Raw genomic sequence first — 144,179 nt, 5'->3', positions numbered from 1 at the left:
AGGGAGATTATGATCCCGCTATATAGAATGCTGGTGAGACCACATTTGGAATAATACTGTGTTCAGTTCTGGAGACCTCACCTACAAAAAGATATTGACAAAATTGAACGGGTCCAAAGAAGGGCTACAAGAATGGTGGAAGGTCTTAAGCATAAAACGTATCAGGAAAGACTTAATGAACTCAATCTGTATAGTCTGGAGGACAGAAGGAAAAGGGGGGACATGATCGAAACATTTAAATATATTAAAGGGTTAAATAAGGTTCAGGAGGGAAGTGTTTTTAATAGGAAAGTGAACACAAGAACAAGGGGACACAATCTGAAGTTAGTTGGGGGAAAGATCAAAAGCAACATGAGAAAATATTATTTTACTGAAAGAGTAGTAGATCCTTGGAACAAACTTCCAGCAGACGTGGTAGATAAATCCACAGTAACTGAATTTAAACATGCCTGGGATAAACATATATCCATCCTAAGATAAAATACAGAAAATAGTATAAGGGCAGACTAGATGGACCATGAGGTCTTTTTCTGCCGTCGAGTTTTTGTAGCTGTTGCACCAAAGGTTGTTGTGTTTCATTTGTTTTTTTTCCTTCCCAAAATAAGAAAACGCCTCTCTTTGCAGCTGGAAAAAGCTTGTCTGGGCTCTGAGCCCTAGAGACAATTTCCCTGCTGGTTTGGGAAACTAATTGTCTGTAAAATGTTCATTTCTCCCTTGTGGGTCTCAAGACCAGTTGGAGGGAGGAATAATCCCAAATTAGCAGTAAGAATTGCAGTGGTACCTCTACTTACGAACTTAATTCGTTCCATGACCAGGTTCTTAAGTAGAAAAGTTTGTAAGAAGAGGCAATTTTTCCCATAGGAATCAATGTAAAAGCAAATAATGCATGCGATGGGTGACGTCACTGAAGTAGATTGACAGGTGCCGGTCCATGGGCGCTGCCATCTTTATTTGTGTGATTTTTTAAAGCAATTTAAAAAATGTTTTGAAGTATTTTCCTGTTTTGCTGCTTGTAAAAGGGCCCTCCCACCCATCCTTTATTCCTTCACTCGAAGCACAGCTGATCAACTCCTCAGCTGTGTTTTGGGCCGATTCTAGCTACAGAGCATGTACGGATGTATAATTGTATGAGGGGATGCGCCCGAACAGAATGATGTAAATGAGTGGTGATAGTAAGTGACACCCACCCCTGATCTTTATATATGTATGTGTGTGTGTCTATATATATGTAACATATTTTTGCTAAATTGAAAATGAAGGGAGACTAATATAGATCTATTTTGAGGTTGTTTCCTCTCATCAGCTAGCCATACCCTCACTGGGATTTGAACCTGTAGCCTCTGCCTTGTAAGGCAGAGAATTAACCTCTAGGCCACAGGATCTCCTCCTTTCAGCTTTGTACCAGCGAAGTGTTATATGTTTTTTCTGACAAATCACCCTGGCATACCCAAATGTGGGAGGGAGCATACTGCTTCCTTTTTACCTCTTGCCCCCTCCAGGGGCCATATCCAAGGCAGTTAATTTTTTTTTATAGCCAACAAACTATATTCTATATGTGTAACATATTTTTTGCTGATAATGAGAAGGAAGGGGGACTAATATAGATCTATTTAAAGCTTATTTTGCTCTCCTCAGCTAGCCTTGCCATTACCGGGATTTGAACCTGGGGAATCTGCCTGTAAGGCAGTAGCTTTAACCTCTAGACCATAGGTTCTCCTCATGTCTCAGCTGGTACCAGGGAAGAGTTATATATGTTTTTTTCTGCCAAATCACCCTGGTATACCTAAATATGGGAGGGAGCATACTGCTTCCTTTTTACGTCTCAGCACCTCCAAAGCAGTTAAATTTTTTTATAGCCAGCAAACTATATTCTATAGGTGAAATATATTTTTGCTGATAATGAGAAGGAAGGGGGACATAGATCTGTTTCAAGCTTATTTTGCTCTCATCAGCTAGCCATACCCTTACCGGGATTTGAACCCGGAGAGTCTGTCTATAAGGCAGTAGCTTTAACCTCTAGGCCACAGGTTCTCCTCCTCTCAGCTTGTACCAGGGAAGAGTTACAGCGTGTTTTTTTTTTGCCGAATCACCCTGGTATACCCAAATATGAGAGGGAGCATACTGCTTCCTTTTTCTTCCCTGGTACAAGCAGAATTGCCCTTCAGCCCTGGTTGCTCTTCAGCCTCTCACGACACGTCCTCTTTGCTGTCAATCTCAGATGTCAGGAACATAGGATGCCTGTACCGCCCTCCCACTGTCTCTGAGTCCTCTGGATCCATTGCTAATTGTGCAGGACACGAACGGGCCACCACCTGTTGTGGTTAGCTCTGGCCCAGCTCCTGCCCCAAGGACTGTGGATGTGGGGGAGACATCCACATGCTGCAGGCCTGTTTTGCCCCCGGTAGAATCTGCTGATGAAGGCTCCTCTGACCAAGAAGACATGAGTGACAGGGAGGAGGAGAGTGTGGCAGACAGCTCAGAAGGAGATCAATTATCTAGCTCCTCCTTGGATTCGGAACAAGAGTTAATGATACAGCCACGCATGCGGAGAGTGATGCATAGGCAACAACAACTGAGAGATTATTATCAAAGAAAATGAGGCCACCTATGGTTGGGTGGGGCTGTGGTAATTAGTGAGGCTGCTATAAAGAGCAGCCTGTGGGTTTGGCCATTGTGGAGGATTATCTCATCGTGTTTCATGACTGCTTTACTGACTGACCTTTTGTGTGCTGATTTTTCCCCGCTTTGAAACTAAACCAGGGCAAAGTGTGTTTCACTTTGTGAAAGAAGGACTGTGAATTGCCTCACAGCTGCAAGCTAAGTATCACAGAACTGATAAGGGACTCGTACAAATTACCAGTTTGTTTGGAGACGAGTGCTCTTTGCTTTACCAAAAGAGGGCTTGGCTTAAGTGAATTGTCATTATAAAGAACATTGTTTTGAATTTTCAAACGTGTGTGTGTCTGAAATGTGTACCTGTGAATTTTTGGGAGGAGTCTGCCAGAGAGCCCGACAGAACACCACCCAGATAAAATCACGAACGATAACTCTGTTCTATACCAACCCCTTGTTACTTTTTTGGAAGGGAGCAAATAAGGCGCAATCGGAGATGATTTGGGAAAGAGGACTTATCTTAACTTTTCCCAGCAAGGGGTTGGCAGGAAGGAAGATGAAACGCCAAAGTTAAGTGTTGCTCAGCTGCATCCCTTGGCTGGATCCCGCCAAGTCCAAAATGGCCGCCGTTTTCTACGGAGTCGAACAGTTGGGGGTTCAAAACTGCCGGCTTCGGTCCAGATGCTGCAGAGATTTCATCGACTGTAGTAAGTTTCTTGGCAGAGGCCCACAAACGGTGTGCGCCTCAAGAGGCAGAACAACAGCGAGGCCCTCACAAGTTGAGAAACATCAGGGAAAAAACAGCGGAAACAACAACAAAAAGGATTTCTTTGTGTTTGCTAATCTTTTGAACATTTATGTCGCCTTCTGGGCTATTTGTTCCAAAGAGAGTCTGTCAGCGTTCTGCTGATAAAATGGGGGTTGTTGGTGGTCTTGTTGTGTGTTCGAAAAGAGGAATAAAAAAAGAACAATTGTGGGGCAGATGCTCCTTAAATTGCTCAGTTGATCTCTCTCTCTGGGGGGCCTTTAAGTCACACCGTGGGTGGTACATTTAAGGTTTTAATTTTTATTTCATGTTTTGGGGGCTTTTCACAGAGTCAAGATTTCCTGACAAGGTTTTTTTTCCCCTTCTTCTTCTTCAGAAACAGTTTTTGGATTTATTTCCCCAAGAACAAAACACAACAGCACAACTTTGCAAATAAATATTCAGAAGAATAGAATCAAGTCTTATCAAGATCATGTGAAGTGTTAATACCACTTTATAAGGCCTTGGTAAGGCCACACTTGGAATTCTGCATTCAGTTTTGGTCCCCACGATGCAAAAAGGATATTGAGACTCCAGAAAGAGTGCACAGAAGAACGACAAAGAGGATTAGGGGACTGGAGGCTAAAACATATGAAGAGCGGTTGCAGGAACTGGGCATTGCTAGTTTAATGAAAAGAAGGAGCAGGGGAGACATGATAACAGATTTAGGGGAAGTGATTTCTGACAGTCTCAAAATGGGGGAGCAGTGTGGTCGGGCGGTAGGAAAAGCAAGTAGGATGCTTGGCTGCATAGCTAGAGGTATAACAAGCAGGAAGAGGGAGATTGTGATCCCGCTATATAGAGCGCTGGTGAGACCACATTTGGAATACTGTGTTCAGTTCTGGAGACCTCACCTACAAAAAGATATTGACAAAATTGAACGGGTCCAAAGACGGGCTACAAGAATGGTGGAAGGTCTTAAGCATAAAACGTATCAGGAAAGACTTCATGAACTCAATCTGTATAGTCTGGAGGACAGAAGGGAAAGGGAGGACATGATCGAAACATTTAAATATGTTCAAGGGTTAAATAAGGTTCAGGAGGGAAGTGTTTTTAATAGGAAAGTGAACACAAGAACAAGGGGACACAATCTGAAGTTAGTTGGGGGACGATCAAAAGCAACATGAGAAAATATTATTTTACTGAAAGAGTAGTAGATCCTTGGAACAAACTTCCAGCAGACGTGGTTGGTAAATCCACAGTAACTGAATTTAAACATGCCTGGGATAAACATAAATCCATCCTAAGATAAAATACAAAAAATAGTATAAGGGCAGACTAGATGGATCATAAGGTCTTTTTCTGCCGTCAGTCTTCTATGTTTCTATGTCTTCCAATATCTTAGGGGTTGCCACAAATATAAATACTATATCTTTGTATGCCACCAATACCTATGTGACAAAGCAAATAAAATAAAATAAAAAAATAAACAAGGAGAGTTAAGCAACTTAGAAACAAGGAGAAATTTCCTGACAGATAGAACAATTAACCAATGGAACTGCTTGCCTCCAGTTTGACTCCCTCTTCTTTGTGGCAACCCTTGAGATATTGGAGCGCTGCTATTGTGTCTCCCCTGTTCCTTCTCTTTACTAGACTAGTCATACCCAGTTCCTGCAACCATTCTTCATATGTTTTTATTTTGGGGTTGGGTTTGGGGTTGGCTAAAGTGTGCAAAATTTGGAAACTTAAGGGTCAGGCGTGAAAGACCAGATCCACAACTGATTTAATGTAATTTATTGCTAAATGATTACCCTTCTCTAACGGTCAGCCCTTGGTTGGAGTTAAATTAGAGTCACTGGCAAATTAGAGTCAAAAGGGTTAGGGATTTTATTTGTGACCATGTAGTAATTCTAGGCTGATCTATGTTTTCACTCCTTCCCTTGGCTGTGCCAATCCTTCTACAAAATTTGAGCATCATATTGGGATAATCCAGGGGCTGGGTAGGAGAAATAATTGATTAATTAAAATAATTAATTGCAGTTCATCCATTCCAAACAACTGGTTGTCGTTGCTTTTAAAGTGAATAAACACAGGCGTAACTCCTGCCAAACTTCATTTCCCAAATATTCCCGCAAGAGACGGGGTGGCGCAGCAGGTAGAGTGCTGTACTGCAGGTCACTGAAGCTGACTATAGATCTGGAGGTCAGCAGTTCAAATCTCATCACCGGCTCAAGGTTGACTCAGCCTTCCATCCTTCCGAGGTGGGTAAAATGAGGACCCGGATTGTGGGGGCAATAGGCTGGCTCTGTTAAAAAGGGCTATTGCTAACATGTTGTAAGCCGCCCTGAGTCTAAGGAGAAGGGCGGCATAAAAATTGAATAAATAAATAAATAAAATAAATAAATATTTGCATTCTCACTGGAGCGACAGCCAAGTTCATTTTCTAACGGAGCCAAATCCGTCAACTTAAATGGATAGCCACTGACCTAGCGTTAGCTTTTCAAAAACTTGTGTAGTGGAGAACGGGGAAAAAAACAAGGCAACTTTGAAATGAAAAAATATCCTTTGTTCCCAGCTGTGACACTCTGTACTTCAATATGCTTATAAGCAGTGTAGGAAGAAGAGTTGTGTTTATTTATGCTGTGTAATTAGCATTGGCCAATTTCACTGGATGAGTTCCATCTCGGAAATATTTCCAAATAGCCTTACTGGGATTTTTATTTTATTTTATGTTTGACACCCTACTAAAACCCAAGATTATGCTTGTAAAAGTCTGCGAGAGAGATACCGGATTGTGGATTGTAAGTCAAACAAGTTAAGAAGATTTTTTTTAAAAAAAGAGGAAAGAATCCAAATCTACCCATATATAAGCAGGATGAGAGACTAAATCCGAAGGTTTAAAATACTAAAATACGTCTGCAAACTTCCTTCCAATGCAATTTGGCAAAGGCCCTTATCACTCCCGCCCAGCCATCTTTCTCAAAAGGGAAAAGATGAGCAGAGGAAATATAAACGTATTTAATGCATTTTGAGACAGGCAGGTAAACGGAGTCTGTCACCTTAGTCAAGAATTTGTGGTCTTTCCCTTTCCCCTCCTTTTCTTCTTCTTCCAGGTTTTATTATAGTGATGGTGGTTGTGACTCTAGGGGTGCTTTCAAGAGACAGGGCACCCTAGAAGTAGGATTAGAGAAGGTCCCTAAACCAAAACATAAGAGTGGTTTTTTAACTAAAAATCATAACTCACGGAGTTAAAACTCCTCCACCTAGATGATAGATAGAGAGAGAGAGAGAGAGAGAGAGAGGAGTAGGTGGATAGATGATAGAAAGATAGAGATCTTGATGTTGATAGATTGTATATGATAGATGATAGAAATAAGTAGATGAATACATAGAAACAGGTAAGTAGATAGATAGATAGATAGATAGATAGATAGATAGATAGATAGATAGATAGATAGACAGACAGAGAGAGAGAGATAGATGATAGAGATAAGTAGATGAATAGATAGAATTATATAGATGGGAGGAAGATAAATAGGTAGATAGATGATATAGACAGATATATATAGACATTGATATTGATTAATGATAGAGTTAATAGATGAATAGAGGTAGGTAGATAGATGATAGAGATAAGTAGATGAGTAGATAGACAGAATTAGATAGATAGATGAGAGAGAGATAAATAGGTAGATAGATTATATAGATATAGATATTGATAGATATAAGTAGATGAATAGATAGAGAGAGGTAGGTAGGTAGATCGATAGATCGATTGATAGATGATAGAGATGGATATAGAAAGAGAAATAGTAAATCAATGATTAGATAGGTAGGGAAAGAGAAAAATAGATGGATATAGAGAAGAAATAGGTAGATATGAGAGAGAGAAAAATGAAAAAGATAAGTAGGTAGGGAGAGAGAGATAGTTAGACAGACAAACAGACAGACAGATAGATATAAGTAGATGGATAGATAGAGAAGTCGGTAGATGAAGGATAGTTAGATAGATACAAGCTGATACAGGAGGCGAGCCTGTAGCCTAGAGGCTAAGGCCACTGCCTTACAAGACAGAGGCCCAGGTTCAAATCCCTGTAATGGTATGGCTACCTAATGAAGGCAAATAAGCCCGAAATAGATCTATAGCAGTCTCCCTTCCTTTTTATTATCAGCAAAAATATATTACAGAGAGAGAGAGAGAGGTAGGTACCAGTAGATAGATAGTGCTAAAGCATGAAGATGAGTCTTTGGAGAGGGGCGGCATATAAATCCAATAAATAAATAAATAAATAAATAAACTTTGAAAAGCTGGTGCTGGTGTTCTTTATTACTAATCTGCCTACAGAGGGAAGAATTCACTAAAGGAGAGGTGCTTCTTTGAACATTTTCAGAAGAGAAACATCTGTTGCAATGCACTTAGTGGCTAGAAACTCAAGTTGATCGGCGTTCGGGATGCCGGCCGGCCAGCCACCCTCAAAGCACCTCTACTTTTAGCACCCTTTTCTTCCTTTTGGCCGTGACTTTGGGCAAATGCTTGTCCCACAGGCCCTTCTTACACATGCCGATGACGCAACACGCCAGGCGTGGGCCGGCATTCCCGTGCGCCAAGCTGCCTTGGTTGTTGCCCTTCCCCAAGTCATCTTCCCGCTCGTGGATCACCGCCGAGCGTCCGAGAACGGTCTGGGGTCCAAAGAGTGTAGCTTTGAGGTTCTGTTTATATTTCTGAACTTTGCCCCCCTTGGGGTGAAAGTTCCCAAAATCTCCAGGGTGATAGGGATGGTTGACTTTCCAAGGGTTGTAGTGACCTCCTGCAGAATCGCAGCCGTCGCTGAGGTCCCCGTATTGATGGATGTGAATCGCCCTCGCTGAGGAGTTTTCGACGGGAAACCCAGCCAGGTCGAAAAGGGCCTCCAGTTTTCCATAGGGGTAGATCTGCTTGAACAAAACCAAACCGGTCACTTGCGGTTTGCCTTCCTCTAACTTGCTGCTGGGTCTGGCGACGCAGCAAGCGTAGGCCGTCCGGTTGTCCTCCAGGATATCGTCGTAGAGTTGCGGGTAGAGCAAGCTCAACCACAGGTCATTGATTTTCCTCTGCATGTCTACCAGGGGGCTGGTGGTGGGTGGTGCCTCTTCCCAGGCAACGGTGACATTGGTGTCGCAAAGGACCAAGCTGGGTGTGAAAAGCAGCAGAAAAATCATGGTTGGGCCTAGTCAGATCCCGGAGCGACCTACGGAGAGATTAACTTTGTTGAGTTTTGATTTTATGATATAAAATACAGAGAATGGAAGAAAAAATAGGAAATTGAGGGGAAGAAAGGGAGAGAGAAAAAGGGACTGTAAGATACAAGGTGAAAGAAAACCCAGTCAACACACAATAAAAAAGACCCCGAGACTCTAGAAAAAGTGTGGAAAAGTGCAATGAGATGATTACAGGACAAGGTTAAAACATTTTACTTACTTACTTACTTACTTACTTACTTACTTACTTACTTACTTACTTACTTACTTATTTTATTAGATTTGTATGCCGCCCCTCTCTGCAGACTCGGGGCGGCTAACAACAGTAAAAAGACAGTGTAAACAAATCTAATATTAAAAGTAATGTAAAAAAACCCCAATTTAAAGAACCAATCATACATACCATGCATAAATTTTATAAGCCTAGGGGGAAGGGAATATCTCAATTCCCCCATGCCTGACGACAGAGGTGGGTTTTAAGAAGCTTACGAAAGGCAAGGAGGGTGGGGGCAACTCTGATATCCGGGGAGAGTTGGTTCCAGAGGGTCGGGGCCGCTACAGAGAAGACTTTTCCCCTGGGTCCCGCCAAACGGCATTGTTTAGTCGACGGGACCCGGAGAAGGCCAACTCTGTGGGACCTAACCGGTCGCTGGGATTCATGCGGCAGAAGACGGTCCCGGAGATATTCTGGTCTGATGCCATGAAGGGCTTTATAGGTCATAACCAACACTTTGAATTGTGACCGGAAACCGATCGGCAACCAATGCAGACTGCGGAGTGTTGGTGTAACATAGGCATATTTAGGAAAGCCCATGATAGCTCTCGCAGCTGCATTCTGCACGATCTGTAGTTATTTATTTGTTTTTTTATGTTGTCAAGTATATATTGGAGGTATGTAAAGATATAATAATATTCATATACATGATAACAGTGAAAATAAAAGAAAACATTAGGACAGGGGACGGAAGGCACGCTGGTGTACTTATGCATGCCCCTTGTTAACCTCTGGGGAATCATGAGAGGTGAACACTGGACAGTCTAAGAGTAAAGTTTTGGGGATTCGGTACTACAGTTTGTACTATACTACAGAGTTCAGTAGTAAGTTCCATGCATCAACTACTCGGTTACTAAAGTCGTATTTTCTGCAGTCGAGTTTGGAGCGGTTTACATTAAGTTTGTATATGTTCTGTGCAACTTTCTTCCCCAATCATCCCATTTTACTAATACCCTTGTAGTATTAGTAAATTTTACTAATTCCCTGCAAAGGTCAGTAAAACAAGCTTCTGAAATGGCTTAAACACTTTCCTTTAAAAAAAAAAAGAATTTATTTATAGTTTTCAACAACATAAAAGAAAAAGCATTTTGATAGTCTTTTACAGATCATGTCCCGTTTCAAATACAATTTATATTTACTATTCACTATAAAATATAATCATTTCAGTATGAAAAGGATAGAAAAAGAGGAGAAATAGGTGAATTTATATATATATATATGTGTGTGTACATGTATTTATAATGGACTGGGTGAAAGGAATTGTGAATAAGTAAAAATGTCAGTTAATTTGAACATTTCTATTTGTGCTTCTTTTCGTTATGCATTCTATTTGTTATGTATTCTAATATTTTATGTCATTCTATCCATTTGTACCACTTTCCCCATATCTTGTTGGATTCATTGTCTTTTGCTCCCTTGAAAACTTTCCTATCCTGTTCAAAATATATTTTCAAGCCAGGTGAAGGGGGGAAAATGGACAAACCCCCCCCACTTTCAAATCAACCTCTAAGAACACCGAAATATCTTCCTACCTTCGTCTTCAGCAAAGATCAATTTTACGATGACGCAGTCCAGTCGTTTACTTGCAATTTCTTCACAGAAACACCGTCAAGCCGTCAAGTTCAGAATCTAGATCTCTCTGGACCTGAAGCAAATTGGCTCTGCTTGTTTTTATGGAAGCGTTAGGAAATATTAACTTCTGGGGAGTGGTTTGCAAGGACTTTCAGAGAGAGGGGGATTCTGAATTAGTTCAAAAAGTCAAGCAGAGCTATGTTTTCTCACACAAAAGGAACGACTATCCACAAATCCTCCCCTTGAAAAATATATTCCCGTTTTCCCCCCATTAATTTTATTAATTTTCTATGAATCACATTCCTTTCTGCTTAATAAACACCGGGTTGTCATGGTATTTAATATGCTTAACAATACAAATACCATTCTTACTCTCCACCCCATTTCTACCCCCAACCATTGGGGAAATAAATTCCAAGTTTGATAATTCTTCTTTTCTGTTTGATTATCAATGTAAGTCTGCCCTTTTGTGCACAATCTTCTTCTTTTTTTAAAATATATTTTTATTAGTTTATTAGTTTTTTAAATGTTACACACACAGACTGCACATCATACAACATAAAATAGTGCCCTGTGAAGGTGCACCCACCACCTAACAACATACATACCCCACCACCAACTGGAGGGTCTGTACAAACATCTTTAACATTCTTCTAAGCTAGGATCTGCATTTTATTTACATATCAAAGAGTGATTCTAATTTATTCTTTATGGCTAGATCACAATCTTCTTAATTACCGTATTTTTCAGAGAATAAAACGCACCAGAGTATAAAACGCACCCTAGTTTTTAGGGAGGAAAATAGGGAAAAGAATCTGCTTACCAGATATTCAACTGGCTAACATCCTTAGTCTGGTCAGCACATTATTTTATCCCCTGGTTAGGGATGAAAAAAAAAAGTTATTCGGAGAGAGTAACAATAAAAGAGCTTGCAAGCCAATATGAGCTGGGAACATCATTATCACCTGGAAAGAAGCATTCAGAGCAAGTTAGAGCCATGAAAAAAATCCTGCAAAGACATAGGGCTTGGAAAACATTCTTCGCAGAGAATAAATGTAAAAAATGTTATTAAATAAACGTTATTCGGAGAGAGTAACAATGAAAGAGCTTGCAAGCCAATATGAGCTGGGAACATCATTATCACCTAGAAAGAAGCATTCAGAGCAAGTTAGAGCAATGAAAAAAATCCTGCAAAGACATAGGGCTTGGAAAACATTCTTCGCAGAGAATAAATGTAAAAAACGTTATTTAAAAAACGTTATTCGGAGAGAGTAACAATAAAATAGCTTGCAAGCCAATATGAGCTGGGAACATCATTATCACCTAGAAAGAAGCAAGCAGAGCAAGTTAGAGCAATGAAAAAAATCCTGCAAAGACATAGGGCTTGGAAAACATTCTTCGCAGAGAATAAATGTAAAAAACGTTATTTAAAAAACGTTATTCGGAGAGAGTAACAATAAAATAGCTTGCAAGCCAATATGAGCTGGGAACATCATTATCACCTAGAAAGAAGCAAGCAGAGCAAGTTAGAGCAATGAAAAAAATCCTGCAAAGACATAGGGCTTGGAAAACATTCTTCGCAGAGAATAAATGTAAAAAACGTTATTAAAAAAACATTATTCGGAGAGAGTAACAATAAAAGAGCTTGCAAGCCAATATGAGCTGGGAACATCATTATCACCTAGAAAGAAGCATTCAGAGCAAGTTAGAGCAATGAAAAAAATCCTGCAAAGACATAGGGCTTGGAAAACATTCTTCGCAGAGAATAAATGTAAAAAACGTTATTAAAAAAACGTTATTCGGAGAGAGTAACAATGAAAGAGCTTGCAAGCCGGTAATAGCTGAGAACATCGTTAGTAACCTGGTTAGGGCTGGAAAGAAACATTCGGAGCAATGGAAAAAAAACTACAAAGAGGGTTTGGAAAACATTATTTGCAGAGAGTAACAATGAAAGAGTTTACAGGCTGTAATAGCTGGAAACATCGTTATGATCTGGTTAGGGCTTGAAAGAAACTTATTCGGAGCAAGTAGAGCAATGAAAAAGAGCCTGTAAAGATTTAAGGCTGGAAAAACATTCTTTGGAGGGAATAACAATGAAAGAACCTGCAAGGTAAGAGCTGGGAGGATCATTAGCATCTAGTTATGGCTGGGGAAAAAAGCTTCAAAAAAAATCTACATGCAAAATATAACACACACCCAACTTTTCAGCCTCTTCTAGGGAGGAAAAAGGTGTGTCTTATACTCTGGAAAATACATATCTCTTCATCTTGCAGTGTTTTTTATTCATCTTTCCAATATTGTGCAAAGATAATCCTCACTGCTGTTAAGGCATGGGATACTAAATACAAAGCTCTCAACTTTTTTTCTGATATCATCCCTGTTCTGTCGGGCTCTCTGGTAGAATCCTCCCAAAAATTCAGAGGTACAAATTTCAGACACACACACACGTTTGAAAATTCAAAACAATGTTCTTTATAATGAAAATTCACTTAAACCAAGCCCTCTTTTGGTATAGCAAAGAGCACTCGTCTCCAAACAAACTGGTAATTTGTACAAGTCCCTTATCAGTCCTGTGATACTTAGCTTGCAGCTGTGAGGCAATTCACAGTCCTTCTTCTTTCACAAAGTGAAACACACTTTGCTCTGGTTTAGTTTCAAAGTGGGGAAAAATCAGCACACACAAAGTCAAAGTCAGTAAAGCAGGCACGAAACACAACGATCAGATAATCCTCCACAATGGCCAAACCCACAGGCTGCTCTTTATAGCAGCCTCACTAATCACCACAGCCCCACCCAACCACAGGTGGCCTCATTTTCTTTGATAATAATCTCTCAGTTGTTGTTGCCTATGCATCACTCTCCGCATACGTGGCTGTATCATTAACTCTTGTTCTGAATCCAAGGAGGAGCTAGATAATTGATCTCCTTCTGAGCTGTCTGCCCCACTCTCCTCCTCCCTGTCACTCATGTCTTCTTGGTCAGAGGAGCCTTCATCATCAGATTCCACCGGGGGGGCAAAACAGGCCTGCAGCATGTGGCTGTCTCCCCCACATCCACAGTCCTTGGGGCAGGAGCTGGGCCAGAGCTAACCACAACAATCCCTAATAAAAACAGTTCAGGTTTTAAAATCTGCATGTTTCTCTGGTATCTTTCCTAGCATCTCTATGTATTTTCCCCCATTATTTTTTTTTACCTTTTAGCACGAGTCCACCACATGTGATTTAATGTTCCCATCATTTTCTGTTAGCTTCCACAAAAGTTCTCTGGAAAATTTATCCAAGCCATTGTAAAGTTGAGTTCCTGACTAACTTCAAAATCCTATTGGTTAATCCCTGATTTTTTGAAAAGCTTTAGATAATATAGACGCTTTTGTGTGCAAGAGACATTTTTGTGTGTCAGGGGTATCTATCTGAAGAAACAACAATCTCCCTTCTGTGTATGAGAGTGGGGGGGGGGGGGAGATGGTTCTTTTGCTTGAATCATTAATATGTACCGTATTTTTCAGAGTATAAGACGCACCGGAATATAAGACGCATTTTGGGGGAGGAAAATAGGGAAAAGAATCTACTTACCAGGTATTCATCTGGCTAGCATCCTTAGTCTGGTCAACTTCAGCACATTATTTTATCCCCTGGTTAAGGGCTTTTAAAAAAAACCTTTATTCTGAGAGAGTAACAATGAAAGAGCTTGCAAGCCAGTAAGAGCTGGGAACATCATTAGCACCTGGAAAGAAACAGTTGGAAATTGAAAAAATCCCGCACAAAACTTAGGGCTTGGAAAACATTATTCTTTGCAGAGAGTTGTTCTGTCTGGGTTCCCCCAGACCTCAACACCAACTGGAAAAAACAGCCAGACACTCTGGTAAAAGCCAAAAGTATTTTATAGCTGGAAAAAATAAACACAGAGGAAAACCTGTTCTTCCCAACAGACAGGCTATAATACGTTACAGCAGAGTCCTGATGTCCAGACAATACAGCAAGCTTCTTGCTGGGCCCCCCCCCCCCCAAGGTTTCAATAGTCAAAGGCACAAACCAGGATTCCAAGACGCCAAAGTTCACAGCCAGGTCCCAAGACTCTCAAAGATAAAACTCCACAAGCCAGGAAGGGTGGGTCTGCCTTTTAGCCTTTCCAAAGAGCACCACACCCAAACCCAGCTGTTGCCTCTTTAATGCTGAAAGTACTTAGCCAATTGCTCCCTTCTCTGAGTAGCTCTTCTCTGTCGCAGATCAATTATGGCTTGTGCATTTTCCTCTAAGGAATCCAGGCTGCTTGCTGGGGAGAGCTCCCCCTGGTGGGACTCTGGCTGTCCTCCCTCTTCTTCAGCCTGGGATTCCTCCTCCTCGTCTGCCTGCACCTCCTGTTCCTCAGCCTCTCCCTCTGAGCTGGAAACCGACAGAAGATCAGCCGTTCCCTGAGGGCCTCAGATGGAACCACAACAAGAGTTAACAATGAAAAAGCTTGCAAGCCGGTAAGAGCTGGGAATATTGTTAGCACCTGGTTAGGGCTGGAAAGGAACATTTGGAGAAAGTTAGACCAAAGGAAAAAAAAGCCTGCAAAGTCTTAGGGCTTGGAAAACATTCTCCACAGAGAGTAGCAATGAAAGAGCCTGCAAGTAAGAGCTGGGAAGATTGTTAGCAGGTAGTTAGGACCGGAGGGAAAAAAAAGCTACATTCAGAGTATAAGACACACCCAAATTATCAGCCTCTTTTAGGGAGGAAAAAGGTGCGTCTTATACACCAAAAAACCCGGTATCTTGACCATAGCTCCCTTACGTACAGTGAGTAACAATCTAGTTATCAGAATGTTAAATGACTTACTAAACAAACTTGTGGATAAAATCTCTGGCAACGTTCGTGGTAACCACACAATGTTCATGATAAGCACAATCCCACATGGTTTCAGCAACTGAAGAAACCCAGATGGTATTTGTTCTGCTGGATGCGTGGATGGATGACTACCAAAAATACTAGGACTGTAGATTATACTATTGTTTCTCAAACTCCACAACTTGAAGGTGGGTAAACTTCAATTCCCAGAAATGAAATTCCTGAGAACTGAAGTCCATTCATCTTAAAGTCACTGGAGTTGAGAAACATTGGATTATTAGATGGAGAAGATCTCCACTGGAAAATTACTTCAAGGTCATCTCCAAGAAAACAATGTAGAGTCAACTTTGAAAGAGCCTTGACACCTAACATCAAAAACGTCATCAGAAAAGCACAACAAAAAATGTTCTTTCTGTGCCACCTCAGGAAGCTCAAAGTGCTGATCCAGTTCTACAGAGGAATTATGGAGTCTGTCATCTGCACCTCTATAACTGTCTGGTTTGGTTCTGCAACCCAACAAGACCGACACAGACTTCAGAGGAGAATCAGAACTATAGAAAAAACAATTGCTGCCAATCTGCCTTCTATTGAGGACCTGTAGACTGCACGAGTCAAAAAGAGAGTGGTGAAAATATTTACGGACCCCTCGCATCCTGGACACAAACTGTTTCAACTCCTACCCTCAAAACGTTGCTACAGAGCACTGCACACCAAGACAATTAGACACAAGAACAGTTTTTTCCCCATCATTCTGCTAAACAAATAATTCCAACATTGTCTTATTCCCTGGGATGTGAAACCACGTAGAAAGGCTGGGTTACTATTATCCTTCTCATCTTCCATATTACCTATTTCCTTATATTTTTATGTCAATGGTTTCTGTTTATTATCTATCTATCTATCTATCTATCTATCTATCTATCTATCTATCTATCTATCTATCTATCTATCATCTATCTATCTATCTATCTATCTATCTATCTATCTATCTATCTATCTATCTATCCATCGGATTTATATGCTGCCCGTCTCCAAGGACTTGGGGCGGCCTACAATATATAGGAAACAATATACATCCTAAATCCAATTAATTAAAATTAATAATCTAAAAACCCTAAAAACCAATTAAAATACTGTAAAACCCATTCAGTCAACAAGCTTACAATACATTCGTCGGCCAGGCCTGGCAGCATAAATGAGTCTTCAGACTCTTACAGAAAGCGAAGAGGTGGGGGCAGTACAAATCTCTAGGGGAGCTGGGCCCCCCACAGAGAAGGCTCTTCCCCTAGACCCTACCAAATGACATTGTCTAGTTGATGGGACCTAGAGAAGGCCGACTCTGTGGGACCTGACCGGTCACTGGGACTCATGCGGCAGGAGGCGGTCCCGCAAGTTTAATATCTTATGACCATCTATGAGTGTAGCATCTTATGATTTATGATTTGTGATGATTGCATTTTGTGACTGTCATCATCATCATTTAACGACCCCATAATTCCTGGCTTAGTGGAGTCTAAGCCACGGAATGGAGCTAGCAGAGTGTTTTACTGGCCGGATGCCATACCTGTTGCCAATGTGGAGTTTTATTCATTTATTTATTTATTTTATTTTATTTTATTTGTTTGTCAAACAATTATAGGGTGATAATTTGTACAAATTAAACATTAGATAAGTAATGATAAAAAGAAACAAAAGAAGACAATAGGACAGGGACGGTAGGCACAATGGTGCGCTTATGTATGCCCCTTACAGACATCTTAGAAAGGGGGAGAGGTCAATTATATTCGGCAGATATATTCTCAGTGTGCCCAGAAAGAGAGAAATATCTGCCTCTACCTAGGATAGAACTCTCAGCCTCCTGATTGTGAGGTGAGAAATCTACCTCTAGACCACCGCACCACTCATTGTATTTTATGAGTATGTATTTATTATTTTATACTAGAATTTTTAATTACATATATTTTTGTAACAAGTTTCTACTTGTTCTGGTCTCTGTTCTAAGACTGTAATAATTAATCGATTGATTGACTATGGTTGTGATTTATTGCTTTATTTGTTTGCATGTACATTGAGAGCTTCTGCACCAGAGATAAATTCCTTGTGGGTGTCCAATCATACTTGGCCGATAAAGAATTCTAAAAAAAAGGAAAGTTTGGAGCAGTTTACCTTGCGTTTGTAGATATTCTTTGCCCGTCTATAGCTGTGTATTACCCTGGGACAATGTAGAAACATAGAAACATAGAAGTCTGATGGCAGAAAAAGACCTCATGGTCCATCTAGTCTGCCCTTATACTATTTTCTGTATTTTATCTTAGGATGGATATATGTTTATCCCAGGCATGTTTAAATTCAGTTACTGTGGATTTATCTACCACGTCTGCTGGAAGTTTGTTCCAAGGATCTACTACTCTTTCAGTAAAATAATATTTTCTCATGTTGCTTTTGATCTTTCCCCCAACTAACTTCAGATTGTGTCCCCTTGTTCTTGTGTTCACTTTCCTATTAAAAACACTTCCCTCCTGGACCTTATTTAACCCTTTAATATATTTAAATGTTTCGATCATGTCCCCCCTTTTCCTTCTGTCCGTCCAGACTATACAGATTGAATGTCCCTCCGCTACAGAGTTCAGAACTAAAATGAAGTAACTAGGTCTTTGCCAGATCACAGTTCACTGATTAATATCTGACTAAGCTTGGCAGACCTTTTTTTTGGAATTTCAACATACTTGAAATTTCTTTGAGTAATTAAGCCTGTTGCAGGGATTTACCGAAGGGGCCCCAAAGAACTTTGGCAGGGAATGCAATATGATATTTAACTCACATTTCACATTCTGTTTTTTCAGGCTGATCCTGGTGGAGGGAAGGGAAATAAAGTATATAGATATCTTGGGGTGATATAGGTAGGTAGGTAGGTAGAGAGGCAGGCAGAGGTGACAGATAAATAGATGATAGGCAGGTAGATAGGTAGGTACGTAGGTAAGTAGATGATAGATAGATAGATAGATAGATAGATAGATGATAGGTAGGTAGGTAGGTAGGCAGACAGACAGACAGACAGACAGATGGATGATGGATGATAGATGATAGATGGATGGATGGATGGATAGATAGTTTAGATAGATAGATAAATAGATAGATAGATGGATGGATGGATGGATGGATGGATGGACGGACGGACGGATAGATAGGTACATAGATACATAGATAGATGATAGATGGATGGACGGATGGACGGACGGATGGATAGATAGGTACATAGATAGATAGATAGATAGATAGATAGATAGATAGATAGATAGATATCTTCCTTCATTTTCATTATCAGCAAAAATATGTTACAATGAATTTTTGTTCTTGTGTCTAGTTGTTTGGGTGTACAGTGCTGTATAGCGTCGTTTTGAGGGTAGGATTTGAAACAATTTATGTCCAGGATGCGAGGGGTTTGTAGATACTTTCACGGCCCTCTTTTTAACTTATGCAGTATAGAGGTCTTTCAATGGAAGGCAGATTGGCAGTAATTCTTTTTACTGCAGTTCTGACTATCGTCAAACAATTTATGTCGAGGATGTAAGGGGTCTGTAGATATTTTCACATGTATACACCCCAAGATTCACCATCATGGGTATAGGATCCCCTGTCCAAGCAGGGGGTTGGAGTAGAAGACCTCCTGGGTCCCTTCCAACTCTATTATTCTATGTTCGAGGAGATACACGAAGTTTATGGCTGGGAGCAGCAGAGGTTATCCTTCTACAGTACTTCCAAAGACTTAGCTGGCAAGATGATAAGAGAGAAAAGGGAGTAGCCTTATAGCCCTAACCGTCAAAGGAAAGATGGCTATCTTAGGGTTTATGGATCTCTTTGGCATAGGTTTCCCCTGCTGCAGAAAATAGATATGTCTGTGGCGAGCCATGTCAGAAATAAGTTTATTTCTGGAGATAATATTACAATGCAAGTAAATGGTTTGTAACCATGGAAAAGGCTAATGTAAGCCATAATCAGCATGTATACATGGGTTTGCTAAATGTGCTGCAACCTGATTGGCTGTAACCTATATATTAGGAGTAACATGATCTACGTATTGCCCACAAGATCATATGCTGCAACGTTCTACCTATCAATGACTACTTCAGCTTCAATCGCAATAACACAAGAGCACACAACAGATTCAAACTTAATACAGTATTAACCGCTCCAGACCTGACTGTAAAAAATATGACTTCAGCAACCGAGTTGTCGAAGCATGACTCAGTAGTGTCAACCCCTAACCCCCAACATTTTTCTCTTAGACTATCCACGATTGACCACTCCAGGTTCCTTAGAGGTCAGTAAGGGGCGTGCATAAGTGCACCAGTGTGCCTTCCGTCCCCTGTCCAATTGTCTCTCCTTATCTCATTTATCTTTTCTTCCTTTCAAATATGTTCACCTATACTTTTATATCTTTTCTTCTATTCTTTTCTTTACTTATATTATTGCATATCTATTCTCTTCAATGTGTATTATGTATTGGACAAAATAAATAAACAAACAAACAAACACCCTTGCATGGGTGTGGTTTGCTACAGTGGTTTGTAATAGCGTGGCTATACTTTTGTTATAGAGTGGTTTGTGCTGGGTGGTTTTTTATAGTGGTTGGTGGTTCAGTGCTCAGTGGTTTGTGTGTGGTTGCAGTGGTGGATGTAATAGTGGTGTATGATCAGGGGTGGGCTATTGTCCGTACAGGGGGAAACGCAGTGGGATAGCCCCTCACTGTGTATGATAGTATTGTAATAGTTTATTTAGAGAAGCCTTTTACAAAGACGAAAAGTCAAATATATTTTTACAGGAAAGCCTGCTGCAGTGTTTTTCATTTAAGACTTCAATTAGGTATACAGTGGTACCTCTACTTAAGAACGCCTCTACTTAAGAACTTTTCTAGATAAGAACCGGGTGTTCAAGATTTTTTTGCCTCTTCTTAAGAAGCATTTTCTACTTAAGAGCCCAAGTCTGGAAAAATTTCCCAGGGAATTTGAGAGCGGCACAAAGGCCCGGCCAGTTTCCTGCCATTCCCCCTTTAATCCCGGCCATCTCGGGCTTTTTTGGACTGCCAGAGGAGCCTTTTGGTGGCGCCTAAGGAGGCTTTGGCAGTCCAGATTGAACGGAGCGTTTTCCTTTCTCTGGGCGCTTGGAGAAGGAATAAACCTCTGCCAGCGTCCAAAGAAAAGAAACACTCTCTTTGCTCTGAGCAGCGACTGTCCTCCTCCTCTTCTTCCTCTTCCTCCTCCCATCCAAATTCTGAGCTTTTATTTCTTTCCTAATGGTTTTGCATGACTTATTTGCTTTTACATTGATTCCTATGGGGAAAACTGCTTCTACTTACAAACTTTTCTACTTAAGAACCTGGTCACAGAACGAATTAAGTTCTTAAGTAGAGGTACCACTGTAGTTGTAAAACTGTGGCTAGCTGGTGAGGTTACCTTCCACGTGCTCAAAACTCTTCCCCAACAAGCCATAGTTTCTTTACCCAAAATATATCCAGACACAGAGATGGATAAAAACACATATTTGTTTGTTGCTATGAGAAAGCTGAAGTCTTGCAATGGCACAGTGGTGGCGCACTGGTTTGAGTGCAGTATTGCACGCTATGTCCGCTAACCGCTAGCTGTAGTTCAGCAGTTCAAATCTCACCACCGGCTCAGGGTTGACTCAGCCTTCCAGCCTTCCAAGGTGGGTCAAATGAGGACCCAGATTGTTGGGGGCAAGAGGCTGATTCTGTCAACCGCTTAGAGAGGGCTTTAAAAGCACTGTGAAGCGGTATCTAAGTCTAAAAGCTAATGCGATCTAGCTCAAAAAGCCATTTTGCAACAAGAAAAAAATGTGTTTTTTTTCTTTCTTTCCCTGTTGGTTTTAGAAAACAAACGTTCTCCACAAAATACTGTTTTTAAAAAGCTTCCCGCCTCTGAAAACAGTATTCACTCTAATGTGCTGGTGTTTGCAAGCATAATTTAAACCCCGGGAGACTAATGAAGTTTAGCAGGATGGGTTAATTAATTCCCCCCCCTCTCTTGGTGAAAACGAGGTCCTAAATTCTATTTACAGCTTGGAACTTCAGGTAGAGGGAACAATCTTCTCCGCTCATGTGGCTTTCACAGGCCTTGCAATGTTAGTGGAATACACACACACACAAACACACAGAGAGAGCTACTCTCCAAAAAGACCTTGATTTTGTGTCTGAATGGTCAAAATATCTGGGAACTCCAAATCTCAACCAACAAATGCTCTGTCCTACACACTGGCAAAAAGAATCAGAACACCAAACACAAGACCTTACAGACAACCCTCAATTTGTTAAAGACCTTGGAATACTCATATCAAATGACTTAAGTGCCAAAGCCCACTGCAACAGCATTGCCAAAAAGGCTTCAAGAATTTTAACTTAATCTTACGTAGTTTCTGCTCCGGTAATCTCACTCTATTAACCAGAGCATACAAAACTTTTGTCAGACCAATCCTTGAATATAGCTCATCTGTCTGGAACTCACACTGCATTTTGGACATAAACACTCTACAAAATGTCCAGAGATACTTTACTAGAAGAGCCCTCCACTCCTCCACTTGCAACAGAATACCCTACGCAACTAGACTTATAATCCTAGGTTTAGAAAGCTTAGAACTATGTCACCTTAAACACGACCTAAGCATAGCCCATAAAATCATCTGCTACAACGTCCTTCCTGTCAATGACTATTTCAGCTTCAACCACAACAACACATGAGCACAAAACAGATGTAAACTTAAAGTAAACCGCTCCAAACTCGACTGCAGGAAATACGACTTCAGCGACCTAGTAGTTAATGAATGGAACTCACTCCCTGACTCTGTAGTATCATCACCTAACCTCCAAAACTTTACCCTTAGGCTCTCCACTGTTGACCTCTCCTGATTCCTAAAAGGTCAGTAAGGGGCGTGCATAAGTACACCAGAGTGCCTTCCGTCCCTTGTCCTAATGTTTCTCTCTTTCTAGGATCATTTTTATATTTTATTTTATTTTATTTTATTATTTTATTTGTTTGTTTGTCATACAGGTGTAGTATTGTAGTATGTTTTACATAATATAAGTATAAAGTAGAGATAGAAAGGATAACAAGTATAAACCTTGTTATATCTTTGTATACTACCAATAGGTACTTGACAGAACCAACCAACAAATAAATAAATAAAATAAACCACAGGGAGGGCTTCTTAAAAACGCAGGATTTCTAAACTGAGAAATCTTAAGACTTAGATTGTTTTAACTAATCCAGTCAACCCAGGAGAAAATGTTTGGCAATGCATTATTTTTAACAGGGAATCAAATAAGATTATGGGGCTTCTTAGATCCGGCTGTTCCAGGCTGTGATTATTGCTTACCTGTCATTTAATGAAATAAAATCTAGCTCGAAAGACAACATTGATGATGATCCAGGTAGTCTTCAATTTAGGACCACACTGGAGCCCAAAATTTATGTTGCTAAGTGAGACATTTGTTCAAGAATAGAATAGAATAGAATATAGAATATTCCAATATCTCAGGGGTTGCCACAAAGAAGAGGGAGTCAACCTATTCTCCAAAGCACCTGAGGCTAGAACAAGAAGTAATGGGTGGGAACTAAACAAGGAGAGAAGTAACTTAGAACTAAGGAGAAATTTCCTGACAGTGAGAACAATTAACCAGTAGAACAGCTTGCCTCCAGAAGTTGTGAATGCCCCAACCCTGGAAGTTCTTAAGAAGATGTTGGATAACGATTTGTCTGAAGTGGTGATCCATGTAGGGTTGCAATTGGTGCTCTAGGAGAACCTGTGCAAAGGTTCACCCCTAGCTACAGCTGTCAAATGTTGATCTAAACCTCCACATTTCCCCTGTGTATGTGTATCTTTGACCCCTCAGAGTTTACTCTGCACACTCTTTAACATAGACGTTTCATCACCCAACTAGGTAACTTCATCAAAGCTAAAAGAGAGTGGGGTTTGCAGATAGGGGAGGGAGGGAGAGGAGGAGGAGGTGTTTTTAAAAGTTCTAAGGAAATTCCTATTCAGCACTGAGAGTTCTGTGGAAACATTTATTTTAATCGCACGGGAATCAAACATCTGGAAGAGGCTGGAAAGGCGCCAGGGGAGCTGGCAGGCAATCTTGCTGTCACATTGGATGGAATGAATCTGTTTTGCAATGGGGAGATCTAACCCTCTGGCCAGATCATTCTCTAACTAAACACATCGAACAACTGCTGTCATAAACAAGACATTCCCCCCCACAACCCCCACCCTAAGTATGCAAAGCACAAATTTGTTTATTGAAAAGAAAAAAAAATGTGCTAGCTTATTGTCTATTTTCCCAAAGGTCGGACAAGGAATAATGGATGAAAACGGACCCAGGAAAGATTCAACCTGGAAATAAGGAGGAATTTTCCGACAGTCAGAACTATCAACTGGCTTGTTTTTCAAAGTCGTGGGAGCTTCATCTCTGGAAGCTTTCGAAAAGAGACTGGACTGCCATCTGTCAGAAACAGTGTAGGGGCAGTGATGGTGAACCTTTTTTGGTTTGCATGCCAAAAATATGGATGTGGGTGTGCTAGCATGCGAGCATGTGCACACACCCTTTCGCTTTTCCCCAGGGGTGGGCAGCAGGCAGGACGGGGTGGAACGCAGTTCCACCGGTGGAAATGAAGATGTGTGCGCAGCTCCAGTTGATCGGCGGCTGTCACTTCCTGGATTACTGGTCTCGGCTCAGCTCTCCTTCCCTGCTGCTGCTGCGTCTGCGCTCCTTGCTTTTTTCCTCTTTCCTCCTTCCTGGCCTCGGACGAGCTTCCCTCTCTCCTGCCTGGCTTCCCTCCAGCCTCACACGGCCACCTCCCATCTGAGATGCAAGCAGAAGGCATTGGTGGAAGCGGCACTGGCAGCATTTATGCTTCTGGCAGCACCCGTTCGCCTAGCTACCCAGCCTGAGGCGGTGTGTGTGTGTGTGAGACCCAGGAAAGAGAGCACGGGAAACACAAAGCAAATTGTCACCCCAACGAGCGACACTGGTAAGGTTGTAAGTCGAGGACTTAACAGCTCACTTGAACAATGATGATTGTTCAAGCCACTCCTACCTGATCACATGACCATTAAATAAAGCACACCCACAGTGTGGCAGTAAAAATTTTGCCTGCCCATTACTGCTACCATCCCTGTCCAATTCTTCCCTCTTATCCTACCCGTCAACGACTACTTCAGCTTCAACCGCAATAACACAAGAGCACGCAACAGATTCAAACTTAATACGAACCGCGCCAAACTTGACTGTAAAAAATATGATTTCAACAATCGAGTTATCGAAGCGTGGAACTCATTACCGGACTCAATTGTGTCAACCCCTAAGCCCCAACACTTCTCCCTTAGACTCTCCACGATTGACCTCTCCAGGTTTCTAAGATGCCAGTAAGGGGCATACATAAGTGCACTGGTGTGCCTTTTGTCCCGTACAATTGTCTCTCCTTTCTTTCACCTATCTTATATATTCTCTTCCTTTCATATATCCTTTCCTCTAAGTTCACTTTCACCCTCTTCTATATTATCACGTGTCTATTTTTCTTCCTATGTATCTGTGTGTTGGACAAATGAATGAATGAATAAATAAATAAATAAATATTACCAATATATATATAAATATATATATTTTATATATATATAAAAATAAAATAAATAATCCAAGGGTGGCCTTATTAAGGCTTTGTAAGGGACCAAAGTTGGCCTCTTAACAGGTTGGCGTTGACCAAATGCAAGGAAAGAAAACAATATATTTTTGTTTGCAAAGGTTCTTCATGCAGAAATATTGGGCGAAAGGACATGATACATGGGGCGAATGCTGCAATAAATCATCTGAAAGTTTGTCGCCTTCCTTCTTCTGCAAGCTGAGCGTCCTCTGGAGCATCAGTTAATGTTCCAGTAAAATGGAAAAAGGAAAAAAATAAAAAAGGAAAGGTTTGGGAGACCACAGTCACCTACCCACCTGCCGAATCTCAATGCCATTTATTTTAACTGACATTCTTACACAAGTATGTTAAAACTTCAGGAAAATTGGCTTCGTGTCCAGCTGTGGGAAGGGGGATTTTCAGTTTAGGAAAGAAATCATTTTATTTATTTGAAAGCTGCTAACAAAATAAAGCCAGGTTAAATATAAACCCATTAATCAAAGTTATTTTGATTCTGCTGGCAGGGCAAGCACTCTGCTTTTTATCAGAATAAGAGGGATGGAAGGGACCTTGGAGGTCTTCTAGTCCAACCCCCTCTTATAAGTAGGATACAAAGTGGTGGGTTGCTCCTGGTTTGGCCTGGGGAGTGAATGTCAGAGGATTGGTCACAAAAGGAAAACAGAGAAAAAGATATACCAGAATAAGATCTTTGCTAAGATTTGATCCATACAGTGGTACCTCTACCTAAGAACGCCTCTACTTACTTTTCTAGATAAGAACCAGGTGTTCAAGATTTTTTTTGCCTCTTCTCAAGAACCATTTTCCACTTACAAACCCGAGCCTCCAAAACTGTAACCAGAAAAGGCAGGGAGAAGCCTCCGTGGGGCCTCTCTAGGAATCTCCTGGGAGGAAACAAGGCCAGAAAAGGTGGGGAGACGCCTCCGTGGGGCCTCTCGAGGAATCTCCTGGGAGGAAACAGGGCAGAAAAAGGTGGGGAGAAGCCTCCGTGGAGCCTCTCTAGGAATCTCCTGGGAGGAAACAGGGCTGGAAAAGGCGGGGAGAAGCCTCTTTGAGGCCTCTCTAGGAATCTCCTGGGAGGAAACAGGGCTGGAAAAGGCAGGGAGAAGCCTCCGTGGGGCCTCTCTAGGAATCTCCTGGGAGGAAACAGGGCCTCCTCCCTCTCTGTGGTTTCCCCAATTGCACGCATTACAGTATTTGCTTTTACAAGATTCCTATGGGAAAAATTGCTGCTTCTTACAAGCTTTTCTACTAAGGAACCTCGAGGTGATGAGGGCATGAGTGACCGTGAGCAGAGACTCCCTGTCCAAATAGGGCCGCAACTGGTGCACCAGGCGAACCTGGGCAAACGCCCTCCTCGCCACAGCTGAGAGATGATGTTCCAATGTTAGCTGTGGATCGAGGAGGACGCCCAAGTTGCGAACCCTCTTTGAGGGGGTCAATAATTCCCCCCCTCGAGGTGATAAGAGCAATATCAATAGCAGTTAGATTTATATACCGCTTTGTAGTGCTTTTACAGCCCTCTCTAAGCAGTTTACAGAATCAGTCTCTTGCCCCCAACAATCTGGGTCCTCATTTTACCCACCAAAGAGGTGAGTGAGTGAGTGAGTGAGTGAGTGAGTGAGTGAGTGAGTGAGGGAGGATTAGATTAGATTAGATTTATTGGATTTATATGCCGCCCCTCTCCGCAGACTCGGGGCGGCTCACAACAATGGCAAAAACAGTACATAGAATAGAATAGAATAGAATAGAATTTTATTGGCCAAGTGTGATTGGACACACAAGGAATTTGTCTTGGTGCATATGCTCTCAACGTACATAACATAAAATATACATTTGTCAAGAATCATGTGGTACAACACTTAATGATTGTCATAGGGGTCAAATAAGCAATGAAGAAGCAATATTAATAAAAATCTTAGGATATACGCAACAAGTTATAGTCATACAGTCAACATGGGAGGAAATGGGTGATAGGAATGATGAGAAAAACTAGTAGAATAGAAGTGCAGATTTAGTAGAAAGTCTGACAGTGTTGAGGGAATTATTTGTTTAGTAGAGTGATGGCGTTCAGGGAAAAACTGTTCTTGTGTCTAGTTGTCTTGGTGTGCAGTGCTCTGTAGTGACGTTTTGAGGGTAGGAGTTGAAACAATTTGTGCCCAGGATGTGAGGGGTCAGTAAATATTTTACCCGCCCTCTTTTTGACTCGTGCAGTATACAGGTCCTCAATGGAAGGCAGATTGGCAGCCATTGTTTTTTCTGCAGTTCTGATTATCCTCTGAAGTCTGTGTCGGTCCTGTTGGGTTGCAGCACCAAACCAGACAGTTATAGAGGTGCAGATGACAGACTCATAGTGACAAATCTAATATTTACCAATCTAATTACAGTTTTAGGTAGGAAGGGTAATAGCATTTAGACTTATATGCCGCTTCATAGTGCTTTTACAGCCCTCTCTAAGCAGTTTACAGAATCAGCCTCTTGCCCCCAACAATCTCGGTCCCCATTTGACCCATCTCCGAAGGACGGAAGGGTGAGTCAACCTTGAACCTGGTGGGATTTGAACTGACAAATTGCAGGTAGCCGGCAGTAAAATCAATAAAAGCCCCTCTAGCCACAGCTGAACGATGTTGCGCTCAATTCAGCCGGGGTTCTAGGAAGACTTTGCCTCGCTTTGCCATGATTGTGAGTTCCAGCGATCAGATTTGAGGATAATAGTTTATAGTTTATTTAGATTTGTATGTCGCCCCTCTCTGAAGACTCGGGGCGGCTAACAACAATAAAAACCAATGTAACAAATCTAATACTGTATTAAAAAGTAATCTAAAAAACCCCAATTTAAGAGACCAATCATACCAACAAACATACCATGTATAAATTCTATAAGCCTAGGGGGAAGGGAGAAAAAATTTTCAATTCCCCCATGCCTGACAACAGAGGTGGGTTTTAAGGAGCTTGCGAAAGGCAAGGAGGGTGGGGGCAACTCTGATATCTGGGGGGAGCTGGTTCCAGAGGGTCGGGGCCGCCACAGAGAAGGCTCTTCTCCTGGGTCCCGCCAAATGACATTGTTTAGTCGACGGGACCCGGAGAAGGCCAACTCTGTGGGACCTAACCGGTCAGGAGTCTTGAAGTTTGAACTTGAAAACTCTCCTGGCTTAACAGAAAGGTCAGAACCATTGTATCGAAGCTAAAAATGCCTCCGAGATGAAGGAAACGCTGACCCAAGCCTAATGCTAGCTGGGCAAATGGCAACTGATATCCTATCCAAAATAAAGGGATACTGCAAAAAGAAACCAGGAGACTGTAGGGTGGGCAGGGGGAGAGAAAAATAAATCCTGTGATTTGTATTTCCTTACAACCACGTGATCAGGATTAGGTTGCATCAAGGACAGGAGGCAGTTGCCTTCTACCAGACAGTGGTAGGAATTATTTACAGACGTCCAGCAGGGAATTTAAAGTCTTTTGCTAAGCACTTTTGGAAGGAAATAATCCGGGTGGGAACGTTTTGCACAATCATGGATTTTGGAGGGCGGTAGGACAAAAAAATAACAAAAAGGAAGGATTTTTACTGTAGACACAGGAGCCAGAAGAGAGGGGTGGGAGGTGGGAGGATAGTAGAACAAAAACTGGTGGTTAGGAGGGAGGTGGTATGAGAAACTGATTGGATTTATTCTGCTCTTCCTGGGCTTTGGGGGATTGCTAGCCAAGCTTAGCCTTCCAGCCATGGAAACAGACGCTAGATCAGGCTGGGTAGTAACTCGGCTTAGAAAATCACGGTCTTGTTCCTTAGAATTTAATAACAGTGAAGTTTATCTCACCGTTGGACATAATAAAAAAAATTTCTGCTTTGGAGAATAGGTGGACCCCCTCTTCTCTGAGAGTCTAAGGCCTCTCTCTCTCTCTGTATCTCTCTTTCTCTCCTTCTTTCTTTCTCTCCCTCCCTCCCTCCCTTTCTGTATCTCTTTCCCCTCTCTCCCTCCGTCTCTGTATCTCTTTCTCTCCGTTTCTTTCTCTCCCCTCTCTCCCTCCCTATCTTTCTCTTCCTCTCTCCCTGCCTCCCTCTCTCTCCCCCTCCCTCTATCTTTCTCTCCCCCCTCTCTGTATCGCTCTCCCTCTTTCTTTCTTTCTCCCTCTCTCTCCCTCCCTCTCCCTCTGTATCAATTTCTCTCCCCCTTTCTCTCCCTACCTCCTTCTCTTTCTCTCCCTCTCCCTCTCTATCTCTCCCTCCCTCTCCCTCTCTATCTCTCCCTCCCTCTCCCTCTCTGTATCTCTTTCTCTCCCTCTCTCTCTCCCTCCCCCTCTCTTTTTCACTTGATCAAAGTCTACTCCCCTTTTTTACATGTTACCTGGTGACTACTTCATCCTTTTCAGCTATGATTCATAACAAGCTTGACCTTCTTTAGAAGTCCCTTGTGTACATAGACTCATTGTTCCTATCCCCCATCTCCTCCCACTTATGACTGCATGACTATAGTAAATGGTTGCTTCTATCCTTATGATTTATATTCATATTGAATGTTTCCTGATAGCTGATTTGACCCCCCTATGACAATCATTAAGTGTTGTACCCAGGCTAGGGCTGCCAAAATTTTTACTGCCACATTGTGGGTGTGGCTTATTTTGTGGCCGTAGTTTTTATTATTATTATTATTATTATTATTATTATTATTATTATTATTATTAAGATTTGTATGCCGCCCCTCTCCAAAGACTCGGGGCGGCTCACAACAATAATAAAAACAGTATAACAATGGAAAAAATCTAATAATAAAAATATATATATAAAAAACCCCAACAATTAAAAACCATACAGCACATACATACCAAACATGAAATATAAACAGCCTGGGAGAGATGTCTTAGTTCCCCCATGCCTGGCGATACAGGTGGGTCTTGAGTAACTTGCAAAAGACAAGGAGGGTGGGGGCCTTTCTAATCTCCGGGGGGAGTTGGTTCCAGAGGGCTGGGGCCGCCACAGAGAAGGCTCTTCCCCTGGGGCCCGCCAAATGACATTGTTTGGTCGACGGGACCCAGAGAAGGCCCACTCTGTGGGACCTTATCGGCCGCTGGGATTCGTGCGGCAGCAGGCGGTCCTGGAGGTATTCTGGTCCGATGCCATATAGGGCTTTATGATCAACACAATATCCTCTGAAATGCTGCCCTCCTAGAAATTAAAAAAAAATTCTGCACACATTCACAGATTCAAAGGCTGGGCTCCTCCATTAGACGGTGCCTCACCACACGTGCACAATAAAGAAATAAACCCTGATAAATTTTTATAAATCGTTCCTTACCAGCGCAGCAGATCCTCCTTTTGCCAACCAAAGAATTTGTAAAGTAGTTTATGATATGTTCCTATATCTTCTCTCCTATTCTTTCTTAGATATATTTTACTATGAGTATATCCTCTATAACCTTCATCATGTGTTTTACTATCTGTATACCCCACTAAAACCCTCATTGTGTATTGGACAAAATCAATAAGTAAAATCAATAAAAATAGTTTAAGAGACTGCAAAAAGTAAGGAAGACAACTTGCAAGCCGCAAGCTGGAAAAACAGAACCTTCCTCTAAAGGCCAGCACTGGTGTATAGAGAAGCAAGATGGGCGGGGAAATGGTTGGTGAGCCAGCAAATCAGGGACCTGCTAGCTCATCAATCACTCTCCCTGCACATGCGCAGATGGTTTTTTTTAATAAATAATTTTTAAAATTTTTAAAAAGATTTCGCTGCCCACCCCAAATGTATATTTTCTTTTATGTACACTGAGAGCATCTGCACCAAAGACAAATTCCTTGTGTGTCCAATCACACTTGGCCAATAAAGAATTCTATTCTCTTTTATTCCCTATTCTATTCTATTCTATTCTATATTCCATTCCATTCTAATTGTACTTTGAATGCTAATGGTATTTATTGTCATTCATTCATTCTAGCCATGGGTGGTGGCACAGCAGGTAGAGTGCTGTACTGCAGGCCACTGCAGCTGACTGTAGATCTGTAGGTCAGCGGTTCAAATCTCATCACCGGCTCAAGGTTGACTCAGCCTTCCATCCTTCCGAGATGGGTAAAATGAGGACCCGGATTATGGGGGCAATAGGCTGGCTCTGTTAAAAAGTGCTATTGCTGACATGTTGTAAGCCGCCCTGAGTTTAAGGAGAAGGGCGGCATAAAAATCGAATAAATAAATAAATAAATGAATGAATAAATAAATAAATAAATGAATGAATAAATAAATAAATAAATTCATTAATTCATTCATTCATTTAATTGGATTTATATGCCGCCCCTCTTTGAGGACTCGGGGCGGCTCACAACATATATAAAGAGACAATAGTAAAATCAATCCAATTAATACATAAAAACAATCCTTAAAAAAATCTACTATAAAAACCTCCATTACCATTCATTCAACAGTCGTACTAAAAACATTCATTAGTTGGGGGAAGATCTAATCACCCCCGGCCTGGCGACAAAGATGAGTTTTTAAACTCTTTCGGAAGGCAAGGAGGGTGGGGGCAGTGCGAATCCCTGGGGGGGGAGCTGTTTCCAGAGGGCCGGGGTCCCCACAGAGAAGGCTCTTCCCTTAGGTCCCACCAGCCGACATTGTTTCGTTGACAGGACCCTAAGGAGACCAAATCTATGGGACTTCACCGGTTGTTGGGATTCGTGCGGCAGAAGGCGGTCTCAGATATAGTCTTGTCCGATGCCATGTAGGGCTTTATAGGTCACAAACAACACTTTGAATTGTGTCTGGAAACAGATCAGCAGCCAATGCAGTCTGCGGACTGATGATGAGATATGGGCATGTCTTGGAAGGCCCAAAACTGCTCACGCGGCTGCATTTTGGACGATCTGAAGTTTCCGAATATTCTTGTTGCTTATATCCTAAGATTTTTATTAATATTTCTTCTTCATTGCTTATTTGACCCCTATGACAATCATTAAGTGTCGTACCACATGATTCTTGACAAATGTATATTTTATTTTATGTACGCTGAGAGCATCTGCACCAAGACAAATTCCTTGTGTGTCCAATCACACTTGGCCAATAAAATTCTATTCTATTCTATTCAAAGGTAGCCCCATGGCTATAATGTGGAAATATTATTGAATGGAATGACAAAACAGGATGGTAACAACAACAACAATAATAATAAATTTCAAAGTTTCAAAGCCTCTCTTGTTTTGGAAGTAGGTAATGAAATCTGCAATTTTATGCACAGCTGAATGAAGCGATGTGTATACCTACAAATGCATCTCAAATTACTGACGTCTCGATCTACCAGACTACAACTCCCATCACCCACGGACAGCAGGGCTGGAATAAAGATGGGCTGGTCCCTTTATTTTCCAGAACGCATACCTGAAAACAAGGATCCCTACGGGATGAAAAATTCTCTTTCTGCAGATCTGCAGAGATCCATCTCCATCAATGCAGCTGATGATAAATGCAAAGCGGGGCGACTAACCGATTGTATGTTTTATTCACAATAATAATAATAAAAAAAGAATACTGCCTTGATGACGCGAATAGATCTTTTAAAAAATGAACCGCTTCAAAAAGCTGAAGCTTTAATACGCAGATACAAAATTATGTCTTCAAAATTATATAAATCACGGCGAGGCAGCAACGCAATTAATTTTCACGCCTGCCTTGGTGACCTACTTAGTCAGACCACAAACACTAATCTTGCTGCGTAATTAAAAGAGAGTAAATACCATTTGTCCAAGCCCCCCATGACAATTTGTTGCAGATGTTGAACAAATTCTGGGCTTTCATCGATAAGAATTCCTTGGTTGTAAAGGTTAAGGTTCCCCTTGCACATGTATGCTGGTTGTTTCTGGCTCTAGGGGGCAGTGCTCATCTCCCTTTCAAAGTCGAAGAGCCAAAACTATCTGAAGATGTCTCTGTAGTTATGTGGCCAGCATGAATAAATGCTGAACGCGCATGGAACGCTGTTACCTTCCCATCAAAGGTGGTATTCTGTTTAAGCAAGAAACCCCCCAAGAAATAGGTTCATATACATCTGGAGTATACAAATTTCCAGCATATACAGTGGTACCTCTACCTAAGAACGCCTCTACTTACGAACCTTTCTAGATAAGAACCGGGTGTTCAAGATTTTTTTGCCTCTTGTCAAGAACCATTTTCCTCTTAAAAGCCCGAGCGTCCGAAACTGTAACCAGAAAAGGCAGGGAGAAGCCTCTGTGGGGTCTCTCTAGGAATCTTCTGGGAGGAAACAGGGCCGGAAAAGGTGGGGAGAAGCCTCTGTGGGGCCTCCCTAGAAATCTCCTGGGAGGAAACGGACGGAAAAGGCGGGGGGAGCCTCCGTGGGGCCTCTCTAGGAATCTCCTGGGAGGAAACAGGGCCTCCTCCCTCCCTGTGGTTTCCCCAGTTGCACACATTATTTTCTTTTGCATTGATTGCTATGGGAAAAATTGTTTCTTCTTACAAACTTTTCTATTTAAGAACCTGGTCACGGAACAAATTAAGTTCGTAAGCAGAGGTACCACTGTAATTTCAAATAGTTCATACAAAACAATTGTTAGACCAATTCTAGAATACAGCTCACCTGTCGGGAACCCGCATTGCATATCAGGCATAAATACAATAGAGAGAGTCCAGAAATATTTCATAAGAAGAATCCTTCACTCCTCCACTCGCCACAGAACACCTTAGTGTTGGTCATGACCTTTAAAGCCCTACATGGCATTGGACCAGATTACCTCTGGAACTGCCTGCTACCGCACGAATCCCAGCGACCGATAAGGTCCCACAGAGTTGGCCTTCTCCGGGTCCCGTCGACTAAACAATGTCGTTTGGCGGGCCCCAGGGGAAGAGCCTTCTATGTGGCGGCCCCGGCCCTCTGGAATCAACTCCCCCCGGAGATTAGAACTGCCCCCACCCTCCCTGTCTTTCATAAACTACTCAAGACTCATTTATACTGCCAGGCATGGGGGAGTTGAGATAGCTCTTCCCCCTAGGCCATTACAGGTTATGCATGGTATTTTTGTGTGTATGTTTGGTTTTATAATAGGGGTTTTTAGTTGTTTTTTATTATCGGATTGTACATGTTGTGTTTATTATTGTTGTTAGCCGCCCCGAGTCTGCGGAGAGGGGCGGCATACAAATCCAATAAATAATAATAATAATAATTATTATTATTATTATTATTATTCCACCAGACTTGAAATACTGGGATTAGACAATTTACAACTACATCGCTCTGATCTGATCTAACCGTAGTTTATAAAATCATCTACCAAAATGTCCTTCCTGTTAATGACTATTTCACCTTCAACCGCAGCAATACACGAGCACGTAATAGATTCAAGCTCAACGTAAATCACTCCAAACTCGACTGAAGAAAACTTCAGCAATGGAGCATCTTCAGCAACGGAATGATCAATGCCTGGGATGCACTACCTGACTCTGTGATTTCTTCCCCAAACCCCCAAAACTTTAACTTTATTAGACTGTCTACAGTTAACCTCTCCGTTTCTTTCTCTTCTTTTTGAAAATTTATATTTACAAATACATATAACAAACCTAAAACATTTAAAAACAGTGTGTGTTACGTGACAAGTCAGTTTACATCTCTCATGATATCCATTAATACTTATTCAAACTTATATGGCTAATATTAACAATTCATTTATAGTTTCTATACATCTTTCATACTTTCTCCCTTTTTTTTTCTCTCCCCAATATTTAAACTTCTATTTCTTTCTCCTTAATCATTTTGTCTTTAATTTTACCTATTTTGAACTTTTCCATTTTTCCATCCAACAATAAAATCTATCCCAGCATTTATAATAGTCTGAATTGTCTTTATTTTTAAGTTCATATGTTAATTTATCCATTTCAACGCAAACTGTTATTTTTTCAATTACCTGTTCTTCTTTCGGTATACTGTATTATCATTTTCCCATGCTTGTGCAAAAGTTATCCTCGCAGCTGTAGTTATGTGTAATATCAAGTACAGTATAATTTACTTTTTTCTAGCTTCTCTCCTGCTATTCCCAATAGAAAAAGTTCTGGGTTTTTTCTATTTTTTTTAATTTAGCCTCTCTTCTAACCATGCATTAATTCTTTCCCAATATAACTTGACTTTTTCACAATCCCACCAAATATGGTATTACGAGCCCTGTTCTTTCTTGCATTTCCAACATTCCAAAGCTGTGTACCTTTGATCAATTTTTGCCAATTGGACAGGTGTTATGTGCCACCTAAAAAACAGGTTGTGCCAGTTCTCCTGGTAGGATGTTGCTAGAGTCCATTTTTTTTATTTCTGTCTCAGATTTGTTGCTCTCCCCATTTCTAAGAGGTCTGCATTAGGCGTGCATAAGCGCACCACTGTGCCTATCACCCCTGTCCTATTGTCCTCTTTTATTGTTACTTTTCACTTGTGTTTATACAAGTTACTACTATCCTATACATCAGTGGTCCCCAAACTACGGCCCGCGGGCCGGATGTGGCCCGCTGAGGTCTTTTAACCGGCCCGCAGCAGCACACGAGATTTTACCGATCGATATAAGAGAGAGAAAGAGGGAGAAATAGAGAGAGAGAGAGATAAATGAAGAGGAGAGATAGAAAGGGAGAGAGAAAGGGAGAAATAGAGAGAGGGGGAGAGAGAGAAAGTGTGAGAGATTCAAAGAGCGAGTTAGAGAGTGAGAGAAAGAGAGAAGAGAGAGAGAAAGAGAAAGGGACAGAGAGAAAAAAAGAAAGAGAAAGAGGGGGAGATAGAGGAGAGAGAAAGGAAGAGGGAGAGATGGAGAGAGAGAGAGAAAGAGAAAAATGAGAAAATGATGGAGGGAAAGAACGAGGGAGAGGAAAATGAAACAAATGAGAGAAAAGGAAGAGGGAAGTGGAGAGGAAGGAGGGAAGGAAAGAAGGAGAAATGGAGTTTGTTGATTTAAGTTTAAATTTACTTGTTAATAAAGAAGTATAAATTACTTTATTATTTAATTATTAATTACTTAATTACTTATTACTTCTTTATTTTAAATATTGTATTTGTTCCCATTTTGTTTTTTACTTTAAATAAGGTATGTGCAGTGTGCATAGGGATTTGTTCATAGGTTTTTTTTTATAGTCCGACCCTCCAACAGTCTGAGGGACAGTGAACTGGCCCCCTGTGTAAAAAGTTTGGGGACCCCTGCTATACATGTTTGACTAATAAATAAACTAATAAAGTTGCTTGATGGGGGGAAAGTTGTTTTCTCCTCTCTTTTCTGCCTTCTTTTCTTCGCCACACAATTACCACCTGCTTAGTTTTCTAACTCAGTTCTCTTAACAGCTTGAATTGTGTTTTTCCTTGTTGCTCTCCATGCATTCCATAAAGTCTTGCACAAATAACAATCCACATTTGGCAGCTTACAGGGAGAAATTCATCCACATCAAAGGACTAAAGACCATACAGTTTGGTTCTACAAGCAGCACAGGTGCAATGTGAGAAGATACCACCTGCCAGCATCTCCAAGGAGGGTGACTCGTTTGTGCCCCTGTTGGAACAGAATGTTAAAACCTTTCTCAAAAGAAAGAAAAACAAATGTGATGGAAGAATGGGGTATGTCTAGTCTAATGAAAAGAAAGATTGGGGGTGGGTGGGGGTGGAGGTGACATGATAGCAGCCTTCCAATATCTCAGGGGTTGCCACAAAGAAGAGGGAGTCAAGCTATTCTCCAAAGAAGCTGAAGGTAGAATGAGAAGCAATGGATGGAAACTAGTCAAGGAGAGTTTCAGATTAATATACTTTGCTCCAGTAGTCCAGATTTAACTGGGTTTTTTTTAGAAAATATTTTTACTGAAATTAAAACAAATCAACATACAAAAATACAAATACAAATACAAAATATACATATATAGCTGCTCCGAGTCTTTGGAGAGGGACGGCATACAAATCTAATAAATAATATATACAAGACCAAAAAACAGGAAAAAACAGGAAAAAAGAAACAAAGTAAAGAAAATTATTTATATGTGTGTATTACAGCATTACGTATCGCCATCATAAGTCTATTACGTTCTTAACTTTGATTTTCTTCCTACACAGACTTCAGAGGAGAATCAGAACTGCAGAAAAAACAATGGCGACCAACCTGCCTTCCAGTGAGGACCTGTAGACTGCATGAGTCAAAAAGAGGGCAGGGAAAATATTTACTGACCCCTCACATCCTGGACATAAACTGTTTCAACTCCTACCCTCAAAACGTCGCTACAGAGCACTACACACCAAGACAACTAGACACAAGAAGAGTTTTTCCTGAATGCCATCACTCTGCTAAACAAATAATTCCCTCAACACTGTCAAACTAGTGCATAGTCTGCACCACTACTATTACTATCTTTTCTCATCATTCCTATCACCCAACTCCTCCCACTTTTGACCACATGACTATAATTTGCTGCTTGATTTTTATTAATACTGTATTGTTTCTTCATTGCTTATTTGTACCCTATGACAAACATTCAGTGTTGCACCTCCTGATTCTTAACAAATGTCTCTTTTCTTTTATGTATACTGAGAGCATCTGCACCAAAGACAAATTCCTTGTGTGTCCAATCACACTTGGTCAATAAAGAATTATATTCTATTCTATTCCATTCCTTATTCTGTCTGTTCTGTTCTATTCTATTCTATTCCAATTTCTTATTCTGTTCTGTTCTATTTTATTCTATTCTATTCCAATTCCTTATTCTATCCTATTCCATATTCTATTCCATTCCATATTCTATTCTATTCCATATTCTATTCTATTCCGTTCCACTCTATTCCCTATTCTATTCCATTCTGTTCCATTCCATATTCTATTCCATTCCGTATTCTATTCTATTCTATTCCATATTCTATTCTATTCCAATTTCTTATTCTGTTCTGTTCTATTTTATTCCAATTCCTTATCATATCTTATCCATATTCTATTCCATTCTATTCCATTCCCTGTTCTATTCCATATTCCATTCCATTGTAATTATCATTCCTCATATTCCATTCCATTCCTCTGTTCTGTTCCGTTTCATTCCATTCCATTCCATACTTCCTATTCCTATTCTATTCTACTCCTATTCTGGTCTTAATCCCACTCTATTCCATCCCATCCTATCCTGAGGTAAAGCAGTGATGGCATTGGTGCCTTAAATGAGCAAGTGGCATGGAGGAGCGCTCGCACATAACCTATGTGTCCAGCCGCAAGCAAAATACAGTACATCCCCTCACGCACCGTCTCAAACAGCAGCTTGGCTCCTTCTGCTACTGAAAGGGGCTAAGGAGAGGGAAAATACTGTACTGTAATTCGTTAATAGGGGAATTGGGGGGGGGGGGGGGGGGGAGGCACCCAAAGCAGCTCGGAACCTTCGCGCGCGGGGCAGAGGTTATCCCACCGGACGCTTCTTGGGGGACGGACTCGCCACCTCTGTCTCTCCAACCGCGCGCGGCGCTTCCGGTGGCGCCCGCGGCTTCCTTCCGGCCGCCATTTTAGTTGCTCGCCCGCTCGCTCTCTCGGCTGGCAGGGTCGGCGTCCGCGCCCCCCCCCCCCCCACCGCCTCCCGTCGCCGCCGCCATGTCCAAGCGCCACCGCCTCGACCTCGGCGACGACTACGCCGCCAGCAAGAAGCGCGCCGCCTCCGACGGGTGAGGCGGGGAGGGGGAGGGCGGCGGGAGCGCGTGCGGCCGGAGGGGGAAGAATAAACCGAGCGCGGCCTCACGCGCGTGATCGCGTTTGTGTGTGTGTGTGTAGAAGCAGCGCCGGGGACTATTATGGGGGGGTGGGGGGAATGGGGGGGGTGCGGGAAGGGCACCTAGGCAAACCCGGGCTGGCGGCGCTTTCCCGGGCCGCGCACGTGCTCGCCCCCGCGGCCCTTTTGAGGCTCCTTCCTCGGCTGGAGGGAGAGGCCTCTAGAGGGAGAGGCATTGTGTGGGGCCCCAATGGGACCATGTTTAATAACGCCTTCCAATGATGCCCTTGTCGTGCCTTTATTAGCAGGCCTTCGTATGGTCTCTTTGTCAGGCCCTTATAATGCCTCTATCGTGTCTTTCTAGGGCCTTTATAACGCCCTTATAATAGCAAAGGTACTTGGGGTTATATACCGCTTCATAGTGCTTTACAGCAGGAAGGAAGGAATAGAATTCAAATGATATAGTAGGGATAGAGCAGGAAAAGATGAATGGGAAAGAAGGAAGGAAAGAAATTGCAATGATAGGATAGGATAGGAAGAGAGGAGGAAAAGGAGAAGGGAGGAAAAGATGAATGGGAAGGAAAGAAGGAAGGAAATAGACATGATAGGGTAGGTAGAGAGGAGGAAAAGAAAGGGAAGGAAGGAAGGAAGGAAAAGATAATGTGAAAAAAGGAAGGAAGGAAGAAATTGATAGGGTAGGAAGAGAGCAGGAAAAGAAGGGGAAGGAAGAAAAATAGCAATAGCACTTACAGTTCTATACTGCTCTATAGTGCTTTACAGCAGGAAGGAAATTGAAATGAGGATACTTCTTTGGGTTGAGAGGTTTTGTATAGTCCCCAATGGGAGCAAGTTTATAATATCTTCATGATGCCCTTGTAATGCCTTTATTAGTACCTTGATATAGTGTCTTTGTCATGCCTTTATAATTATTCATCATGCTCTTATAATACCTTTATTGTGTTTTTATAGTGCCTTTATAATGCCCTTATAATATCAATAACATTTAAAGTTATGTACTGCTTCATAGTGCTTTACAGAAGGAAAGAAGGAAATCGTATTAATAGAGTAGGGAGAAGACAAAAAAAAGGGGAATAAAGGAAGGAAGGAAAATAGCAGTAGCATTTTGACTTATGTACTACTTTAGAATACAGTACAGTGTTCCCTCGATTTCCGCGGGGGATGCGTTTCGAGATCGCCTGTGAAAGTTGAATTTCCGTGAAGTAGAGATGCGGAAGTAAATACACCATTTTTGGCTATGGACAGTATCACAAGCCAACCCTTAACACTTTAAACCCCTAAATTACCATTTCCCATTCCCTTAACAACCATTTACTCAACATTATTACTGGTACTCACCATTGGATAAGACACTTAATGATCCTGATATTTATAAACATAATTATTTATTAACAGTAATTATTTTTTTTGTTATTTATTTGCAAAAATTATTAGTTTGGCTATGACATATGACATCATTGGGTGGGAAAAACCATGGTATAGGAAAAAAACCGCGAAGTATTTTTTAATTAATATTTTTTGAAAAACCGTGGTATAGGCTATTCGCAAAGTTCGAACCCGCGAAAATCGAGGGAACACTGTAGAATAAAATAGAATAATGTAATGAAGAAATAGAATAGAGTAGAATATAATAGAGAATAGGATAGAATAGAATAGAATAATGGAATGAAGGAATAGAATAGAATAGGGAATAGAATATAATTCTTTATTGGTCAAGTGTGATTGGACACACAAATAATTTGTCTTGGTGCATATAATCTCAGTATACATAAAAGAAATGATAGGTTCATCAAGAATCATAAAGGACAACACTTAATGATAATCCGGGTACAAATAATCCAATCATATTAGGGACCAATCAATATAAATTGTAAGGATACAAGCCTCAAAGTTCACAGTGCTTTACAGTCCACTCTAAGCAGTTTACAGATTCCGCCTCTTGTCCCCATCAACTGTGGCCTCCTTTTACTGACCTCGGATGGATGGAAGGCTGAGTCAACTGTGAGCCTGTGAGAATTGAACTGCTAGCAGTCAGCAGAATTAGCCTGCAATACTACATTGCAACCACTGCGCCACCATGTCTTTTGCATACTTGTAATGTGTTTATAATTATTTATGGTGCCTTGATAATGCCCTTATAATAACAATAGTACTTAGACTTGTAAATTGTAAGAAGACAAGCAACAAAGTTCACAGTGCTTTTACAGCCCCCTCTAAGCGATTTACAGAGTCAGCCCCTTGCCTCCAACAGTTTGGGTCCTCATTTTACCCACCTCGGAAGGGCAGAAGGCTGAGTCAATAATGCATTGATGAGGATTGAACCGCTGGCAGTGGGCAGTGAGTTGGCCTAGAATACTGCATTCTAACCACTGCGCCACTGGGCCTCTTACATACTTATAAGGCCCTTAATAATGTCTTTATAAGGCTTTGGTCTGCCAGAGATGCAGACATCCACAGCCCACAGCATGGTCTGGCTTGATAAGACCAACCTTGGAATATTGCATCCAGGTTTGGTGTCACCATATTATACAAAAGATCTTGGGACTCTGGAAACAGCACAGAGAAGAGTAGCAAAGATGATCATTGGGCTGGAGGCTAAAACATACAAAGAACAGTTGCTGGGTTTGGATTTGGCCCATCTACAGAGAAGAAGCACCAGGGGTGATATGATAGCAGTATTTGAGGGGTTGCCACCCACGGAGAAGAGGGAGTCAAACTATTCTACAAAGCCAAGATGACCCTTCTCATTCTGTTTTTCTGTTAGTCTTTAAAAACATTCTTTTGGGTAGGGAGTTAGTAGACTTGACAAACCTTCGTGATCCTTGGAAAGGAGAGGATTAGAAGCTGTTGCTGTCAGAATCCAGTTTGTTTAGAGAGGGTATTACTTTCCCAGTTGCTTTGTGGGAATAACTGAGCTGAGATAATTTTGGTTTGTAAGAGTGAGGGAATTGTGATGAGGTACCACTTGGATTAATATTATGGAGAGCCCCAGTCGTCCAGGTCATGCAAAATGCAGCCGTGTGAGCAGTCATGGGCCCTCCTAGATATGCCCATGTTTCTCCAACACTTTGCAGACTGCATTGGTTGCTGATTGGTTTCCGGATGCAATTCAAAGTGTTGGTAATGACCTATAAAGCCCTATATGGCATCGGACCAGATTACCTGCGGGACCGCCTTCTTCCACACGAATCCCAGCGACCGATCTGGTCCCACAGAGTCGGCCTTCTCCAGGTCCCGTCAACTAGACAATGTCGCTTGTCGGGGCTTAGGGGAAGAGCCTCCTCTGTGAGGGCCCCAGCCCTCTGGAATCAGTTCCTCCCAGAGATTTGTACTGTCCCCACGCTCCTCTCCTTCTGCAAGAGACTTAAGACTCACTTATGTCGCCAGGCTTGGGATCACTAGACTCTAGCCTCCTATATGATTGTTGTTTGAGTGGGTATGATTAGTCATTTTTAATAATACTGGGTTTTATAGATAAGTACATTTAGTTTTTTAAATTACAGTGGAACCCCGACTTACGAGTTTAATTGGTTCCGGAAGGAGGCTCGCACGTCGAACAGCTCGTATGTCGAAACATTGTTTCCCATAGGAAACAATGTAAAAGCGATTAATGCGTGCAAGCCCGAGGGCTGAGGGGAAAAGACGTCGGCTGAAGCGGGGAAGTTCGCCAGGAGGCAGCAGAAAAGCCGCGCGTGTCTTTTAAAACATCGGAGCCGGCATGGGGAGGCTCTCAATCAACCCCCGAGTCCGGGTTCGGGGCTCGTAGGCTGATTAAAAGCCTCCCCGTGCCGGCTCTGATGTTTTAAAACACACGCGCGGCGTTTCCGCTGCCTCCTACAGCGGGGGCGTGTGTTTTAAAACATCGGAGCCAGCATGGGGAGGCTCTCAATCAACCCCCGAGTCCGGGTTTGGGGCTCGGAGGCTGATTAAAAGCCTCCCCGTGCCGGCTCTGATGTTTTAAAACACACGCGCGGCGTTTCCGCTGCCTCCTACAGCGGGGGCGTGTGTTTTAAAACATCGGAGCCGGCATGGGGAGGCTCTCAATCAACCCCCGAGTCCGGGTTTGGGGCTCGGAGGCTGATTAAAAGCCTCCCCGTGCCGGCTCTGATGTTTTAAAACACACGCGCGGCGTTTCCGCTGCCTCCTACAGCGGGGGCGTGTGTTTTAAAACATCGGAGCCAGCATGGGGAGGCTCTCAATCAACCCCCGAGTCCGGGTTTGGGGCTCGGAGGCTGATTAAAAGCCTCCCCGTGCCGGCTCTGATGTTTTAAAACACACGCGCGGCGTTTCCGCTGCCTCCTACAGCGGGGGCGTGTGTTTTAAAACATCGGAGCCAGCATGGGGAGGCTCTCAATCAACCCCCGAGTCCGGGTTTGGGGCTCGGAGGCTGATTAAAAGCCTCCCCGTGCCGGCTCTGATGTTTTAAAACACACGCGCGGCGTTTCCGCTGCCTCCTACAGCGGGGGCGTGTGTTTTAAAACATCGGAGCCGGCATGGGGAGGCTCTCAATCAACCCCCGAGTCCGGGTTTGGGGCTCGGAGGCTGATTAAAAGCCTCCCCGTGCCGGCTCTGATGTTTTAAAACACACGCGCGGCGTTTCCGCTGCCTCCTACAGCGGGGGCGTGTGTTTTAAAACATCGGAGCCGGCATGGGGAGGCTCTCAATCAACCCCCGAGTCCGGGTTTGGGGCTCGGAGGCTGATTAAAAGCCTCCCCGTGCCGGCTCTGATGTTTTAAAACACACGCGCGGCGTTTCCGCTGCCTCCTACAGCGGGGGCGTGTGTTTTAAAACATCGGAGCCAGCATGGGGAGGCTCTCAATCAACCCCCGAGTCCGGGTTTGGGGCTCGGAGGCTGATTAAAAGCCTCCCCGTGCCGGCTCTGATGTTTTAAAACACACGCGCGGCGTTTCCGCTGCCTCCTACAGCGGGGGCGTGTGTTTTAAAACATCGGAGCCAGCATGGGGAGGCTCTCAATCAACCCCCGAGTCCGGGTTTGGGGCTCGGAGGCTGATTAAAAGCCTCCCCGTGCCGGCTCTGATGTTTTAAAACACACGCGCGGCGTTTCCGCTGCCTCCTACAGCGGGGGCGTGTGTTTTAAAACATCGGAGCCAGCATGGGGAGGCTCTCAATCAACCCCCGAGTCCGGGTTTGGGGCTCGGAGGCTGATTAAAAGCCTCCCCGTGCCGGCTCTGATGTTTTAAAACACACGCGCGGCGTTTCCGCTGCCTCCTACAGCGGGGGCGTGTGTTTTAAAACATCGGAGCCAGCATGGGGAGGCTCTCAATCAACCCCCGAGTCCGGGTTTGGGGCTCGGAGGCTGATTAAAAGCCTCCCCGTGCCGGCTCTGATGTTTTAAAACACACGCGCGGCGTTTCCGCTGCCTCCTACAGCGGGGGCGTGTGTTTTAAAACATCAGAGCCGGCACGGGGAGGCTTTTAATCAGCCTCCGAGCCCCAAACCCGGACTCGGGGGTTGATTGAGAGCCTCCCCATGCTGGCTCCGATGTTTTAAAACACACGCCCCCGCTGTAGGAGGCAGCGGAAACGCCGCGCGTGTGTTTTAAAACATCAGAGCCGGCACGGGGAGGCTTTTAATCAGCCTCCGAGCCCCAAACCCGGACTCGGGGGTTGATTGAGAGCCTCCCCATGCTGGCTCCGATGTTTTAAAACACACGCCCCCGCTGTAGGAGGCAGCGGAAACGCCGCGCGTGTGTTTTAAAACATCAGAGCCGGCACGGGGAGGCTTTTAATCAGCCTCCGAGCCCCAAACCCGGACTCGGGGGTTGATTGAGAGCCTCCCCATGCCGGCTCCGATGTTTTAAAACACACGCCCCCGCTGTAGGAGGCAGCGGAAACGCCGCGCGTGTGTTTTAAAACATCAGAGCCGGCACGGGGAGGCTTTTAATCAGCCTCCGAGCCCCAAACCCGGACTCGGGGGTTGATTGAGAGCCTCCCCATGCCGGCTCCGATGTTTTAAAACACACGCCCCCGCTGTAGGAGGCAGCGGAAACGCCGCGCGTGTGTTTTAAAACATCAGAGCCGGCACGGGGAGGCTTTTAATCAGCCTCCGAGCCCCAAACCCGGACTCGGGGGTTGATTGAGAGCCTCCCCATGCTGGCTCCGATGTTTTAAAACACACGCCCCCGCTGTAGGAGGCAGCGGAAACGCCGCGCGTGTGTTTTAAAACATCAGAGCCGGCACGGGGAGGCTTTTAATCAGCCTCCGAGCCCCAAACCCGGACTCGGGGGTTGATTGAGAGCCTCCCCATGCTGGCTCCGATGTTTTAAAACACACGCCCCCGCTGTAGGAGGCAGCGGAAACGCCGCGCGTGTGTTTTAAAACATCAGAGCCGGCACGGGGAGGCTTTTAATCAGCCTCCGAGCCCCGAACCCGGACTCGGGGGTTGATTGAGAGCCTCCCCATGCCGGCTCCGATGTTTTAAAACACACGCCCCCGCTGTAGGAGGCAGCGGAAACGCCGCGCGTGTGTTTTAAAACATCAGAGCCGGCACGGGGAGGCTTTTAATCAGCCTCCGAGCCCCAAACCCGGACTCGGGGGTTGATTGAGAGCCTCCCCATGCCGGCTCCGATGTTTTAAAACACACGCCCCCGCTGTAGGAGGCAGCGGAAACGCCGCGCGTGTGTTTTAAAACATCAGAGCCGGCACGGGGAGGCTTTTAATCAGCCTCCGAGCCCCAAACCCGGACTCGGGGGTTGATTGAGAGCCTCCCCATGCTGGCTCCGATGTTTTAAAAGACACGCGCGGCTTTTCTGCTGCCTCCTGGCGAACTTCCCCGCTGTAGGAGGCAGCGGAAACGCCGCGCGTGTGTTTTAAAACATCAGAGCCGGCACGGGGAGGCTTTTAATCAGCCTCCGAGCCCCGAACCCGGACTCGGGGGTTGATTGAGAGCCTCCCCATGCCGGCTCCGATGTTTTAAAAGACACGCGCGGCTTTTCTGCTGCCTCCTGGCGAACTTCCCCGCTTTAGGAGGCAGCGGAAAAGCCGCTTATTTTTTCTTGCTTATTTTTTCCCGCCACTCGCAGCGAAAGTGCCCCGGTTTTTTTGCCGCCCCCCCCCCCGCCCGCCTCTCGCAGCAAGTTCTTGTCCGGGCGTTTTTTTTGCCCCCCCCCCGCCCGCCTCGCAGCAAGTGCTTGTCCGGGCGTTTTTTTTGCCGCCCCCCCCCCCCCGCCCGCCTCTTGCAGCAAGTGCTTGTCCGGGTGTTTTTTTTGCCCCCCCCCCCGCCCGCCTCGCAGCAAGTGCTTGTCCGGGCGTTTTTTTTGCCGCCCCCCCCCGCCCGCTTCTGCACCCCCAGCAGAAGCCAAGGACTCACCAAGAGCTGGATATTGTACTGAGAAGAGCCGGCCTGGCTTGCTTTGCTTCGGAGAAATAAAGCGTCACGCCCCCCTGACGCTTTTGGCGGCAAAAGAGCCCAGCATCGCTTCGGAAGCCGCCGAAAGCGTCAGAGGGGCGTGACGCTTTATTCGGCTCTGCATCAGCTCGGAAGCAAAGCAAGCCAGGCCGGCTCTTCTCAGCTCGTATCCCGAATGGAAGCTCGTGAGTCGAACAAAAATTTCTCTACTCTCCCAGCTCGTATCTCGAGTAGCTCGTAAGTAGAGCTGCTCGTATGTCGGGGTTCCACTGTATTTGCATTTACACAATTGCATTGTTCTTTTTATGTGTTGTAAGCTGCCCTGAATCTTCGGAGGGGGCGGCGGCATATAAATCCAAATAAATAAATAATCCCAAATATGCTTTTTTTCTAAAAGGCAACTGGACTTACCCTTTGAAAACATTTTGCTTTTTGTTTCCAGCTGAAGCTTCTTGAATGAGAAGTGGAATGTTTTCAAAGGAAGGAAAAGCAACACACCCCAAAGTCAAGTTTAGTTTTGGAAAAGGCACCTTTGGGGTATTTATTTATTTATTTATTGGATTTGTATGCCGACCCTCTCCGCAGACTCGGGGCGGCTAACAACAGAATAAAAACAGCATGTAAATCCAATACTAAGACAGCTAAAAAACCCTTATTTCTAAAACCAAACATACATACAAACAAACATACCATGCATTGTGTTACAGCAGGGGTCGACAACGTTGTTCAGAATCTAGGAGCCAGCCAAAAAATTTAGGAGCCAGAATTTTTTTAAAGCAAACTTGGTTTTTAATTTAACAAAAAAAACATTACAAACGTTATAAACAACATTTTACTTTTAAAGATAATAAATATTATATTTTGATATTTTAGATTTTAGGCAACATTCTAGTGTTTTTCACTTTGCGTTTTGTGGCCATGAACATGCCTTGTGATTTTAGAGCTGAAGTACTAGTGGTCCACAGCCTTGGCAGGATCAAACGCCTTCACAGATGGCCCATTCATGGTGATCATAAACAAGTCACTTAAACTTTCTTCGATAATTTTAAAATTACAATGAGTCCGATATTGCTACAAAGTACCATATTTATTCACGTTTACTACAACAACCTCATTACAACTGGTAAAACATATGCCCATTGCACACAAAGGATTTTGGTTATTTGTTTGGAAAAGACTATTTACAGGCCTTTTAGTAATCGACAGGACCATCAGCTACATTAGAGAGGACGCGTCAAGCGTGATTTAAACCTAAGCCCTGGTTGTAGGCGAAGAAAAGCAAGCAAGGGCTATACAAGCAACGCTCTATTCAAAACCGATCTTCAGTTCTCTCGCTCTCAATCACGCGAGTTGCGAGCAGCGTGGCCAACAGGAACTAGCGGCTCGTTTCTGGCTCCGACAAGGCGGGCCCGATTTTAACCATCTGATCCCTACTACTACAATACAAAAAGGTGAGAAACCTCGCCGCGACCAGAAACCGTGCAAGCTCGGATGAATTGCCAACTAAAAATGGCGGCTTTAAACGCCAGCTTGAGCAGTTAATGGCGATCACGAGCCGCTAAAGGAGGAGTCCCGAGCGGAGGAAGCTCCGCCACGCGGCAGCTCCAGAAGCCCCGGGATTCAAGGAAACACACAAAAGATGTCCGGAACGCTCTTTTGCCCGTTTTGGTCGTCCCCCCCTTTCCCAGAGAAGGCGAAGCGGGCGCTGTGGCCTACCGAAGTCCGTCCCCAATCGACGGGGCCACCAAAAGATGGGAACGCCTCGCGCTCCCTTCTCCTCCTCGCCCCTCCCAGCTACAACCAGCCGCCATGATTCCTGCAGCAGGAGGCACTGGGGACTACCGGGCTTGAAGCCCGTCTCCTTCCTTGCCAGCCCATGCGGCACTCGCGCTCGACGGTTGGGAGGGTTCAAGGATAGCCGCAGGCCGAAAAATGCCTCTCGCGCCGCGGTGCGGTAACACCGGCCCACCCCTCAAACCGAAGACATTTTAAACACGTACCGGTTTAATTTCGTAGGCCTAAGTATTGCGGACACTACATACAGTCCCCACCAACAAAAAGGTGGAAGGGCGTTAACGGTCAGTCCAGTAGCCTCGCCCGGTTTACTTCACCAAGGCAGCAGACTTAAACGCCGCAGAAAACCGCTTCCCGACTACGATATAAGCTCAAAAAAAAAAAAAATCAAGAGCGCGCGCACTCACCCGCGCTACTGTCGCTCCTATTCGCTCGCCCGCTGCACTCCTGACTCCTTATTGGCTGTCACAGGTGTCGTTCTTTACCTGGGGAACATTACTTAGCATCACTCCCGCCCTCCGTGGCAACCGTCGCGCGCGCCGCTACCGCTAATTCTGCTTCAGGCCGTTAAAGCGGCCGACGCTGTAACGTAAACCAGTACATAAACCTCTCTTATCTATGTCGCTCCTTCTACCTATCGTTCTGTGGCCTTTCGCCAACATTTTCTAGGCGCCAGACAACATTTTCTAGGCGCCACTGGCGACCAGGTGCCTGGGTTTGTCGATCCCTGTGTTACAGTGTTGGTGAACCTTTTCGGCACTGAGTGCTGAAATGGGGCCGTGTGCGGCTGGAAACTGGAAGAGCAATGAGCGATGGCTCGCATGACTGGAGAGATGGCTCTGAGTGCCACTTCCGGTAAGCGTGCCATAGGTTTGCCATCACAGGGGTATTACAAGGGTTACCCGGAAAGTAAGGTTACAAGGCACGTAGCTCTCGCGGGGAATGTTCGCGGGGGAAGTTGGTATGACTTGCGTAGCGGGAAGCCAGCGGGAGAGAACGAGCAGTGCCAGGGATCAGTAGATCATCGACTGCCGTTGTGGGGAAGGTTAGAGATGAGTGTCCTCATTCCGTTTCCTTCCAAGTGTGAAGTGCGCGCTGTAATGCGCTGCCTGAATGCTAAGGGAAGGAATACTGCTGCGATGGGGCCCAAGATTAGATTAGATTTATTGGATTTATATGCCGCCCCTCTCCGCAAACTCGGGGCGGCTCACAACAATAATAAAAACAGTACATAGTAACAAATCCAATGCCCACCAATCTAATTACAATTTTAGAAACATAGAAACATAGAAGTCTGACGGCAGAAAAAGACCTCATGGTCCATCTAGTCTGCCCTTATACTATTTTCTGTATTTTATCTTAGGATGGATATATGTTTATCCCAGGCATGTTTAAATTCAGTTACTGTGGATTTATCTACCACGTCTGCTGGAAGTTTGTTCCAAGGATCTACTACTCTTTCAGTAAAATAATATTTTCTCATGTTGCTTTTGATCTTTCCCCCAACTAACTTCAGATTGTGTCCCCTTGTTCTTGTGTTCACTTTCCTATTAAAAACACTTCCCTCCTGGACCTTATTTAACCCTTTAATATATTTAAATGTTTCGATCATGTCCCCCCTTTTCCTTCTGTCCTCCAGAGTATACAGATTGAGTTCATGAAGTCTTTCCTGATACGTTTTATGCTTAAGACCTTCCACCATTCTTGTAGCCCGTCTTTGGACCCGTTCAATTTTGTCAATATCTTTTTGTAGGTGAGGTCTCCAGAACTGAACACAGTATTCCAAATGTGGTCTCACCAGCATTCTATATAGTGGAATCATAATCTCCCTCTTCCTGCTTGTTATACCTCTAGCTATGCAGCCAAGCATCCTACTTGCTTTCCCTACCGCCTGACTGCACTGTTCACCCATTTTGAGACTGTCAGAAATCACTACCCCTAAATCCTTTTCTTTTGAAGTATTTGCCAACACTGAACTACCAATACAATACTCAGATTGAGGATTCCTTTTCCCCAAGTGCATTATTTTACATTTGGAAACACTAAACTGCAGTTTCCATTGCTTAGACCATTTATCTAGTAAAGCTAAATCATTTACCATATTACAGACGCCTCCAGGAATATCAACCCTATTGCACACTTTAGAGTCATCGGCAAATAGGCAAACCTTCCCTACCAAACCTTCCCCTATGTCACTCACAAATATATTAAAAAGAATAGGACCCAGAACAGACCCTTGTGGCACACCGCTTGTAACCTGACTCTGCTCAGAATACTCGCCATTAACAATAACTCTCTGATGTCTATGCTTCAGCCAGCTGCAAATTTTCATGCGGATTCATGCGGCAGGAGGCGTTCCCGAAGATATTCTGGTCCGGTGCCATGAAGGGCTTTATAGGTCATAACCAACACTTTGAATTGTGACCAGAAACTGATCGGCAACCAATGCAGACTGCGGAGTATTGGAGTAATATGGGCATACTTAGAGAAGCCCATAATTGCTCTCGCAGCTGCATTCTGCACGATCTAAAGTTTCCGAACACTTTTCAAAGGTAGCCCCATGCTTACTGAAGCGCACAACATCGACAGAGTCAGTGCCGCCCGAGAATTTCCTGACCGTTTCGTGATTGAAGACGAGGCTTTTCTCAACTGTAGAGTGACAGGAGATGAAACTTGGGCTTATCACCATACTCCAGAGAGCAAACGTCAATCAATGCAGTGGCACCATACCCATTTTCTTTCATCCAAAAAGTTCAAAACTCAACCATCGACGAGAAAAATCTTGCACAAATCTTGGGCACCCATCACAGCAGCATTCATGCCCTTAGTGTTTAGGTAGCATATTACAGCGTGCACTTCGCCTCTGGAGGGAAACGGAATGAGGAGGCTCATCTCTAACCTTCCCCACAACACCAGTCGATGATCTACTGACCCCTGGCACTGCTCGTTCTCTTCTGCTGGTTTCCCGCTACACGATAGTAATACCAACTTACCCCGTGAACATTCCCAGGGAGAGCTACATGCCTTGTAACCAGACTTTCCAGATAGGCCTCGTATTTGACTCTTCACCCTAGCCCTCGGTGGCTTCATCACCTGCCACCTTTCATCTCGTTTTATTGAAAGCTTTTTATTGTTGGAAACCTCCCGGAGTCAACAAGAGTCAAGCAGCCTACGAGTTTAATAAATTATTATTAGCAACAGCACTTACCGCTTACCTACTGCTTCACAGTGCTTTACGGCCACCTCTAAGCTGTTTTACAGAGTCAGCATATTTCTGGGTCCTCATTTGACCCTCCTTGGGTGAGGGTCAAATGAGCCTGGTGAGTTTTGAACTGCAATCAATCAGCAGAAGTAGCCTGCAGTACTACCCTCTAACCACTATACCACTGTGGCTCTTTACTACTACTACTACTATAAAACAAGAGCTACAAATTTGTACCGCTGCTTACCTGGTCATGCAAAGTTAGCACTTTCCTTCACTTAAGGTTGATTGGCTTTTCATTGTGAACCAGCTTTCTAAAGGCTTATACCATTAAATATGATGATGATATCTCCCCTGGGCCTATTCAATTCAATTTATGTATGGTATGCTTGTATGTATGTTTGCTTAAATAATGGTTTTTTAAAATATTTTAAATTGTAAATTATTAGATTTGTCATGAACTGTTTTATTGTGTTGTGAGCCGCTCCAAGTCTACGGAAAGGGTCGGCATACAAATCTAATAAATAATAATAATAATAATGATGATGATGATGATGATGATGATGATTTATGATGCCTTGCATAACAGCAAGTCATATACATCTAACAAAGACAGATAGTAGGCAATACACACACTTAACTAGAACACATGTAATAAAACCATAAACCTTGTTAAAAACACTTCTCTCCTGAGCCTTATTTTACCTTTTAACATATTTAAATGTTTTGATCAGGGGGGACATGATCAAAAGTTCATAACGTTGATCATAAAGTTCAGGAGGTGAGAAAATATTATTTGACTGAAAGTCGTAGATGCTTGGAACAAACTCCCAGCAGACATGGTTGGTAAATCCTCAGGAACTGAATGTAAACATGCCTGGGATAAACAGATCCATCCTAAGATAAAATACGTGAAATATTATAAGGGCAGACTAGATGGACCATGAGGTCTTTTTCTGCCGTCAATCTTCTATGTTTCTATGTTTGTTAAAACCATTCCCAACCTCTACAATGACCTCCCCTCTTGCTGATCCCCAGAAGAAGGATCAAAGAGGAATGTCCCTTGCGGAAGCGTATGAAAAATGGCCATTGGTCACATTTTTCTCCAGTGCTGGCATAACCTTGGAACGGTCACTAAATGAACTGTTGTAAGTCGAGGACAAGCTGTAAAAGGGAGAAGCAGCTAGTATGTAGAAGCGGTCCAGGGATTTGGACTCTCATGGTTCAAAGTTAACAATTTGGGGATACAGTGAGATAACATTAAATTTGGTCAAAGTTACTTTTGAAAATGTCAGGATAATCCTGTTCCACAAGCTCTCCTGTCTAACATTCAGGCCCATTTTAATTACTTGAAAGTCAGGTCTTTTATTTTGTATTCTGTGGAGTTGTGCTGCAGGGAGTTTTGTGTTTCTTTCAACACATTCCCACTTGCAGAGCTAGTTTAAATTTCAGATACACACACACACACACACAAAGTTTAGTTGCCAAGGAGCAGCGTGAGGAATTTAATGGCATCCATGATAACGTGCCTTCTTCCGCTTTTATTCCTTCATATACAATTGCAAAGAAAAAGTGTAAATAATTTGTAATATTGGCAAGTGGATTTGTTCTGTTATTTTGAAGCCAGTTTTGTAACTACTGTATTGGAATTCCCCAATGATATATTTTGTTTTTGGAATGGAGAACATAAAAGCTGGCACTTGATTAAAACTTTAGTACTTATCCAGGGATAATGGCATCCTGTGCAGTACAGGGTAGCTTTTGTTCTTGTTTCAGTTATAATGATTTTGGTTTTAATTGGATTTAACTTTTATTCTTAGCACTAATTTAATTTAATTTTTCTGCCTTTTGCATTCTTATTAAGGTTAATTTTTGTTAAAATGGATGTATCTTTTCTTAGTGCTGCAATGCACATTTAAAAAACATATTCCTCTGAAAATAAAGGTGAGGAAAGTTAACAAATGTGTATCCTACCCAGGGGTGATATGCTCCTGGTTTGGCCGCGCCTGCCAATTGTCAGAGAGCTGGTAGCGATTGTAGTCTGAGGCTTTGGCCGCCCGCCTGGATGCTGCCATTTGAGTTATTTTATCCTTTGTGTATGCTCAGAATACTTTGTGCATGTGCAGAGGATAAAAGAATCCAAATTGCGCCATCTGGGCGGATGGGTGAGCCTCTTCTTGATGCTAGGGTACATAGAGTTTCCAGAAGGCACGAGTGGCTAAGCAAGAGGAGGTCTCTGCGTGAATAGATTTCTATAACAATTGGCCACACCCTTTGGCTATTTAAAGGTGAGCCTCATGAAGAGCGAGTGCAGGAGTCAGTTTATAATGTGAACGATGACTGTTTGGATTTGACTCCTGGATTATTTACGTGAATTAAAAACTAAGAAGGTGAAAATCTTGATGTTGGCTTCCTGTCAACTCAGAGTGAGTCATGTTAATTAGAGATTGGATCAAAGAGAACTATTTGGGAGTTTTGGCTTTATGTTGAGACTTTAATGAACAGCTGATAAGAATGGAATTATTACTTGCTTTGCTGATACATTTTACAAAGTTAGATCTTTCTGATACCAAAATTATTAGAATCACATGCTTAAATCTTGTCAAAGCCGTGTGTGTGTACCTATTTCTTTGGGGGAGGGGAGCTTATCGCCGGGACAGAATAGCCTGTGCACATGTGCGTGCTGGCCATCTGGTCTTTGGATTTCTGGCACTGGTGCAAACAAAGATCACCGACTGGTGTGCATGTGTACACCGGAAAACAGAAGGGTGGCTGACATACGTCGAGTTTCCAGGCTCCGGCACACACGAATTTCAGTTTGGACCCTAAGTGACAAAAAAGGTTCCCAACACCGTTCCCTGAAAGCTGCGCACGTGCGCCCCCCCAAAATACCCCCCGCGCACCCTTTTTCACGGCTGCGCGCTCCCCATCCCCCTGCCAGCCCGCGGGGGGGCGGGGGCGGGGAAGCACCAGCAGCAGAAGGGAAGGGAGCCGCCCCTGCCTGCCCACGGTGCCTCCGGCCCCCTCGGCCTTTCGGCGCTGCCCCCCGCCCGCCCCCTCTGCTCCCCGGCCGCCTCCTGCCTTTGGGCGCGGCTCCTCACGCACCCGGAACGCACGCCCTGCCCGTCTCACAGTCCCTTTGCCGAGAGCACTTTCGTCCCACTGTCTTTCAACTTACCGTATTGTAAATTTGAGTTCCTAACTAACTTCAAAATCCTACTGGTTAATCCCTGATTTTTTGAAAAGTTTTAAGATAATATAGACGTTTTTGTGTGCAAGAGACATTTTTGTGTGTCAGGGGTATCTATCTGAAGAAACAACAATCTCCCTTCTGTGTATGAGAGAGGGAGGGGGAGAAAGATGGTTCTTCTGCATGAATCATTAATATGTACCGTATTTTTCAGAGTATAAGATGCACCGGAATATAAAATGCATTTTAGTTTTTGGGGAGGAAAATAGGGAAAAGAATCTGCTTACCAGGTATTCATCTGGCTAGCATCCTTAGTCAGGTCAGCTTCAGCACATTATTTTATCCCCTAGTTAGGGCTTAAAAAAAACCTTATTCTGAGAGAGTAACAATGAAATAGCTTGCAAGCCAGTAATAACTGCGAACATGATTAGAATCTGGAAAGAGCAAATAAAGCAATGGAAAAAACCCTGCAAAGACCTAGGGCTTGGAAAACATTCTTAGCAGAGAGTAACAATGAAAGAACTTGCAAGCGGGTAAGAGCTGGGAACATCATTAGCACCTGGAAAGAAGTATTCGAGCAAGTAGAGCAATGGAAAAAAACCTTGCAAAGACTTAGGGCTTGGAAAACATTCTTTGCAGAGAGTAACAATGAAAGAGCCTGCAAGGTAAGAGCTGGGATGATCGTTAGCAGCTAGTTGGGGCTGAAAAAAAGCTGCATTCAGAGTATAAGATGCACCCAAATTATCAGCCCCTTTTAGGGAGGGAAAGGGTGCATCTTATACTCCGAAAAATATGGTATATGTGCTGGTGTAGAGTTCACATAATTTAACATTCTTGCTCCCAAGTATGATTGTCTAAAACTGTATATTAATAATAAGTCCTCGAATGATATATAAATATAAATACTTACAGAAAAGGAGGAAGGTACCTAAGCCGTCTCCCTGTTTGAAAATAGGTTACATTTTCGGGTCTGTTCTTATACGGTGATATTTTCACCATTGGAATTAATGGGAACATCTGTCAAGTATGTTGTTCGTGTTTGATATTTTGGACAGATTTATGTTACTGGGGTAGTTGGAAAATATCCCATCAATCTTCCCTTGTCAGAGCCAGCAGAAACATTACTTTCTCTATCATTTCCCCTGTTGTTTCATTTTACACAATTCAAGTTGGTGGGCTGAAAAAAAAAAGTAACAATGCCAAAGGCATTTCTGGTGTGAGAAAAGCCACCAAGGAAGTAGATTTGGAGGGGGGAAAGGAAGCTGCGTGTATAGAAATATTTCCCCATGGCAACGTGTGTAGGGTACTCAATGTATGCTTATTGTATACAGTGATCCCTCGATTATCGCGAGGGTTCCGTTCCAAGACCCCTCGCGATAATCGATTTTTCGCGATGTAGGGTTGCGGAAGTAAAAACACCATCTGCGCATGCGCGCCCTTTTTTCCATGGCCGCGCATGCGCAGATGGTGGAGTTTGCGTGGGTGGCGGGGAAACCCCGATCTTCGTCTGCTCGCTGCTGCTGCGGCCGCCCAGCAGCTGATCTGCTCGGCGGCAGCAGCGAGGAGCCGAATCGGGCTTTCCCCTTTGCGTGGGCGGCGGGGAAACCCCGATCTTCGTCTGCTCGCTGCTGCTGCGGCCGCCCAGCAGCTGATCTGCTCGGCGGCAGCAGCAGCGAGCAGACGAAGATCAGGGTTTCCCCGCCGCCCATGCAAAGGGGAAACCCCGGCTCCTCGCTGATGCCCCCGCTCCCCCGCCCGCCCGCCGCCCGCCAGCAAGAGGGGGAGAGATAGAGAAAGAGAGAGAAGGAAAGAAAGAGATGAGAGAGGGAGGAAGAGAGTGTGAGAGAGGAAGAAGCAAGATAGAGAAAGAGAGAGAGAAAGATGAGAAAGGAAGGAAGAGAGTGACGTCATCAGGTGGGAAAAATCGCGATATAGCGTTTCGCGAAGATTGAGATCGTGAAAATCGAGGGATCACTGTATACAGTGTTCCCTCGATTTTTGCGGGGGGTTGTGTTCTGAGACCACCCGCGAAAGTCGAATTTCCACGAAGTAGAGATGAGGAAGTAAATACACTATTTTTGGCTATGAACATTATCACAAACCTTCCCTTAACACTTTAAACCCCTAAATTGCAATTTCCCATTCCCTTAGCAACCATTTAGATTATTACTCTCCGTGTTTATTTATTAAAGATTATTTAAAAAATATTTATTAAAGGCACACGAAAGTTTGGCGATGACATATGACATCATCGGGCGGGAAAAACCGTGGTATAGGGAAAAACCCCACAAAGTATTTTTTTAATTAATATTTTTGAAAAACCGTGGTATAGACTTTTCGCGAAGTTCGAATCCGCGAAAATTGAGGGAACACTGTAGTTGCATTTGCCTAGTTCCAGTAATGGTTGAATTTGTAGTTTGTTGAGGCTGATACTATGCCTTGGCTTGGCTTTGTATGTTGAGTAAACTTAAACCAATGACAAGACTTCCTAGTTAGAATTGCCCCCACCCTCCTCGCCTTTCGTATGGGCATGGGGGAACTGACATATCCCCCAACTATCTTGGTTTGTGTATGGTTTGAATGGATTGTGTGATTATTTTACTATATAAGGGTTTTTAAATTGTTTTTTAAATATTGGATTTGTAGACTGTTTATTATTTATTAGAATTTAGAGATTAGAATTGCCCACACCCTGTAAGCGTAGGATCACCAAGAAAGCTCCCTGCTGTGCATTGCCTCTCTTTTGACTTACTGGGAAATCCCACTCTTAACCAGAGGTTCTCCTATAACTCTGATGGGGAACCTTTTTTGGGTTTGGGTGCCAAAAGGGTGTGTGTGCGTGTGCTAGCATGTGATGCCCCTACCCATGTGCACAATTTCCCCCACATACGCACAGGCCTCACTAAAGCCTAGAACAGTGAAAAAACCATCCAACGGGCAAACCAGAAGTTTGGAAAATCAGACTTCCGGTTTGCCTGTTGTGCTATTTTATGCACTCTGGAGCCATCATTAGGTAAACCAGCAGTCTGTTTTTCCAAACTTGGTTTATTTATTCAATTACTATGCCGCTCTTCTGAGACTCAAGGCAGCTTATAAGATGTTTAGAAATTCCATTGTAAAATAACCCCATAGTTAAAACTCAAACAACCAGATTCACACATCATACATCCAACATTCATTCATTGGGCGGGACAAGATATCAGAGCTTCAATGGCCCCAAACCTGGCGGCAGAGATGGGTCTTTAGAACTTTACGGAAGGCAGGGAGAGTGGGGGCAGTATGAATCCCTGGGGGGAGCTCATTCCAGAGGGCCGGAGCTATCATAGAGAAGGGTCTTCTTCTAGGCCCCGCCAGATAACATTCCCTGGCTGACGGGACCTGGAGAATGCCAACTCTTTTGGACCTGACTGGTCACTGGGTTATATGAGGCAGAAGGCAGTCCCGTAGATAGTCTAGTCCCATGCCATGTAGGACTTTATAGGTCATAACCAATTATCCTGTGTCAATCTGTAACTTGACAAATTTGGCAAGAGGGAAATGAATTTATGGGAAAATCTCTAGGTCAGAAGTCTTCAAACTTGACAAGTTTAAGACTTGTGGACTTCAACTTCCAGAATTCCCCAGCCAAGCTATGATCTGATATAATTCTCTTATAAAAAAGCTATGCTGGCTGGGCAATTCTGGGAGTTGAAGTCAACATGCCTTAAAGTTGCCAAGTTTGAACTTGAACTCTGACCTAGAGATTCTTAGATAATTACTGAAGGTCAGCTCAGATCTTTTCTCTTCCTTGTTTTTTTTAAAATAGCCCAAAGCTTTCGTTTCTTTCAAAACTTGTGTCAGGGCCAACTTGTTGTTTGAATAGAGACTTTGGCCTGCCACGAGTAGAGACTGGAGTGGTCCACATGGTGAACATGTGGGTGTGGAGCTGTGGGATGAACCTGAACCTGGGCGGGGAACTGTAGGAAAATTTAGTATTGGTTTGGCTCTATAAATAAATCGGCACTCGTAAGAAGGCCAGAGTTGGATTTTGATTTATTTCTCAGATGTTATTGGGTCACTGACAATTAAACCGATACTCTCAAACTTTTATCTCATCAGCTATCCCCCCTGGGGGGTACTGATTGGGGTTAGCCATAGTTCCTGGCATTGGGCGGTGACAAGACTCAGGTGTAATGGAGAAGGAGGGGTTAACTGGGAGGCCAGCTGAGGAGGGTGTTGGAATTCTACATCCTCTGGAGGCAAAGGTCGGTTTGGAAGCTGCGGCAGAGGAGAGATTGGTGCTAAGCTAAAAAGACCGGCCGCAGAATCTTTTCTGGGGGGAGCAGATCTTCATTGGAGCAGCAGGGGGAACGACCCTGTCTGGGTACCCTGAAAACAGAACCCAAATGGGGGCTGCCCAGGCAACACCGAACTCAGAGCAGAGTTCCTCAGGAAAAGCGGTTGCGAGCTGTTCCGAAGGTAGGAATTCTCTGCCGATGTCTCACAGTCGGTCATTGTCAGATCTCCCCGACCAGTTTGGAAGTCTAAGCGTAGGTGGAGTGCGTCAAAGAAGGGCCACGTCTCCCGAACCTCCCGAATGTCTTCTGCAACCCCGCAGGTTTTCTTTCCCAACTTTGGGCCGGGAACCCCAGGGAAGTGGGGATACCACCTCGTTTCACACTGCAGCATGTGAAACACCCAAGAACTCCGCTTCTGAATTGAAGACCACATGGGTGACCCTTCACTCCGAGCCAAGAACAGTGCCTAGACCCAGTTTCGAGAGCCCCCAGCGTGGAAGGCAGGAACCAGGGCCCACGCCAGACGCGAAACCACCGGGGGTGGTATACATCCCAGGAATGGGATGGGTACAGTGTCAGTGGGCACCAAGCCTCCCCCCTAACCATGGGACCGCACAGTCACTTCCCTCTATAGCGGGCCAGGAGCCTCGTCTGCCCTTCGCCGCACAGCTGCCTCCTCCGCCCCTCGGAACCAGATTGAGGAGGAGCCCCTCTCCCCCTCAATGTGGGGGTCCACTGGAAGAAGGGGCCCATCCCTTGTGCGTAGCTCCTATGCAAGCAGTTGCACTGGCCACTGTCCCACCAGGGCAAGGAGGACCACCTTCTTTTCAAGCCACATTTGATGGTGACCCAAAGAAGCTAGACGACTTTCTTTACCGTTTGTGGTCCTACGTTGGAGAATACGGCCCCACGTTCCAAACGGATTGGCAGCTGATCGATAAGGTATTGGCGGGAATGAGCGAAGGGGAAGCTGCAGAACCGATTGCCGAGTCACACGAGGAAGGAGCCTCCGAGTTGGACGACATTGCTGAGTTCGTCCAGCTGATGAGGGTGAGGTTTTTCGACATTGCGGCTCGAGTAGATGCGGAGAAGCAGATTGGGTTGCTGAAGCAAGCGGGACGACCGGTCGAGGAGTTGGTGTGGGAATTCAGAGGGGCCGCTGACAGAATGAGGAATTGGCTGGAAAGGCTCCTTGTCTTTGCCTTCAAGAATGCCCTTGATTCAGAATTGAGGGAGGCCTGTGAAACACAAGGGCCCCCTTGCTCTATTCAGGACTGGTATGCCACCGTGATAACACTGGATGATGGGACTCGTAGTGAGAAGAAGCCTCCCCCCAACCGTACGACTCACAAGCCAGCAGGACCCCGTGCTTTTCCTGGACCCTCTTCCTCTGATGCTATCAGGAGTAAAATGCTATTAGATTCTGAATGCCTGGCACCAGCCCCCCCTCCTCTCCCAAGAGCTAAGGCACGATGGGTCCCCAAAAGGAAACCGTTGAAAGCCCCGGAGTCAAGACTTTGGGCTTTGCAAGTGGCAGAGCTTCCCCTCCCTGGAGCAGAAGTTGAAGGCCAGAGGAGCTCAACCCAAGATGGGACGACGGAGGTAGTGGTGAAGACGACCCTACAGTAATGTTCCCTCTAATTTTTTTTCGGTGTGGACGGAAAAGTAGTGTCTGAGCGGCACATTAAGTGAGTCCTTCGGGACTGGGCGGCATAGAAGTCTAAATAAATAGATAGATAAATAAATAAATATATAAATAAATTTTCATGCTTGAGCGCCTGATTTTTTTTCCCACAGATGTCACCCAAGACACCTGGTTGCGTAATTATTTAGGGCTCAGGGCTGGGGCAGAATTAGGTCCCTTCCCACTATGTTATTCTGGTTGCCTAATTATTGACATCACTAGCATACAAAGATTCCAACTGAAATTAGCACGATCAATAATTTAAAGAACAGAAGACTACAAATAGGCAAACAGCTGATGTGAAACCATGTTAAGCTTGTTTATATCTTATTTGTTAACCAAACTAATTTATGGGTGGAAATAATAGATTTTAAAAGATATATTTGCTCCCAACTAGTATATTATGTTCACAGAAGGCTTCATTTTAAACAGAACGCTACAATTGTTTTCATGTTTCTTTGGCTACAAATGTCGACTAGCAGTGGAATATACTAAATATCTTGCTAAATATCGGTCTAGTCACTAAAGTATCATACATTTGCTGATTCCTCCAGTTCAGAGTTTGGAAATGTAAATTAGCATATTACTTAATGTTCAGTTTTATAAGAGCTCTGTTTTAAGAGGACTGTCTGAGACAGCTTATCTATAATTTTGTTTAGGAAACTAGCTTTACTGCCCAAAAGCAATATCAGTAAATCTGACTAAGCCCAACATTTATTATAAAAGCAAGTATCTCAATACAGTGATACCTCGTCTTACAAACGCCTCGTCATACAAACTTTTCGAGATACAAACCCGGGGTTTAAGATTTTTTTGCTTCTTCTTACAAACTATTTTCACCTTACAAACCCACCGCTGCCACTGGGATGCCCCGCCTCCGGACTTTTGTTGCCAGCTAAGTGCCTGTTTTTGCGCTGCTCGGATTCCCCTGAGGCTCCCCTCCATGGGAAACTCCACCTCTGGACTTCCGTGTTTTTGTGATGCTGCAGGGGAATCCCAGCAGTGCAAAAACGGGTGCTTCGCTGGCAACGGAAGTCCGGAGGTGGGGTTTCCCAGCGAGGGGAGCCTCAGTGAAATCGCAGCATTGCAAAAACACAGAGGTCCGGAGGTGGGGTTTCGAAGACTTCGGTGTTTTTGTGATGCTCCCTTCTCTGGGAAACCCCACCTCCGGACTTCCGTTGCCAGCGAAGCGCTTGTTTTTGCGATGCTGGGATTTCCCTGCTGGGATTCCCCTGCAGCATCACAAAAGCACGGAAGTCCGGAGGTGGGGTTTCCCATGGAGGGGAGCCTCAGGGGAATCCCAGTAGCGCAAAAACGGGCGCTTCGGCTGGCAAAAGGGGTGCATTTTGAACTTGTACGCATTAATCGCTTTTCCATTGATTCCTATGGGAAGCATTGTTTCGTCTTACAAACGTTTCACCTTAAGAACCTCATCCCTCAACCAATTACGTTTGTAAGACAAGGTATCACTGTATACCTTTTTGTGACAGTTTCCATCAATTTCCAACCATAGTTGATAGGGGAAAAAAGTTTGCTAATGTTTTGAGCCTGGAAGTGAAATCTGTGGCATCTCACTATGATAATATCCAGTATTCCAAGTGTAAGTCCACACTTGGAATATTGCATTCGATTTTGGTAGACAGTACTTCCAGAAACTGAGAATAACCATAAACAACTTCTGCATCTAGTATCCATGTACTCTAGTTCAGAAAAATGACTCAAACTCTAGTTCCAACACAGATCAGTTTCACATGCCTTGATCGTTAATGAATTATCTACTTTTAGTCTCTCTAGAACTTTCAGCTGACTCGCATCTTAAGGAGGTTGTTTTGATTTTTTGTTTTGTTTGTTTTTTGCAAAAGTAAAAGCAATATCATTTAACAGCAATTAAAGCGCCTTCAATGAGACTAAAAATGCAATATCCAATTAGAAAAGGCCATACTTTTAAACACTTGTATAGAAATAAGTGGCTGATTTTTTAAAAAACTGAAAATATGACATCTGTACAATACATTTATTGGATTGGATTGGATTCTTTATTGGCCAATTGTGATACGACACACAAGAAATTTGTCTTGGTGCCTATGCTCTCAGTGTACATAAAAGAAAATATAGATTTGTAAAGAATCATGAGGTACAGCACTTAATGATTGTCATAGGGGTAAAATAAGCAATGAAGAAACAATCAATATTAATAAAAATCTTAGGATATATGCAACAAGTTACAGTCATATAGTCCTAAGTGGGAGGAAATGGGTGATAGGAATGATGAGAAAAAACTAGTAGAAATAGAAGTGCAGACTTAGTAAAAAGTTTGACAGTGTTGAGGGAATAATTTGTTTAGTAGAGTGATTTACAATAAAATTATTTACAGTAAAATTCATTTACAATAAAATTAGAAGGGAATTTGTCATTAACCTGCATAAAAACATTAAACATGACCAATTTGCTTTTAGTTACATACATGGCCTTGTAAATCCTCCACAAAAAGCCTGCATAGCAGATAATCAGATGACAACTTTGCTAAGTATCAAAATGCCACTTAAATGGTTGAGCTATTTCAAACTAGATTTTGCTCTCTCTCTTCCTTCCTACCTTTCTCTCTCTCTCCCTTCCTTTCTATTTCTTTCTCTCTCCCTCCCTTTCTCCATTTCTCTCTTTTCATCTCCCTTTCTCTTTCCCTCCCTCCCTTTCTTTTTCTTTCTTTCTCCCTTCCTTCCATTCTCTTTTTTTCTCTCTCTTCCTCCCTCCCTTTCTATTTCTCTATTTCTCTCTTCCCTTTCTCTCTATTTTCTCTTTCCCTTCCTCTTTCTCTCTTTTTCTTTCTTTCTTTCTCTTCCTTCCATTCTCTTCTCTCTCTCTCTCCCTCCTTCCCTCTCTTGCTCTCTCTCTCTCTCACAGGCCCCAGCGCTTCCGCTGCTTCAGCTCCTGCATTTTGCTTGGAGATTTTCCCCGCCCTTAAAACCCCGGCTGACAATGGGTGGGTCTCCCGTGGGTGGTTGGCAGGTGGTGATGGAAAGCTGTTGACCTTCCTCCCTCTCTTGAATCCTGCGGGACGCGGCTCTGGGCTGGGATCGGGTGACCGGCAGGTACCCGCAGCTCCGTGCCTGCCTTCCTCGTTCCCTCCTATAGCGAGTCTCCTTACTTCTTTCTGTCTTGGCTTCCTTCCAGAGGGATCACGGGGGTGGTGGGCGGGGGCTCCCTGAGCCTCTTCCTTTCTGAGCCATGTGGGAGCTGCGGCTCCAGAAGCTGTGGCGCCCCTGCCAACCAGCCCAGGAGAGAGAGCAGCCGTCGGGTGGAAGAAATAGTGCCTGGATCCTGCGCAGCATTGGAAAACGCTGCGTGGCAGGCTGTTGCTGGGTGCGCGGCCACATGACCACGCACCTTAGAGGGAACAGTGCCCTACGGTGAGCAGTGTTCCCTCTAATTTTTTTTGGGGGGGGTGGAAAAGTATAGTGTCTGAGCGGCAGTCCCTTCCGGACTGGGCAGCACAGAAATAATAAATAAATAAACAAACAGACAAACAAACAAATAAAAAACCCACCCTGTTTTGCCTCAGAGAATTTCAAAATAAAATACTGTACTGTGTGTATAACAGTGAGCTCATAATAGGGCAACTCTTATCAATATCAAAATGCCACTTAAATAGTTGAGCTAGTTTCAAACTAGATTTTGATTTTCTTTCTCTCTTCCTTACTCCCATTCTTTTTCTTTCTCTTTTCCTTCCTCTCTTTTTTCTATCTGTTTCTCTCTCTTCCTCTCTCTCTCCTTCTCTCTCACTCTTTCCCTCTCGGCTTCTGGGCAGGTTTGGAAAACTCTGAGTTGATGATGATTTTTAAGTGAGCGATTGCTCACTGCTCAGGTTAGAGGGAACTATGACGGTGAGTGGAGCTGTCCGACTGTTCCTACTTAAGGCTAAAATTAAGGTGATAGGCACGAGGGAAGAGGGGGAAGTAGATTCCCTGATAGATACGGGTTGCTCAATATGCCTAATCAGCAAGACGCTAGTAGAAAAGTTAAGAATCAACTTTAGCCATTCCCATCCGATTCCAACAAGTGGATGGGGAATAAGGTTTTCTTGTCAACCAAATACATTCGATTGAGAATGCCTAGGAAAAAGCTACGAACAAAATTTCTAGGCCCTTTCCCCACAAGTAAACCCAGTTATGGTGCAACTTGCATTACCTAGAATTTTGGGTAAAATCCACCCCGTATTTCATTGCAGTTTGCTTCAGCCAGCAATTAGGCCCAACATAAGACCTCTGACCCAGCTGCTCCCTCCCCCTGTAATAAGGTGAAAAATTAGACTCCTGCATATTCAGAGGCCAATTGCGATACTTAATCCACTGGAAGGGGTACCCTTTGTCGGAAGCCACTTGGGTTAAAAGTTGGGAGGTAAAAGCTGACAAACTTGATTAAACAATTCCACGAAAAATATCCAGACAAGCCAAAGGGGGGGGGGGAGAGGGGGGTTGAAGATGTTAATAACCCCTTGTGTTCTTTGTTCTCTCCTTTTGCACGATGTGGTTTTGTCTTGGGGGGGGGGGGGGCTGTCAGGCCCAAGTTGTTGTTTGAGTAGAGACTTTGGCCTGCCACAGTTAGAGTAGTTCTGTGGGAATTGGGGACGGGTGGTTGCGTGAGAGGGGTAGGTTATTACCCACAATACATTACTTGCAGAAGATTCAAGGTCATCTTTCGTTCTAGACCAGCCGGAAGTACGGGGATGGACCATGAACATTGAAGAGACCAGTATGGTCCATGTGATGAACTTGAGAGTGTGGAGTGTGGGATGAACCTTAACCTGGGTGGGGAACTCTAGGAAAACTTAGTATTGGTTTGGCTCTGTTAATAAATCAACACTCCTCACCTCTCGTCTTGACTATTGCAATGCATTCTACATGGGGCTACCCTTGAAGAGCATTTGGAGACTTCAGCTGGTGCAAAATGCAGTGGCACTTGCAATTACGTGTCTACCAAGGTACACCTCTATTACTCCATCTTTACGCGAACTGCATTGGTTGCCAGTTGGTCTCCAAACGCAATTCAGGGTGTTGGTTAGAACCTTTAAAGCCCTAAATGGCTCAGGGCCAGAATATTTACGGCATTGCCTTCTACCTCATACTTTGCTGCGGCCAGCAAGGGCCCACAGAGTTGGCCTTCTCCAGGTCCCATCCGCCAAACAATGTCGGTTGGTGGGACCTTGGGGAAGAGCCTTCTTTGTGGTGGCTCCGACCCTCTGGAATTAACTGCCCCCAGAGATTCTCCTCCCTACCGGTCTTTCTCAAAACTGTTAAGACCTGGCTTTTATGGCAGGCCTGGAATTAGGATTGATTGTAAATGTGTATGGTGGTTTTTTTTTTAATGATATTGTAGTTTTTTACGGCACTCTAGATTTTATTGCTCTTTTTTTACTAGCATTGTATTTATGACTGTTGTTAGCCGCTCAGAGCCTGTTTTGTAGTGAGCAGCATATAAATATAATAAATAAACAAATAAATAAAATTCAGAAGAAGGCCCAGGTTTGGACTTTAAGAACATAAGAAGAGCCCTGCTAAATTGGGCCAAAGCCCATCGAGTCCAGCATTCTGTGTCCCACAGTGGCCCACCAATTATCCATGGGAATCTTGAGCAGAAAGAGAAGGCAAGACCCTCCCTTTCCCTTGACCCCCAACAAATGGGACCCGAGGGAATCCTGCCTGCCTCAACCCACATAGAGGCAGCACTTGGACATCCGTTTCAATAACCACCTATGATACACTTGGTCTCCATGAATCTGTCTAATCCTGCCTCGAAGCCATTCAGGCTGATAGCAGTCATGATTTCTTCTGGAAGTGAATTCCATAAACCAAGGACCCGCTGGGTGAAGAAATATTCCCCTTTATTTGTCCTCACTTTCTTCCCTGTGAGCTTTAGGGAGGGCCCCCTCGTCCTAGTATTGTGTGGTAGAGAAAAGGATTTTCCTCTGTCCACCTTTTCTATCCCACACATGATTTTGTACAGTTCAATCAAGTCCCCCCTTCAACACCGTCTTTCAAGGCTGAAGAGACCGAGGCGTTGCAACCTGGTTTCATAAGGTAGGGGTTCCCTTTCCTTGATCATTCTCGTTGCCCTTTTTGGGCACCTTTTCCAGTTCCATTATATCCTTCTTGAGGTTTTGATTTTGATTTATTTCTCGGGTGTTTTGATTTATTTCTCGGATGTTATTGGGATGCTGGCGGGGGGCATTTGCCCAGGTTCGCCTGGTGCACCAGTTGCGGCCCTATCTGGACCGGGACTCATTGCTCACAGTCACTCATGCCCTCATCACCTCGAGGTTCGACTACTGTAATGCTCTCTACATGGGGCTACCTTTGAAAAGTGTTCGGAAACTTCAGATCGTGCAGAATGCAGCTGCGAGAGCAGTCATGGGCTTCCCTAGGTATGCCCATGTTTCACCATCACTCCGCAGTCTGCATTGGCTGCCGATCAATTTCCGGTCACAATTCAAAGTGTTGGTTATGACCTTTAAAGCCCTTCATGGCTTTGGGCCAGAATACATCCGGAACCGCCTTCTGCTGCACGAATCCCAGCGACCGATTAGGTCCCACAGAGTGGGCCTTCTCCGGGTCCCGTCAACTAAACAATGTCGGTTGGCGGGCCCCAGGGGAAGAGCCTTCTCTGTGGCGGCCCCGACTCTCTGGAACCAACTCCCCCCAGAGATTAGAACTGCCCCTACTCTCCCTGCCTTCCGTAAACTCCTTAAAACCCACCTTTGCCGTCAGGCATGGGGGAACTGAAACACCTCCCCTGGGCATGTACAATTTATGCATGGTATGTTTGTGTGTGTGCTTGTTAGTAAATGGGGTTCTTTTTAAACTTTTAAAAATATTTTAAATTTATTTGGATTTGTTACGATTTGTTATATTTTGCTGTGAGCCGCCCCGAGTCCGCGGAGAGGGGCGGCATACAAATCTAAATAATAAATAAATAAATAAATAAATGCTGACATCTTGTGCTTTTTTTCTCCTGACAAAATCATTTAGGAAAGATCGGGACCGTGACCGGGATCGCGATGATCGCTCCAAAGACCGGGACAGGGATCGAGACAGAGAACGGGAACGGGAAAGGGAGAAGGAGAAAGATTTGCGTTCTGCAGTCAACTCGACTCTCCTCGGAGTGGGGCTATCCCCTTTGAAACCCGCCGTATACCCACAGAGCATCAATCCATTCACAAACCTGCCACACACACCCCGGTACTACGAGATCTTAAAGAAACGCCTTCAGCTCCCGGTGTGGGAGTACAAAGAAAGGTTTACCGACATCCTCATCAGAAATCAATCCTTCGTGCTGGTTGGCGAGACAGGGTCCGGTAAAACCACGCAGGTGGGTTTGGGCTCCCGCCGTTTCTTTAATTTTGCAAATCCAGGGAATGGGGGATTGTGATCCCGCTGTATAGAGCGCTAGTGAGACCACATTTGGAATAATACTGTGTTCAGTTCTGGAGACCTCACCTACAAACAGAGATGGGTCAAATGGAACGGGTCCAAAGACGGGCTACAAAAATGGTGGAAGGTCGTAAGCATAAAGCTTATCAGAAGAAACTTCATGAATTCAATCTGTATAGTATAGAGCAGTGATTTTCAACCTTTTTTGAGCCGTGGCACATTTTTTACATTTACGAAACCCTGGGGCACATTGAGCGGGGTGGGGTGGGGTAAAATGTTTGGACAAAAAATTCTCTCTCTCTCTCTTCCTCCCCTTCGCTCTATTTCTTTCTCCCTCCCTCTTTCTCTCCCTTCCTCTTTCTCTCTCCATCCCTCTTTCTCTTCCTTCCTTCCTTTTTTGCTCTCTTTCTCTCTCCCTACTTCCTCTATGTCTTTCTCTCTCTCTCCTTCCCTCTCTCTCTTGCTTTCTTTCTCTTTCTTTCTCTCTCTCTTTCTCTTGTTCTTTCTCTCTTGCTTTCTTTCTCTCTCATTCTCTCTCTTGCTTTCTCGCTCTCTTGCTTTCTTTCTCTCTGAGCTTCGCGCCACACATGACCATATCTCGCGGCACACTAGTGTGCCGCAGCACGCTGGTTGAAAAACACTGGTATAGAGGACAGAACAGAAATGGGGGGACATGATCAGAACATTTAAATATGTTCAAGGGTTAAATAAAATTGAGGAAGGAAGTGTTTTTAATAGGAAAGTGGACACAAGGACAAGGGGCACAATCTGAGGTTAGTTGGGGGAGAGATCAGAAGCAACGGGAGAAAATATTTGACTGAAAGAGCAGTAGATGCTTGGAACAAACTTCCAGCAGACGTGGTTGGTCAATCCACAGTAACTGAATGTAAACATGCCTGGAATAAACATAGATCCATCCTAAGATACAGGAAATAGTATAAGGGCAGACTGGATGGACCAGGAGGTCTTTTTCTGCCGTCAATCTTCTGTGTTTCTATGTTTCTATCCTTGTGCGGATTCGTGCGGAGGCTAAATTTGACCCTCACCGCTGCGAAATTATTCAGCCTGCTATTAGCAATATTTCAGGGTCCTTAAAGAAATCCATTGTGTGCTGACGCATCGCAAGGCTTAGCCTTTTGAGCAAGATCTTGTTAAATGAACCTTTCGGGGGTTTAATGACTGGAAAACGATGCAGTGCATTTTCGCTGTCTCCCCCTCCCCTTCGCATCACCCTCGCCCTCCAACTCTGGCATTTTGTCTGCATCTTCAGGGCCTGCTCCCTTTTCATAAAAGGTTCAGTGAGATTTGAATTGCTCGGTATAAACCTCCGTTGATCTATAAACAGCTGCTGCTCTGGTTGTCTTGCAACAATGTAGATGGAGCATGTAGTAAAATGAAGACAAAGTGGGTTTGTTTGTTTTCCTGATGTCTACTGACTGGCTTAAAAAGTAAAACAGAATTCACGTTTTTAAACCTAACTCCCTGAAAACACTAAATGTTCCCTATAGAAGTGCAGATTAAATTATTTTTGTGTGGGTGTGAAGCTGTTAGATTAACGTCCTCAGAACAAAATTAATGTTTCTGATACCGTTGCCCTGAAAAATCTCTTTATACAAGATAGATGGGCGTTCTCGGATTTTGAAGAGCAAGTGAAACACGGTGAATATTGCTCCGAGCCAGATTATTATAAGCATGAAATATTGAAGTGCCTTTGCTATTGGTACATGTCTGATAGGTACCTCTTCATGTCATCAGTTTTAGTATCCTCAATCCCTTAGAGGGGTTGCTGGCGATAAAGCCCATGTTTGGACCTTCCCTTAATGATAGAACTTCAACATATATCTATATATCTCTATCTCCGTGTATAATCTCTCTCTCTCTCTCTCTCTCTCTCTCTAACATTCTCTCTCTTTACCATCTCTTTTTCTCTATCTTTCTTTCTTTCTTTATCAACTCTCTCCCCCTCCTCTTTTTATCTACCTATCTATCTATCTATCTATCTATCTATCTATCCATCCATCCTCTATGTATCTATCTAATACTTCTCTCACTATAAACTATCTCTCTAGTTCTCTGTCTTTCTATTATTTCTAAAATCTCTCTCACTAATTATCTATCTATCTATCTATATCTATCTATCTATCTATCTATCTATCTATCTATCTATCTATCTATCTATCTATCTATCTATCTATCTATCTATCCTCTATGTATCTATCTAATACTTCTCTCACTATAAACTATCTCTCTAGCTCTCTGTCTTTCTATTATTTCTAAAATCTATCTCACTAATTATCTATCTATCTATCTATCTATCTATCTATCTCTCTATCTCTCTATCTCTATCTCTTTAAGGCTTTGGCTTTGAATTACTTAATTTGGTTATATTATTATCTATGTATGTCATTGACAAATGTTTGCTAGCCTTTTTGGATGGTGTCTTAATACCGTCTGGTTATGCTCCTCTATAAAGTGGTGTTTTGTTTTTTGCAAGTTTATTTGCAGTGACTTTATAACATTTATTACGGCTTCCTTTTTAAAGCAATCTATAGGTCAATGGAATTGCAAACTCTTGAGTACTTTGTTACTCAGGCTCGGTGACCACAGAACAATAACTACGTGTGGCGCGTTAAATATTTATCTTTGGTCATTAAAGATGGAGTTAAATGAATCGCTTCTAAACCTTTATTACAGTGTCTATATATTCCCAGCCAGCCTATTGGCATATTTTAATGTGCTCTTTCATTTGTCTTCTTCATCGCTTCAGCCGGTTGCTTTCTAACTTACTAATAGTGTAAATAAAACTTGACCTCAGTTAACGCTTTCTCATGGGTCTTTCTGTAGCACAGCCTTATTGTTGGAGCAGATCTGTTTGCCTCTGCTTCAAAGCCAGCTATCACACCTTCCTTAATCCCTTTTAATAACCGGGATTCTTCTTCCCTCCTTCTGCCCCACATTAGATCCCGCAGTGGTGCGTTGACTACATGCGGTCGCTGCCGGGGCCAAAGAGAGGCGTGGCTTGCACACAGCCCAGGAGAGTAGCTGCTATGAGTGTGGCCCAGCGAGTGGCGGATGAAATGGATGTGATGTTGGGTCAGGAGGTCGGTTATTCTATCCGATTTGAAGACTGCAGCAGCGCCAAAACGATTTTGAAGTAAGTATATTACCTTGAGGTGTTTAAGCGGTGCAGTGGCCTTATTTATTTTATTTATTTATTACTTAGATTTGTATGCCGCCCCTCTCCGAAGACTCGGGGCGGCTCACAACATGTAAAAAAACAAATCATAAGCAATCAGACAAATTTAAAATATTTAAATATTTAAAAAACCCCATATGCTAACAGTCACACACACAGACATACCAGTGGTGAAGCTGTCGCCTTACAATCGGGAGGATAGGAGTTCGATCCTAGGTAGAGGCAAATCTCTCTCTCTCTCTCTGGACACAATGAGAATGTATCTGCTGAACAAAATTCCACATTGGTGACAGGAAGGGCATCTGGCCAGTAAATACTCCGCCCAAATCAGTTACCCAGATTCCATCCCACAAGGGATTATGGGGTCGCTAAATTTTCAAATTTGCAAAGGGAATAAGGAGCAAGGGCTTACTCCCCGCTGCATACAGACCATAGAATCATTCTTCACTCCCTTAAAGGGGTTGGCAGCTATCGAATCTGCACACAATTCGGAAGTGCCTTTCAAAACTAAAAACCTTTGCTTCAATTCTTGTGATGTACCTTTACCTTCGTTCCCAATAAATATTACAAATCAAAGTTTGAACCTTTGTTTCTTGAATTAACTGTTTGCTGCCAGATCCAAGAGGAGATAACTCTTAACACCGCAACCGATATGTAGGTCTTGGCATATTTGGGTTTCTTCCTGTGTAAGTTTCAAAGTACCCGTGAAAATCTACGAAAACAAACACACACACATGTCTATATGTGTGTGTGTGTTTATATGTATGTTTTGTCTGTCTGTCTGTCTGTCTGTCTGTCTGTCTGTCTGTCTGTCTCTCTCTCTCTCTCTCTCTCTCTCTCTCTCTCTCTCTCTCTCTATATATATATATATATATATATATATATATATATGTCACATGTTTTTTTTTTTGCTGAATTTGAAAATTAAGGGAGACTAGGATAGATCTATTTCGGCCTTATTTTCGCCTCATCAGCTAGCCATACCCACTGGGACTTGAACCTGCAACCTTTGCCTTGTAAGGCAGAGAATTATCCTCTAGGCTACAGTATCCAATCCAATATATATCATATATATCATATACATCTATATATATACATACATACATACATACATACATACATACATACATACATACATACATCTATCTATCTATCTATCTATCTATCTATCTATATGTATATATATATATATATCTAAAAATAATAAAGGGAACACTCAAAGAACCCATCCTAGATCTGAATGAATGAAATATTCTCATTGAATACTTTGTTCTGTACAAAGTTGAATGCGCACAACAGCATGTGAAATTGATTGTGTCAATCAGTGTTGCTTCCTATGTGGACAGAGTTTGATTTTACAGAAGTTGGATTTACTTGGAGTTATATTGTGTTGTTTAAGTGTTCCCTTTATTTTTTTTTGAGCAGTGTGCGTGTATGTGTATGCATATGAATGTATATATATATTTATTTATTCAATTTTTATGCCGCCCTTCTCCTTAGACTCAGGGTGGCTTACAACATGTTAGCAATAGCACTTTTTAACAGAGCCAGCCTAATGCCCCCACAATCTGGGTCCTCATTGTACCCACCTCAGAAGGATGGAAGCCTGAGTCAACCTTGAGCTGGTGATGAGATTTGAACCGCTGACCTGCAGATCTACGGTCAGCTTCAGTGGCCTGCAGTACAGCACTCTACCTGCTGCGCCACTCCAAAAACATATTTTTGCTGATAATGAAAAGCAAGGGAAACTACTATTTGGAGCTTATTTGCCCTCATCAGGCAGCCATACCCTTACTGGGATTTGAATCTGGGCCTCTGCCTTGTGGGGCCGAGAGGTAAAAAGGAAGCTGTATGCTCCTCCCATATACCAGGGTGACTCGACTTTTCAACACACACACATTTAAATGAAAACAAAAATAGCAAAACTTAGTAACTCTGGAATTCATCTGCTGGCTTCCCACTCAAGGTACATGACCGATGGTATGTTGCTGCGTGAAGCGATGAATGACCCGCTGCTCGAGCGTTACGGGGTAATCATTCTTGACGAGGCCCACGAAAGAACGCTGGCTACGGATATTTTGATGGGAGTCCTGAAGGAGGTGGTGAGACAGAGATCGGATTTAAAGGTCAGTGGAATATATCAAGCCGGAGTTGGGAGGGGTGTTTGAATCCAGCAGCAGAAGAAAAATGTACCGTATTTTTTGAGGTATAAGACGCCCCGTTCTCTCCCCTGAAAGAGGTTGAAAATTTGGGTGTGTCTTATACTCTGAATGTAGCTTTTTTAAAAAAGCTTTTTCTTTTCAGCCCTAACAAGGCATTAACAATCTTCCTGCTCGCAGGCTTTTTTCATTGCTACTTTCTCCGAAGAATGTTTTTCCCAGACCTTAAGTCTTTGCAGGCTTTTTTTCATTGCTACTCTCTGAAGAACGTTTTCTCCCAGCCCTTAAGTCTTTTTTCATCACCAATTGCCTGAAATAAGATTTTTCCAGCCATAATTAGGGAATAAAATACTGTGCTGAAGCTGACCAGATTAAGGACGCTAGTCAGATGAATACATGGTAGGCAGATTACACACACACACACACACACACACCCGTATTTTCCTCCCCAAAAACTAAAGTGTGTCTTATATTCCGGTGCGTCTTATACTCTAAAAATACAGTAATACCTCGTCTTACGAACCTAATTGGTTCTGGAAGTAGGTTCATAAGGCGAAACGTTCGTAAGACAAAACATTGTTTCCCATAGGAAACAATGTAAAAGCGATTAATCCGTGCAAAAAGAAAAAAAATTGCAAAATGGTGCTCCGCTGCCGCCCGCCTGTCACCTTTTAAAACACCCGGGGGGGCTTCTCGGCGTTCTCCCGAACACTGAACCCGGACGTTTGGGTTCAGGTTCGGGAGGCCGCCGAGAAGCCCTGCCGCCCGGCTGTCACCTTCTGAAACAGCCAGAGGGCTTCTCGGCATTCTCCCAAACGCTGAACCCGGACGTTCAGGTTCGGGTTCAGGTTCGGGAGGCCGCCGAGAAGCCCTGCCGCCCGGCTGACACCTTCTGAAACAGCCGGGGGGCTTCTCGGCGTTCTCCCGAACCCGGACGTTCGAGTTTGGGTTTGGGTTCCGGAGCCCGCAGAGAAGCGCCGCCGCCCGGCTGTCACCTTCTGAAACAGCCGGGGGGTTTCTCGGAAGTTCGGGCTTGGGTTCTGGAGGCTGCCGAGAAGCGCCCGGCTGTTTCAGAAGGTTGCAGCCGGGTGGCGCCACTTGGTGGAGCGCCATTTTTGTGATCAGCGGCAGCGTTTTCGGCCGATCTGGAGGCTAGAAAGAAGGTGAGGAATCCCAATAGGGAATTCCATAGGCGGAGCTTTGACGTCACGAAGACGTCCGACCGGGGACGTCTCTTCTAAATTTGTTGTTTTTGATCATTTCTATAACATACAATTCCTTATTTTAGGTACATGCTACTTATCTGATGCTACCTCCTGAAAATCTAATTTCGTCATCTGGGCCTACCACCATTCATTCGCCATTTCCTTCTTTTATAATCATTCTAGTTTAATTTATATTTATATTCATTTCTTATGGGTCTTAAATTGTCTTTTTAGATATTTTAATATTGATATCTTTGTTCTTTTTGATTGTGAGCTTACCAGAGTCCTTAGGGCAGTGATGGCAAACCTATGGCACGGGTGCCACAGGTCGCAAGTGGAGCCATATCTGCTGGCATGCAAGCCGTTTCCCTAGCTCAGCTCCAACGTTCGCTTAACGGCTAGGGTTAAAATGGCCATAAAACGGCAGAACCAAGTTTCTTTTTTTTTTCTTCTTAATTTTTTTAATTGAGTTTTTTGACAAACCAACACACAGACATTTAACATTAAACATTTACATTTCCCTATATACATAAAACATAAATTGATTTTTTTACAATTCCATTTACTGTACATAATAGTCATTTACTGCTAGTTTCTCTTTTCTCTCTCGATCCAGTTGTACAATTTTTCCCATACTCTGTAGTAGTTTTTATTTTGTTGATTTTGCATTTCGTAAGTTAATTTGCTTAATTTAGCGCAGTCTAATATTTTTTTAATTACCATCTCTTCATTTGGCGTCTTTTCTTGCTTCCAAATTTGCGCAAATGCCAATCTTGCTGCAGTTAATATATGGATTATTAGATAATAATTTTCTTTACTGTGTTGTCCTCTATTCCTAGTAAATACATTTCAGGTTTCCGCTCTAATTTATAACCTAATATTTCTTCCATCCAGATCTGAATTTGGTTCCAAAATTTCCTTCAACCAAGTTCCTTTCTTTCTTTTTTAATGTTGTACTTTTGAAATTTGAGACTTGGTTCCACAAGGTCTAACTAGTTTGTTATTCCCGTCTTTCTGTGTGTCTGTCTGTGTCTGTTTTTTAGGTGATAGTTATGAGCGCTACTCTAGATGCTGGCAAGTTTCAGATATATTTTGATAACTGCCCTCTCCTCACGATCCCTGGTCGTACACATCCGGTGGAGATCTTTTATACTCCAGAACCAGAACGGGATTACCTCGAAGCGGCCATTCGTACAGTAATACAGATCCATATGTGCGAGGAAGAGGAAGGAGACCTCCTTCTTTTTCTTACCGGACAAGAGGTATTGTTACACTTTGCAAGTGTCAGATTTTCCTTCTGTGGTATATTGTTTTTGCATTTTCCACATTGCTTTGAATCTGCGGCTTAAAGTGCCTTAGTATTGATGAAGTCTGTATACTTCCAACTTGCAGTGGTTTTATATAATATTTTATATAGTGGCATATAAATCCAATAAACTTTCTGTTGATATTGAATAATCTGAAAAGCTTATAAATCATTAATTTTTCCCAACTGTAACAAAATCTGGTTTTTCCACTATCAAAGTTTTAAGGCTTAATTAACCCTACTGGTTACTAGTGAGTTTGAACCAGGAAGATTTTCATGTAGGAAGGTTGGTACCTCTACTTACGAACTTAATTCGTTCTGTGACCAGCTTCTTAAGTAGAAAAATTTGTAAGAAGCAATTTTTCCCATAGGAATCAATGTAAAAGCAAATAACGCAAGCAATTGGGGAACCACAGGGAGGATGAAGGCCCTGTTTCCTTCCAGAAGATTCCTAGAAAGGCCCCACAGATGCTTCTCCCCACCTTTTCCGGCCCTGTTTCCTCCCAGGAGATTCCTAAGAGAGGCCCCACAGACGCTTCTCCCCACCTTTTCTGGCCCTGTTTCCTCCCAGGAGATTCCTAGAGAGGCCCCACGGAGGCTTCTCCCCACCTTTTCTGGCCCTGTTTCCTCCCAGGAGATTCTTAGAGAGGCCCCACGGAGGCTTCTCCCTGCCTTTTGCGGTTACAGTTTCAGAGGCCCGGTTCTTATCTAGAAAAGTTCATAAGTAGAGGCGTTCTTAGGTAGAGGTACCATTGTATTTAGTATTCCAGCTACATGACCAGCAATAAAAGATAAATTCTATGGCAGCACTACCAGGACTAAGTTTCCGAACTTCTGCTTGGCCCCCTTTTTTTGCCGTCCCCAGACTTCAGGAGGCTCCCCTGAAACCTGGGGAGAGCGAAGATGGTCGAAAAGAAGGCCGAAAATTAGCTGGTTGGTGCGCGCATGCACGCTAGAACTGATATAGGGCAAGGCTTTGCCTTCTATATAGGGAAGGCTTTGCCTTCTCAATCATGGCTATAGGGCATGCAGGCTAAAACAATTAGAGAAACACCACCACCACCCGTGCCATCTCTGTGAACATTTAATTACTATAGCACTGTCTCTCATTTCCCCCCACCCTATCACCTTTCTTGCTATCTTCTCCTATTGGTTTCTTAACAATTTATCAGTTGTTGTTTGCAACTTACAATAAACGATTGTAACTATTTATTTATTATTTATTTATTATTTATTATTTGGATTTGTATGCCGCCCCTCTCCGAAGACTCGGGGCAGCTCACAACAAGTGAAACAAATCATAATAATCCAATTAATTAAAATATTTAAAGATTTAAAAAACCCCATATACTAACAGACACACACACAAGCATACCATGTATAAATTAAACGTGCCCAGGGGGAGATGTTTAATTTCCCCATGCCTGACGGCAAAGATGGGTCTTAAGGAGTTTACGGAAGGCACGAAGAGTAGGGGCAGTTCTAATCTCCGGGGGGAGTTGGTTCCAGAGAGCCGGTGCCGCCACAGAGAAGGCTCTTCCCCTGGGGCCCGCCAACCGACATTGATTTATAACTATGATTTATAACTTATCACTTTGCTGTTTGTATATACACTGGGAGCTTGTGCACCAAAGACAAATTCCTTATGTGTCCTACCACCCTCGGCCAATAAAGAATTCTATTCTATTAACTCATATTATTTAAACTTCTGCTGTCAAAGAGTAGAATAGAATAGAATAGAATAGAATATACAATAGAAAATAGGATAGAAAATAGGATAGAATAACAGTTGGAAGGGACCCTGGAGGTCTTTTAGTCCAACCTCTGCTCAGGCAGGAAACCTTAGACCAATTCAGACAAATGGTTGTCCATTCTCTTCTTAAAAACTTCCAGTGTTGGAGCATTCACAACTTCTGGTGGCAGACGTTGAAGAAAATGGTATTGACCACCATTCGGATGGGCTAGTAAGGAGCCTGGAAATTTGGAGAATTTTTTTTTCTGTATGCCTTAAATACAACTTTGTAGGACACAGTGAAAAAAGGCTTTGGGGTTTTAGGCTGTGCGTACCAAGAATTTTCGTTGATGTGACCAAGAATTTTGAATTGAAAAAGCTTTTGATTAGATGAAGTAGTTTTCTTTGGTAATAATAATAATATTTGCAGCATTTAAGTTTAATTTTCACTTGTCAAAGATTAGACCCATCCTTGACTTCTGAAGCAAGGCTGATTTAAGCCCTTCTGTCTTTGACAAAGGTGAAATTTGCTAGTTCTCTAAAGCATATAGTGGAATTAGGCCGGCATTCTCCGTGTTTATATCTCTTTAAATATAGAATATTTCTTGTATAAAAATTCCAAAAGTTGGCATGAAGGCGCTGCTCCTGGTTTGTCAACAAAATGTTCTTTTATTGTCATATTGATGGATTGGTTTATTAAAAACAGCCTTCCCTTCTGCTACTTTTAGCGGTTTCTAAAATCCTGCTGTAGAGAATCTTATTTCACATTTTTACAAAAACCGTCTGTTGTAGTGTATCAGACTTCGATGCCACCCTTCTCAGCCGACTCAGGGCGGCGTACAACATAATAAATACAATACAATGTGATTCCTTTTTTCTCCAGCGTATTAGTTGGTTCTCTAAAGTTGGAACGTTTGGTCCTTTGCCAGCTACAAGCAGAATACATGAGACTGGATATGGGCACGCTATGCATGCATGAAACACCTTGAGGTCACCTAGGCCTATGTACATCACCTGTACAATTTCAAATAGAGCTACTTGTAGGTTTGCTAGCGTTGCTTTCCGCCATTGCTTGGCACCCTGGGTGGAAAAGTACCAAGCCACGCAGAGCGAGGAAATACAGCTAAGCAAAATTAGCTGCGTTCCATTCTCCCTAACGGAACGAAGCCTGACTTCAGGTGTTCCCGTAGGAACAGACTTCTCAAGTTGCTAAGCAGCTGGAAGAGCCCAGTGATTCTGCTAGTATTGCTTTGGCGGCTTGTGTGAAGTTACAACTAGCCCTTTCATTAGCAGCTTTCCTTTTCCTTTTTCCTTTCTTCTCCTTTGTCCCTTTCCTTTCCTCTCCTCTCTCCTTTGCTCTCCTTTCTCCTTTGCTCCTCTCCTCTCCTTTCTCCTTTCCTCTCCTTTCTCCCCCCTCTCCTCTCCATTCCTCCTTTCCTCTCCTTTCTCCTCCTCTCCTTTCTCCTTTCCTCTCCTTTCTCCTTTCCTTTCCTCTCCTCCCTTCTCTCTCCTTTCCTCTTCCCTCCTCTCTCTCCTCTCCTTTGCTCTCCTTTCCCCTCCTCTTATCTCTTTTCCTCTCCTTTCTCCTCTCCGCTCTCCTTTGCTCTCGTTTCCTCTCCTCTCCTTTCTCCTTGACTCTCCTTTCCCCTCCTCTCATCTTTTCTCTCCTTTCTCCTTTTCTCTCCTTTCCTCTTCTCTCCTCTCCTTTCCCTTTCTCTCCACTCTCCTTTCCTGTCCTTTCCTCTTCTCTTCTCTCCTTTACCCTTTCCTCTCTCCTTTGATCTCCTCTTTGCTTTGCTCTCCTTTCCTTTCTCCTTTCCTCTCTTTTGCCCTTTGCTCTCCTCTCCTCTCTCCTTTCCTCTCCCCACATCTTTTCTCTCCTTTCCTCTCCTTTCTCCTTTGCTGTCCTTTCCTCTCCTTTCCCTTCCTCTCCTCTCTCCTTTCCTTTCTTGTTTCTTCTGCCCTTTGCTCTCGTTTCCTCTCGTTTCCTCTCCTTTCCCCTTTCCTTTCCCCTCTCCTCTCCTCTCTCCTCCTCTCCTCTTCCCTTCCTCTTCTCTTCTCTTTCCTTTCACAGTATTGTCATATGTTTCCGTGACAATTCTGTACAGGGAATACAGTACTTCACAGTTCTTCTTACCATTATTTTTGTCTAATATAGATCTGTTCTACTGCTATTCAGCTAATTCAACCATTTAATGTGAATTATTTGGAAGTGGCACAAGAACTCTTGTTAGTAGCTGAAGCTACTTGTTGAAATTGTTTCTTGGGCTTCTTAAGAATAATTTAATTAAGCGGCAAGTGTTTTGAGATTCAGATTGCTTGGAGCGCTTGGAAAGATGCACGTTTTCCTGTGAAATTCAAAATGCGTGCTGGCTGTCCTCTTGATTTAAATAGGGAGAGGCCTTCTGTTTGGAACAACTCTGTTTATACTGTGAAAGGTGCATGTTCTCATTAGGTACAATAAAGCAAATTTCCCCTATAATTGCATTAGTGATACGTGACATTAAAGCTTAATTGGCTTATTTAAAATATCGTGCGCATTAATTTCCTTCAGATCGTGAAAATTGAAAAGGTCACGAGTGCAGTTTAATATTCCTGGGTGAGAGATTTCAATTTTAGTACAATTTGTCGAGAATTAATTAGGAAATACGACTAAAAGAAAAAAGGGCATTGAATACAAATAAGGCGGTTACGTTGCCTAATGTAAAAACAGAAACCCCTTGGACTGTTGGAAATCCCATTAGAAATTAAACCAGTATACAGTGGTACCTCAAGATACGAACCCCTCGTCTTACGAACAACTCGTGATACGAACCCGGGGTTCAGCAAAATTTTGCCTCTTCTTACGAACTTTTTTCGAGTTACAAACCGGCGTTCGGAGACTGCTGGGAAGCCGCGTGGCTGTTTTAAAAGGTGACAGCCAGGCGGCGGGGCTTCCCAGAAGCCTCCCGAACGCCGGTTCGTAACTCGAACAAAGTTCGTAAGAAGAGGCAAAATTTTGCTGAACCCCGGGTTCGGTTCGGGAGGTTGCTGGGAAGCCCCCCAGGCCGGCTGCAACCTTTTAAAACACCCGCGCCGCTTCCCAGCTGTCTCCCGAAGCCGAACGCGGAAGTTCGGCTTTAGCGTTCGGCTTCAGGAGACAGCTGGGAAGCGGCGCGGGTGTTTTAAAAGGTCGCAGCCGGCCTTGGGGGCTTGCCAGCACCTCCCCGAACCCCGAACCCGGGTTTGGGGGGGTGCTGGGAAGCCCCCCAGGCCGGCTGTCACCTTTTAAAACAGCCGCGCGGCTTCCCAGCAGTCACCGAAAGCCGGTTTTTTGCGGGGGTTTTTTTGGTTGCACGGATTAATTGACTTTACATTGTTTCCTATGGGAAACAATGTTTCGTCTTACGAACCTTTCGTCTTATGAACCTCCTCCTTGCACCAATTAAGTTCGTATCATGAGGTATTACTGTATATAGAAGTTCTGAAGCAAGAGGGCTGTTTTTTTTTTAAAAAAATTGTACAGCAATTACTTTTATTTATTTACTAGCAGCTGGATACCCGTGCTTCGCTATGGAATTGAACTCCTTAGCATTGAGTAGAATCTCTTAAACTCCTAGCCCGCAGGCCGGATAAGTCATTCGCTGGCCACGCCCACTGGCAGTTGGAACAGAGTTCTTCTCCATCCTAGAGTGGAACCAGCCTTCAGAATGGGTTTGCCGTTGACCAATCGGCTTGAGGAACGGGTCAGTCAATTTGCATGCATGCCAGGATCCACCTAGTGTAGCCCGTTCCTCAAGCTGATTGGTCAGGGCAAAGCCATTCTGAAGGCTGGTCCCACTGGATGAGAAGCGGTGTTCAGATAACGAACAAGGCTTATTTTCAGGTGGCGGGGGGGGGGGGAGTAGAACGTCTTAACTTCTTAGCACCTGCACCTCTATTTCTACTAGTTTTTTCTCATCATTCCTATCACCAATCTCCTCTCACTTAGGACTGTATGACTATAACTTGTTACTTGTATCCTAAGATTTTTATTAATAGTGATTGTTTCTTCATTGCTTATTTGACCCCTATGACAATCATTAAGTGTTCTACCCCATGATGCTTGACAAACATCTCTCTTCTTTTATGTACACTGAGAGCATCGGCACCAAGACAAATTCCTTGTGTGTCCAATCACACTTGGCCAATAAAGAATTCTATTCTATTCTATTCTATTCTATCAGAGCGTGTTAATAATAATATAAAAAATAACGAATGATCTGATGGTCATTTCGAAAAACCCTTTCTTAACGAGCACCTAGAAGCCAAAAGGAACACATGCGCCAAGTTTAAAGTTTGTAGGCTTTACAGTTCTGGAGACTTAATGACCTATAAAGCCCTTCATGGCATCGGACCAGGATATCTGCGAGACCGCCTTCTGCCGCACGAATCCCAGCGACCGGCTAGGTCCCACAGAGTTGGCCTTCTCCGGGTCCCGTCGACTAAACAATGTCGTGTGACGGGACCCAGGGGAAGAGCCTTCTTTGTGGTGGCACCGACCCTCTGGAACCAGCTCCCCCCAGAGATTAGGATTGCCCCCACCCTCCTTGCCTTTCGTAAACTCCTTAAAACCCACCTCTGCCGTCAGGCATGGGGAAATTGAAACATCTCCCATTTGCCCACGTAGTTTTTGTGTATGATTCGATTGTGTGTTGTTTTTTATATATTGGGGTTTCTTTTTTGGACTTTTTAATCTAAAACTGTAATTTATATTTTTAAATATTAGATTTGTTACTATGTACTGTTTTTTACTATTGTTGTGAGCTGCCCCGAGTCTGCGGAGAGGGGCGGCATATAAATCCAATAAATCTAATCTAATCTAATGACGAGTGAGTGGTATTTGGCTTTTATTTATTTTTATTTATTTATTTATGGGATTTATCTGCCGCCCAACTCTAAAATGAACTGTGTGGCTGTAGATAGATAGATTTGATTGATTGATTGATTTTAATAACATTTTCATGGATTTTTCTGTGTAGGAGATAGATGAAGCCTGCAAGAGGATAAAGCGTGAAATTGATGATCTGGGCCCGGAGGTCGGTGACATTAAGATCATTCCGTTATATTCCACGCTTCCTCCCCAACAACAACAGAGGATTTTTGAGCCCCCGCCTCCCAAAAAGCCAAATGGTGCAATAGGACGGAAGGCAAGTTCGCGAAAGCTGTGGGTTGGCATTCCTGATTTTGGCACCGTATTTCAATAAGACTTTGCAATAAAAAGGGATAAAATGTGCTGATTCTTCTTCCAAGCCAGCGGTCTTCTAAGAACCTAAGAAGAGCCATGCTGAATCGGGCCAAAGCCCATCGAGTCCAGCCTTCTGTGTCCCACAGTGGCCTACCAATAGTACATGGGGATCTTGAGCAGAAAGAGAAGGCAACACCCTCCCTTTCCCCCCAACAAATGGTACCCAAGGGAATCCTGCCTGCCTCAACCAACATAGAGGTGGCACTCGGACATCCATTTCAATCACCACCTATGATGCATTTGGCATCCATGAATCTGTCTCATCCTGCCTTGAAGCTTCCCCTGCCCCCCAGATGCCCTGTGGAGGCTGGAAACGGCCTGTTTCCCAACTACTAGTGGGCCCAGTAGATTCGTATTTCACCCTCCCCAGGCTCCAAATGATTCCCTCCCCCATCCTCCCCGGAGGCTCTCTGGAAGCCAAAAATGCCCTCCCAGAGCCTCTGTGCAAGCCAAAAATCAGCTGGCCGGCACACACATGCACATTGGAGCTGAGCTAGGGCATTTCACAGTGTCCTGAATTCCAAATGGAAATATGAAGTATTTTGAAGGTAGCATGATCAGTGTAGGAATATCTAGCCAGTGTAAGTGTCAAACATTGTGAGATTTAATCTTTAATCTTCTTGTTTGGTTATTCCATGGGTTTTTTCCCCCACTACCTTGTTTGATGAACATCCTAAGCAAGGAAATTGCGCATGACTCCCATGAAGTCATCTTTATGTGCTAGCAGTATTTAACCTACGTGGGTAATGTGAGCAGCAAGAAAACTCTCCTGTATTTTCCGATAGGTTGTCGTATCAACTAATATCGCCGAGACGTCATTGACAATAGATGGTGTGGTTTTCGTCATTGATCCCGGCTTTGCAAAACAAAAGGTAAAGATTTTTATATATTTAGATATATCTATACTATTACTATTTGTCTTCTCATCATTTCTATCACCTATCTCCTACTTACTTACTTACTTACTTACTTACCTACCTACCTACCTACCTACCTACCTACCTACTTACTTACTTACTTACTTACTTACTTATTGGATTTGTATTCCACCCCTCTCCGAGGGCTTGGGGCGACTCACAACATATCAAAAGAATATAGCAAGTACATCTAAAAATCTAATTAATATGACTAAAAATACTTTAAAAGCTCCAATATAGTTTAAAAACATTCATCACCATTCACTCAACAAAACATACTAAAATACTTGTTGGCCAGGGGGCTAGGATCTAATGGCCCCAAGCTTGGCAGCATAAATACAGTGATCCCTCGATTTTCGCGATCTCGTTCTTCGCGAAACGCTATATCGCGATTTTTCCACCCGATGATGTCACTCTCTTCCTTCCTTTCTCATCTTTCTTTCTCTCTCTCTTTCTCTATCTTGCTTCTTCCTCTCTCACACTCTATTCCTCCCTCTCTCATCTCTTTCTTTCCTTCTCTCTCTTTCTCTATCTCTCCCCCTCTTGCTGGCGGGCGGTGGGCGGGCGGGCGCATCAGCGAGGAGCCGGGATTTCCCCTTTGCGTGGGCGGCGGGGAAATCCCGATCTTCGTCTGCTCGCTGCTGCTGCAGGCAGGCAAGCGGCGGGCAGGCAGGCGACGGACAAGCGGCGGGCGGACAAGCGGCGGGCAGGCGGGCGGCAGACAAGCGGCGGGCGGACAAGCGGCGGGCGCGGCAGCAGTGAGAAGCCGAAGATCGGGGTTTCCCCTTTGCGTGGGCGGCGGGGAAACCCGGATCTTCGGCTCCTCGCTGCTGCGGCGCTGCTGAGCAGATCAGCTGCTGGGCAGCGGAAGGAACCTTCCCTGGGTCTTCCCAGGTGCGGAAGTAAAAACACCATCTGCGCATGCGCGGCCATGGAAAAAAGGGCGCGCATGCGCAGATGGTGTTTTTACTTCCGCACCACTATATTGCGAAAAATCGAGTATCGCGAGGGGTCTTGGAACGTAACCCTCGCGATACTCGAGGGATCACTGTAGGTCTTTAAACATTTATGGAAGGCCAGGACGGTGGGGGCAGTGCGAATCTCCAGGGTGAGATTATTCCAGAGGGATGGGCCCCCCACAGAGAAAGCTCTTCCTCTAGGTCCCGCCAAACGACATTGTCTGGTTGACGGGACCCTGAGGAGGCCTACTCTGGGGGGCCCGATCGGGCGCTTGGATTCGTGCGGCAGAAGGCAGTCTCGGAGGTAATCTGGCCTGATTCCATGTAGGGCTTTGTAGATCATAACCAACACTTTGAACTGTGTCCGGAAACTAATCAGCAGCCAATGCAGTCCATGGAGTGCTGGAGAAATATAGACATGCCTTGGAAGGCCCATAACCGCTTGCGTGGCTACATTTTGGACTATTTGAAGTTTCCGAACACTCTTCAAAGGTAGCCCCATGTAGAGAGCTGTATGATTGTAACCTATTGCTCGTATCCTTACTGATATCAATATTTTTTCCTGGTTACTTATTTGTACCCTATGACAATCATTAAGTGTTGTACCTTATGATTTTAGACAAAAGTATCTTTTATGTACACTGAGAACATCTGCACCAAAAACAAATTCCTTGTATGTCCAATCACACTTGGCCAATAAAGAGTTCTGTTCTACTCTACTCTACTCTATTCATCCACCTACCTTCCCATTTAAGATGAGAAGTTTGCAGTACTGCACTCTAACCATTGCACCATCGAGGCTGTATCACTGAACAAGATTGAAATCCTCAATTTTATTATTTGTTATTTAAATTCGACTCTTCTGCGCCCAATAGGTCTACAATCCACGAATCAGGGTGGAATCTCTGTTGGTGACCGCGATCAGTAAAGCTTCCGCTCAGCAGAGAGCTGGACGCGCAGGTCGTACTCGGCCCGGGAAATGTTTCCGGCTATACACAGAGAAGGCGTACAAAACGGAGATGCAGGTTTGTAAAACGGCTGTTCGTTAGCTTTGGATCGTAAGTGATTTTGAGCAACTGAATTTGGGTCTGTTGAAATATAGGTAATCGCTGAATTTTATTTTTCTTAAAAAGTCTCGCTTCTGAATAAAATACATACATTTATTGGGAAAATAGTAGATATTGGAAGCAAAGGAGAAGTCACAGAATGTTCAAAGGTTACAATTCTAACCCGTTTGCATATTATGAGTGTGAAGTACAGTGGTACCTCTACTTACGAACTTAATTCATTCTGTGACCAAGTTCTTAAGTAGAAAAGTTTGTAAGAAGAAGCAATTTTTCTCATAGGAATCAATGCAAAAGCAATTAATGCGTGCTATTTGGGAAACCACAGGGAGGGTGGAGGCCCTCTTTCCTCCCAGGAGATTCCTAGAGAGGCCCCACAGAGGCTTCTCCCCACCTTTTCCAGCCCTGTTTCCCCTCCAGGAGATTCCTAGAGAGGCCCCACGGAGGCTTCTCCCCACCTTTTCTGGCCCTGTTTCCTCCCAGGAGATACCTAGAGAGGCCCCACGGAGGCTTCTCCCCACCTTTTCCGGGTCTGTTTCCTCCCAGGAGATTCCTAGAGAGACCCCACGAAGGCTTCTCCCCACCTTTTCAGGCCTTGTTTCCCCTCAAGGAGATTCCTAGAGAGGCCCCACGGAGGTTTCTCCCCGCCTTTTCCGGGTCTGTTTCCTCCCAGGAGATTCCTAGAGAGGCCCCATGAAAGCTTCTCCCCACCTTTTCCGGCCCTGTTTCCTCCCAGGAGATTCCTAGAGAGGCTCCATGGAGGCGTCTCCTTGCCTTTTCCGGTTACAGTTTCGGAGGCTCAGGTTTGTAAGTGGAAAATGGTTCTTGAGAAGAGGCCAAAAAATCTTGGAACACCCGGTTCTTATCTAGAAAAGTTCTTAAGTACTGTTCAGGCATTCTTAGGTAGAGGTACCACTGTATACGTTTTTCACCAAGGAAAACTCAAGCCGCTCATAATGGAAATACAACACAAAAGCAATCCGTGCAGAGAGAGGTTTTGCCACACAATGCATTTGTGACCAGCTAGAGCAGGGCTCCTCAAACTTGGCAACTTTCAGACTTGTGGATTTCAACTACGAGTCTACGGAGAGGGGCGGCAAGCCAAACGCCAAACCCGAACTTCCGCGTTTGGCTTCGGGAGACAGCTGGGAAGCCGCGCAGCTGTTTTAAAAGGTGACAGCCGGGCGGCGGGGCTTCCTAGCAACCTCCCAAACCGAACCCGGGGTTCAGAAAAATGTTGCCTCTTCTTACGAACTTTTTTCGAGTTACGAACTGGCGTTCGGGAGGCTTCTGGGAAGCCCCGCCGCCCGGCTGTCACCTTTTAAAACAGCCGAGCGGCTTCCCAGCTGTCTCCGAACGCCGGTTCGTAACTCGAAAAAAGTTCGTAAGAAGAGGCAACATTTTTCTGAACCCCGGGTTTGTATCACGAGTTGTTCGTAAGACAAGGGGTTCGTATCTTGAGGTACCACTGTATTCTTATTCATGCATCATGTTAGCTTCTCTGGTATATTAAAAAATATGTACTTGCTTTCACCCCGTTTTTAAAAAAATGTACAGTGGTACCTCATCTTACGAACGCCTCTTCTAACGAAACCTTTCAAGATACGAACCCGGTGTTTAAGATTTTTTTGCCTCTTCTTCCGAACTATTTTCACCTTATGAACCCAAGCAGCTGCTGCTGGGATGAAGGGGTTTCTTCCCCCCCCCCTTTTTTGAAAAAAGAAAAGGGAGGGGCTGCTTGGAGTAGGAAACATTTTGCAGAGAACAATGTGCTTGCAAAGGAACTGAAAGGGTGTCTTTTTAAGAAAGAAAAGGGAGGAGGGAGGGGCAGCTTGGGGGAGGAAAAACTTTGCAGAGAACAATGTGCTTGCAAAGGAACTGAAAGGGTGTCTTTTTAAGAAAGAAAAGGGAGGAGGGAGGGGCAGCTTGGGGGGGGAGAAAGATTTTGCAGAGAACAACGTGCTTGCAAAGGAACTGAAACGGTGTCTTTGGAAGAAAGAAAAGGGAGGGGCGCCCCCCTTGCCTTTCTTCCTTCCCACTCACCCTTTAGCCTAGCCTTGCTTCTTCCACCCGCCCCCTTTAGCTGCTCCTCCCTGCCCTCTGTTCGCCTCCCTTCTAAAGTTTGGGATTTTCCTGAAGGATTTGCACGCATTATTTGCTTTTACATTGATTCCTATGGGAAACATTGTTTCATCTTACAAACTTTTCACCTTATGAACCTCCTCCTGGAACCAATTAAGTTCGTATGATGAGGTACCACTGTACTTGCTTTCACCCCATTTTTTTAAAATGGTGATGCTTTGCTTTCACTCTTAGTTCAGAATTTCCGAATGCGGAACAATGGTTGATATAAACATGTTTCCATTAAAAATGGCTGCTACTGTTATGCAACCCGGTAGCAGTTTTCAGGAAATAGCTACTGTTAAGCATGAAACAGTCTTTTACAATTCCATTTGGGTTAACTGCTTCCTATTAGACCTGTACTTTTTAATTAAAAAAAATACCAAAGCAGAAACTGAATTCAGTTCTTCTATTATATTTGTTTTCAGGACAATACCTACCCTGAGATTTTGAGGTCCAACTTGGGTTCTGTGGTCTTACAGCTGAAGAAACTTGGCATAGATGATTTAGTTCACTTCGATTTTATGGACCCACCAGGTATATTTTTAAGAATCTCTAAAGTTACATTTGAGGAAACAAGCGTTAGCATTATCGTTAGCAAGAAACATTTTTCCTTTTTATATCATGAGTTCAATAAATGCGTGTTCCTCGAATGTAGACACAACCAAATTCTTTGTAGTATAAAAAAAAGGCCACCAGTCAGTGCCAAAAATCTTTTTTAAAAATATTTCATTATTTAAAAATAACCTTATCTGCTATATACTTGTATGGAGAGCTCTTTGATAGCAAAGCATGTTGAACGCATTGAGCAGTTGCTATAAGTAAAGAATAGGATAGAATTCTATATTGGCCAAGTGTGGTTGGACACACAAGGAATTTGTCTTGGGTGCAGATGCTCTCAGTTTACATAAAAGAAAAGATATATTTGTCAAGAATTAAGCAGTAAGTGGGAGGACTGTATGACTATAACTATTTTATTTTTATTTATTTATGTATTTATTTATTTAGTTAGTTAGTTAGTCCAATACACAATACATATTGAAGAGGATAGACATGAAGTATTATATATAAAGAAAAGATATAAAAGTAGAGGAGAAGATATATAAAAGGAAGAAAAGATATATGACATATGGGATAAGGAGAGACAATTGGACAGGGGACAAAAGCCAGGCTAGTGCACTTATGTACGCCCCTTACTGACCTCTTAGGAACCTGGAGAGGTCAATCGTGGATAGTCTAAGGGAGAAATGTTGGGGGTTAGGGGTTGACACTACTGAGTTCGGTAATGAGTTCCACGCTTCGACAACTCGATTGCTAAAGTCATATTTTTTACAGTCAAGCTTGGAGCGATTAATATTAAGTTTGAATTTGTTGCGTGCTCTTGTGTTGTTGCGGTTGAAGCTGAAGTAGTCCTTGACAGGCAGGACGTTGCAGCATATGATTTTGTGGGCAATACTTAGATCGTGTTTTAGGCGTCGTAGTTCTAAGCTTGTTGCTTGTATCCGAGTCTGCAGAGAGGGGCGGCATACAAATCTAAATAATAATAAATAAATAAATAAATAAATCCTTAATATTTTTATTAATATTGTTTCCTGGTTGCTTATTTGACCCCTATGACAATCATTAAGTGTTGCATCACATGATTCTTGACAAATCTTTATTTTCTTTTATGTACACTGAGAGCATCTGTACCAAAGACAAATTCCTTGTGTGTCCAATCATACTTGGCCAATAAAGAATTCTATTCTATTCTATTCTATTCTATTCTTGTAGCAACTGCTCAATGCCTTTAATAGTAGCAATGTATGTCATATGAAATAACTTCAGTGGGTCATCAACCAGAACCAGTATGGGTCATAAGACTGTCCAGTTGGTTTTCTTTTTAATTTTTGTTCCTGGAATCTGAAACTGCTGGGAAAATGTTAGATCCAAAAAGAACTAGTTTTCAAATGCTAAGTTGTATTGATGAGTCTTTCTGACGACTCTCTGTCTGTGGAAATCTTTAAATCTTATTCATTAAATGAGTAAGACATTAAATCTTACTCATACAATATTTTACCTTTTTTTCTAGCAGCCTTAATAGCCATTATAATGGCTTGTGACCAGAAATTTGGGGAAATCTGGGTAGACTGTCAAAATCCATCTGAGAGTGGTGGGGAGGACAAGCCTGGATTATATATTGAGGCAAACCAGGTTTATCTTAATCCGTTCTGTGCCAATTGTGCTTTTTAAACATCTTTTGCTCAGTTGCTTTATCTGTAGCCAGGAAAATTGATTAAGGTCAGAGTTCTAAAACTACAGGGATTTTTTTTTTGGCAGTAAATTTTCAAGCACGTTGAATAAATCTATTGGTTTACAACAGATTTACTGTACTATGGGTGAAAAAATATGCCTGGAAGGGGGGGAAAAACTAAAAGAAAATGTAGGCGTCTGTCCAAGTCTTTTGACATGGTTTTCTGTTAAATTGCCAAACTTTATAGACCATTAACCAGGGTTTTTTTTTACTCTCAAGCTTCTTGCTTTTTTCCTTTTTTTAAAAAAATGTCAATTTGTGTGTTTTAGTTGCCCAGACAAACTTTCAGAATTGACCTCTTCTCTCCCACTGCCAAAAATTCATCCAGGTAGTTGTGCGAGATGATTTTATTTTCCTGCCCATAGGGAGAAATTGAAACTCTTTAACGGGGCTACACATGGAGTAAAGTTTGGGGTAGGCCCAGAGGCAAAGGAATTCAGCAACAAGAGGGTGATTGTGATCCCGCTGGGTAGAGCGCTAGTGTGGCCACATTTGGAATACTGTGTCCAGTTCCGGAGACCTCACCTACAAAAAGATATTGATCAAATTGAACGGATCCAAAGACGGCCTACAAAAATGGTGGAAGGTCTTAAGCATCAAACTGATCAGGAAAGACTTCTTGAACTCAATCTGTATAGTCTGGAGGACAGAAGGGAAAGGGGGGACATGATCGAAACATTTAAATATGTGAAAGGGTTAAATAAAGTTCAGGAGGGAAGTGTTTTCAATAGGAAAGTGAACCCAAGAACAAGGGGGCACAATCTGAGGTTAGTTGGGGGGAAAGATCAGAAGCAACATGAGAAAATATTATTTGACTGAAAGAGTAGTAGATGCTTGGAACAAACTTCCAGCATACATGGTTGGTAAATCCCCAGTAACTGAATTTAAACATCCCTGGGATAAACATAGATCCATCCTAAGATAAAATACAGGAAGCATCTCCGGGACCGCCTCCTGCCGCATGAATCCCAGCGACCAGTTAGGTCCCACAGAGTTGGCCTTCTCCGGGTCCCGTCGACTAAACAATGTCATTTGGCGGGACCCAGGAGAAGAGCCTTCTCTGTGGCGGCCCCGACCCTCTGGAACCAGCTCCCCCCAGATATCAGAGTTGCCCCCACCCTCCTTGCCTTTCGCAAGCTCCTTAAAACCCACCTCTGTTTTCAGGCATGGGGGAATTGAAAAATTTTTCTCCCTTCCCCCTAGGCTTATAGAATTTATACAGTACACGGTATCTTTTTGGTATGATTGGTTTCTTAAATTGGGTTTTTTTTAGATTACTTTTTAATATTAGATTTGTTACATTGTTTTTTATTGTTGTTAGCCGCCCCGAGTCTTCGGAGAGGGGCGGCATACAAATCTAAATAAACTAAACTAAACTAAACTAAGTAATATAAGGGCAGACTAGGTGGACCAGGAGGTCTTTTTCTGCCACCAATCTTCTATATTTCTATATTGTGTGTTTTGCAGCTCCAGAAACCTTGATGAGAGCCTTAGAGCTTCTGAACTATTTAGCCGCTTTAAACGATGACGGAGATTTGACTGAACTGGGCTCCATGATGGCGGAGTTTCCCCTTGACCCGCAGCTGGCTAAAATGGTTATTGCAAGTTGCGACTACAACTGTTCTAATGAGATTCTATCTATTACTGCCATGTTGTCAGGTAATAGCAGGGACAGAGATGCCAATCAAAACCCAGCTCTCCAATTAGGGGAAGCTTGTAATATTTCTGCAACAGGACTACTTACGGTCTTTTATATATATATAAAAAAGCTTGATTTGTGCCGATCAGACGTACTCTGTAGTAGGCTTCACAGTGGAGTAAAAAAATGTGTTAAATCAACGTTGAAGCTACAGAAGTCATTGTGTGTGTGAAAAAGGAGAACCTAAATCGTCTCATGTCCAGAAAAATAATTCTTTTTACCCGTTTTAAGGATTGCAAAAATCGTAGGAAAAACACTTCTCATTCCTTAGTTCTAAAGCCCGTTTCTTGTTATATGAAAGTGAGCAAATAGCAGTAATAAGTACTGGCTTTTGTTTCCTGGTCCTGTAAATTTGCCTGCTTCACCACTAGTTACACAAAGTTGGAGGGGAAAAAATTCATTGTTTAAAGGGAATGTTGGAACGAAAGATGGTAGCTTTAATATTATTAGCACGGTACTATATTTTTCTTTTTGCAAAAGAAGCTAATACAATTGTGTGTATGGGGAGGAATTGGTTTAAACCACAGTTTTTGGTTGTCACGAATGAATTTTTCCTAGCTAGCAGTGCCCAGGCTGTTTCTAGAGCCTGGCCATGTAAATTTTAATTTTTAAAAAAATACATATATTAAAAGAATCTATGTGCCGTGCACTGCTTTGAAAGCTGGGTTCCCAAGGAAGCTGCTGTTTGAGATATCCAAGCCCTAAAGACCTGTTGATAACAAAGAATTAAAAGTGTGGTTCTTTGGGTCCTGGCCTAAACCTTTTAATTGTCCTTTCCTGGAAAAAAAAACCAGATTTCAATGCCAGGAATATCAAGGAAAGAAACAATGTGCTTAAAGCCTCCTTTTCTAATTGAATATCATTTAAATATTTGTGTGGGGCAATGGGGATATTACCAATTAAGGATCTATTTTTGAGGGGCGGGCTCTCAAAATATGCACCTTCGTGGCACAGCATAAGGTAAAGGTTGGGGCTTTTTTGGTGAGACAAGCGATCCCGCTATTGTGGGTATTCTTCCTTTTTTTCCTTCCCCTCCTCTAAAAACTAACTACAATGTTTATTGCCGAATTTTGACACTTCAGACTCAGAGCAGATGGGCAGGGCAGAATCTAATCACTGTCTTGAGTAAATTGTCGCCTTATTTGCGGAGGTGGTGGTAGGTGGATACCTGCCTTTTCACGCAGTCCCACTCAACAGGAACTGAATCCTTAAAACGAAGGGGCTAACGGGTTATTCCCTCTTAATTCAGTAGCGGGTTCGAAATCCCGTTTGCTATCGGTTCGCACTCAGGCGCGCGGCGCTTGTGCACATTCACGGAAGCGTCCCAGGTGGGTGTGGGCGGGGCCTCCCGCCACCCCCGACGGTTCGCCGAACCAGGAGCAGCCTACCGCTGCTCTTAATTCCATATTGTGAGTATTTTGACTTAAAATATACACACGCAACGTACAGATGATGAATTTATGGTTCTTCAAACTAGGGATGTAGCCTATAATACACACGGTGGAAAATAAAATTTTATAAAATCACTGTCCTTGACCGAAGGAGGAACAGTTGTCTCTGCACTTGTTTCGAGAAAGTGTCACTGATTTCTGCCCCTGTCCTCCAAACACACACACACCAGTAAACACAATCAAACCGAACCAAAAAAGATATGAGAGCCATCTTAACAGGTTCGGAATTTATTTATTTTATTTTAATATTTAGATTTTCTATGCCGCCCTTTTCCGTAAACTCAGGGTGGCTCACAACACAGATAAATACAAAATACAAAGAAAAACATTAGAAAACTAGATTTAAAATGAATCTAGAACACCAATTTTAAAAAAAGAAACAATCATCTACATTCATCCCGTCATAAATTATGCATTTATATCATCAGCCGAAACTATGTAGATGTTAAAACTCAACCATCTTCCCAGAAGTAATCCGTTAAATTGAGACCTTCACTGTGGGAAGAGTTGAGGTGGCAATTTTTGAAACACTCTTAGGCCTAAACAATAGAAGGAGATTTAAAAAAGTGAAGGAGAAGCAGTAATTTGCTAACCAAAACTCTAAATTGAAATGATCTCATTTCCATCCCCTAAACTTAAAAGCTTCCACTAAATGGTGGCAACAAATTAATACTGCTCTTCATTATTCAGTTTGCAGTATAAATAAACGTAACTATCTTTTTAATAAAAAAATATTGAAAATTTTTATTTACAAATGCATATAACAAACAAAAATAAACGTGACTATTGATGTACTTCAGGTAGTTTTTGTGCTTCAATATTGATGGTTTCCGATAGCCTTAATTCCACACAATTTCACATGTTTTCAGTTCCTGGATGTTTGATTTCAGTGGTATTTTTTGCAGAAATGTTTCTCTTGACACATCCAGTTCTTTTTTTTTTTTTAAGTGCTACAAGCAGTAGGCCTTTTTTTGCAATATTGCTGTTGCATATTGGCAAGTCGTTCACAAGTCTTCAGTTTCTGTACTTATTTTTCAGCCTTTCCCCAGCGTTCCTAAAAGACCAACCTATAAATTGTGCAAATGATTATTTAACATTTTCAGTAGAAATGTTTGAATTTGGGTTCGGGTTGAGATCAAAATGTCATTTGGGGCAGGGGTAGGTCAAGTTGGCTCTTGTATGACTTGTGGACTTCAACTCCCAGAATTCCCTGAGCAGCTCAGGGATTCTGGGAGTTGAAAACCACATAGCCAACTTGGCCTACCTCTGATTTTGGGGAATAGTGTTTTGGGGTTTTTTTTTAAACCTCTCCTCCTACCAGGAACGATTAATTGTTATTTAAACTCCTATATAAATAACCGGTGGGGAAATTTCACAGGATCTCTACTGAAACTTTTTCCTATGTAAAAGTCATTTTAAAAAGAGAAAAAGGAGGAAAGGAAACGAGACTCCTCAAAGTTTTGAACGAACTGCTTTATGGGATGTTGACCTGCTCAAATGGAAGCATGGTCCATGTGCCTTCCAAATGAGATAAGGCTCTGTGTAAACCAATTGAGCCTCGTCTTGGTTCCAACAAACACATTCTGATAAAATTGTCGGGTGTCTACCTTCCACCACTGCCGCTGTGTTCCTAGCCCTGGGCCACCAGGCTACCCACCTCTTGTCCACCCATGCTTCTGTCTCTCTCCCCCCCCCCCCCCCAGTGCTGATAGCAATGCATGTTGCTGGCTTAAGCCAGAGCCTTAAGCCATTTGTAAGAGGCTCGTTCTCTCGAACGCCCCCCTTTCCCTCCCCGCCAGGTTGCCTTTGACCCATGGATTATTTCTGCGTGGGGGACGCTTGGTCTCCACAGCGTACAGCAGAGCTATCAGCATTTGGTCCCTTGCCATGGTCACCGCCACTCTTCGAGGTCGATGGCCTTCAGGATAGACACTTTGCTTTTTAAAAAAAAAATTCCTTTTAATTTTTAATTTCCGGATGGCTACGTCTTAAAAATCCAAAAAAAACGATCCGGCCGTCTTGTAGCTTTTGAAAACCCCCCTCTTGTCTTGCAGATGATGGTTAGGTGGTGATGGTCCCAAATCAAGGTAGTAGGCAGCCCAAGATGCAGTTGGAGGCCAACCTGCCCTGCCCTATGCTCTGTGAACTGACCTAGCTAGGCCTTGTACCTCTGTCTGTGAATGCGTGACTCATCGATATGGGCGTTTGTGTTGGGCCCATACCAACCTTGTTTAGTCCCACAGTGTTTTGTCCGCCCCACGGAAGCCAAGAAAGCCGCAGACGAGGCCAAGATGAGATTCGCCCACATAGACGGAGATCATTGACGTTGCTGAATGTCTACCACGCTTTCAAACAGAGTGAGTAGCTAGCGGGGCGGTGGGTGGGTGGGGGCCCTGTAAAAGAGCCGAGGATGGCGAGCGCAGTGGCTAGAGTGCAGTATATTTCCAAATTTAAAATAATGCACTTGGGGAAAAGGAATCCTCAATCTGAGTATTGTATTGGCAGTTCTGTGTTAGCAAATACTTCAAAAAGAAAAGGATTTAGGGGTAGTGATTTCTGACAGTCTCAAAATGGGTGACAGTGCAGTCTAATTGGTAGGGAAAGCAAGTAGGATGCTTGGCTGCATAGCTAGAGGTATAACAAGCAGAAAGAGGGAGATTATGATCCCGCTATATAGAATGCTGGTGAGACCACATTTGGAATACTGTGTTCAGTTCTGGAGACCTCACCTACAAAAAGATATTGACAAAATTGAACGGGTCCAAAGACGGGCTACAAGAATAGTGGAAGGTCCTTAAGCATAAAACGTATCAGGAAAGACTTAATGAACTCAAGCTGTATAGTCTGGAGGACAGAAGGAAAAGGGGGGGACATGATCGAAACATTTAAATATATTAAAGGGTTAAATAAGGTCCAGGAGGGAAGTGTTTTTAATAGGAAAGTGAACACAAGAACAAGGGGACACAATCTGAAGTTAGTTGGGGGAAAGATCAAAAGCAACATGAGAAAATATTATTTTACTGAAAGAGTAGTAGATCCTTGGAACAAACTTCCAGCAGACGTGGTAGATAATCCACAGTAACTGAATTTAAACATGCCTGGGATAAACATATATCCATCCTAAGATAAAATACAGAAAATAGTATAAGGGCAGACTAGATGGACCATGAGGTCTTTTTCTGCCGTCAGACTTCTATGTTTCTATGTATATAAGTCTAAATGCTATTGCAAGAAAGAAAGAAAGGAAGGAAGGAAGCTGTAAAAGCACTATGAAGCTGGAAAGAAAGAAAGAGAGAGACAAAGAGAGACAGGGAAGGAAGGAAAGAAGGAAGGAAGGAAGCCGGGGTGGTGCAGTGGTTAGAGTGCAGCACGGCAGGCTACTTCAGCTAACGAACATATCATTGAAAAAGAGTGTCATTCAAGAGTTTAATTGGTGGACTTGATTTGGCCATCCGGCTGGTTTTCTGATTGTTTGTTTTTAATTGTGGTATAAAATGCTCAGTTTTAGATGACTCATGCTTCTTTCTTCTTTTTTAACCATTGCAGATCATGAATCGGTTCAGTGGTCCTACGACAACTTCATTAACTACAGGTCCTTGATGTCAGCGGACAACGTACGCCAACAGCTGTCACGAATCATGGACAGGTTTAATTTGCCACGTAGAAGCACAGACTTCACAAGCAGGGACTATTACATCAATATACGAAAAGCATTGGTTACCGGTTACTTCATGCAGGTAGGTCCCTAAAAATGAAGGAAGGAAGGCTCTATGTAATTTCCTGTTTCTTAAATCTTTTGCTGCTGTTAAATACGGCGTAAACCTATGCTAACTTTACAGGTAAGTTAATCTTGCTAATTTATTTTATTTACATTTGGAATACTGTGCTCAGTTCTGGAGACCTACCTACAAAAAGATATTGATAAAATTGAACGGGTGCAAGGACGGGCTACAAAAACGGTGGAAGGTCTTAAGCATAAAACATCCATGAGTTTGACATCCATGCCCTAGTCCAGTTTGGCGAACCTATGGCACAGGTGGTGCACGGAGCCACATCAGAAGGCACGCAAAATGTTGCCATATGTCAGCTTTGGCGTCCGTGCGTGGGCTAGTCAGGACGTTTCGCCCTCTGCAAGCTTCAGAGAAGCTTCCCTGAAGCCCCAGAGTGCAAAAAACAGCACAACGGGCAAACCATTTTTCCAAATTTCCGTTTGCCTGTTTGTACATTATTTTCCCCGCCCCAGGCATATGTATCGACAGGGGGATTTTACGCATGAGCAGGGGCAGCGTGGGGGGGAATGGTGTGGTCACATGTGCGGGTGATAGCATACGCACCTACACCCTTTTGGCGTGCAATAAAAGATTCGCCATCAGTGCCCTAGTCAATATACCTCAATAGATTTAATCTTGTTGCCCAGCTCCATGGGATCACACAGGTCTTCAGCACATCACCAGAGGCCGATGGGTTGGAGGCATCTACATTTTAGAAAAGGAAAGTTATGCGCAAAGTAACCCTTGTTTAAGTAGCTAAAATAAATCTTTTTTAGTCTGGGTCAAATTGGCCCAGGAACAGAACAAGTGTGACAGTTCAACAGTACAGCAGTGTTAACAGGGAAACGCACATGGAAACGTTTATGAGAATAGCTGTGAATAATTATTCAGTCACACACAGATACACTAACTTGAGTTAAAGTTTACTTTAAGAGATAGCAGAATCCGATAAAACGTCATACACGTAATAGTCAGAATAGCGGTCCAAAGAATATCAGATGACAAAGTCTTCTTACCAGTTGTCTGTGTCGTGAGCAGTAAACAAAGATACAAGCTTAAACACAGTTTAGCTACAACAAAGAATAGAATATCAGAGAGAGAATGCAGATCAGAGAGAGTGTATTGGAGATGAGAGCAAACTATGATCTCTAGCTCCCTCTTATAGCAGCCTGCAACAACCAATGAGAAATAGCATACAGTTAAAGCTACCGTACATCAACACAGTTAAACCTACAGACATACATTGTTGGTTTATACACTGCTCAAAAAATAAATAAAGGGAATGCTTAAAAAACAGAATATAACTTGAAGTAAATCAAACGTCTGTGAAATCAAACTGTCCACTTAGGAAGCAACACTGATTGATAATGAATTTCGCCTGCTGTTGTGCACATTCAACTTTGTACAGAACAAAGTATTGAATGAAAATATTTCATTCATTTAGATCTAGGATGTGTTATTTGTGTGTTCCCTTTGTTTTTTTGAGCAGTATATATTGCCAACACAACTGATTGGACAGAGTCCTAAGAGAAAGCAAGAGAAGGCCCTGGAGCTGATCAGATCTTTGATTGGAGAGATTCCCTTGCAGCGAAAACAACTGTCCGTGTCCAGAATTAAATTCAAACCGTGTAAAATCGAAAGTCCTTGCAGTCCAGCGAGGATTAGAGACATAAAAAAGGGATGCTTGCGCATCTTGAGTGGGGGGAAAAATGGCATTCTCAGATCTTGGTTTTTCATTCCTGCGGAGAGATTTCCTACCACCAGAGACTTCTAGGAAGCAAGAGGAATCATTTAAAAATAAATAAATAAAGAAAATATAATCTTTATTGAGGATAAATAGGAGAGGGGATACATAAAGCAAAAGGACTATGCGAATATTAGTACAAGTGTGTATGAATTTAGAGTATACAGTTATAAATCAAAATACACGCTTACATATATAGAAGAAAATAAAGCTAAAGAGAGAGAAAGAGAAAAGAGAAAAGGGGGAAGGAAAAAGAAGAGGAAAAATGAAAAAGAAGAAAGAAGAGACAAATTCATATCTATTAATTTATCAGATGTCGTAAAAAGTGTCAACTTATCTGTTGACCCGATTACAGCTTTTAAGATCTTTACTATCAATATAGATGAAAGTTTTCCATTTCTAAACTTGAGTTAGAGTTTAAGTTTTGTTGTTTTGAATTTGTTCATCCTTTTATCAAGGATTCATAATGTTATTTTATAAGTTTGTGGGATAATTGTTTGGGTGAAGGGTAAAAGGATTACGATGGAGTTGTATGTTGTCTTTCATCCAGCCAGATGTACCATTTATTCCACGCTTTATAGAGGAATCATTTGTGAAGCCTAAACTTGTTAACGCCGTGTCTTGGCTTGAGAAAGTGACCTGTCCTCTCCTTCTCGTAGGTGGCCCATTTGGAACGCACAGGACATTACCTGACAGTGAAGGATAACCAGGTGGTGCAGCTGCATCCTTCAACAGTTCTCGATCACAAACCGGAATGGGTGCTTTACAACGAATTTGTTCTCACCACCAAGAACTACATCCGCACTTGTACAGACATCAAGCCAGAATGGTAAGCCTGTTTGTCTTCAAAGCTGGGTGGTTGTCGTTGTATTTTTTTAAAACTCAATCCCTAGTTTATTTATTTTATTTTATTTATTTATTGGATTTGTATGCCGCCCCTCTCCGGAGACTCGGGGCGGCTAACAGCAACAATAAAACAGTGTACAATAGTAATCTAGTACTAAAAAACGATTAAAAAACCCATTAATATAGAAACTAAACATACACACAAATATACCATGCATAGAATTGTAAAGGCCTAGGAGGAAAGAGGATCTCAATTCCCCCATGCCAGACGGCAGAGGTGGGTTTTAAGTAGCTTACGAAAGGCAAGGAGAGTGGGGGCAATTCTAATCTCTGGGAGGAGTTGGTTCCAGAGGGCCGGGGCCGCCACAGAGAAGGCTCTTCCCCTGGGTCCTGCCAAGCGACATTGTTTAGTTGACAGAAGCCGGAGAAGATCCACTCTGTGGGACCTAACTGGTCGCTGGGATTCGTGCAGCAGAAGGCGGTTCCTGAGATAATCTGGTCCGGTGCCATGAAGGGCTTTATAGGTCATAACCAACACTTTGAATTATGACCGGAAACTGATCGGCAACCAATGCAGACTGCGGAGTGTTGGTGTAACATGGGCATATTTAGGGAAGCCCATGATTGCTCTTGCAGCTGCATTCTGCACGATCTGAAGTTTCCGAACATTTTTCAAAGGTAGCCCCATGTAGAGAGCGTTACAGTAGTCGAGCCTGGAGGTGATGAGGGCATGAGTGACTGTGACCAGGGAAGTGCCTACATTTGGCCTGTTTGTTTTCTAAGCACTAAAAAAAAAAATCCAGCACCACATTCTATTTAAAACTCTAGGAGGCTTGGAACAGGAATGAAATTTGCCTAAGCATAAATTTGATTTGAACACGTGGAGCTGTGGAATAAAGCCACCGGGGGAAGATACATTGCCTGAATAGCTCTAAAGAGAAATTGGGCTCCGTTCCTCCGTAAGCAGAGAGAATAAATTTAAAACCCCAGCTGGTATCAATAGCAAAAGTTTTCAACACTGCTGCTTTCAGTAATATTTGGGTTCTTTTGTGATGACCGAAATGGGATTTTAAAAAGCAAAAGAAATTTAGGCTGAAGTCTAAAACGAGGGTTGATAACTAAAAATGTATTGTCTTCTTAGATGATACCATATTTTGTTATTTGGAGCATGCATACTGATGGCTCAAAGATTTTATGAGCATTTTTCCTTCATGGCTACCAATTTCCCAATATTGTCTGATTTTTCTTCCTTTATTTAGAGTGCTTTTAGGTTATTTATTATTATTTTTTTATTATTTATTCAATTTTTTAATGCCGCCTTTCTCCTTAGACTCAGGGTGGCTTACAACAGTGATTTTCAACCTTTTTTGAGTCGAGGCACATTTTTTACATTTACGAAACCCTGGGGCATATTGAGGGGGGGGGCAGCTAAAAAAAGTTTGGACAAAAAAATTCTCTCTCTCTCTTCCTCCCCTTCGCTCTATTTCTTTCTCTCTCCCTCTTTCTCTCCCTTCCTTCCTCTTTCTCTCTCTCTCCATCCCTTTCTTTCTCTTCCTTCCTTCCTCTCTTTTTTGCTCTCTTTCTTTCCCTCCCTATGTCCCTCTATGTCTTTCTCTCTCTCTCCTTCCCTCTCTCTCTTGCTCTCTCTCTTTCTCTTGTTCTCTTTTTCTCTCTCTTGCTTTCTTTCTCTCTTCTTCTCTTTCTCTCTCTTGCTTTCTTTTTCTCTCTCTCTTGCTTTCTTTTTATCTTGCTTTCTCTCTCTCTTTCTTTCTTTCTCTCTTGCTTTCTCTCTCTCTTGCTTTCTTTCTCTCTGAGCTTCGCGGCACACCTGACCCTGTCTCGCGGCACACTAGTGTGCCACGGCACACTGGTTGAAAAACACTGGCTTACAACATGCGAGCAATAGCACTTTTTTAACAGAGCCAGCCTATTGCCCCCACAATCCAGGTCTTCATTTTACCCACCTCGAAAGGATGGAAGGCTGAATCAACCTTGACTCAGTGGTGAGATTTGAACCGCTGACCTGCAGATCTAGCAGTCAGCTTTAGTGGCCTGCAGTACTACACTCTACCCACTGCGCCACCTTGGCTCGTCGTCGTCGTTGTTTAATACAGTGATTTTCAACCTTTTTTGAGCCGCGGCACATTTTTTACATTTTCGAAACCCTGGGGCACATTGAGCACGGGGGGGGGGGGGGCGCTAAAAAAAGTTTGGACAAAAAATTCTCTCTCTCTTCCTCCCTTTTGCTTTATTTCTCTCTCCCTCCCTCTTTCTCTCCCTTCCTTCCTCTTTCTTTCTCTCTCCATCCCTCTTTCTTTCTCTTCCTTCCTCTCTTTTTTGCTCTCTTTCTCTCTCCCTCCCTACCTCCCTCTATGTCTTTCTCTCTCTCTCCTTCCCTCCCTCTCTTTCTCTCTCCCTTGCTTTCTTTCTCTCTCTCTTGTTCTCTTTCTCTCTCGCTCACTCTCTCTCTTGCTTTCTTTCTCTCTTGCTTTCTTTCCCTCTTTCTCTCTTGCTTTCTTTCTCTCTCTCTCTTTCTCTCTCGCTTTCTCTCTTTCTTTCTCTTTCTCTTGCTTTCTTTCTCTCTTTCTCTCTGTCTTGGGTGGGTGGGTGGGTGGGTGGGTGGGTGGGTGGGTGGATGGATGGATAGACAGACAGACAGACAGACAGACAGACAGACAAATTCCTTGTGTGTCCAATCACACTTGGCCAATAAAGAATTCTATTCTATTCTCTATTCTCTTTTCTTATATATTTATTTTGTTGTTTTTTGTTCTTTATGAATCATTACCCTTTGGTTTAGCTTCTACCACTTGAATATCAGCTTCCCAGTTTAATTTCCTATATAATGAGGAATCCAAACTGCCTTGATTACCTTTTACTGTGAGAGGTTGCTATTGCTAGCCAAGACATTGCTGTTGACTGCATCGCATTTGACTGTTTTGTGTCCCTAACAGACTCTTCCCTTCCTTTGGCAGGTTGGTGAAAATTGCTCCCCAATATTATGACATGAGTAACTTCCCACAGTGCGAAGCAAAGAGGCAGCTGGACCGCATCATCGCCAAACTCCAGTCCAAGGAATACTCGCAATACTGATAATTTGCCTTTTTTTTTTTTTGACTCGAACTTGCTCAGAGAACAGCTGAAAAAAAAATGACAAACAGCGTTTCCTCAGTTCCAGGTTGTGTGCTCTTTTTTGCCTTTTATTCTGGAGATTTTTAATTTTTCCTTTACAGTAAATATTCCATTTTGATTTCATACATGAAATGCCTCTTTTTATTGTGTTCACACTCTGTAACTCATAACGACGGGGGCAAACGCTGATCAATGTTTTGCAGTTTATTAAAAGTAGTTTTCTCTCTCTCTCTATAACAATGTTGTAAGCATTTCTTTAGAAATGGTTGAAAAAAAAATGCTTCTGAAATGTGATTTATCGACCATGGCATGCATGATCGTTGTAATTGTTGACATTCCTTTTAGAAGTTGTGAAATGTTACAACGTGCTTATGTAGACGCGACCTTCAGCTTCACTACAGAAGTGTACTGACTTCAATAAAAGTCTATTTATACTAAAATCTTGGCAGTTATTGTTTCTGCCCCCTTAATTGAGAAGTAACCGTGGACTAAGTTAACCTGATGACTTAATTGCATTGGCTATAAGATTTCTGCTTATGCTTTCAGATGTTTGGATAATGTTGGGTAAAGATTAGACCAGCGTGGTGAATTAATGCATATTCAAGACTGTATTGTAGGCATCGTTTCACAATTATTTGAAAAAGGGTAGATTCCTGTTCTGGTCTAACAATAAACCCCACCCACCCCACCCCCCAGGAATCAAATGCAGACCACCGGGTTTAAATAATAAAAGGTTTACTCCGTACAAGGAATATTTACAATTAAATTATTTTCAAATGAAACAAACGTTTCTAAACGGCTTTGCCGGAATAAACAGAGAGTCTCATCAGCTGGCTAGAGTCCCAGAGAGAGATAAGCATGGCAATAATTACCCAGCTGGAATAATGTTCAGAAACAGAGGTGTACAAAAATAAGCTGGAAGTCTGGAGCTCTTCTGAAAGTGTGTCATTTTAAAACACAACTTGAATTAACTCGAAACTAGATGCTAGAATTTGTTCTCTGCAACAAAGCATACTGTGACTCACTCATAAATACCCTAAGAGAGTGTGGCCCAGTAGTTAGCAGTGCTACTCATGAGTGATCCTCCTCCTACAGAGCCAGTCATGCCTGCTCGCTGCCCTGCGTACTCTAGCATCAAGCAGAGGCTCCTCCTCTTCTGAGTCAATCATCACAGGAAGTGTGGAAGGCCTTCTTCACTGTCAGTCTCGGGTGCCAGAAACACGGGGCACCTGTACTGCACTTCCACTGTCTTCGCGCCCTCTGAGTCTATGATTAATTGTGCAGGACGCGAGTGAACCACAACAATTCCCATTTTCATGTACTGTATATTGAACGGAGAACCCTGCAGCCAAAAAAAAATGCATGTTTTAAAGTCTTATTCTCGATGTATAACAGTTTTTCGAGTGACCTCTCAAAGTTAAGGCGGCACTGAAAATTGTGACATGACAGTTTTTTCTCCCAGAATTGCGACCTTTGAAGCATCCCCATGGTCACAAGATCAAAATTCAGCAACCGACTCATATTTATGGCAGTCTCCAGGGTCACGTGATCCCATTTTGAGAAGCAAAGTCAATGGGGAAGCCACATTCACTTTACAACCCTGTTACTAACAGGGTTACTATCGCTAAAGTTGATAACTTTAGTAATTCACTTAACTGGCGAGAAAAGTCGTAAAGTGGGGCAAAGCTTGCTTAACAAGTCTCACTTAACAACAGAAACTTGTGATCGTACGTCGAGGACTACTTGTATAGTCTTTATCTAGCAATTGGCATATTTTTGGAGTATAAGACGCACCCTTTTCCTCCCTAAAAGAGGCTGAAATTAGGCTGTGTCTTATACTCAGAATGTAGCTTTTTGAAAGCTTTTCCCTCCCAGCCCTAATGAGGCGCTAACGATCTTCCCAGCTTGCATGATTTTTTCATTGCTACTCTCTCCAAATAAGGTTTTTTCCATTCCTAAGTTTTTTGCAGTTTTTTTCCATTGCTATTCCCTCCGAAGATGGTTTTTTCTAGCTCTAGGTCTTGCAGGCTTTTTTCATTGCTACTCGTTCCAAAGAAGTTTTTTTCCATCCCTAAGTCTTATACAGTTTTTTCCCATTGTTATTCCTTCCAAAGAATATTTTTTCTAGCCCTAAGTCTTTGCAGGCTTTTTTCCATTGCTGCTCGCTCAGAAGAAGGGTTTTTTCAGCCCTAACCCAGGGGATAAAATAATGTGCTGAAGCTGACCAGACTAAGGACGCTAGCCAGATAAATACCTGGTAAGTTCCCCCCACCCTATTTTCCTCCCCCAAAACTGAGGTGCATCTTATACTACGATGCGTCTTATAATCTGAAAAATACAGTAATTTTGCAAAGATGTCATTTCATTAAAACACACACACACAAAAGGAGTGTTTTTCCAGGATTTGTGAAGAGGTTTAGGGCAGCTCCCTCCATAGTACACACACTTTGTCTACCAGCTTGTAACAAGCCAATCCTTCCCAGGGTCCTTGAGATGTCATATATACCTTGCTGAATTTTGCAACAGGAGTTCCCAAGAGTTGTATACAGTATTTGCTTTGCAGAGGTTTTTTCTTATCCTTTTCTATTTTCAAATGAGAGTGGTTTGGTCTACACTTCTATATATTTGGGGTTTTCCCCCCAATTATTTTATACACAGAAAGAGAAACACTTGCCTGCATTTCTTATTAGAGGTGAATTTTCACCTGTGCTACTTTACCATTGAAAATTATCTTGCTCAGAAAAATAACAAAAAACATTTTAGGCATTTGCTATCCCCAGACTACAAAAATTACTATTTCTGTAGGATTCAGCCACAATTGTTGCAGATCGCATTTTTCAGCCGAGTTGATTAATTTCTCACTTTATACTATATAGAGAGAGATTTTCTTATTTTCCATGGAAATTTAAACCACTTTCTTTCAAATATCAATATTCATACAGTCTGGAGTGCCACAACTTTGAAGTTTCTTTAAAAGCAAAACAATAACAACAACAAAACCACACACACAAAAAACAGCCTTTGGATGTTAAATGGACAGAGTTTTCTAGCATGTTAAAATCTCTTGCCAAAGTTAATAACATTTACCCTAGCTATTTTTAGATTGTTGCCACAAAGCTTAATGAGGAAGGCTTAATGGAATTGTATATACAGGACTATCTTAGTCAGCAAGTATGATCTAAAATAATCTTTGCCAGCGTAGGAAATTGTTTGGTACAACAATAAAGTATGAAGGAAAAGGATTCAGACCCAATTTTTCTGATTACCAAAATTCTTACTACGGCTAGTCCTTGTTTATTGATAAAATTGAATGGGTCCAAAGAGGGACTACAAAAATGGTGGAAGGTCTTAAGCATCAAATTGATCAGGAAAGACTTCGTGAACACAATCTATATAGTCTGGAGGACAGAAGGGAAAGGGGGGACATGATGGAAACATTTAAATATGTGAAAGGGTTAAATAAGGTTGAAGAGGGAAACATTTTTAATAAGAAAGTGAACCCAAGAACAAGGGGGCATAATCTGAAGTTAGACGGGGGAAAATCAGAAACAACATGAGAAAATATTTGAAAGAGGAGTAGATGCTTGGAACAAACTTCCAGCAGACGTGGTTGGTAAATCCACAGGAACTGAATTCAAACATGCCTGGGATAAACAGATCCATACTAAGATATAATGCAGGAAATAGTACAAGGGCAGACTTGATGGACCAGGAGGTCTTTTTCTGCCGTCAATCTTCTATGTTTCTATGCTTAGCTCTGGTTTGCAATTACGACCATGGTGGAAAAGTTAACTTGACAGCAAGCCCTTGTGTGTACAATCTTCGCAGGCCTGTAAAGCAAAGGAGAGCCGAAATAAAATCATTGTGTTACTTAGCCACCGCTTTGCTTAACAACCGGTTTCCTCCATCCCAATAGTGGTTAAATAATGTTATCGGCCATGTTAAGAGAAATTTCAACTGCTGTGACTCCGTTGGTTTTAATATTGTGGGGAAATATAACTCAAAATAATGTTTAACCTGCCCCATAAGTAGAGTTGGGGAATTGGGAAAATATCATTCTTTTCATACCTCTACATGAGAAATTGGGGAGCGGGGTCCATGGAAATTCTCCAGGTCAGGGGTCCCCAAACTTGGCAACTTTAAGACTTGTGGACTTCAACTCCCAGAATTCTCCAGCCAGCCAACTGTGGCGGCTTTTCGTGTTACGCTATTTGCTTAAATGTCTTTACAAATGAAGTACGAGAATTTAGAATAGAATAGAATTCTTTATTGGCCAAGTGTGATTGGACACACAAGGAATTTGTCTTTGGTGCAGATGCTCTCAGTGTACATAAAAGAAAATATAGATTTGTCAAGAATCGTGGTACAACACTTAATGATTGTCATAGGGGTCAATGAAGAAACACTCAATATTAATGAAAATCTTAGGATACAATCAACAAGTGACAGTCATACAGTCCTAAGTGGGAGGAAAAGGATGATAGGAATGATGAGAAAAAACTAGTAGAAATAGAAGTGCAGAGTTAGTAAAAAGTTGAGTGTTGAGGGAATTATTTGTTTAGTAGAGTGATGGCGTTCGGGGAAAAACTTGCGTCTAGTTGTCTTGGTGTGCGGTGTTCTGTAGGACGTTTTGAGGGTAGGAGTTGAAACAGTTTGTGTCCAGGATGCGAGGGGTCCGTCAATATTTACACCGCCCTCTTTTTGACTCATGTAGTCTACGGGTCCTCAGTGGAAGGCAGGTTGGCAGCCATGGTTTTCTCTGCAGTTCTGATTCTCCTCTGAAGTCTGTGTCGGTCTTGTTGGGTAGCAGAACCAAACCAGACACTTACAGAGGTGCAGATGACAGACTCATTGATTCCTCTGTCGAACTGGATCAGCAGCTCCTTGGGCAGTTTGAGCTTCCTGAGTTGGCGCAGAAAGAACATCCTTTGTTGTGCTTTTTTGATGATTTATTGGTGAGGCTTCTATACAAAAAAAAGAAGAAGCTATGCGCTCCGAATCCAAGTAAACTGGATTATTGCAAATAATAATATATTGCAAGTAAAATAAATAATTATACAATTTATTGCAACCCTTGGCAAATGAGCTTCTGAGTGGTAACACAATCCTATCCTGCTTAATAAAGGGACGTTAAGTGTTTAACTTGAAATTTAACATTTTAAAATATAGCTGGACTGGGGTTAAACTGACAAATCTGGAATAAAAGGCAGTGTTACAACTGATCATGCTGGCCTATATAAAAGTTTGAAGTCTCCTTCAAGATGAGTTTGACCCTCTCTGATTTAAAAGTGATAAAGTTATGGTTGTTTCTTTGGCACAAATGCAGAACGATTTGCCGCTGCCAACTCCTGCACCTTTTTCATTTTTATTTATTTTTTGGGACTTTCTAGATTACAGTCCTGAAATTTTCTGGTCGACTTCCTTTCCAAAATATTAATCAGGCTTGAGTTTGCAAGCTCAACCAAGGTCAATCAGATGCGGTTACTGGCAGCAAATCGTTCTAATTCATTAGGTAGGTAATATTTGTATGAATTTCTGACACCTCGTGAACGTTCACAAATCACGTTTTGATTTTTTCCCCCCCGGAGCTGAAGTGAGAGCTTTAGAGGTGCTTTTATAGCCTCTTTTGAGTTGTTTATGGAGTTGTCAATATTTTTTTTCACTCTCTTTCTAAAGGAGAGAGTTACTAGTAAACCATGAATACAAGATTGAATCTCTAAAGCAGCCAAGGTACAAAAGTACCTCGCCCAGAAAGTAATGCACCACATTTTTTTCTCAGCCTACATAATGGTATGAATGCAAAACTAGATATACATTATTTGAATTGTCAGGAATGCATGTGTCAATTTTGCATCAGACATAGTGTAGCAGCAGCCGTGTTTTGAAATAGCATCCAAAATGTACGTTACAAGCAGCGTGTCTTTGACTTTCTCACTGCGGAGAAAGAAACTGTTGGGAACATTCACAAATGTTTGTGTGACAGTTGATGGAGAATCTGCAGTTGACAGAAGTACGGTTAGTCGCTGGGCACATTTTGAGGAGGACGAAGAGGTGATTCGCCCAGTGCAGAAATGGCTTTGTGACCAGAACAAAGAGTGGTAGTGACAGGGCCTTCACGCCCTTGTGTCTCGCTAGAGGAAGGCGGTGGAATGGGATGGAGATTACATGGAAAAATACGGAGTGTAGAAGAAACATCATTCTTTCTTGTAAGTTTCATTGTGTTCAATAAATAATTGTTGAAGAAAAAAAACCGTGGTGCATTACTTACCCTTGTGTGTGTGCATGTATGTATGTATGTATGTGTGTATATGTATGTGTGTGTGTGTATGTATGTATGTATGTATGTATGTATGTATGTATGTACACACAAATACAATATATACACTGCTCAAAAAAAAAATAAAGGGAACACTCAAGGAACACGTTCAATTCAATTCAATTTATTAGATTTGTATGCCGCCCCTCTCCGAAGACTCGGGGCGGCTCACAACAGAATAAAAACAGTATAACAATGGAACAAATCTAATAATAAAATATATAAAAACCTCAGCAATTAAAAACCATACAGCACAAACACATCAAACATGAAATATAATAAGCCTGGGGGAGATGTCTTAGTTCCCCCATGCCTGGCGATATAGGTGGATCTTAAGTAACTTGCGAAAGACAAGGAGGGTGGGGGCTGTTCTAATCTCCGGGGAAAGTTGATTCCAAAGGGCCGGGGCTGCCACAGAGAAGGCTCTTCCCCTGGGGCCCGCCAAACGACATTGTTTGGTCGACGGGACCCGGAGAAGGCCAACTCTGTGGGACCTTATCATCTGCTGGGATTCGTGCCGTAGAAGGCAGTTCCGGAGGTATTCTGGTCCAATGCCATGTAGTGCTTTAAAGGTCATTACCAACACTAGATCCGAATGAATGAAATATTCTCATTGAATACTTTGTTCCGTACAAAGTTGAATGTGCACAACAGCAGGTGAAATTGATTGTCAATCAGTGCTGCTTCCTAAGTGGACAGTTTGATTTCACAGAAGTTTGATTTCCTTGGAGTTATATTGTGTTGTTTAAGTGTTCCCTTTATTTTTTTGAGCAGTATATATTGTATAGCGAGAAATCTCACCTGCTTCCCAGGGTTAACGGTGGAAGTTATATAAAACTCTATAAAAGGGGATATGATGTAACTCAACATCTGTCTGAGAGCTTAAGGGACCCAGGGTTTCTCAACCTCAGCGATTTTAAGACCCCAGGACTTCAACTCCCAGAATTCCCCAGCCAACATGACGTTTGCAAGATGCAAAACAATGAAGTGTATTTTAGGTCTCTTTATGGGAAAATGAAAAAAGGGTATGTATCCAACTTAAGAGAATGAGACAGATGGAGGGTTGTTATTTTTCTCTCTCCAAAGACTTGATAAATAGTCTTCCAATATCTTAGGGGTTGCCACAAAGAAGAAGGAGTCGAGCTATTCTCCAAAGCACCTGTGGGTAGAACAGGAAGCAATGGGTGGAAACTAAACAAGGAGAGAAGCAACCTTAGAACTAAGGAGGAATTTCCTGACAGGCAGAACGGTGGATCAGTGGAACAGAAGTTGCCTCCAGAAGTTGTGAATGCCCCAACACTGGAAGTTTTTAAGCAGATGTTGGACAACCATCTGTTTGAAGTAGTGTAGGGGTTCCTGCCTAAGCAGGGGGTTGGACTAGAAGACCTCCAAGGTTCCTTCCAACTCTGTTGTGATTGTTGTTGTTGTTGTTGTTGTTGTTGTTATTATTATTAGTATTATTACTACTACTATTATTAATTATTATTAATTATTATTATTATTATTATTATTATTATTATTATTATTATTATGCCGCTATTTATATGCAAACAGAAGAGTATTATCCTGAGTTAAATCCTGTACAAACCTTTAATTCTAAGAGGGAAATGTTTTCATGTCTTCCCTTTTCTTTTTTCTCTTCTTTCTTTTTTCTCGCTCTCTTTCTCTTCTTTTTTCTCTTTCCTTTTTTCTCTCTTCTCTCTTTTCTTTTTTTGCTCTTTCTCCTCATTTCTCTTCTGTTTTCTTCTCTCTTCTCTCTCTTTTTTCTCCTTTTTTCTGTTCTCTCTTTTCTTTTTCTCTCTTCTTTTTTCTGTACTCTTCTTTCTCCTAATTTCTCTCTTCTCTTTTTTCTCTTTTCTTCTGTCTTTTTCTGTTTTCTCTTCTCTCTTTCCGTCTCTTTTTTCTTTTCTCTCTTTTCTTTCTCCTCATTTCTCTCCTCTTTCTTTTTTCTGTACTCTCTTCTCTTTTTTCTGTTTTATCCCCTTTCTCCTCATGTCTCTCTTCTCTTTTCTCTCTCCTCTATTTTCGCTTCTCTTTTTCTCTACTCTCTTTTTTTCTTCTCTTCTTTTTTCTCTTCTCTCTTTTCCTCTTCTCTCTTTTCTTCTCCCCCTCTTCTCTCTCTCTTCTCTTTTCTACTCTCTTCTCTCTTTCTCCTCATTTCTCTCTTCCTCTCTTCTCCTTTTTCTCTTTTCTGACTCTTCTTTCACCTTTTCTGTTCCCCCCCCCCGTGGATTTCCCTTTTTGGCGAAGAAGAGGGGCTGCCCCCCCCCCGCCGCATTCCTGTCAGGGCGGCAACCCTCTGAGGGGGCGGAGTGGGAGGTCGGGGTCCGGCACTCTGTGCATGTTCAGGGGGCGGCCGGGCGGGATGGCGCCCACGTGACTCTGGCGGGGGCGGCCGGCCGAGCGCGGCTCCGGTGTCGGCGGAGGATGGCCGGCCGCGGGCGACCCCAAGACAGCCCCTGCGGCGGCCCCTGGGAAGCCCCGTCCGCCCGGCAGGTGAGGCGCCGCGGGCGGGATTCCGTTCGCCTCTGAGGGAGGCTCTGAGGGGAGGGAAGGAGGGAGGGGAGAAGGGGGCCTGGGCTGAGGGGAAGGAAGATGGGAGGAAAGAAGGAAAGAACGATGGAAGGAAGGAAAGAGAGGAGAGTGAGGGAGGAAGGAACGATGGAATGAAGGAGGTGGGGAAGGAGGGAGGGAGCTGGGAAGGATGGAAGGATAGAAGGATGGAAGAAAGGAGATGGGGAAGAAGGGAGGGAGGAAAGAAAGAAGGGAGGAAGGATGGAAGGGAAGGAAGGAGGAAGGAAGGATGGAAGGAAGGATAGAAGGATGGAAGAAAGGAGATGGGAAAGAGGGGAGGAAGGAAGGAAAGAAGGGAGGGAGGGAGGAAGGAAGGATGGATGGAAGAAAGGAGGTGGGAAAGAAGGGAGGGAGGGAGTAAAGATGGGAAAAAGAAAGGAGATGGGAAGGAAGAAAGGACAGAAGAAAGAAGATGGGAAGGAAGGAAGGAGATGGGGAAGAAGAGAGGAAGGGAAAAGAAAGGATGGAAGGGAGGAAGGAACGAATGAAAAAAGGAATGAAGGAACGAAAGAAGGGAGGAAGGAAGGATAGAAGGATGGAAGAAAGGAGATGGGAAAGAAGGGAGGAAAGATGGAAAGGAGGGAGGAAAGAAGGAAGGAAGGATAGAAGGATGGAAGAAAGGAGATGAGAAAGAAGGGAGGAAGGAAGGAAGGAAGGAAAGAAGGGAGGAAGGAAGAAAAGAAGTTGCAAGTATAAGATTATACCTACCTCCCACCTCCTCCTCCTCCTCCCTACTCTTTCCTTCCCTCCTGGAGTTGTTTTCACAGCAGAAAGATCACTGGATTTTTTATTTTTATTTTATTTTATATTGGTAGCATACAAAGATATAACAATGCATGATACTAGTAAGAGAGAGAAACATTAGGACAGGGGACGGAAGGCACGCTGGTGCCCTTATGCACGCCCCTTACTGACCTCTTAGGAATCGGGAGAGGTCACCAGTGGAGAGTCTTAAGGGTAAAGTTTTGGGTGATGATACTACAGAGTTAGGTAGTGAGTTCCAGGCATCAACTACTCGGTTACTAAAGTCGTATTTTCTACAGTCGAGTTTGGAACGGTTTACTTTTAAGTTTGCATCTGTTGTGTGCTCGTGTGTTGTTCTGGTTGAAGCTGAAGTAGTCATTGACAGGAAGGACGTTGTAGCAGATTATTTTACGGGCTATGCTTAGGTCGTCTTTGAGGCGACGTAGTTCTAAGCTTTCTAAACCTTGGATTGTAAGAGAAAGGATAGGAGGCTATCTGGAGTAGTGTTTCCCAACCTTGGCAACTTGAAGATATCTGGACTTCAACTCCCAGAATTCCCCAGCCAGCATTTGCTGTCTGGGGGATTCTGGGAGTTGAAGTCCAAATATCGTCAAGTTGCCAAGGTTGGGAAACACTAATCTGGAGCCCTTGGAGCCCTGGGGCATTATTGATGATGGCTTGCAACAGCCCTGACAACTATCTCAGTTGCAACTTTCCGCACAAGTATCGGATTCTTCAGAGTGTCTCCAACTAGGAGGAAATATTTATTAGCACCCAGTTGAGGAAGGTGGTTGTGTGTGTGTCAACAACGTGATGGATGACTTTGCAAATCTAGTGTCAGCCGTGAAGAAGTGGTCGTAGTTACAGAGATGGGAATTGCCATCCTCTTTTGATGCCAATTTTGCTCTTTTATCTTCTCCTACATCTGTCTAAAATGAAAAGGAAACACTGCTCAAACATCCATTGCAATCTAGCTGATTTTTATAATAATAGCTTTAGGAAAGATGGCAGCGTGTTTTTCAAGGCAAACGTAATAACAAACCTCTCAGGATGAATGTTTTTATTTATTTTATTTATTCTTTGTCCAATATACAATACATATGGAAGAGAATAGACATTAAGTAATATATATAAAGATAGTAAGTAAAAAAGAAAAGAAGTACAGTATATGAGAGGGAGAGAATATATATGATATGTGAGATAAGGAAAGACAATTGGACAGGGGACGTTAGGCACACCAGTGCACTTATGTACGCCCCTTACTGGCCTCTTAGGAACTTGGAGAGGTCAATCGTGGATAGCCTAAGGGAGAAATGTTGAGGGTTAGGGGTTGACACTATTGAGTCCGGTAAAGAGTTCCATGCTTCGACAACTCAATTGTTAAAGTCATATTTTTTACAGTCAAGTTTAGACCGGTTAATATTAAATTTGAATCTGCTGCGTGCTCTTGTGTTGTTGCGGTTGAAGCTGAAGTAGTCGTTGACCGGAAGGACGTTGCAGCATATGATTTTGTGGGCAATACTTAAATTGTGTTTTAGGCGCCGCAGTTCTAAGCTTTCAAGACCCAGGATAGTTAGTCTATTTTCGTAGGGTATTCTGCTTCTAGTGGAGGAGTGGAGGGCTCTTCTGGTGAAATATCTTTGGACGTTTTCAAGAGTGTTGATGTCTGAGATGTGGTATGGGTTCCAGACAGATGAGCTGTATTCGAGAATGGGTCTGGCATAAGTTTTGTAGGCTCCAGTCAGTAGTGTGAGATTGCCAGAGCAGAAGCTACGTAGGATCAGGTTAACAACTCTGGAAGCCTTTTTGGCGATATTGTTACTGTGGAAGAAATAATTCCTATACAGTATAGGCAATAAGGAGAGGAGAACTCCTAATTTCCCCCACCCCCATCTATCTAGCAAACTTCTGTACTGTCTGATGAATCCTTTCGCCCGCCGATTTAACAATATGTTAAAAATGTTTAACAATATGAAGTTTAAATCCAATCTCTTTAATTAAAAAATGGTTTCAGTAAATAATTTTTGAACTTTGGCACCGAGGCATATAATATAGTTTGGCAAATAATCTTCTGATAGTACAATTGTATTGTAATTGGGAAGATGATAAATCCGCCTGCTTCATTGTCAACCTGTTTTATTTCTATCGAGAGCCAAATTAATAGTAGAGAAGGATTTCCCTATTTTTAGCCGGTCTACAAACCTTGGGAAATTTTGCTTAAATAAGTACAGGAGGTTAGTGTTAGGTAGAAAAAAAAGGGAATGTATAATAATAATAATAATAATAATAATAATAATAATAATAATAATAATAATTTATTAGATTTGTATGCCGCCCCTCTCTGAAGACTCGGGGCGGATCACAACAGTAATAAAAACAGTATAACAATGGAACAAATCTAATAATAATAGCATGATAAATCCCAGCTTTTTTGATTTTCCTTTTCATAAAGTATCCCAATTATCTCCTTTTTTTTTTTTAGATACAGGCTTTCATAGCAGCTCATACAATCTAAAAAACAGGCATTAGTATAATAAGTTTTCTTAATTAGAACACAATTTTTCAACTGAAAAGCATCGTCAGAATAAAAGAACCAACTTAATTGTCAATAAATTAAAACAAGTAGTATTTTCAAGCAGTTGTTTACATAAGGTTTTTTTTTTCATGTGCTGGGAAGGTGAGTTCTCAGATGTTTAACAGGAAACAACCTGTTGGTAGATCAATCCAGATGAAACCTGGTCTTTTTCCCAAAAGGGATTTCCTTATGTAGAGAGAGAGAAGGTGAAAGGTGCAAGAAATTTAAACCTTGTTTGTTAGGGAGCTTCCATTTGATACAAGACCGGTAAACTGGAATTCTTTAGTAATGGTTTCTGAGTTTTCCCACAATAAATTTATAATGTTTGTGGATTCTTGTGTGCCTGTTTGCGCAGTCTGTTGGGTTAAGCTGGACACATTAGTTACTATAAATCGAGAAAACTGTATGATACAAAAATAAACAAAAGTCTTAAAGCACGATTTAAGATGATAACATTTCTTTCTTATAAAAGTTTTGTGTTCCTTCTTACCTTAGGCTTCAGGATATACTGCGCTATATTTGATGATACATAGGTTTTGCTATAGTTTATGTTAATATCCTGCTTGTATTAATAATCTATTACTTGGAGAAAGTCGTTTTGCATATACAGTGCTACCTCTACTTACTAACTTAATTTGTTCCGTGACCAGGTTCTTAAGTTTGTACATTTGTAAGAAGAAGCAATTTCCCCCATAGGAATCAGTGTAAAAGCATATGATGCGTGCGATTGGGGAAACCACAGGGAGGGTGGAGGCCCTGTTTCCTCCCAGGAGATTCCTAGAGAGGCCCCATGGAGGCTTCTCCCCCACTTTTCTGGCCCTGTTTCCTCCCAAGAGATTCCTAGGGAGGCCCCCCGGAGGCTTCTCCCTGCCTTTTCCGGTTACAGTTTCGGAGGGTTGGGTTTATAAGTGGAAAATGGTTCTTGAGAAGAGGCAAAAAAATTTGAACACCCGGTTCTTATCTAGAAAATCATAAGTAGAGGTGTTTGTAGGTAGAGGAACCACTGTACCGATAATGATTAATCAAGTCCTTTGCATAGATCCCAGATGCATATATCTTGTGTTTCAATCTGGGCTATTTATTATTATCACTGGTAGCCTTATGTAAAATCATATTTATTTTATTTATTTATTATTTGGATTTGTATGCCGCCCCTCTCCGAAGACTCGGGGCCAGACCTAAGGTAGGTTTGTAAATGAAAATCAAAAACGTATAGACGAGATACGTTCTAAATTTGCTGGTCTTACTATCATGTTAGAAAATAGCAATTGAATGCTCATTACTTATTTGCAATTGGGAATGAAAGAATTGCTATTTTTAACTGGTGCTTTAGTTAGTGTAATCTAAGCCTGGCTTAAGTTTGAGATAGGTTGCATTATTTTATTTTGCTGGTTGCAATTCCAGAAACCTATGTCTAAATATAGAAAAAAAACACGTTTTCTGCAAGTAGAAATGCAATTTATAGCACACAAAGATTTATAAAAGGGGGTCCGAAAAATAAGGTTTCTCTTCCTAAATCAATACAAGCACTCTGTGAACATCTAAATGCCATGTAAATGTAGCCTTTTTAAAAATATGAAGTTCAGATAGAGATTGCTAAATATTTCCTGGCAGAGCGGGGAACACAATAAAATTGGATGTAAACAAAACACCGCTTACATAATACAAAGATTATCTGAGACTTGCAAATTCGCTAGCAGATATTTTCCCCTTCCCTTAAATTTGAGTATTAATGCTGCAGAATTTAACTTTGGAATCTCCATGTATGTAGGCATGAGATATTTCAAGGATTGTACAGTGGTGCCTCTACTTATAAACTTAATTCATTCTGTGACCAGGTCCTTAAGTAGAAAAGTTTGTAAGAAGAAGCAATTTTTCCCATAGGAATCAATGTAAAAGCAAATAATGCTTGCAATTGGGGAAACCACCCGGAGGGTGGAGGCCATGTTTCCTCCCAGGAGATTCCTAGAGAGGCCCCACGGAGGCTTCTCCCCGCCTTTTCCGGCCCTGTTTCCTCCTAGGAGATTCCTAGAGAGGCCCCACGGAGGCTTCTCCCTGCCTTTTCCGGCCCTGTTTCCTCCCAGGAGATTCCTAGAGAGGCCTCACGGAGGCTTCTCCCTGCCTTTTCCGGCCCTGTTTCCTCCCAGGAGATTCCTAGAGAGGTCCCACGGAGGATTCTCCCTGCCTTTTCCGGTTACATGCTGGCTTAGGGTTAGGCTGCTGAATTGGTGGTCATTAAACCAAGATTGCCAGTGCTCCTTTAAATGGGCTGTCAGATTCCTTGAACAGAGAAATAGGGGTGTCCCAAGTCAACCAAACGCTTAGAACTCAGGTTTTGCAGTTTAGCTATTGATTGATTGATTGATTTGATTTGATTTGTATGCCGCCCCTCTTTGTAGCTCTGCATGCAAATAATCCCAAATTCCTTACTGTCGCAAATAGTAATTTATTTCTCCTATGCTCAGAAAACTCACAATCCTGTTTCGGTCTTGAAAATTTTGCACAAATCCCAATTTGCCTTACGGAAACTCAATTCTTGTAGTGTATATTGGAGGTGGTAATCCTTTGAGAGCTATTATTATTATTATTATTATTATTATTATTATTAATTAGATTTGTATGCCGCCCCTCTCCGTAGACTCGGGATGGCTCACAACAGTAATAGTACAATATATAATAAATCTAATAATTAAAAGTCACTAAAACACCCTTATTAAAAAGAAACATACACACAAACATACCATGCATAAGCTCTATAGGCCCCGGGGGAGATATCTTAGTTCCCCCACGCCTGGCGGCAGAGGTGGGTTTTAAGAAGTTTACAAAAAGCCAAGGAGGGTGGGGGCAGTTCTAATCTACGGCGGGTCGGGGCCGCCACAGAGCAGGCTCTTCCCCTGGGTCCCACCAGACGACATTGTTTAGTCGACGGGACCCGGAGAAGGCCAGCTCTATGGGACCTAACCGGTCGCTGGGATTCATGCGGCAGAAGGCGGTCTTGGAGAAACAGCTATATGCAGCCACTTGTCATTTTAATGTATGCCAATTCTGTACATTCAAAGTGACAGTATTCTATTCTGTTCTGTTCCGTTCCGCTCCATTCTATTCTATTCTATTCTATTCATTCTGCATTCTATTCTATTCTATTCCATTCTATTCCATTCTATTCCATTCCATTCCATTCTATTCCATTCCATTCCATTCCATTCCATTCCATTCTATTCTATTCCATTCTATTCTATTCTACTCCATTCTATTTTATTCTATTCTATTCTATTTTGAGGTGTGATTGGCTTTAGTGTTACTTTGTTGTAGGCAGAAAAAACCCCATTAAATAATAGCTTCTACCTCTATGCTTTTTAAAGATACAGAGGGCATCTGAATTCCTTTCATAATTTTAATTTTTTTTTTAAGATATTACTTTTGCTGTGCCAATACTGCACAGCAAAATACTCTATAGAGGCAATTCCTATGTAAATTCAATGCATATATTAATACATTTCTTTAGTGGCTGTCTCTCATTCCTGGCATTTTATCTCTGACCAGTTAGAAGGAAAAACATGCCAAGATAACCTAGAAATTCTTCTCGAGAATTTATAAAGGCTTTAAAACTGAAAGGATGCAAAGTTGTCTAGATAATAGAAATTTTATAGAGATATTTTCCCCCCCGGTTCTAGGCTTCCATTAAAAGCTCTTTTGCAATGTTACTTTTTGTTGACATTTGCAATCTTGTACATTTTCTTTTTTTCTTTTTTTTGGTTATTTTAATATAGGCCCTTATGTTCTTAGAGCTTTATTAGCCTGCATATCTGGAGTTATCTGTTTTTTCTCCCCTAGCAGATCAATAGCTGAGAAAGCTAGAAACAGTTTGGAAAAAGCTTCTGTGGCTAATAGCTCAGGCATGCTTCTTATTTTCTCAGAAAAGTAGTTATTTACACTCACTGCATATCGTTTAAACTATCCATTATTTACTGCTCGGGCTTAATACAGAAAACAGGTTCAAGAAGAAACAAAAGTAAAAGAATAAGAGTGCAAAGTTATTTTAGTTCAAAATCAAAACTTCAAAGAACGAATGTGAAAACAGCCCCTGTTCACCATCAATACATGAATGTCTTATTAATACATTGTATTTTATACAAGTGCACTAGAGTGCCTTCCGTCCCCTGTCCTATTGCTCTCCTATATCTCCTATACCGTTGTTCTATTCCTATATCTCTTCTTCTATTCTTTCATTGATATGTTCTATTACTATATCTTCTTTTCTATTCTTTCTTAGATATATTTTACTATGAGTATCTCCTCTATAACCTTTTGTACATATGAGGTGATAGTCTCTGTATAGGGTTGAAGATATTTGGCTAAAAATTTGGCAAGATTTTGTAGAGGGGAGCCTTCAACCCTATACAGAGACTATCACCTCATATGTACAAAATTCATTCCACTTTATACAAATAATTAAGAAACAAAACCTACAACCTGGTGACCTACTTGTAAGTTTTGATGTCGTGTCCCATTTCACACAAATACCTATTAAAGAAGCCTTAACAGCTATCCAAAACAAACACAAGCCCCCCAAATATATCCTAGATCTAACCAACCACTGTCTGACTAATACATATTTCATCTATAATGAACAAAGATATAAACAGATAGAGGGAGCCCCCATGGGATCACCCCTCTCACCTGTCATCGCCAACCTCTATATGGAATATTTTGAAAATAATGCATTAGAGCAATCTAAACACAAACCTAAACTTTGGCTGAGATATGTTGATGATACTTTTGTAATTTGGCCACATGGAAGGGAAAAACTAGACAATTTCCTCACACATCTCAACAGCCTACACCCCAAAATACAATTTACTATGGAAACAGAAGTCAATGATCAACTTCCCTTTCTAGATGTACTAATCTATAAAAAACCCAATGGCACCCTAGGACACACCATCTACCAAAAGAAAACCCATACCAACCGTTATCTAAATGCACACTCCCCCCCCCCCCCCGCACAAATCACCTCAGTAGCCAAAACTCTCATCACCAGAACCAAATGCCTAGCTGCCCAGGAGCACTTAAAAACTGAATTGAACAAACTCAAAGATGTATTAATTTCTAATAGATTCGAAAGGAAAACAATCACAAACCTAATCAAAAAAGAGACACCCCCCAAAAATCAAGATCAAGAACTGGACAATGGTACCACCCTTCTCCCTTACATCAAGGGCACCACTGACAAAATTAGTAAAATCCTGCACAAACATAATATTAAAACTTCATTTGTCACTAACCAAAAAAATATCAAACATCCTAAGGAACCCAAAAGATAAAATCCGACTAGAACACCAAGGAATCTATGAAATCCCTTGCAAAACATGTGCAGCCACATACATTGGACAAACCAATCGAAGAGTGAGCCAACGCATTGCAGAACATGTGAATGCAGTTAAAAAAGAAGAAAAGACTTCCTCCCTTGTCCAGCACATTAAAAAAACAGGGTACGAAATTGACTTTGAAAAAACTAAATTACTTTCCTAAACAGAAAATTTATACAGAAGTATTACTAGAGAAGCTATAGAGATTGAGAAACGCCCCCTATGCATGAATAAAAGAGATGATACGTCCCGCCTACCAGAGATTTGGAAACCAGCCTTAAACAAAAAAACATATCAGAATAATCACCATATCAATCTTTCAAGTAAGTGTGATTCCACCAACCAATCAAATCACTAAAACATAGTCACCCAATCTATTTGCTACATTCAAACCAAATCTCCACCCTCAACACTATATATAAGGAAGAAATGGCAGTTACAAACATTCCATATTTACAGCAACACGAAGCTTAAAACTTCAGCCTGATGATGGTGAATGTGATTTCACCGAAACGTCGCATAGACATGCAAAATATTACACAGGGCAAAACCCGAACTCAGAACAATCTACATATATATATATGTGTGTGTGTGTGTGTGTGTGTGTGTGTGTGTGTGTATATATATATATATATATATATATATATATATATATATATATATATATATATGTAGATTGTTCTGAGTTCGGGTTTTGCCCTGTGTAATGTTTTGCATGTCTATGCGACGTTTCGGTAAAATCACATTTACCATCATCAGGCTGGAGTTCCATGGTAAATGTGATTTACCGAAACGTCGCATAGACATGCAAAACATTACACAGGGCAAAACCCGAACTCAGAACAATCTACATACATATACCCGTGAAAATTTACGAAAACAAATATATATATATATATATATATGACGGTCTTGGTATATTCGGGTTTCTTCCCATGTAGGATTTGGAAATTTCTGGCGACGTTTCGATGAGGTCCTCACTCATCATCTTCAGGCTGGTGTTTCTGTCCTTGTTCTAAGGCGAACACTGGTGGCTGGGTGTGGTTTGATGGCTCAGCAATTGCCTGCTGTGTAGAAACTTCCTGGTGAGTCAGTGGGGTAACAATTGGGGTCGTTGATGTAGCTGAGGTATGCTGATTAGTTTATGGTTGTAGATTAACTAATCAGCATACCTCAGCTACATCAACGACCCCAATTGTTACCCCACTGACTCACCAGGAAGTTTCTACACAGCAGGCAATTGCTGAGCCATCAAACCACACCCAGCCACCAGTATTTATAGAAGGAAGGCAGCTCAGGTCTCACAGTGTTCACCTTAGGACAAGGACAGAAACACCAGCCTGAAGATGATGAGTGAGACCTCGTCGAAACGTCGCCAGAAATTTCCAAATCCTACACGGGAAGAAACCCGAATATACCAAGACCGTCATACCTGTACCCGTGAAAATCTACGAAAACACACACACACACATATATATATGGTATATTGAAGGGGGAACGTCACAGCTCCTTTTTGCCTCTAAGCCCAACCCAGGACCATTTCAAGGCAGTTAATTTATTCATAGCCGACAACTATATTCTGTATGCTTCCTGTGAATGTGCAGAAGCCAAATTTTGCTCTGATGCGCCCATGCACCATGTATGTGTGGACACTGCACGCACATCGCCATTTTCCCTAAAGGAATGCCCAACAATTCTATCCTCCAAAATATGTTAAGTATTATACGTCCTATTTATGGATGTTAATGGATGGGGAACCATTTTTTTGCTCATTGTAAAAAAATGAATATACATACGCAAGGCGTCACCCATTTCATTTAAACCGCCGAGCATTGATATTAAGTGCTGTGAAATTGTCCACTTTCATTTGATCTGTTTGAAAGCTGTAGAATGGCTAGGGATGAATAGAAGATTGCAGTTTTTAGGGCAATTTAGAGGAAAGAGACACCAGTTCTCCGAAATAGAACGATTATTATCCCTGGTTTACAGGCAGAGCTGAAGTACAGTGATCTATGAGTTTGCTACGACACATAATAGGAGACTGTTATTGGTTTTCATTATTGCAGATAGAAAGACCGCAGAGTAGCATTTCTACAAACGGGACCCGTTTCATGGTTCCAAATCTATATATGATGCTGAAGGCACAGAGTAACCAAGGGGAGAAAGAATATCTATACATCTATCTATCTATCTATCTATCTATCTATCTATCTATCTATCTATCTATCTATCTATCTATCTATCCATCCATCCATCCACCCACCCACCCACCCACCCCACCCACCCACCCACCCACCCACGCCTGCCTACCTACCCATCCATCCATCCATCCATCCATCCATCCATCCATCCATCCACCCACCCACCCACCCACCCATGTTACTCCAACACTCCGCAGACTGCATTGGTTGCTGATCAATTTCCGGTCACAATTCAAAGTGTTGGTTATGACCTTTAAAGCCCTTCATGGCATTGGACCAGAATATCTCCGAGACCGCCTCCTGCCGCACGAATCCCAGTGACCGATTAGGTCCCACAGAGTGGGCCTTCTCCGGGTCCCGTCAACTAAACAATGTCGGTTGGCGGGCCCCAGGGGAAGAGCCTTCTCTGTGGCGGCCCCGACTCTCTGGAAACAGCTCCCCCCAGAGATTAGAACTGCCCCTACCCTCCTTGGCCTTTCGTAAACTCCTTAAAACCCACCTTTGTCGTCAGGCATGGGGGAACTGAAATATCTCCCCTGGGCCTATACAATTTATGTATGGTATGCTTGTATGTATGTCTGCTTAATAATGGGGTTTCTTAAATATCTTAAATTGTAAATTATTGTATTTGTTATGAACTGTTTTTATTGTGTTGTGAGCCGCCCCGAGTCTACGGAGAGGGGCGCCATACAAATCTAATAAACATAAACACAAACACACCCACACCTACCTACCCATCCATCCCATCCATCCATCCATCCATCCATCCATCCATCCATCCATCCATCCATCCATCCATCACCCACACAATAATAAAAACAATGTACAATAACAAATCTGATATATTTTAAAAATATCTAAAACCCCTTATTTAAAAACAAGACATACACATTATCTTTCTTTCTTTCTTTCTTTTCTTTCTTTCTTTCTTTCTTTCTTCTGTTTGTTTAAATTGTTTTTCTTTCCTTTCTATTTTTATATGTAGAAACTTTTATAAAGATTTTTTTTTTAAAAAAAGAATGAAATTAATTACATATGTTACAATACACGGGAATGCTTGTGTCTAACACACTTACTTAATCTCTTGAAGGAAGGAAAGGTGTGCGTGTGAGCCATAAAATACCTCAGTGTTTATACGTGAGGGTGTTTGTTTGCTGCTGGTCATCGATCAGCAGCGCCTCACACAAATGCTTCAGCCATTTTGCTCTCTCAGAGTCAGACGTTCCATTCAAGATTTGCAAATTTATGGCTTTGTTATTCAACATATTCCTGAAAAAAATAAACATAGCTGATGCCTTAATATGTTTTCCATTACCTGATTTGCAATCAGATTAATTGGTAGAGGAGCATGTTCATCAGTGCTGCTGATTAATCTATGTATTTTTTAATTTTTTTTTATTCTGAGGTATTTTCCTGACAAGAACCCGCTTTTCTTTGAAGATTTCAGCTAATAAGGTTTTGACATATTGTTCGATCCACAAATGCCACAACCGGTTTCAACTTTGCGGAGACAAATTTAGGCATTTCCTGCCGCCGGTAGGCCTCAGCTTACAACCACAAGTGAGCCCAAAATTTACATTGCTAAGTGAGACAATTGTTAAGAGAGACTTGCCTCATTTAACCACAGTGGTTAAGCAAATCACTGCCTGGCAGGCCAAAATCTCCAAGCATTCTGGCTTTGGCCTGACAGGCGGCCTCCCCTCAAGAAAGAAGTGTGTCCTGCAAAGAGAAGGAAATACCTAGCATGGGGTTAGTTTTTTGTATTACCGACCACGTTGTTAAATGAACAACACGGTTGTTAAGTGAATCTGATTCCTCTCTTGACTTTGAAGGTTGCCAAAGGGGATTACATGACCTGTGGGATACAGCGGCCGTGGTAAATATGAATCGGTTGCCAATCGTCCAAATTCTGAATCATATGAGCACCGGATTTGTTGCAGCAGTCGTAAGTGTAAAAAACATTATGTTTCCATTTGTTGTACATCGAGGATTAATATCGATGGTCCTTGCCTTTACAACAATTGAGACCAAAATTTCCGTTGCGAAGTGTGGCGGTTGTTAAATGAATCACACCCACATTTGTGAGAGCGATCCTGTGACCCAAAAATCCTGCAACCATAGCTCCGAATTTTAATCACATGACCCTGTGGATGCTCTGATCATTGTAAGTGGTGTGATGAAGTGGCGTGGTGAAGGCAACAGGCTAGAAAGCGGGGGCCAAGAGTTCAAGTCCTGCCTTAGCCATGAAAGCCCGCTGGGTGACTTTGTGCCTGTCCCATCCTCTCTCTCAGCCCAAATCACCTCACAGGGTGGTTGTTGTGAGGAAAAAAGCAGGAAGAAGTTGTTTGGGATATTAATTTTTAATTATTATTGATTGGATTTGTTTGCCGCTCCTCACTGTTCTGTCTGGGTCACTCCAGAAGCCAATACCAACCCAAAAAGAGAATCCAGACACACTGGTAAAAGGCAAAGGCAGTTTATATAATTCAAGGAAAACACAGGTAACAGAAAATGTCCTTACAAACAGGAAAAACGCTGGAACTTCAAATATATACACGAAGGGAATAGTCCATGAAGCAATACCAGATTCTTGCTGTCAAGACGGAGCTGTAGATAGCAAACAGACGCCTCCCATGAGTCTTCCAGACTGTGAGGCCACAAGCCAAGATCAGAGATGCTGAGAATCAAAACAGGTCACCGCAACTCCAATTGATAACACTCCACATGGCTGCAAGGCCTTGCCTGCCTTTTAAACCCTGCTGATAAGGACCACACCCAAACCCAGCTGCTTCTAATTCAATGGTGATAATATCTCTTTAACTGTTCCTTTCGTTGCTGTGAATGTCTCTGTCTCATGTCAATGACAGCTTGTGCGTCATCACCTAATGACTCCAAGCTACTGGCTGGGGAGAGCCCCCCCGCTGGGGCTCTCATGCTGTTCTCCTTCATCCCATTCCTGACTCTCCTCTCCCCCATCCGACTGTTCAGCCCCCTCCTCTGCACTGTCATCCTCCTCCAGGCATGGAGCCAGCAGAGACACAGCTGGTCCCTGAGGAGCCTCAGGCTGAATCACAACACTCACCGAGGACTCGGATATGTTGGCCACCTTGAGTTTATTTGTCAAAACAATAAAGGCAGGTAACAAATAAATAAATAAACAATGGAGCAAGGAAAGATGTTTACATTGGTACACCTAGCTGCTTTGTCACTTAACTCCTAGTTACTTGGTTTCTTAACTCTTCATTTTGCTTCTCCTAGTGTTCTCTATCTTTGCTTTAAAGTATGTTTCACCTCTAGCATTGATGAGTAGTTTCATCAATGTTGAAGTTGTTCAACCATATTGTTCAACCTTACTAAGAAATGGCTACCATTTCTAAGGAAGGTTCTAGAAATGGCCTAAAGGGAGAGAATTCCTCCACTAATATCAGACATTTCTAAGGAAGGTTTTAGAAATGGAGCAAAGGGAGAGAACTCCTCCAGAGATATTAACCCTTTCTAAGGAAGGTTCTAGAAATGGACCAAAGAGAGAAAATTCCTTCACAGATATCAGACATTTCTACAGAACGTTCTAGAAATAGGCCTAAGGAAGAGAGCTTCTCCACAGATACTAGCCATTTCTAAGGAAGATTCTAGAAATGGCCTGAAGGGACAGAATTCCTCCAGAGATACTAACCCTTCCTAAGGAAAATTCTAGAAATGGATCAAAGAGAGAGAACAACTCCGAGAGATACTAACCCTTTCCAAGGAAGGTTCTAGAAATGGCTGGCGAGAATTCCTCCAGAGATATTAGCCCTTTCTAAGGAAGGTTCTAGAAATTGACCAAATGGAGAGAACAACTCCAGAGATACTAAGCCTTTCTAAAGAAGGTTCTAGAAATGGACTGAAGGGAGAGAGCTCCTCCAGAGATACTAGCCCTTTCTAAGGAAGGTTCTAGAAATGGACTAAAGAGAACTCCACAGATGTAAGAAGGCTCAGGACAAAATACAGTTCGCAAAACATGACTAGGCCCAAAATATCCACAGTTTGGTTTCTAAATGTGTGAAGCACCTTGAGAAACAGGGACACTGCTTATGGATTCATCTAAAAAGCTGGTTAGAACCTGTTGTGATTCAGCCTGAGGCTGCTCAGGGACCAGCTGTGTCTCTGCTGGCTCCATGCCCGGAGGAGGATGACAGAGCAGAGGAGGGGGCTGAACAGTCGGACGGGGGAGAGGAGAGTCAGGAACGGGATGAAGGAGAACAGCATGAGAGCCCCGGGGGGGGGGCTCTCCCCAGCCAGTAGCTTGGAATCATCGCACAAGCTGTCATTGACATGAGACAGAGATGTTCACAGCAACGAAAGGAGCAGTTAAAGAAATATTTTCACCAGTGAATTAGAAACAGCTGGGTTTGGGTGTGGTCATCAGCAGCAGGGTTTAAAAGGCAGGCAAGCCCTTGTAGCCATGTGGAGTGTTATCAGCTTGGCGTGGCGTTATCCTGTCTTGTTTCTCGGCGTCTCTGTTCCTGGCTTGTGGCCCAGCAGCTTTGGAAGATCCGTGGGAGGTGTAGGTCTGCTATCTACAGCCTTGGCTTGGCAGCAAGAATCCTGTATTGCTGCATGGACTTTTGGCCTTCGTGAATATATCTGAAAATACAGCATTTTCCTGTTTGTAAGAACATTTTCTGTTACCTGTGTTTTTCTTGAATTTTATAAAACTGCCTTTGCCTTTTACCAGTGTGTCTGACTTCTCTTTTTGGGTTGGTATTGGCTTCTGGAGTGACCCAGACAGAACAGAACCTATGTGAGAGAAGAAAAATAGCTTAAAAGCATGTGTACTTTAATCAGACGTATTTATTTCCCCCTTCCTATCTCCAAGATAAGATTTTTTGGCAAACCCCCTCCCCACTTCTGACATTATGTAAATTATAGTTTTAGAAAATTAATATTTACTTTTTTTTTTGTATTGATCTTCCTTCCGCAGAAATGCAAAAGCAAATTTCAGCACCAGTGTTTATCAGTTGGCTTCCTAATTAGAAATCCAAACTTTTCCCTTTGTAATTGCCTCTCTGCCGTTCCCTCCCTTTATTTATTCAATTTTATGATTTATTTGCAAGAGCAGTTTTAGTTCCCAATGTTAACAATGAATGATTATGATTTTCTGCTTCCGTTTACAGCATAAATTAGCATTCCCTCCCCCCCCTTCGTTTTTCTATTACAGCTTTTCAGTAAAGGAATTATAATGCGTAATTTGCTGCAAATAGATGTTATGATCTTGCTGGTTGAGAACAGGCCCATAAACTTGTAGAAGTGATAAAAATGGAATCAATTACTTCTCAAATAGAAGCTGTTTACAACCTTTCCACGGAAACTTGCCACTGATAGCACTCGTGACAAATAATTAAATTTCCTAAAAACAACATTCGTTGAATTGTATTGGTATTTTAAAAACGGCTCCTAAGAGTCTACGATCCTTCCTTTGCTTATGAAGAATGCATAGCTGCATCAATAAGTTATCTTTAGTTTTCTTCTTGTATGTTTATTTAAAAGTCACTTGGAAAATAATGATGAATAATCCAGGACTTAACAATAGTTAATAACAAAATGAATCACACTGGGATATATTATCTTAGAAAGGCTCGCGAGGAATGAAATATTAAAATATATGCGCTCTGGAAGCCGTTTACATACCATAACTTCCCATTGGTTCTTACTAGAGGTTGTTAATTGAAATTATATTCTGGTATATCTCAGGGTTGTACCATGCTTTGGATTGGATTTCCAGAAAATCTGCAGGGTGTTTAGCATCTACCAAATGTCTTAAAGAAATGGTGTAATTCGGAGAAGCGATTTAAGAGAGTAGTAGATACTATGTTTGGGCTTACTCAAGGCTTGAAGATATTTTTTTTTGAGATGAGGTCTGAACACCTAATAAAGAGTTTTAAATTTATAAGCCATCCATCCCTGTGGGTTTTTTTAAGTTTGCATGGAATTTGGGTTCTTTTCTATCTCGAGTCAATTATAAGATCATTCTTATACAGTTTGATAGAGGAATCATTGAGTCTATCATTTGCACCTCTATAACTGTCCGGTTCGGTTCTGCAACCCAACAAGACCGACACAGACTTCGGAGGAGAATCAGAACTGCAGAAAAAACAATGGCTGCCAATCTGCCTTCCATTGAGGACCTATATATTGCATGAGTCAAAAAGTGGGCTGTGAAAATATTTACCAACCCCTCGCATCCTGGACATAAACTGTTTCAACTCCTACCCTCAAAACATCGCTACTGAGCACTGTACACCAAGACAACTAGACACAAGAACAGTTTCCCCCCGAACACCATCACTCTGCTAACAAATAATTCCCTCACCAATGCCAAACTATTTACTAAGTCTGCACTACTATTACTACTAATTTTTTCTCATTGTTCCTATCACCCATCTTCTCTCACTTATGCAACTTGTTGCTTGTATCCTTACGATTTACATTAATATTGATTGTTTCCTGATTGCTTAATTGACCCCTATGACAATCCTTAAGTGTTGTACCTCATGATTCTTGACAAATACAGTAATCCCTCTTTTTTCGCGGGGGATGCGTTCCAAGACTACTTGTGAAAAACTAATTTCCGTGGAGTAGAGGAAAGATAGTTTTTTATGTATTTAATGAGTATTTGGACTTTTAAAACCCACCCTTTGCATTAAACAGTCATTCTATAATGTTTCTCAGCTGGAACTACATGTGATATCCTACCAGTTTCTTTAACTGAGCACAGTAGTACTGTAGAAGAATTTTATGAATTTTGAATGGATTTAAAATTTTCAATGGATTTAAGTCCCCTTTGAAAAACCTGTTAAGTAGCAAATTCGCAAAAAATGAACAGCGAAGTAGCGAGGGATTGCTGTATATATTTTCTTTTATGTACACTGAGAGCATCTGGACTGAAGAAAAATTCCTTGTGTGTCCAATCACACTTGGTCAATAAAGAAATCTACCCTACCCTACCCTACCCTACCCTATTCTATTCTATTCTATTCTATTGATGCTGGGAATTTTATCTTTTCTTGAGAATACACACAAACAAATTAATGAGAAGACCATGTACTTTTGCCAGTAGATGTGGCCAATTCCAGAGCCCTTGGCTCTGGCTGTTGCTGGAATTCAGCGTTTCATTAAAGTGCTATTAATGGCCATGTTGAAGGGCCAAAATTGCTGTGTTTTTTCCTTGCCAAAGCAAATGGAAACATAACAGTTAGCTTCTAAGTGAAAGAGATTGCAAAAGTTGCAATTTGGCTACTACTGGCGGAGGCGAAGTAACTATATATTTTTCTCACTGCGTGCAAATAGAAGGGTATAGTTATTGTCGCGAGTTTGGTTTCAGTGTTTGAAATGCTCATTTCCACAATTGTCAGTGTGTCTTCTTTCCTCCGAGCAAAATCTGTGTTCAGTGTGTTTTCTGTTTCGTGTTGGGCGATATGCATGATACAAGAAGATTGTATTCCTTTGGGTAAACTGAGGCATAACTCCAAACTTTCAGGGGTCCTACCCATTCTGGCACTGAATCAGTAAGTTGTGATTAATTGTGGCCCTCAGAGGATTAATCCTGGCAAAAGTGTGTGAGGGTGACAATTGTGTGTGTGACAGTTGTGCGAAGGAATGGCAGTGATTAATTTTATCCTGGTCATATTGGCGTATACAAGGGATGTTCAACAAGCCAAATCTCCTAATATTTTGGCTATTTTGGGCACAATTCAAAGTACAGTGATACCTCGTCTTACAAACGCCTCGTCATACAAACTTTTCGAGATACAAACCCGGGGTTTAAGATTTTTTTGCCTCTTCTTACAAACAATTTTCACTTTACAAACCCAAGCCGACGCCACTGGCATGCCCTGCCTCCGAACTTCTGTTGCCAGCGCTCCCATTTTTGCGCTACTGGGATTCCCCTGAGCCTCCACTCCATGGGAAACACCACCTCCAGACTTCCGTGTTTTTGCGATGCTGCAGGGAAATCCCAGCAGTGCAAAAATGGACGCTTTGCTGGCAACGGAAGTCCGGAGGGGGGGTTTCCCAGCGAGGGGAGCCTCAGCGAAGTCACAGCACCACAAAAACACGGAAGTCCGGAGGTGGGGTTTCGAGGACTTCCGTGTTTTTGTGATGCTGCAATTTCACTGATGCTCCCTTCACTGGGAAACCTCACCTCCGGACTTCCGTTGCCAGCGAAGCTCTCATTTTTGCACTGCTGGGATTCCCCTGCAGCATCGCAAAAAAACAGAAGTCCAGAGGTGGGGTTTCCCATGGAGGGGAGCCTCAGGGGAATCCCAGAAGCACAAAAATGGGCGCTTTGGCTGGCAAAAGGGGTGAATTTGGGGCTTGCGTGCATTAATCGCTTTTCCATTGGTTCCTATGGGAAACATTATTTCATCTTACAAACTTTTCACCTTAAGAACCTTGTCCCGGAACCAATTAAGTTTGTAAGACAAGGTATCACTGTATTGGTTATTACCTATAAAGCCCTACATGGCTCAGAACCAGACTATTTATGGTACCGTCTCTTGCCATATACCTCCCAGAGACCAATAAGATCACACAGAGTTGGCCTCCTCCGGGTCCCGCCAGCCTGCACTCATACCCATTCAATCAGCTCACTCACAATAACTTTCGTCACAATAACTTTTAAATGACAATGGAACTGAAAAATGGGAAACCAAATCTTACCTCTGGTTTAAACAAAATAAATTTAGTGTATAACCTTAGCTCTTTTGGTTTATGAGTGTTCAGGGACCAATGGAAAGGCAAAAATAAGAAAATATCACAACAGTGTAAAATAACCAGATTAGAGAGTCGGAAAACATATAAAGCTGCCTGAAATAAGTCAACTGGCTGAGATAAAATCTAATTGTTATTAGTTTATCCTAAAGCAAAGTAAAATAAAACGTTAGTTACATTGGGGGCTTATTTAGGAATATTTGTGCAATCAAAAATTAATAAACTTTTCTCAGATTGTTACCAAGGGAGATATATGAGACAATTAACAGTCTGGAAAAATCTACATTTGCTAAGCATCCATTGTTATTTGAGAGGAAATTTTAAAAGCCGTGGCAAAAAAATAAAATAGCTGTTGAGTGTGTAAAATGTTTGCTGACTAAAGAAGTAGGATGCATTTGTATGGAGGTACAAATAACATATTTTATAATTCCTCTGTAAAACTGTATCAGCAGCATTCTTCGTTGTGCTGCCTTGATTAGATTTTTTGGAGTTAGGTCTCCATTTCAGATTTTGCGATATGGTAGAACCTAGAAATTTGAAGGTCTCTACTGTCGATATTGTGTTGTGTTGTCTAGTATTGTAAGAGGTGGCAGAATAGGAGGACTTCCCCTAAAATCAGAATATAATACTGCCGTTTATTCTTGGTTCTTTCTACCAACAAAAGTTCGAAGCTGAGATCACATAGGATATAAAAAGTGTTTTGTTTTTATTTCGCTTTTGTGCAAAGAGTTCATGTTCTGCGAAAATTAACATTCTGGCATTTGAAGAAATATGAAAAATGAAATTAAAAATGGTTCCTTTTTCTATAATTAGATCGTTCGGGTTTCTTGAATTTCAGTCTGATGCCTACAGAGCTGTCAAATATGTTGTGATTTAAGGAAAAAAGATAAGTACAGATAATTATGTGCTATTAAAGAGGTATTTAATGTTACATATAATTATGTTGGGGATACATAATTGAATATACATTATTTTGGACCATACATACATACAATTAAATATACATTATATTGAAGAATTATGTATGTAATAAATACTGGATTTGTTTAACAATAATGGAAAAAGTTGTGAACTAGTGGTCAATTTAATTATGAAAACAATAAGCCCGTATTTTATTTTATTTTATTTTATTTTATAAGTCCAAAGAAAACATACTTGTTTGTAGATTAAAAACATGGAAATGGGCCTCTATGATAATAGAGCACAGAGTACAGACAGAAGATGGGAAGTGACAAAAGAATGTATTTTCTTTTTGTGAGCCAAAGATTGGGGAAGGATGTTATAAACTGTGATGACAGTTTGATTTGAAAAATACTACTCTGTTAAAAAAGAAAAACCCAATTCTTTTTAGACTTCTAAAACCTTTGTTTTTAAAACTGTCCTTTTAAATTGACATCTGACATAGGAATAATTGCATTGCAAACATATGTTCAAGGGTCGCCCAGAAAGTAATGCGCCACATTTTTTTCCTTCAACAAAATTGAACACAATTAAATTTACACACAAGAAAAAATGATATTTTTCCACCTAATCTCCGTCCTGTTCTATGGCCTTCCTCCAGCGAGACACAAGGGCATGTATGCGCTGTTGGTACCCCTCCTTGTTTGAGTCACAAAGCCATTTCTGCGCTGTGCGAATCACCCCTTCGTCATCCTCAAAATGTCTTCCGTGACTAACCGTACTTCTGTCGATTGCAGATTCTCCATAAACTGTACACAAACATTTGTGAATGTTCCCAACAGTTTCTTTCTCTTCAGTGAGAAATTCAACGATGACACGCTGCTTGTAACCTACATCAATTACAGACACCATTTTGAAACACTATCTGTCCGAGGAAACGCAAAATTTACACACGCACTCCTGACAATTCAAATAATGAATATCTCAAGTTTTGCATTAGTACCATTACAGTAGGCTGAGAAAAAAAAATGTGGTGCATTGCTTTCTGGGCGGCCCTCGTATATAGGTGCTTTTAGTTCCCTGGCTAAAAATGGTTTGTGAAGAAGCCGATAAATAATGTAATAATTTAACGCGAACATGTTTATATGCTTTAATCCGTGATGGTGAAACTGTGGCACATGTGCCAAAGCTGGCATGTAGCGCCCTCTCTTTGGGCATGCGATACATTGCCCAACCCAACTTACGCACTAGAGTGCCTTTCGTCCCCTGTCCTATTACTCTCCTTTATTTATTTATTTATTTATTTATTCATTCATTCATTCATTCATTCATTCATTTATTTATTTATTCCAATACACAATACATATGGAAGAGAATACACATGAAGTAATATATATAAAGATAATATGTAAAAATAGAGGAGAAGATATATGAAAGGAAGAAAATATATATGAGATATGAGATAAAGGAAAGACAATTGGACAGGGGACGAAAGGCACACCAATGCACTTATGTACGCCCCTTACTGACCTCTTAGGAACCTGGAGAGGTCAATCGTGGATAGTCTAAGGGAGAAATGTTGGGGGTTAGGGGTTGACACGATTGAGTCCGGTAATGAGTTCCACGCTTCGACAACTCGATTGTTAAAGTCATATTTTTTACAGTCAAGTTTGGAGCGGTTAATATTAAGTTTGAATCTGTTGCGTGCTCTTGTGTTGTTGCGGTTGAAGCTGAAGTAGTCATTGACCAGTAGGATGTTGCAGCATATGATCTTGTGGGCAATACTTAAATTGTGTTTTAGTAGTTCTAAGCTTTCTAGACCCAGGATTGTTAGTCTATTTTTGTAGGATATTCTGTTTCGAGTATATATTCCTATATCTCTTCTTCTATTCTTTCATTGATATGTTCTATTACTATATCTTCTTTTCTATTCTTTCTTAGATATATTTGACTATGAGTATCTCCTCTATAACCTTCATCATGTATTTTTCTGTGTGTGTGTGTGTGTGTGTGTGTGTGTGTGTGTATATATATGTTTGTTTGGGTTTTTTTTATGTCGGATCACCCTGGTATATTGAAGGAACGTCACAGCTCCTTTTTGCCTCTAGGTCCAACCCAGGACCATTACAAGGCAGTTAATTTTTATATACACACACACAGTATATATATACAGTATATGTATATATATATATATATATGTATATATATATGTATATGTAGATTGTTCTGAGTTCGGGTTTTGCCCCGTGTAATGTTTTGAGTGTCTATGCGATGTTTCGGTGAAATCACATTCACCATCATCAGGCTGAAGTTTTGAGCTTCGTGCTGTTGTAAATATATATATATACCCACTAAAACCCTCATTGTGTATTGGACAAAACAAACAAACAAACAAACAAACAAACAAACAAATCAACCAACCAACCAACCAACCAACCAACCAACCAACCAACCAACCAACCAACCAACCAACCAATCAATCAATCAATCAATCAATCAATCAATCAATCAATCAATCCCAACTCCACGGTTGCTACCAGTCTGTTAGAAGGCTGCAGAAATTCAGGTGCTCCTGGTCATATGTTGCATTGGAACAAATTTGTGTAAGTGAACCAAAATGGATGCAACCTCTATGCAACCTCTATGCAACACAAGGTTAAACCTGGCAGGTAACATCCTTAAACTCAACATCCTTCTGGAAATTGGAATCCGTGTTTATTGTTTTCTTTTTAAAAAAAACAACAGATTCAGAATAAGAAAACCGTGACAGGTGCAGAAGTTACAAGTTTCCCCCCCCTCCCTTCTGGTAAAATTGCTAATACATCCCCCAAAGGTGATTGACCTATTGGCCCACAATTAGCCAGGTAAAACCAATTCCACAGGGGACTAAAAACTTTGGCCTTTCAAACCTCTCTGAATGTGATTTCCTCTTTCTGTTTGTAATAAACGTGGATCCCTTTAAGCAGCTGTTTTAGCACTTGAAAATGGAGATACAGTAGTCCCTCGCTATATCGCGCTTCACCCACCACGGCTTCACTTCATTGCGGGTTTTGAAGTCAGTTGGCACAGATACGGCGCTTAGAAGTTTGGAAGGGCAGGACAAGCCAACCAGCCCGCGGCTGGGCGAATGATGAGCGGGGCGGGGACTGAGCTCCGGCGGAGGCCCATCCCCTTGTTCAACCCGCCTCGCCAGTGCCGAGAAGGCAGTCTTTGGAGACGCGCTTAGTGGTTGGCGGCGGCGGCGGCGGTGTGCTTGGGGTTGTAGAAAGAGCTGGGAAGGAGGAGAAATTCCCCATCGCGGATTTCACCTATCGTGGCCGGGTCTGGAACGTAACACCAGCGATAGGTGAGGGACTACTGTTATTCACTCTTACACAGGAGAGAAAGCTGTAAAAAGATCTTTCCATGAATGCTCACAGCAGTTTGAATGGTGAGAAAAACTGCGAGGACGAGGAAACGGAATGGTTGAAGTCAGAAAAAAAGCCGATGCGATCCTAAATTGCATTAACAGAGGGATGCAATCAACCTCAAGGGAGGTTGTAACACCACTCTGTAAAGCCTTAGTAAGACCAGGGATGGTCTGCATAAGCCACGCCCAGGTATATAGATTATTTTCCACCCAAAGTGCTTTGTGGACTATGGAGACACGACATCATTTCTGAAATCATTGGTTTAATTTATCATTTATCAAGTTCCTTCTTCTATCCTTTATTTACCAGTGTGATATCTATATATCATGATATATATATATTACGTGGTTAATAAAGTGTTTTAGCTTATATTCTCTTGGTCTGGGGAATTTTTCTTACAACCAGATTTGGAAATGTCTGATTACACACCCCAGTTGTCTTCACACCAAACTTCCCTTTAATTTCAAGCAGGAAAACTTTTAAAGCACAGGAATGTTTCTGTTGGAAAGGCAATATTGCAGACCTATTTTGGATACCTTTCAGTGTATCCCTCTCAAAAGGCATGACGCTATCCCATGATGCTTTTCTCTCTACGGGGACACGATGACTCATTTCTCACCATTAGATGCTGGGAACAGTTCCAGTATCCAACGCTAATGCCATTATGTGCTAATGACCAGCAGTATCCATTGTCTTAAAATAGTATGTGATCTTGTTATCCATTTATTTCTTCCTGTGCTGTTGCAAGATTACAACCTCAGCGTTCAGGTCTTTGGCAAGGCATGGTTGAAATCAGCTCACCTATTTCTAGCCCAGATTCTGTCCCATTCCACACAATATATTTTCCAATCTGAACCCCTTTTCTGGTGAATGCACGAGAGAGAGAGAGAGAGGGAGAGAGAGAGAGTGGGAGGGAGGGAGGGAGAGGGAGGGAGAGAGAGACTTGGAATATTGTATTCAATTTTGGTCGCCACGATGCAAAAAGGATGTTTTGACTATAGAAAAAGTGCAGAGCAGAGCAACAGAGAGGATTAGGGGACTGGAGGCTAAAACATATGAAGAACGGTTGCAAGAACTGGGCATGGCTAGTTTAATGAAGAGAAGGACCAGGGGAGACATGATAGCAGTCTTCTATCAGCAGCAGCCGATAAGGTCCCACAGAGTTGGCCTTCTCCAGGTCCCGTCAACTAAACAATGTCGTTTGGCGGGCCCCAGGAGAAGAGCCTTCTCTGTGGTGGCCCTAGCCCTCTGGAATCAACTTCAGCCGGAGATTAGAATTGCCCCCACCCTCCTTGTCTTTCATAAATTACTAAAGACTCACTTATACCGCCAGGCATGGGGGAGTTGAGACACCTTTCCCCCCAGGCTTCTTTATATTTTGTTTCATGTTTGGTATGAATGTGCTGTTTGGTTTTTAAATATATGATAGGGTTTTATATGCTTCTTTTAATATTAGATTTGTTTTACTATAATATTGTTTTTATTGTTGTGAGCCACCCCAAGGCTTCGGAGAGGGTCGGCATACAAATCTAATAAATAATAATAATAATAATAATAATAATAATAATAATAATAATATCATCTCAGGGGTTGCCACAAAAAAGGAGGAGTCAACCTATTCCCCAAAGCACTGGAGGGTAGAACAAGAAGCAATGGGTAGAAACTAAACAAGGAGAGAATCGACTTAGAACTAAAGAGGGATTTCCTGACAGTTAGAATAATTAACTTGTTGCCTCCAGAAGTTGGGAATGTTCTGCAGCAGGTAATTGAACAGTAGTTTGGACCAGGAGGCTCTATGCACAGTCACTCAGGCCCTCATCACCTCCCATCTTGATTATTGCAATGCGCACTATATGGGGCTACCCTTGAAGACTGTTCGGAGAATTCAAATGGTTCAGAATGCAGCCGCGCGAGCTGTCATGGGTGCATCTTGGTACACCCACATAACACCAATGCTCCGCGAGCTGCACTAGCTTCCTATTAGTCTCCAGTCACAATTCATGGTGTTGGTTATCACCTATAAAGCCCTACATGGTTTAGGACCAGACTATCTACAGGATCGTCTCCTGCCATCTCCTTGGTCCATCCACAGGAACTGAATTGAAACATGCCTGGGATAAACATAGATCCATCCTAAGATAAAATACAGGAAGTATATATAGCAATAGTATATACAGTATAACAAGTATATATAACAATATAGCCAAGAAGGCTTCAAGAGTTGTAAACCTTATCCTACGTAGCTTCTGCTCTGGCAATCTCACACTACTTAGCAGAGCTTACAAAACTTTTGCCAGACCCATCCTCAAATACAGCTCATCTGTTTGGAACCCATATTGCATCTCAGACATTAACACCCTTGAAAATGTCCAAAGATACTTCACCAGAAGAGCCCTTCACTCCTCCACTCGAAACAGAATACCCTACGAGACTAGATTTTCAATCCTGGGCCTAGAAAGTTTAGAACTAAGACGCCTTAAACAAGATCTAAGTATTGCCCACAAGATCATATGCTGCAGCGTCCTGCCTGTCAGCGACTACTTCAGCTTCAACCACAACAACACAAGAGCACACAATAGATTTAAACTTAATATTAACTGCTCCAAACTTGACTGTAAAAAATATGACTTCAGTAACCGAGTTGTCGAAGCGTGGAACTCATTACCGGACTCCATAGTGTCATCCCCAAACTCCCAACAATTTACCCTTAGACTATCTATGGTTGACCTATCCAGATTCCTAAGAGGTCAGTAAGGGGCGAGTACAAGTGCATTAGAGTGCCTTCCGTCCCCTGTCCTATTGCTCTCCTATATCTCCTATACCTTTCTTCTATTCCTATATCTCTTCTTCTATTCTTTCATTGATATGTTCTATTACTATACCTTCTTTTCTATTATTTCTTAGATATATTTTACTATGAGTATCTCCTCTATAACCTTCATCAGTATTTTACTATGTGTATATATATATATACCCACTAAAACCTTCGTTGTGTCTTGGACAAAATAAATAAATAAAAATAAGTAAATAAGTAAGTAAGTAAGTAAGTAAGTAAGTAAGTAAGTAAGTAAGTAAGTAAGTAAGTAAGTAGTATAAGGGCAGACTAGATGGACCCTGAGGTCTTTTTCTGATGTCAATCTTCTGTTTCTATGTTTCTATGATGGTATTCCTCAAAGTGGGAATTCTTGTTGAAGAATTTAACTCCCTGATATTGACATCTACTTTATTACCACATCCAAAGGCAGGAAGTTTAACAGTATTTGCTATCAGGTGTGCTACCAGAGCTGGCTTCCTCAGCAATAGCTGACATTTGACTCAACAAATGTCAAACTGGGGTTGTTTCCCAGAATTTAAAACTTTCCCAGGGTAGAAATGAAGGTTCTCAGCACAATGACACTTTAATTGAGAAAGGTCTATCCGCTTGTTGGCTACCGTTGCTTCATTGCCTTTTTCATCATCACAAATTACAGCTCCATCACCATACTTAAATGAATCCCGTTGCTAAATAACCTTTAACAGAGGCAGCTTTCCTTAATTTTTCTTGTCACCTTAGTCTTGCTTATTTATTTATTTGTTTATTTGTTTATTTGTTTGTTTATTTGTTTATTTGTTTATTTATTTGTTTATTTGTTTATTTGTTTATTTGTTTATTTATTTGTTTGTTTATTCATTTGTTTATTTGTTTATTTGTTTATTTGTTTATTTGTTTGTTTGTTTGTTTGTTTGTTTGTTTATTTTACTACTACAGTGGTACCTCTATCTAAGAACGCCTCTACATAGGAACTATTCTAGATAAGAGCTGGGTGTTCAAAATTTTTTTCCTCTTAAGAAGCATCTCCCACTTACAAACCCGAGACTCCGAAACTATAACCGGAAAAGGCAGGGAGAAGCCTCCATGGTGCCTCTCTAGGAATCTTTTGGGAGAAAACAGGGCCAGAAAAGGTGGGGAGAAGCCTCTGTGGGGCCTCTCTAGGAATCTCCTGGGAGGAAACAGGGTCTCCATCCTCCCTGTGATTTTTCCCCAATCACACACATTATTTGCTTTTACATTGATTCCTATGGGAAAAATTGCTTCTTCTTACAAACATTTCTACTTAAGAACCTGGTCACGGAATGAATTAAGTTCGTAAGTGGAGGTACCACTGTATTTCTATTGGTACCCAGCATTGTTTTCAACAATGTTACAGGTAGATACAGGTAGAAAAGAGGCCATGCAATCCTGCAGACACACAAACGCATACCTATGCTGCTATTCAGATAGTTCACTTAAGAAGGAGATTTCTTAACCACAACCTTTAATTCTTAATAATAACCAAAGGGGTGCCTTATATATTAGCAGATTCTGGGTAGCTTTTCCTAAGCCAGTCCAAAATCCCAGGATTTCCTTGTATACAGAAATATATAAAAGCTGTCAATAACTTGAGAATGAAGCTTTCTAACACGATAGCCACATGGGATAAAATTTACAACTCTGTGATGTTTTTATTAAAGTCTTGAATCCAAACTCTTGAATATTGCTAAATCAAATTGCGGGGTTTTTTCCCTCTCTACTTGTTGGCTATTCCTTTAAAATAAACCACTCAAACGTTTCCAGGACTTACAAGATAGCTTTGCAGACTCAGGAACTAAGGAGATGGTGTTGGGTTAAATTGAGTTGCCTTGGTTTGAGTTGGTTTGAGTTGGGCTGGTTTGAGTTGGGTTGATTTGAGATAGGGTTAGGGTTAAGGTGGGGTTGGGTTGATTTGGGTTTGGTTGGCTAGGTTTATTTGGTTTGGTTGTGTTGTGTTTGGTTAGGTTGATTTGGGTTAGGTTGGGTTGATTTGGGTTGGGTTGGGTTGAGTTGGGTTGGGTTGGGTTCCACTTAAATCCTTAAAGTGGGGAAAGGAGGAATAATACACTTGGTGGCTTTGGATGAAAATCTTGCACAGTCCTGCTGTTTTGTTAGTGCTCTTGCCTGTAATTGTCATTTTCTGAACAGTCAAGCTTTCCACTGTTCATTTTCTAACACTCTCTGCAGACAATTAACACTCCGATAGATCCACTAGCTGTCTACAAAGTGCATCCCAGCAAGAGAGGGAGAAGTGTAATTGCAACTGTTATCTTTTCAGCTATCCTGGATTTCTCTTAGGGCTGCTACTATAAACATATAGGACAGGGTGGGCATCCTTTGGTCTCAGTTCCCGAATCCCCCTTTTAAATCCCTTGGAATGCAATGACAGAAGAACGACCAACAAACCAATGGAAAATATAATAGAAGCAGTCAGCTTATAGTTTTTAAAAACATCCCCCCTTATGTGCCAGCTCAGAACCCCCAAGCGATGTGGCTCTTACCCATTGTGCATTCCTCAAGCCACCCATTGCCATCAAATGCCACAAAGGTGAACATTTGGTGAGCATTTTATCACTGAATGCAATTTCTTGATGTCACTCTGGAGGAAATGTGGCTATTTTGGCCAGTTGCAATGTTCATATGTCTTCATCCATGGCACACACTTCTCAGCCCTAGTAGGTTTAGTGCAGGGCAAGAAGCAATTTATGCCTGATCTCCAAAAGAACACTGAAAATCCTTCTGTAAAGTAGGGCACTATTTTATTTATTTTTATTTTATTTTATTTAAGTCTTAATACCACTCTACTACGCCCTGGTCCGACCACACCTGGAGTACTGTATTCAGTTCTGGTCACCACACTTCAAAAGGGACATTGAAACTCTGGAGAAGGTGCAAAAAAAAGCAACCAAGATGATTAAGGGATTGGAAACCAAGACTTACGAAGAGAGACTGAGGGAACTGGGCATGGATAGCCTAGAGAAAAGGAGGGCCAGAGCAGACATGATAGCAGTCTACAAGTATACGAGGGGATGTCACAGAGAGGAGGGATCACTTTATTCTTCAGGGCACCAGAGGGCCGGATGAGAAACAACGGCTGGAAGCTGACCAAGGAGAGATTCAACATGGAGATAAGGAGGAACTTCCTTCCTCGTCAGAGCGATCAACCAATGGAACAACCTACCAGTGGACGTTGTGAACTCCAACACTCTGGACATTTTTAAGAGAAGATTGAACTGCCACTTGACTGGTGTACTATAGGGTTCCTGCTTGGGCAGGGGGTTGAACTCGATGGCCTTCATGGTCCCTTTCAACTCTAACAATAAACAAACAAACAAACAAACAAACAAATAATAAATTGTACTTATATGCCACTCATTCCAAAAGGACTCTGAGTGGCTAACAATTGGAATAAATACAACAATAAAAACAGTTGCAATCTAATACTTTTATTTATTTGTTTGTTTGTTTGATTTGATTTGTATGCCACCCCTCTCCGTAAACTCGGGGCAGCTAACAACAATACAGTACTATAAAAAACATATATACAATCAGCCTAATTCCAGGCCTGCCAGAAAAGCCAGGCCTTAACGGCTTTCGTGAAGACTGGTAGGATGGAGATAATGCGGATCTCTGGAGGCAGTTGGTTCCAAAGGGTCAGAGCCACCACAGAGAAGGCTCTTCCTTGAGGTCCTGCCAGCCGACATTGTTTGGCAGACGGGACCTGGAGAAGGCCGACTTGGTGGGCCCTTACTAGCTGCAGCGAGGTATGAGGGAGGAGGCGGTCTTGTAAATTGTCTGGCCCTGAGCCATTTAGGGCTTTAAAGGTGATAATCTTTGGGATTGGGCGCCATAGAAGTGAAGTCAAATAAGTAAGTAAGCAAGTAAGCAAGTAAGCAAGCAAGCAAGCAAGTAAGTAAGTATAAATAACTAACCAAACAACAAACCAACACCTTGAATTGCAGTAGGTAATGTCTGTATGTTTCGAATAAAGAACAGGAGATAGCCTGCTAAAGTAGACAGATCAATCTGTCAAGAGTATCAATCCTTCCATTCCCTACCACCCAGTCAGAACTGAAGAAGATTCTTGGATCAGAAGTGAAACATCTTCAAGTCAGTCCAGGTGCTACTTGAAAAAAAAGCACCATGTACACACAAATGAATCTCCGAGCGGCCTCAATGACTGTTCTGTCCCAGCGATAAGCCCCCCCCCCCAAGAAATAGGCTCACGGATCTTTCAAGATTTAAGCATGTAATTCTAATATTTTAGAAGCAGGGAGGTTTGGATTTAGAAATCCAGCAACAAAGCAAGCAAGAGGTCTGTGTGGTGCCAGCTGCTAATTAGTGTCCAAAACAGAAACCAAAACTCACAGATATTTTATTTGATCACACAGCTCTCATTAATTGACTGACCATTGGCAGGAAGCCCGGAGATAATGAGCCCAACTTCCCAGTTCGTAATTCATCATTGAAATCATAATATCCCAAGAGAGAAATCCAAGCGGACATCTGGAACATAACAAAAGTTGACTTCCACATTGAAGCGTCACATGGTCCAATAGCCTAAGGGTGTGGCCAATTGTTATAGAAATCTATTCACACAGAGACCTCCTCTTGCTTAGCCATTCATGCCTTCTGGCAACTCTGTGTACCCTAGCATCAAGAAGAGGCTCCTCCTCTTCTCCTAAGTCACTCGTGCACCTCGGGAGGTGCAGAAGGCCCTGGTTGGCTTTCAGCTTCTGACACCACATCCTCTCCGACCTCCTCGCTTTCAGACTCAGGTGCTAGGTACTTGGGCCTAGGATACCAGCTTACACCCATCTCTCAATCCTCGGGATCCATGGCCACTGCACGGGATGTGGATGAGCCACAACAATGGCTCTCTAACAATAGTTGTGGGACCACCTTCTGCCGTATGAATCCCAGCGACCGGTTAGGTCCCACAGAGTCAGCCTTCTCCAGGTCCCGTCAACCAGACAATGTTGCTTGGCGAGCCAATGGGAAGAGCCTTCTCTTTGGGGGCCCCGGCCCTTGGGAATCAGCTCCCCCCAGAGATTCGCACTGCCCCCACCCACCTCGCCTTCTGTAAGAACTTGAAAACCCATCTATGCCACCAGGTCTCTGGCAAACGAGTGTGGTGTATGCTTGTTGTTCGAATGTGCACCTTCCATAAGAGTCTCAAGACTTACTTATGTTGCCAGGCTTGGGGCAATTAAATCTAGAACCCCCTGGCCAATAAATGTGATGTATGGCTGCGATTGAATTTGTTTGATTGATTTTTAAAAAATATATTGGGTTTTTTAGCTTACGTAGTTTTTTTTAATTAATTAGATTTGTCTTTGCATTCACTGTTTTATATTGTATCCTGTGAGCCGCACCGAGTCTTTGGAGAGGGGTGGCATACAAATCTAAATAATAATAATAATAATAATAATAATAATAATAATAATAATAATAATAATAATAATAATAAGTCATTAGAACAAATGCTGTCAAAGCCAGAATTGAAAAATCAACAGACGATGTAAAGTGCAGACTCTGTAAAGAAACAGATGAAACAATCGATCACATACTCAGCTGCTGCAAAAAAATCGCACAGACTGACTACAAGCATAGACACGATGCTGTGGCACAGATGATCCACTGGAACTTGTGCCAGAACTACCATTTACCAGTGGCCAAGAACTGGTGAGATCATAAGCCTGAAAAAGTGGTTGAAAATGAGCAAGCAAAACTACTGTGGGACTTCCGACTTCCGACTGACTGAATTTGGAAGCATAACACACCAGACGTTGTGATCGTGGAGAAATAGAAAGTATGGATCATCGACATCACAATCCCAGGGGACAGCAGAATTGAGGAGAAGCAGCTAGAGAAATTAGTGAAATACGAACATCTAAAAATCGAGCTGAAACGACTCTGGCATAAGCCAGTGAAAGTGGTCCCAGTAGTACTTGGTATGCTGGGCGCAGTGCCAAAGGATCTCAGCGGACATTTGAAAACCATCGGAATTGACAAAATCTCCATCTGTCAATTGCAAAAGTCTGCTG

The 144,179-nt window shown here is 42.4% G+C and overlaps 2 protein-coding genes across 2 annotated transcripts; one reads left to right on the top strand and one right to left on the bottom strand.

The window, feature by feature from the left end:
* Positions 1–7,665: 7,665 nt before the first annotated feature.
* SOD3 (superoxide dismutase 3) lies at positions 7,666–10,648 on the bottom strand. Its single transcript, XM_070756547.1, has 2 exons — positions 10,403–10,648; positions 7,666–8,586 (listed from the first exon to the last, which is right to left on the bottom strand). Exon 2 carries the CDS (start codon positions 8,555–8,557, stop codon positions 7,832–7,834), a length of 726 nt encoding a protein of 241 aa, XP_070612648.1. The 5' UTR covers positions 8,558–8,586; positions 10,403–10,648; the 3' UTR covers positions 7,666–7,831.
* A 27,770-nt stretch (positions 10,649–38,418) lies between these two features.
* DHX15 (DEAH-box helicase 15) lies at positions 38,419–102,905 on the top strand. The gene is given in 15 exon segments (XM_070756956.1): positions 38,419–38,604; positions 67,204–67,543; positions 70,566–70,759; positions 72,768–72,927; positions 75,209–75,427; positions 82,204–82,371; positions 83,255–83,341; positions 85,221–85,370; positions 87,959–88,067; positions 91,291–91,482; positions 95,209–95,292; positions 95,295–95,330; positions 96,520–96,710; positions 99,147–99,316; positions 102,309–102,905. Coding segments are annotated over 15 exon segments (2,289 nt in total). The 5' UTR covers positions 38,419–38,533; the 3' UTR covers positions 102,427–102,905.
* Positions 102,906–144,179: the final 41,274 nt, after the last annotated feature.

Source organism: Erythrolamprus reginae, chromosome 7, assembly GCF_031021105.1.
Source record: "Erythrolamprus reginae isolate rEryReg1 chromosome 7, rEryReg1.hap1, whole genome shotgun sequence".
Classification (NCBI taxonomy): domain Eukaryota; kingdom Metazoa; phylum Chordata; class Lepidosauria; order Squamata; family Dipsadidae; genus Erythrolamprus; species Erythrolamprus reginae.
This window is presented reverse-complemented; position numbering and strand designations above follow the sequence as displayed.

Coding starts and splice junctions, on each gene's coding strand:
- SOD3 (XM_070756547.1), bottom strand. CDS start 8,557: ATGATTTTTCTGCTGCTTTTCACACCCAGCTTGGTCCTTTGCGACACC.